The sequence below is a fragment of the Gossypium raimondii genome, chromosome 9 (genome assembly GCF_025698545.1).
Source record: "Gossypium raimondii isolate GPD5lz chromosome 9, ASM2569854v1, whole genome shotgun sequence".
NCBI lineage: Eukaryota > Viridiplantae > Streptophyta > Magnoliopsida > Malvales > Malvaceae > Gossypium > Gossypium raimondii.
In genome coordinates this window covers 38,337,593-38,481,771 of record NC_068573.1, presented here as the reverse complement: position 1 = coordinate 38,481,771, position 144,179 = coordinate 38,337,593, and the positions used below count along the sequence as shown (strand labels likewise).

At 32.7% G+C, this 144,179-nt stretch overlaps 8 protein-coding genes and 2 long non-coding RNA genes across 17 annotated transcripts; 4 read left to right on the top strand and 6 right to left on the bottom strand.

Annotated features, from left to right (window-relative positions):
- The first annotated feature begins 967 nt into the window (after positions 1–967).
- On the top strand, positions 968–7,232 carry LOC105799519 (uncharacterized). 4 transcript variants are annotated; one of them, XM_052620756.1, is made up of 8 exons: positions 968–1,078; positions 3,000–4,277; positions 4,372–4,663; positions 4,808–5,017; positions 5,140–5,313; positions 6,017–6,217; positions 6,330–6,443; positions 6,640–7,232. In XM_052620756.1, the coding sequence occupies exons 2-8, from the start codon at positions 3,190–3,192 to the stop codon at positions 6,982–6,984; spliced, it is 2,424 nt and encodes an 807-aa protein (XP_052476716.1). In that variant the 5' UTR covers positions 968–1,078; positions 3,000–3,189; the 3' UTR covers positions 6,985–7,232. The 4 variants fall into 4 exon arrangements, with proteins under 4 accessions (XP_052476716.1, XP_012485580.1, XP_012485581.1 ...); XM_012630126.2 differs by having other exon boundaries at positions 968–1,158; XM_012630127.2 differs by lacking the exon at positions 968–1,078 and adding an exon at positions 1,329–1,484.
- A 304-nt stretch (positions 7,233–7,536) lies between these two features.
- On the bottom strand, positions 7,537–10,331 carry LOC105799520 (AP2-like ethylene-responsive transcription factor At1g16060). Its single transcript, XM_052621252.1, has 9 exons — positions 10,048–10,331; positions 9,870–9,980; positions 9,676–9,740; positions 9,562–9,570; positions 9,237–9,325; positions 9,075–9,148; positions 8,907–8,957; positions 8,731–8,807; positions 7,537–8,498 (listed from the first exon to the last, which is right to left on the bottom strand). The coding sequence occupies exons 1-9, from the start codon at positions 10,329–10,331 to the stop codon at positions 7,537–7,539; spliced, it is 1,722 nt and encodes a 573-aa protein (XP_052477212.1).
- Positions 10,332–12,312: 1,981 nt separating this feature from the next.
- Positions 12,313–15,542, bottom strand: LOC105799518 (probably inactive leucine-rich repeat receptor-like protein kinase At5g06940). Its single transcript, XM_012630125.2, has 2 exons — positions 13,058–15,542; positions 12,313–12,958 (listed from the first exon to the last, which is right to left on the bottom strand). Exons 1-2 carry the CDS (start codon positions 15,339–15,341, stop codon positions 12,585–12,587), a joined length of 2,658 nt encoding a protein of 885 aa, XP_012485579.1. The 5' UTR covers positions 15,342–15,542; the 3' UTR covers positions 12,313–12,584.
- A 16,139-nt stretch (positions 15,543–31,681) lies between these two features.
- On the bottom strand, positions 31,682–33,652 carry LOC105799517 (zinc finger A20 and AN1 domain-containing stress-associated protein 8). Its single transcript, XM_012630122.2, has 3 exons — positions 33,487–33,652; positions 33,264–33,315; positions 31,682–32,529 (listed from the first exon to the last, which is right to left on the bottom strand). Exon 3 carries the CDS (start codon positions 32,514–32,516, stop codon positions 31,998–32,000), a length of 519 nt encoding a protein of 172 aa, XP_012485576.1. The 5' UTR covers positions 32,517–32,529; positions 33,264–33,315; positions 33,487–33,652; the 3' UTR covers positions 31,682–31,997.
- Positions 33,653–36,978: 3,326 nt separating this feature from the next.
- Positions 36,979–42,537, top strand: LOC105799516 (serine/threonine-protein kinase Nek6). Of its 5 annotated transcripts, none has more exons than XM_012630116.1 (14): positions 36,979–37,005; positions 37,744–37,865; positions 38,128–38,194; positions 39,014–39,079; positions 39,197–39,243; positions 39,756–39,801; positions 39,890–39,970; positions 40,053–40,095; positions 40,201–40,250; positions 40,471–40,552; positions 40,633–40,682; positions 40,803–40,876; positions 41,025–41,076; positions 41,158–42,537. In XM_012630116.1, the coding sequence occupies exons 1-14, from the start codon at positions 36,994–36,996 to the stop codon at positions 42,331–42,333; spliced, it is 1,968 nt and encodes a 655-aa protein (XP_012485570.1). In that variant the 5' UTR covers positions 36,979–36,993; the 3' UTR covers positions 42,334–42,537. The 5 variants fall into 5 exon arrangements, with proteins under 5 accessions (XP_012485570.1, XP_012485573.1, XP_012485571.1 ...); XM_012630119.2 differs by lacking the exon at positions 36,979–37,005 and adding an exon at positions 37,177–37,295; XM_012630117.2 differs by lacking the exon at positions 36,979–37,005 and adding an exon at positions 37,352–37,514.
- A 16,732-nt stretch (positions 42,538–59,269) lies between these two features.
- On the top strand, positions 59,270–70,915 carry LOC128032423 (uncharacterized). Its single transcript, XR_008188546.1, has 3 exons — positions 59,270–59,342; positions 69,722–69,802; positions 70,623–70,915. It is a non-coding gene; the product is annotated as an uncharacterized LOC128032423 (long non-coding RNA).
- Positions 70,916–82,790: 11,875 nt separating this feature from the next.
- LOC105799515 (uncharacterized) lies at positions 82,791–84,079 on the top strand. Its single transcript, XR_008189078.1, has 2 exons — positions 82,791–83,004; positions 83,336–84,079. It is a non-coding gene; the product is annotated as an uncharacterized LOC105799515 (long non-coding RNA).
- A 9,707-nt stretch (positions 84,080–93,786) lies between these two features.
- LOC105799514 (zinc finger protein WIP2) lies at positions 93,787–96,586 on the bottom strand. Its single transcript, XM_012630113.2, has 2 exons — positions 95,725–96,586; positions 93,787–94,389 (listed from the first exon to the last, which is right to left on the bottom strand). The coding sequence occupies exons 1-2, from the start codon at positions 96,373–96,375 to the stop codon at positions 93,946–93,948; spliced, it is 1,095 nt and encodes a 364-aa protein (XP_012485567.1). The 5' UTR covers positions 96,376–96,586; the 3' UTR covers positions 93,787–93,945.
- A 17,302-nt stretch (positions 96,587–113,888) lies between these two features.
- Positions 113,889–119,282, bottom strand: LOC105799512 (1-acyl-sn-glycerol-3-phosphate acyltransferase 2). The gene is made up of 11 exons (XM_012630112.2): positions 118,919–119,282; positions 118,235–118,357; positions 117,461–117,500; positions 117,256–117,329; positions 117,019–117,078; positions 116,438–116,515; positions 116,113–116,271; positions 115,422–115,547; positions 114,900–114,992; positions 114,590–114,676; positions 113,889–114,485 (listed from the first exon to the last, which is right to left on the bottom strand). The coding sequence occupies exons 1-11, from the start codon at positions 118,997–118,999 to the stop codon at positions 114,243–114,245; spliced, it is 1,164 nt and encodes a 387-aa protein (XP_012485566.1). The 5' UTR covers positions 119,000–119,282; the 3' UTR covers positions 113,889–114,242.
- A 20,937-nt stretch (positions 119,283–140,219) lies between these two features.
- On the bottom strand, positions 140,220–142,686 carry LOC105799511 (3-oxoacyl-[acyl-carrier-protein] synthase II, chloroplastic). The gene is given in 5 exon segments (XM_052621465.1): positions 140,220–141,866; positions 141,955–142,000; positions 142,003–142,063; positions 142,160–142,344; positions 142,437–142,686. Coding segments are annotated over 5 exon segments (447 nt in total). The 5' UTR covers positions 142,561–142,686; the 3' UTR covers positions 140,220–141,835.
- Positions 142,687–144,179: the final 1,493 nt, after the last annotated feature.

Sequence of the window (144,179 nt, the reverse complement as noted above, 5' to 3'; positions counted from 1 at the left end):
AATATGCCTCGATTAATTAAATAATACCCCGAGATTCCTGGGATATCTGAAAAATAAGGATCGGGATTCCCAAGTTTTGAAAACTTTTTAAGGGGGTTGAAATTAGGAGGGAAAAACACCTCGCTAGACATGCACTTTCAGTGAATCTTTCTACCATATCACTGAAAACGCGCATTGGGTAGATCATTTTTCCTCTCTCATTTTCAGCCCTTTGAAAAGTTTCCAGAACCCGAGAAACCCACATTAACATCCGTCAACTAAGAGCCCTTGTTATATTACAATCGGTGACCGTATAAGTATCGTGAACTCGAAGCCTGAGTTGCAATGCGATGAGCTTTTTAAAGCAATGGTTCCATCCTGACACGATAGTAGAAATGTATAGGTCTCTCAGCGTTATCACATCATTGTCAACTGAAATATACCTTTAAGCTTCCATAATGTCTAACTTAAACACGAACATAATTAAATCAACCTCCCCATATTTTCAACCCTAAATCTGGCATAATTAAGAGAAAATGAAAATGCGTCCAACCAAACGCGTTTTCCTACAAAGTCAATTGAAAACACGCTCAGCTGGACGCATCTTCACATTTTCTCTCCAAAATCGACTTATTTCATTAATTTTTTTAAATTAGCTTTTTTGTGTGTGACTATTTTAACCTGTGAAAACATCTCACCCTAAGTATTATGGTTTGTATATTAAAATAAAATTGTGTGGTACTATAATTTTCAAACACAAAGTAAATTTGACTGAACTGAAACTGCAGATAATGATGGCAGTTTTGGTATTAACAATTTCTTTTTCAGAAAAAGCCTACTTAAAAATGGTAAAATTTGATTCGTTAAAAACTGTCAACCGGTGATACCCGGTGACTGTCCCCCACCGACACCCAATTGGTCTCTTGTTTATCTTCTACTTCCGTACAGTTGAGACAAAGCGGACCCTCCCTCCTCACTCCATTTTAAATGCCCCTCTCTGCTTCCCGCACTTCAGCCTTTGCCCTCAGAGACACTAAAAAAAGAAACTTCATTGCACGACACTCGAAGCCAAAGGGAAAAAGAAATACATTTAGAGAAGGTTAGGATCCCCAAAGGTTATCGTTGTCTGAACTCTCTCTGGACCTTACTTTTTAACCCTTCTTCCAACACAAAGCTTTGGTATGTTCAAACAAACAAATGTCTACACCAGCTTTGTTCTTTTTTCCTTTTGCATTACAGCTTTTCTTTGGTTGGCGTTTTTCTTTTTTCTTTTACGTTTGCTGTTTTGTTTTATTATTACTTCTTGTTCTTCCATATATATATTTCTGTTACTAGCTTGAGATAAAATTACTGCATTTTTCTTTGCATCGAGAAATGGTTTGAATACTTCCATTTCGATCTGCTCTTTCTCTGTTTTGATTTTTTCGTCATCCAGTGATTTTATCTTCTTTGATCTCTGATCTGCTGTGGGTTTTCAGTTTGCTCTCTTTGAGTTCCACTTTCGGGTTTGTTCTTCCTTGTATATATTTGAATTCTTTGTCCATCTTTAGATGCTTGAACCTTTTCCAAGTGGTGGCTAAGTTCCTGTGATTATCATCTTCTTTCTCAAACGAATGAAAAGTATAAAAAGAAAAGTGGGAGGTGCTGAATTTCGATCGACATTCATGTGGTTTGGGTTCTATATTCGTTTATGATTAAGATCTGTAATGAGAGAAAACTATGTCGTTTTCAATAATAAAACTTGACGCTTCTGATTGGTAGGGGGCAAAAAACTTGAAAGCTCCGCCGTGGGTCAGAAAAGAGAGATCGTGACTAAAAAAGTAAAGTTAGCTTAGTTTCTCCGCTGCATATATGGGAAAAAAACGGTGTAAAACTAAATAAATTTTATACACGTTTTAAAAGTTTTATGTATTCAAACTGACCTTTTGTGATTCTTTCTGCAGGCTATGTTTTTTTAGTTGATAATGCTATATATATACCCAAGGAAATATCTTTTCTGAACTTTTGGGTCATTTTCAATTGTGATTTTCATGATGAAAAGCATTTAACTTTGTTTCTGATACTGGAAATACATCTCTTGGCCTTTATTTTTCCTTTGATCTGAGTTCTGGAAATGATTCGACATTAGCTTTGAATAGAAAATGCATATCAAAGTAAACAGGAACTTGAAAATGCACAATTGGGTCTGGAAACACTGATCTAAGCATTTTTTAGTCAGAGCAGGGGATTTCACCTTTTTAGTGTACGAATTATGGACCAATGTTATTTATACATTATTTTAACCCAATAGTTCTGCAGCGGTGAAATTTACTGTTAATTTTCTAGCTGCAGGTTTTTGTCATTGATATTAGCTGCAAAAAATCACATTCTAGATAGGCTTAAAGGTTTTAAATAGAAGATTTAAACAAATTTCCGGTTGTTTCAGGTTGCCAAATTTTTTAGCTTAGAATTTTACCTGTTGTTTAATTGGAAGTTATCGGTTGCCTCAAATTTACTGGTTGGTTTCTACGCCATTGTTTTGTCTTGGTTGTGACTTTAAGGAGATGAGTTATTCCAGTGACATACAAGTTTCTTTATTGCTATATTTGTTCCTGTCAATATTTTCAAGGTTCACAAGATGCTTAATGCGTCTACGATTCAGGTCTGAGTTTTTTTTAACCAAATCCTTGTGGCATTTGAATGGTAACCTGTTGTTTGTATTTTACAGAACCTATAGATATAGACCTCATATTGTTGAATGAATTGCATGCTTCTGCCCTTGTTATTTGTTCTTTCTTTTCTTTTGCTCGTTCTTTTCCTCCCAGCACTTACTTCCTATGCTTTTAGCTTGAAGCTCTAATGGTCTTAGTATTATCCACTGCTTTCTGTATGCTCTCAGAGCATCGAGTTTTTGGTGTCCACTACCTTGATTAAATAAAGCTTGTATATGTTTTTTGTTCTTTGTGAAGTGTAGCTGAACTTGGCTAATATCAAGTGATAGATAATTCCGTACTGATGATCCCACCTTCTCTCTTGTGCAGAAGCACTGAAGTGATGAAAGGGCCCAAAGAAGATTGCCTTCTTGTCGAGTGGGGTGGTTTCTTCTAAATGGGTGCAGCTATGTGCCATTTTTCATCTGATGTTGACATTCAACCAATGGGTTTGGTAGGTCTCTCTCTCTTATCGTGGTTTCTTCCATAACCGTAGTTAAAAGGTGAATCAACATTAAATATGAAAGACACTGGGAACAAGAGGAGAAATTCAGCTAATGTCCAATCAAAGCACCCAGGAAGAACTGATAGGAGAAATAATAAACCTAATCAACAGAATGGTGGCAAGACTTTGAAGGCGAAAGAAGCTGAATCCAAAGCTTTAAAAGCTAGATCAGACCCTAATTCTAAAGTAAGTGATTCCAATGTGGCATCTGAGCCCATCGAAGTTTATGAGAATGTGATTGTACATTATGTGGATGATGTTAACAAGTCTGAAGAAACATCTCCTAATCCAAATGGTAATAAAATGGCCACTAAATTAAAAAAGGCCGAAATTTTAGACGATTGCTCCAGTGATATAGAGGGAGAAACAACTCAGCAAAAGGAAGAAGAATCAGACTCTGAGACTATAAAAGATTCAGCATCATCTCTGGGAGATTCCTTGACAGCTGAGGATGAGAGAGAAGAGGGTGTTCTGAGAGCTTCTAATGGTGTTCACGATAACAACCTCAAAGATGGCTCTTCCCATGGTTCCAGAATGGGATCTGAACTTGAAACTAATAAATCACATTTAAAGGCATTGAATAATACTCCAAAGAAATCTGCAAAATCTAATGGAGTCCCCCATAAGAATGCTACCAAAAGTTATGTAGAAGAAACCTTGAAAGTTTCTCCTAAATCTTCATCTGAGTCTTCAGAAGGATCTAATGCCAGGCATGCTGAAGAGTTAAAAGAAGTTGATGTCTTGGATGAGACACCAAACGGCAATAAAAGTTTTGCAAGTGACAATGAGCCTGTTGATGCTGAAGACAAATTTCAAGTTGAAAATGAGGCAGCTTTAAATGAAAAGATTAATGAGATGGAGACAAGAATTGAGAAACTTAAAGCAGAGCTGAGAGAAGTAGCTGCTCTGGAAATTTCTCTCTATTCTGTTGTTCCAGAGCATGGGAGCTCAGCACATAAGCTGCATACACCTGCTCGACGTCTTTCTAGACTCTATATACATGCTTGCAAGCATTGGGAACAAAACAAGCGAGCCACAATTGCTAAAAACACAGTGTCTGGGCTTATTTTGACTGCAAAATCTTGTGGTAATGATGTTTCAAGGTATGTATATTATAGTCAGATATTATTTCCGTGAGTGCTTTAGAATGTTCCCATTTACTGTTGACAGCTGAATAATGTTCTTTTGCATTTTAAGGTTAACCTTCTGGTTATCAAACACCATAGTGCTGAGGGAGATCATCTCTCAAGCATTTGGCAATTCACGCAACTCAAACCCACTTGCACGGCTCCCTGAGTTAAATGGCAGTAACAAAAGGAGTGAAGTAAAGCCGTCAACTCTAAAATGGAAAGGTGGTGGTGGTAGTAAACAAGTAAACAGTTTTATGCCGCTTGTTGATTATTGGCAAGAGACTGGAACCTTCACTAATGCACTAGAAAAAGTGGAATCTTGGATATTCTCTCGAATAGTTGAGTCAGTATGGTGGCAGGTAAATAGTTGAAGTTGTCGAATTTTTTTACATTAGGGGGACAGTGTTATTTAAAAGATGTATGTCACCTAATTGACGCATTACAGTTTTGGGTCTCTAAATTACAAATAAGAGAAGGAATTTTATGCCTGGTCCTTATTTCAGGCTCTTACTCCATATATGCAAACTCCTCTTGAGGGTTCACCTGTCAGCAAAACAATTGGAAAGTTGTTGGGGCCAGCCTTAGGAGACCAACAACAAGGAAGTTTCTCTATCAACTTATGGATAAATGCTTTCCAAGATGCTTTTCAACGACTTTGTCCTGTAAGAGCAGGTGGTCATGAGTGTGGTTGCTTGCCAGTTATTGCAAGATTGGTATGTACTTATAAATGTTTTCGTTCTGTAAATTTTAAGCAGTAAATACACTGTGTCTTTGTTTTGTTCTCATCTTTCTTTTATTTTCCCGGTGAACTAATTGTTATACCCTTTTTTATTAGGTTATGGAGCAGTGTGTTGCAAGGCTAGATGTAGCAATGTTCAATGCTATTTTGAGGGAGTCCGCCCATGAGATTCCAACAGATCCTATATCTGATCCTATTGTAGATTCAAGGGTTCTGCCTATTCCCGCTGGAGATCTTAGCTTCGGATCTGGTGCACAACTCAAAAATGCTGTACGTATTATATCAGCGGACTTCTGCTTTTGTTTTTTTTTTTCCACTTTATATCTGTGGTATATTCAGTTGTGGCTAGTCCTTGCACTGTACTTCATCACAATGGGCAACTATTGTTCTGAATCTGAGTAAGTCCTGTGCTTGTTATATGAACTTATTCCATGGTTCTCATGTTTTAATGGAACATTGCCTCTGAGGAATTTACATCACCCTATTGGTGGAGATCCTGTGATATATTGCTATTGGTTGAAAAGAGTGGTTGTTGTGATGGAATATGCTTCATTATCTGGAAACTTATGATGCGGAAAATGTTGGATATTTTAGGTTGATATTTAACCGGTTTCATTTTGAACCAAAGATCATATGGAGAATGTTTTACCTATGGAATGATCTTAGCAGCTGAGAAAATATATAGTTCATTTATGTATATTGAATAATATATTGCTAATGAAAAAGATCTTGTATGCTGCATGGCATGAATTTTCATGTTCTTTATAGGAAGTCCTCAATTTGTGCTATCCATGATACTGCTTGAACTTTCTTGTGAAGCGAGAATAGCTGTTGGAATGATTTCCATCTGCTCCCTGATTGCCATATAGAGATGAATAAGATAATTGGGGGTTTCAATACCTTTCCCGTTCATAATACCTTTTACATGAAAAAACTATACGCAAGTTCTTAAGGAGGGACACTTATTTTTCAGGTTGGTAATTGGTGTAGATGGCTGACTGAAATGTTTGGCATGGATAGTGATGATAATTTAAATGAAGATCAATGTTCCAGTCAAGATGATTTCAGAAAAAATGGAGACGGAGAATCTAAATCTTTCCTTTTTCTTAATTCCCTGAGTGATCTTCTAATGCTTCCAAAGGACATGCTAATGGACCGTTCAATCAGAGAGGAGGTTGATTTCTAATTAAGTCTGCATATTATGGACATACTAGTAGATTCGTTCTCTGATGTCTTTGTTGGTTCCTCTCTAACTCTTTTTGACTATTTTATTTTCATGGCTTTAGCTGTGCCCATCAATAGATCTTCCGTTGGTTAAACGCATTCTCTGCAACTTCACTCCAGATGAATTTTGTCCAGATCCTGTTCCAGGAGCTGTATTGGAAGCCTTGAATGCTGAGGTATGACTAGTTCGGCATTTCTCTCTTCTACACATTTGTTTGTTGGACTTTTTAATAACTCCTGATAAAATTATTAAACTCGTCTTCCATATTCTATTTGTGTTTCATATTTCACTGGACTCAGTCTTGCCTTTAACCAGTATAAAGGCAGAAAAAAGTTGCCTGGTTTTTGATTTATGGTTCTTTCATTTGTTAGACTATTGTTGAGCGGAGGTTATCAGGGGACCCGGCCAGAAGTTTCCCTTATACAGCTGCCCTCGTTGTCTATACTCCTCCATCCTCATCAGATGTGGCTGAAAAAGTTGTGGAGGCAGGAGGGAAGTCGCCACTGTCTAGGAATGCATCAGTGGTACAGAGGAAAGGGTATACCAGTGACGAGGAACTGGAGGAATTGAATTCTCCACTTTCATCAATAATTGAGAAATTTCCATTGTCACCAACAATTGTTACCAATGGAGGAGTGAATGGAAACCATGAACATGCAGGCTATGGTGGTATAAATGCAAGATACGAACTCCTTCACGAGGTATGGTCCGTGTGAGTGTTTATGTTAGATCGTTGTGTATATCTCTCATGTTTTGTAGCCATGGAAAAGTGAGGGTGAAGGTGAAAAAACTCAAGGTGAAATGTTTAGATGATCAAAGTTACAGGAAATTCTCAAACATCGTTTATTGGCTTGATTGTACAGTTGGAAGAACTTGGTTTCTTTTTGTTGAATGCGGAGAGCTTGAAATCAACTGCAATTATGTCTTCGATATACAGAATAAATTCATACTGTTGTGCTGAGTATACATTGTTTTATGGCTAAGTAAATATATACGATTTTTAAGAAGAAAGACTGAAAAAAGGGAAACATAAGAAGATTAAAATTTTAATAAGCATAACGAGCTGAAGTATCAGCCATACATGCACTGCTATTGCTTAAGATGAAGTCTGTTATTTCGAGTTCATTCTTAGATTTAGAATAAAACTTTATAATCAAAGCAAAGTCCCCAGTGATTTTCAGTTTTTGGTCAACCATAAGCCTTATCACGCTTAGAAACTCATAGGTCCCAGTTCATTCAGTGCTTGCAAACAACTGGAAAGGTCTGGTTCAGTCTTTGAAGAATTTCACTCCATTTCCAGTTTTTCCAGGGAGTGCTTTTTTCACCATGGCTGCTCCTTGGCCTGACTCATCGTTGCCTCCTGTGGAATCATTCTCATTCTCCTTTGTGCTTGGAACCTCCTTGAAAATCCCATAACTTGAAGCTTCTGCATTGTAGCTGCTGCTCCATGGATAGACCGGTACCCGATTTGTTTGAAAATTAATGGGGTTTTGAGGGAGGTTCTGGGTGGTAACATCTTCAGGCTGGTCCAAGTATTTGAGAGAATCTTGTCCTTGTAGAGTTAACAGGCCCTGAAGGCTACCTATAAACTCCCTGTTAGTCCCCACACAATTTCCTAAGCTATTGCTGGCAAGATTTTCTGGAAACTCAACAGGGTTTTGATGATAAGGATGTAGAAAGGGGAAGGTTGAAATTTGATGCAGCTTCTCCAGGGCTGATAAGTTGTGTGAGAACTCAGAAGGCTGCATTTCACCAAAGTAATTTTCAGCAGCCCCTGAAATTGTAAAGTTACCATCCGAATTCACATTAAAAGGATACTCCACGTTGAAATTAAAGCTTGGATTTCCATCAGTGCTCATATAATTTCCAAAGCTGTTGAAGCATTGAATTTGAGTAGGACTAGCCTGAAACTCATCAGGGTTCTGGAAGCCAAAAAGAAGAGAGGAACTAATGATTCGGTTCATGTCCGGGTTGGAATTGGGGGTGCATGAATCATCTTCTTCATCATATACCAAAGAGTTTCTGTCACTGACACATCTTTTCTTTCTAATAACATCTTCGATAGAAGATTTCTGCAATAGCTTAGAAGCACCCTTGCCAATTGGTAGCTTCGAACTTTGAAGAATGTCATTCAGATCATACTCATTTATATCGAAATTTGTAATCGCATTTGCACCTTTCAACCTAATGGCAGCAACATCGTAAGCCCTAGCTGCTTCCTCTTCAGTATCTGATAATTGTTCCAAAAAAAAAAAAAAAGGGTCTAACTCATATGAACCCTGAAAGTTGTAGCATTGTTTATCTTGTACACGAAATTTGATTCTAGAATTTAGGTTACCAGATCAACATTTATACTAGAATATGTTATAAAAGATTACTTGATTCTCAAGTTATCTTCAATGACAGTAACCATTGTATATTAATTTCATCAACTAATGAAATAAGTTAGGATGTGTAGTTACCAAATGTTCCTAGGTAAATTCCTTTGATATCTTTCCCTTTCCCAATCCTTGCTTGCCATTTCTTGAAATCCGAGTTCCTGCCATGTGATTTTTCATTTCATGATAGAAATCGCAGAGAAAAGGAAGAAGAGAACAGGCAGGGAGAAGGAAGTTCTATTCAAATAAATTTAAGTTACCTAGAGACTCCACGATAAATGGATACACCCTTTGAGAATCCCCTACTTTTTCTGAAATTAGTGAAGTTTTCAGAATACAATGAATCAATTCATTTGTATTAATGGATCATTGATTTAGTCACTTGCAGTTGCAGGAATATAATGCAAATAAGTCAATTTATAAATCACCTTCTAATGTTGCGAAAATATTCATGTTTGGTATAGAGCTTCATCTCAACCAAATCCGACTCATAGTTACTAATCTGGTGATACACCAAGTCAATTTAGCTGCTAATTAACCACTGAATCTGATTGATACAAATTTGTAATATGCAGAGATAGAAAACATACTGGGAAATTCAGCGGCGCAAGTTCACCCCATAATTTCAGAGCAGCTAAATCGTAAGCCCTTGCTGCCGACACTTCATCATCATATCCACCTGCAAAACCACCGAGTTTTAAAAATCTGGTCTCTAAAATAATTTGTCCTCCACATGCATATAAGCCTTAGTGTTTGAGGAAAGGTGTAGACTGCTGCAATGTTACTTGGTTTGAGTGCGACTACGTGTCCAACACAGATATGTGTTAGTTTCTTCTAAATTTTACCTCAAGAAAACTTCAACATAAGTAAATTGTATGCAGAATTAAAGAAATAGCATTGAATGAGATCTCTGACCTATATAAACTGCAAAAATGCAGACAGAAGAAGAACAACAGGGTTAGTAATCAATAGCAATGAAATTAATATATATAATAAAATGCAGAAAAGCAGAATAGAAAAAGTACAGACCTGTCTTTGGTTTTTGCGTTGGATCAGTGTTATCCCATAAAAACGCCTCGTATCGACCAGTGTATCTGCATGTCATGTTGTGCTTACAATTTCAATCTTAAAATACATTACTTGGAACATTATTATGTATGTATGTATGTATGTATGTATGTATGTATGTATGTATGTATGTATGTAAGGTGCCTGAAATTAACCTGCTAACTCCTCGGTAACTTGAGCTTCTCGCACCGAAAATCCGCAGGGGCTCCTGCCTTGGCTGATGCCGTCTCTTACTTGTATTTTCATTATTATTATTGCCCTTATCACTGTACCATAAATTAAATTTGTTCAGTTGAGGGTCAAATACACAGATCCATAGAATAATATATCTACAATCTTAACTGTGTTTCTTGTGCCTGTTTGTTCTTCCTTTGGACACTGCTGGACTCAATGTTATTGCTTCCGAGGATACTCATTTCCTCAACCTCAAGCTCCATAGGAAAGGGAGAACTTGTCATGTCTTGAGACAGCAAAGAACAAGTTTGATGGTGTGGCATTGGGAATAGGTCATGGTTTTGGAGGAATTCTGTATTAGAATCGTCATCTGTTGCCAAAGGATAGGAGACTATTGGACTGAGGGAACTATACAGCTTTTCATCAATGTTTTGTGAACTCATGTTCATAGATGACGGAATTTATCCCTACAGGATTAAAATGAATGTGAGAATCCCATTAATCTAACCAAATTTGCATTTCTCTAAAAAGTAAATCAAATTTTAACTAATAACATATGCATGCTTTGGATAGATTTTCTCTCATTTAAGATATAAAAATAAGAAATATATATTTGTTTGATCAAAGAGTCTGAAAACATTTGATTTTGTTTCAATAATAAGATGATCACTATAAGCAATTCGATCAATTATAGAATGAAAACAGCCTTTTGAATAAAAAGACACATCCTTTTAACTCTCCAACTTTACAAAAAAAAAAATCATTTTAACCCTCCATTTAATTTTTCACCTCTTTTAGCCCTTCGACTTGTATTTTTTATCAAATCACACCTAAATGGATGATAAAGTTAATGTTTGTTAACTTTGCTAATGTGACATATACATGGGTTACCACGTGGATGAAATTAAATTAAAATTCTAACGTTTTTGTTGGTCAAATTATAATTTACTACATATTAACTTAAAATTTTATAAATTTTTGGGTTAAATAAATAACCTCGAGGGCCAAGGCCTCACCAGTGAATTTTAGGTTAATTGACATGAGTTTTAGGGCTCAACCACTGTATTTGTAAACCCTTTCCCCATTATAATAGTAATTGTTCATTTGTATAAAAAAAATAATACTCGAGGTTTTGAATTTTATTTTTATTTCTTTGCAGAATTTATGATATTTCTATTTTCATTTAAACTAAGACATTAATCATTGCTTTTATTCCATGGGATATTTTAAATACTTGCACATTATTATTTTCTAGTTGCAAGTGCACTTATTAGGAACACTTATACCTAGTATAAGAATATACACGCTTTTAATATTATAGCTAGTTTTCACGCACCACAGGGGGTTTAAAAGGAAATAGTTAGTTTTTATATTAAGGTATTGAAAATTTTTAAATACTTTTAAAAATTACTTAAAATATACCCTAACTAATTTTATATTTCGTTATTAATTTTTATAATTTCACTGATTATATTAAATTGTGATTTTAAGTTTAATTCATTACTTTATAATTAATGTATAAAAATTCATTATCAAATATGCCACAACTTTAATTTTACTATTTCAATAAAAAATATGTTAAATTTTTACAAATATAAAATTTACATAATCTAATCCTGAGATGGTTAGTATTAGTTTTTGAGTAGAGAAAGAGACCAAATTTTACTATATATTTATCTTTGACATAAAATCAAGATTTGAGAAATATATCTAAACGCCATCTCTCTTTAAATTATCAAATATTGGCTAAAAATCTTGATATAACAAAAATTAAAAAGAAAAGAAATATGAGTAGAAGTACCTGATTATAATCGTAATGCAATAACTTTAAATCCAAAATGTAATTTTGTTTTTCTTTTAAACATGATGCTGGTTCTTCAATATATATACAAGAGAAAAAAGATAAAAGAAGGTAACCATAGTAAATTTAGTTGTGGGTGAAAATGGAAATTACATTAGTGATAAATAATTTAAGATTTTAGTAACTATATATAGGTGTATATAATAAATGGAGCAATCAATCATGAATTTTAAGTGTGGGTTCCACGCTCTCTTTCACCAGGTGCAACGAATTAAAGGATGAAATAATATTGAGTTGTTTTGGGCATAGCCCATGAATTTTGAGCCATTTTTTTAAAATAAATAAATGTAAAGTGAGGTAGTGAATCATTTCAATAATCCACCTACCCATTATAAAATTACCATTTACCCTTCTGTATATATAATTGTTATAAAAGTAAATTTGTAATAACCTACATATAAGGAAAATTCAATGAATTTTCAATTAATATTAAAGTTAGATATTAAACTCCAACAAGTATTTTGATCTCATTTTTTGCTTCATTTATTTTTTAATTTTTATTGGAATTAGTATATCTTTGTTATTTGATTGTTTGTCAAAAGATATAAAATTGGTACTGAGCATTCTCAAGCCAACAGTATTATCTTATTAGCAAAATGAAGATGAAGCACCTTTACAAGCAATACCAGATAAGTCGTAATACTTGCAATGCTGTGTGCACCAGTGATTAGAAATATACCTTGTAAAAACCTCATCATATTACTTTTAATGCACTTCCCAAACATCCCCTGGTAAAGCAATGGGCACACCATGCCCAAACAACAAGTCAGCAACGCATGATTTACATACAAACACATGAACCAGATTGCATGGGGTCATCTTTTAATTTCAATTTTCAAACACCAACCGACTGCATTTGCTCCTCGGAGTCCAAAGTAGACGGAACACATGAACCTGAGTTAAGAGACTCAAGTGTTTTCACCACTTCAATCATCGATGGCCTTTTTTCTGGCATAACAGCGGTGCAGTGCAGGGCGGTTTCAAGAGCTCTTAGCATTTCCTTCTGGGAAGAACTTGATGATATCTTAGGGTCAAGAATTTGTAATGCTCCATTGGTAATATTAACTTTTCTTCGAACCCACTTCACGATATCGAGTGAGTCCAAGGATTCAATGTCTTCAGCTTGTCGACCAGTTATGAGCTCTAACAGCACCACCCCAAAGCTATAAACATCCATCTGTTCGGTAGCTTTCTTACTGTATCTACATTCTGCAATCAAACAACTAGCATAAGTTGGCAATTTTGACATTGATAGATGTATGAAAGCATCAATTTGGGCTAATCTTGGACAGATGTGGGATTCCTTACCAGGTGCATTGTAGCAGGAGTGTGCAAATTCTGAAGTAATGGTAGACTGAAATGGAGCTTCTCCAACTATCCTATCAATTGCAAAATCCGTAAGCTTCGGTTCATAATCCGCATCGAGAAGAATGTTTGTTGACTTGAGATTTCTATGAAGCAAATGTGGAACATAACCCTTGTGAAGGTATGACAATCCTTGTGCCACCCCGGTTGCAATCCTCAATCTAGCACTCCATTGCAACTCAAAATCCGGTCTGCAAATCAAATCCCCTAAACTCCCTTTCTGCAGGAATTCATAAATGAGGAAAATCGATTCATCTGAATGGCAAAACCCCAGAATTTTAACGATGTTCTTATGCCTCATCTTGGCCAATACCTTCACTTGGGCCTTCAAAGCTTTGGAAGGTTGGGTCCCAAAATTGACCAGTTTCTTTATGGCAACTAGTTCACCACTGGGTAGACTTATGGTATAAACCCTACCAAAAGGACCACCATTTCCTAGAGCACTTTTCTCATCCATCCCCATTACTAAATCATGCTCGGTGAGTCTAAGAGGGTAGAAGAAAACTGATCTCCAAACGCCTGGCTGAGACTTCCTCTTGGAAAATCTATGAAACACAAACACGCCAGCAGCAACAATCAGCATTGCCATGGCAAAAGCTATAGATATGAGGGCACATGTCAAGGTTGTCAAACCAGAAGAATGATGTTTCGGGTGTTCATCGGAGCAAGGATTTGGCAATCCAGGGCCGCAGAGTCCAGGATTTCCTTCCAAAAATGAAGCTGGTAGGCCTGATATTAGAGACGATGGGACCCTACCAGAGAGTTGGTTGAAGGATACGTTGAAGAGAGCCAGCTTTAAGTTCTGCAACCCTGGTGCAATGGAACCGCTAAGTTGGTTATGAGATAGATCAAGGTAAGTTAGCACTGGTAGGTCAGCAAGGGAAGGTGGGATTTCTCCAGTAAGACTATTGTCTGCTAAAGACAAGGAAACCAGTTTCCTGCATTTCCTCAGCTCTGGAATCTGACCTGACAGGGTATTGTGGGAAAGATTTATTATGCTCATAACAGGTGAATCACAAAAGTTTGGAGGTATTTCACCAGAGAAACCATTAAGAGAAGCTGAAAATCTGTATAAGCTCTTTACCAGGCCAAGACCCTGTGGTATTTTACCAGTAAAGCTGTTATTGTCTATCTGAACTTGCTCCAACTGAGCAGCCTTTGATATTGAATCTAACAATTCCCCAGAGAACCTATTGTTTTCTGCTCTGACCAGCATAACTTTTGGTAAGGACCATAATCCATTAGGGAAATCACCTGAGAATCCATTGTTTTGAACTTGAAAAATCTCAAGGTTCAAGCACTTAGAAATGGACTCAGGTATTGAACCATTGAAGAAATTTGTATGGAGACTGAGGAATTTAAGGCCTTTTCCATCACAAATACCACTTGGAAATGACCCCAAGAGCTTGTTCTCTGAGACGTCAAAAGACACCAAGTTCTTTAGAGAAGAGCCTAGTGTTTGTGGAAGCTTACCAGTCAGATTGTTCTGAGAAAGATCCAAAGTGATCAAATTACTTAAACCAACAAAAGATTCAGGGATTTCACCAAGAAAACCAGATCTTTGCAAAAACAGCTGCTCAAGCTTCTCAAGCTTTCCGATATCAGTAGGAACCGCACTTGCCAAGTAAGCATTTTGGGACAAATCAAGTACAGCAAGCTCAGTAAAATTGCCAAACACAAAAGGAACAGTACCTGAAAGCAAGTTGCTTCCCAAGTTGAGCACTTGAAGATGCACCAATGACCCAATACTCTCAGGAATCTTCCCTTCAATATGATTTTTGCTCAAGTCAAGAACTTTCAAGGCATCAAATGAAATCTGATCTGGGATAGTACCCCAAATGAGATTTTTACTAAGATTCAAAGTCTCCAAGGAACTGCACTCAGAGAGGTGCAGTGGAATAGGCTGATTAAAAAGGTTATCAGCAAGGTTAAGATGAGACAAATAGGGTAGTTCACATATTGAAGATGGTATTTCACCAGAAAGATTCAAGCTTTGAAGGTCAATGGAGGATACATAGAGTGAAGGAGTAGGAATGCAGGTAATACCAGTCCAGTTACAGTGATGAACACCTGAATTATTAGACCAACTGGAAAGAGAGTGGTTAGGGTCATCAATGAAAGCCTTGAAATTAAGAAGGGCATCAGCTTCTTGAGTTGAAGCTGAGGAAAACATGAAGAATGTGAAGCAGAGGGAGAGAAGAAAAGGGTATTTGCAGAGTGTAGCCATTGGAAGGGACTGGAAGAAGAGCTCGGGTTTAGTTGTTTTCAGTGTTTCCTATAAAACTAAGGTGTGAAGTGAGAGAGTGTCACTCAGAGAAACGTATTTGCTAAGAAGTTGATAGGCTGGTGGATGTATCTATGCTAAAGTTGAAAACAACTCTCCATCATAACCCATGGGATTTCTTGGTGTATATACAGTTGTTTCTTTTTCTTTTTGTTTTGATGTTACTGAAAAGGGAAAAATGAGACTTTCCTTTTCAAACTTTTCTGCTCTTACTTTTAATAATGTTTCATGTGTTAACTATATGGAATGAATTTTCTGAAATAATCATGAATTTTAGGGTTTTATTTTATCGTAGAGTAAATTTTTTCATGATGTAGTTTACTTTAAGGTTGTAGTAAAATTATAATAAAACAAGTAATTTATCTCATAGGGATTTTTTATACTCTACAAATTATTTTAAAGTGTGATAAATAATTTAGAACAACGCTTGACATTATTCTAAATTTACTGAAAAATACTTTTACTCTATTCACCATAGATAAAATCATTATTACAAATTTTTATTTAAACAAACCCAATAAACACAAAAGATACTCTCTTTCTTGGTTGAAATAAAAAATACGAACTGCTACCTGTAGTATTTGTTACGTAGGATATTGTGCCACAAGTGTTGACCTATTGCCAAAGTAGAACCAATTAAAAGTACTTTTTTTATTTTTATTTTTAAACAGTATAAAGAGGAAATATTTGTTTTTCTTCAAAGGAAATCAAGAATAATTACCCTATATATTCGAAAGATTTTTAAAATCTCAAACCGATAAGTTTACCTCAAAACATTCAATTCTAGGCAAAGCGATGGGGGAAGAGCTTCACATATTCGACAACTATCATTGAACAAAGCTACCCAAGTAAATTCATGAGCCACTTTGTTGGCAAATTCAGAAATATTGAAAGAAGGCACATTAAGAGCCATAATCGTATCACTACAACCCAATTCAAACATTGAATTATCCACTCCTACATAGCAAGAAGTTCGACCGTGATCCCAAAGAACGGCTGCAAGGAGGACACATTCTGGTGGATATTCCAGTATATAGTGAAATGTATAAAATTAAAATTAAGATAAATATAAAATAATTAAAAAGAGTTTATCATTTTAGGGTTTTGGTTATTTAAAGAAGTTTGAGGAAAAGTAGAGACGCTTCGTCTGACTACCAACAAAAATAAAACACCCTTTTTCCAGTTTAGCTTTGGTTTTTTCCTTTGTAAATTGCCCCCTAAGATTAAGAAAGAGAAAACCAGAGTTAATAGGATTTGACCTTTCACCAACCTCATTCAACCCAAATGCCAAGTGCCAACCAACTCTAATTTTTATTATTTTATGGTTGGCTCCGATTGCTTTAAAACTTTGGGCTTAATATATAGACTAGCCCTTCAACTTTATAATTTTTCTCAAATTGGCTCTTAGATTTTTTGGATCCAATTGGTTTCTAAAGTTGATACCCGTCGTACACATTGATCCCTACATTAACACCGATTGTTTTTTTAACAATGGGATGAAGTGGCCAAATACTGAGATGCGACGTGGATAAATGGGGAGAATGACATGTGTCTTCCTATATAATTATTTAAATTTAAAAAAACTTAAAAATAAAAAGTAAATAATTAAAATATACATAAATTTATAAAATTATAAAAATTGAAAATATATAAACAATTAAAACATTTTAAAATTTTAAAATTTAAATAAAATTTTAAATTACAAATAAAATTATAAGAATAATTGGTGTTGATTGATGTTGACCGGACAATTTTTTTCTTTTTTATTTTTAATATATTTTTTGAATTTTTATTTTTCTAAAATTTTAACAACTTCATTTTTTGAATTTTTCAAAAAAATTGTGATTTTCATTATTAAGAATTTTCAAATTTTGTAAAATTTGAAAATTCTAACTAATTTTATTTTTATTTTTACTTTTAGTTTTTGATACATTCAATTTTTATTTTTTATAATACATATATTTTGATCAGTACAAAGAGTATGAGAACGTTTAAAAACTTTAAACTTTAATGTAAATAATTATCTTTCTACTGATTGAAACGTTTTGTTGTCATGGTAAATCGAAACAATAGATTTTAAGTTACGTTCCGCTGCAAATTTGATCAGTGTTGGTTGTACTGGTGTGTAGCGAGTGATTTCAATTGTACCAATTGAAATATTGACTGTAAAAAAATGTAAAATATAAATTAAAAAATTATTATTTATTTTAGATTTTTATATTACGAGATGATTTTATTGTTTAATATATTAAATGTATTTTATTAGTTATTTTGAGTTTGTTTAATAAGAGGTTGTATTTGTGAAATTTATTAAAAATATTTTATATTTAAAAATCTTTTAGTCTTATTATTTAATATTTATAAATATTTATCAAATACATTTCAAAAATAACGATAAACCGAAATAATATATCCATTGAGATAGTTAGATCATAGATGTGATTTTTAAGAACCAGATGGTATGGTTTCAACTAACGGGTAGTCATTTGATCACTTGGAAATTCTTGAAAATCACATGTGGTTTTTCCTTTTATATCACATTTCGTAATTTATCCTGTAACTTCACTCGAGAAATATTCATCCCTTCTACCAATTCCTTAATCCTAAACCATTTATACCACTCTAAATTCAAACTCTCAATACACTAATTTTAACTTTCAAACTAAATAAATATTTCTTCCTTCAAACTTTTTATTTGAGTAATTTCAGTGTATAATATAATTTATTTGTAAACTGAAATATTATTTTATTTTAAAATATAATTTAAGTTTAGTTTATATTTCTTTATTGATAATATTATTTATAATGCTAGTTATGTTTAATATTTTATATTTGATGCTAATTAAATATTCAATATTTTATATGTTTCACATTTTATTTGCTACTTATGGTTTTCTTTTTTGTTGTGATGTACAACATAATTATAAATAATGTTAATTGATATTAATCATACGTGAATACTTATTTTTGCAAATTTTGTATGCAAAATGAGTAACAATATTTTATTCATGGATATTACAATAGATAAATTTGTCAAATTAAAATTCGTATTGTATTTAAATCCATGCATCAAATAAGCATGAGGTTCATGTGTCAATATTTATGAACTAAAGTCAAATATCAAATCAAAAATTGCAACTCAATGTGAGATGATATTATCAAGAATTTTCTATAGATTTTCAATGTCCTCCGATGAAAACAACATATTACTCGACAAAGAATGTTGCAATGGAGTTATATGTCGAGTTGGATGATGGTGAGCAAGGGTTTAGGGAAGCTGATATTCTATGTTCATCTAAATTTGTTGTACATCTTTCTTCATCAACTTATCGTAGTATCTTATAATTTGAGTCTAACAACCGAATTGGATGAGGGGTGTTACAATGTAATTTTTATTATATTACTTAAACTCTTTGTTGTTGACATCGTCTACCGGCAAATGTTCAACCAGATGAACTTTCACTCACCTCCTTCCCCCTTGATGTTACTCTTACCGACTAGATAAGGCCCACTTAACCTCATTACTAGCTCAAAATCATATTGAGCCACACCAATTACAACACTACTGCCCATGATTAGGGCGATAACTTCCAAGGTGATTATTGTTGCACCACAAAAAAAAAGTGAAAGATAAGAGTCTTTTTGGTCTCCACATTTTCACCATGGCTAGAAGCAATGGCTCTACATTGGAATAAGAGATAATCCAAGGAGCTTTAAAAAGCTCGTTACCTCTATACAAGTTTTCAATCAAGGTTGCTCTTCATTCAGCATGAAAAATATACATTTTGTCAAATTTGAAGATTGTGTTCCCCAGCAAGTAAACGAAGATAAAAATAATTAATATATTATGTTGAACATAATAAAAAAATTAATACTAAGATTAAATAATAACTTAAAAAATTACAAAAATGATCATATTGATAGCTATTAAAGTCATATGATTATTTTTTGAAAAACTGAAATTAAGATAATAAAACCCACTTTACTCAACCAAGTCTAAAAGATAAAAACAGTAAAGTAGACGAGTGAATTTCGCCAAGCCCCGAAAAACAAAAATGAAATGAAAAAAAAAAAATCTTAGGATATATAAGTTCTCGTGAATAGCATAGAATAGAGTGAAGACAACCGAAGACTGAGAAGACAGCAGACAAAAGTCGTAGATTGGACTTCGATGTTTACATATATTGTTATTAATTAATTAATTATAATTAAAAACCAAGCGGAAAGCTCTAATGTGTTGTCACCGTCAATGAAGAACTTGGCATGCCATAAAAAAACCTTAAATTTGAAAGAAAATTAAACTAAAAATAAATAAAATGGTATTGAAGAGTGTAAGCAAGGTATCAAGATTAGAGCAATTGTTGAGGAAAGTGACACCCGGTTTTGCCGCTGACATATTCTTAACAGTTTACCATTTTATCAGATTCATTTCAGGGAATAATTTTTCTTTGGATTATTATATTTATGGATATATTTCTATCCTTTTTTAAATTTATTTATTAATTCTTCAATATCCCAATAATCTTCAGATTTTTAACTCACTCTTTCCAATCCATTTTTCTCTCTTTTTTTTGGGTAAAATAATCTGTTGTCTCCTGCCTCTCAGCTGCACCCATATTTATTATTGTTTATAAGATTATTTGATTTCATTTATTTATATATTTTATATCTTCGTGTTTGTTTGCAATGAACATATTCATGAATGATAAAATAAGTACATAAATAATAAAAATAATTTTATTAATACATAATGATGGAACAATAAACAAATTTTATAGGAGCTTTAAATGATTTATTAAACGAGCTTGTTCATTAACCTAATGAACCAAAACAAGTTTTGATCACTGAAAATTTTGTTCATATAAATTTATTTAACTTGATATTATTTGTGACGCTGTATTTATTTACAACCTTAGCCTCCTCTTTGGATAGAGTTTTGACTTTCCATTATAGTTACTGTTTGTGCTTCTTTTTTTTTAAAGATGCATCAAGATTGATTTGATCTGAATCTTTTTTCTTTTCATATGTTGCTTGAAGCCTACACTGGTATTTTCATCGCCAGCACCTGGACTGAGACTCTTCCGCATTAAGGTGGCTATACTCGCCTTATAGTTTTGCAACCAAAGTAATCGGCATGAGTCTCCCTTGATTCTATTTAGTCGACCGTAGAAGTCTGATTGACGTGAAGAACGCTTTTATTATCTTTTGGACTTTTAAGCTTTTATGTTGTACGAGATTGTAGTTGTTAATTGTTTGTAATCCTTTTTTCTTTAATAAAAAATAACAAGCGTGTTTAAGTAATTAAACAAATAACGTGTTTTGTTTTATGTAAAGGGTGTTAAGATCTTTAATCATTTTTAGTCAAGTTTAAAATACTTTGCTTAGATTGTATTGCTAAGAAACCAGGTCTGTGTGTTGTCTGCATTAGAAATTTAGCCACCCCCAGCCTGATTTTGTGGAAGTGCTGCACAAGAGTCAAAAACCTTAACCCATTCTATTGCCTACTCACACTATACATATTTGACGGGGAAAGGAATTACAAGTTATACATATGTGATGGGAAAGGATTGTATGAAATAAAGACGTCACATTATTTTGCATCCCTTATTAATTATTTGGTGTCATTTCAATTTTTTTTTTTGATATCATTGACACATCTGTATTTTTTTAATTTAAACTTTGTTCCCTACACCTCAAACCCAAAACTCTAGATCCAAGATTTCAAGGTTATACAACGATAATCTCAGTTGAGTGGTGCTACAACGACCCCCCAAGACATCCCTAATTATACTATTGACTTTATGTTACACTAGCAATGTTTAGAGCTATATCGATTAAAGAAAAATGAACAAACTAAAGATTTAAAACTAAATCTTAAGCTCAATAATTCTAAATCTCTAAAATTATCTAATCCATACCATAAGTATCGAAACTCTTAAGTAAAGTATCAGCGCTTAACATTGGAAGGATATAATATATATAGTAAAAAGGCAATTATTCGAGGGAGGGTTAATCGTTTTTCACAAATTAAAATGCAAGTATCCTGTATGAGTCAGGAAAATGAACATTTTTAGGTTGGCGAACACAATGTGGATACTCAAATTATTTTAATTGCGGTATGCAGTTGTTAATATATAAATTAATGAGTGGTGGAACTGTGAAAAGAGTGGGTGAGACCAAATTGCCATATAATTTAATTATTCTATAACTTTTCTCTTTTAAAAAGTTGACTTTGGATTAAAACAGTTTTGACTCTTTTGAGCAAAAGTGTGAAGTTAAAAAGGACAGTAATTATGGTGTTCCTGAGTCAGGTCAGCCCTAAAAGCATCCAAGATACTTGGTTACCAGCCTGGCACAAGCTCATTTTTACCTCAAATTAAACTATTTGTACAATTCTATTTAGCTGTTTGAAAATGTTGATATCACACAATTCATATTCTCGTAATTATTGTTGGGGGTTCATTGCTTATTTTACACTAAAAACATTTTATTTGGATTCAAAATGTAAATTCATATAAAATATTAATTTTCTTTTATCAGAAAAAAATCAATATTTTTTGTTTTGTGTTTCCTTAAGGTCTTCTTATAATTAAGATATAGAATAAAGGGAAAGGGTAAATAGATTGGGAAAGAGAAAGAGTAGTCATCAAAAACCCATGTTATACTATAATTTCATGTTCTCCATATCATAGTATAAATTCCAATCAATTGCAATGCTAACTTCTTCACGCATAATCATTTCTCTGAAAAATTAAAAATTTTAATAAAGCCTTAAAAGTATACATATAAGATTATTAATTTGTCCCAAGTAAAAACATTTATCAATCAATTTAGGTTGATGCCATTTGTCTAAAATGAATCTTAATGTTTGGCCTAGTACCAATATTAATGCGAATTCTGAATTGCGTAATAATGATTTGTTCATATTTACAAAGAAGTTAGAAAAATGTAATATTTGGTAGCTACTGCTCAATTGATAAAAAAAATTATATAAGACTTTTAGTGAATATAAACATTGATTATCAAATCCACATCGTTTAGTTAAGACTCAACAATTCAGAAATGTGGATACCAATTGAAAGATGTTTTCACTCAACCTACTTTAAATTATTTATGCTCTCAAACTTCATGAGTCAAACCCTGTAAGTAGGAAACTGGGTAAATAAAAGAAAAAGACAAAAAGCATCCAAGACTGACTCCCAAACTGAGAATCCAATGGGAAAATTCTTTTGGGGGAATTTATAATAAAATAACAACAATGAGGAGGGAGATAGACGTCATGGGTGTTTGTGCTTTGGTTGGGTTGCAAGTAATATTAATATTCCCTAGATAAAAGAGTCTTCCAAGTCCCAACAAAAGATTTTAAGTGAGCCCTTTTCTTTTGACTTTGATGGAAAACAAATCAAACACATTAATATTATTATTATGGCGGTGAGTGAAAGTTGGGGTATTATCAAATTTCACTTATTGCATTGAAGAAAGCTATGAGCACAATAATGCATACACTTTGAATACCAACATTGCTTTCAGCTGAGGTTGGAGGGTAGTGTGTGTGGGTCATTCATTTCTTTTTTCCATCTTAATTTCTTTTGTTACCCCCCATGCTTCATTTGTTTTATTTCCTTCATATCCTATTGCCTTTGATGAGAGTAAACCAGCCTCAACCAAGCATTGCATTTTTACATTGATAGAGAATTAATTTAATACGAGCGCCAACAGTATCATCTTCAAGCAAGCCTTTTGAAGTTTGACATCAAGATAGAAATTGAAAACCATTTGGGTGCAATTAAAAGAAAACTCAACTCCTTTTTTCCCCGAAAAAGAAAAAAAAAATGGTTGCACTCATTTCAACCCATGATTACCGAGCAAGACTGCAATGGTGTGGGGCAGGGAGAGCATCCAATGAAACAATTGTTTAGGGCTTACTTTAGTTATTCAACCTAATTTAATCCAACAAAAATAGAGTTCCAATAATCCCAAGTAATTTACATATTGATTGGCATTTTGGTAATACAATCAAAATTGTGAATAATTTTGTAGCTAAAAGTAAATTAAGGATGAATGACTATAAGTTCGGTGTATTGGATTAGAGGTGTATTGGATTAGAGGTGTAATAGCAAATCAACTGTTTGGTTGAATGTAATGGAATAGAGGCGTAATAGTAATCTTGTGTTTGGTTGAATGGAATAGAGGTGTAATAGCATAATGGAAAAAACTAAAATGACTAGAATACCCTTAGCATAAATTTGTTTTGGTAAATGATTATTGTTATTGTTATTTAAATTTTAATAAGATTATTATTATCGATAATAAATATTTTAATCATATTTAAACATAATTATTATTAAATATATTTTAATTAAAATATATAATTTAATAAAATTCTTATAATTAGCGAAAATTTGTTTTGGTAAATTATTATTGTTATTGTTATTTAAATTTTAATAAGATTATTAATATCAGTAATAAATATTTTAATCATATTTAAACATAATAATTATTAAATATATTATAATTAAAATATATAATTTAATAAAATTCTTAATAATTAATATTCTTATATGAATTTACTCAAATCATAATATATGATCTTGTAAAATATAAATTAACATAATTATTATTAAATATATTATAATTAAAATATATAATTTAATAAAATTCTTAATAATTAATATTCTTATATGAATTTACTCAAATCATAATATATGATACTATAAAATATAATTTAACATAATTATTATTAAATATATTATAATTAAAATATATGATTTAAAATAATTTAAAATAATTATAACTAATAAATTATATTTTATGAATTTGTATAATTTAAAATAATAATTATTACATATAATTTAATAATTAATATTAAATTTCATAAAATTCTTGATAATAAATTTTCTTATATGAATTTATACAATTTAAAATAATTAATATTAAATATAATTTAATAGTCATATATAATTTCATAAAATTCTTAATAATAAAATGTTCTTATATGAATTTACTAAAATCAATATATAACTTGAGAATTATATTCGCATAAACATAATTAACTTATATTAAGAAAAAGTTAGATGAAAATGAAATTGTACATCATAATCCATACGTTATATAGTTTTACAACATCAAAAAGTTTGAACATTGATATTTAATGGTGAGAAAGAAATCTTCTAACCCATTCCAATCGGGCAACAGAAGGTAAACTAAAGAAAACGATCATTTGAGTTGGATGATCGGGAATTTTACTCAAAGCATCATACCGCTGATTGTCGGTTAAACCTTCAATTGACCATAAGGCTGAATATAAATTTGAAGCTTTCTCTTCCATCTTTTGATGTTCTTCTGACTTCTGCTAAACTACCACCTCGGAGGCAATACTCCTACTGATTTGATCGCCAACGGCCTGGATTTTTTCCCCCAACAAAGTGGCAGCCTCCTCAAATGAAGAATACACATTATCACGAGCATCAGATTTCTTCTTTCTCTTGTTTGAAGATGAAGAACCCCCTTGGTCTCTATCTCCTCACAGATCTGTACCAGAAACATCCATGTCGTCTAAAGAGACTTCAGCTTCGCAGTCATAGAATGTGTTTCTCTCTTCATTCATATCTGTAGTACGTTCATCCTCAGCATGTATTTCTTCAAGAACATCAATTTGTTTGAGCGTCTTTCGATCGCCGATCTCTTGCGTATATCGCAGTAAGCTAGTTGTAGTAAGGGAAAGAACGATGTCTGAACTGAGAGGCTTCTTTGTGACTCTAAAAAAAAGAGGAAATCATATTAGTTATAAGTTTTGTAAAAAAACAAATAAATACTTGAAATACATTTTACCTTTACATAGGATTCCCAAAGCGCATCTTCAAGAACAACGAGTGCTTATGCTCGTCCCAACCAAAACCACTGTTGTTTTGGCCATTAAGCATGTCGTAGACAACTGACCATTCCCTTTTTAGGCACCTAATCCGAGATTCAATATTTGGTTTCGCCTTCAACATTGTTATTGGTAAAGCCTTTTCTAGCCTTTTCTAGCCTTTTCTCTAGCTCGTTCAAATAACCGGCTTTGAACCCGGTATCAGCATTAAATGTCCCTACATTGTGCAAATCCACCATGCAAGAAACCAAGGCTGCATCCTCTTCTGGAACCTATTTTCTTTTGCTTCCTCGAGAAGCTTGAGAAGAAGCACCCGTTGGTTGAACACCTGACATATTGTTCTTAAGAAAAAAAACAAATTAACATTATTTACTATTTTGAATATCATGAATCAAAAGGTGAACAGTTTATAATATTATATCGGTAGTTCAATACTAAATTTAAATTTATAACACATCTTTGAATGAAAAGATAATTAAATTATAATTCAACAAAGTTTAGTACAATATGTAATTTTAATCAAAGACCACCAAAGTTTCATAAACTAGATACATAAAATAACATCAACAAATCAATTCAAACTCAAGTTGTCCCTAAACCTAACTAATTTCTAGATGCTTGCCATTCATCGAACATTTGGTTGACTAGTTCCATCCTCCAAGTTGCCCAAGCATCCGATGGATGAATATTTGTGATATTCGGTTCATCGTCATCCACCACATTAGTAGGTAATCCTTCTCCCACCTCCGCTTCAATGGGATCAATACTCATATGGGTTCGAATAAAATTATAGAGCAAACAACATGCAATAATAATTCTATTGTGCACCCCTACAGGATAAAACGATGGACTTCTAAGTATTCCCCATCTAAGTTTTAATAAGCCAAAGCATCTTTCAATGACATTACGTCTTTGAGGCATGTTTCATATTAAAAACTCTTGCGGAGAACTTGGTGATAACCCCGCGCCACTCGTTCAGATGATATCGCTGTCCTCTAAATGGTGCAAGAAATCCCTCACAATTTGTGTATCCAGCATCAACTAGATAATAACAACCTATAAAATAAATTTTTTAATAAATGATTAATTCAGCACACAAAGTTTGATCTTAATGAATAATTCAAATTCCTCTAACTATACACTTTACCATGAGGAACTTTTAGTCCATGTCTTCTACTAATGGCATCTCGAAGCACCCGTCCATCGGCAACTGAACCTTCCCAACCAGGAAGAACATAAACAAATTGCATCTCAGGTGTACAAACACCTAGCATATTTGTTGCTATGTCACCTTTTCGGGTTCGATATCTAGGTTTATCAACTGTTGGCACCCTAATCTTGATGTGGGTTCCATCAAGAGCACCTAAGCAATTCTATATCACATGATATAAAACATTGAGTTAGAATACTAATTTAAATCTAAGTCAACTAAATGTTGTACAAGCTATATATAAAACTCAGTCTAATACCTTAAACCATTTTCACCTTGTGTCAGAAGAATCGGCTGTAATTGGCTTCGACTTTTTAAATAAGACATCTTCTAAGCGTATGACAGCATTTAAAACACTATGAAATGCTCTGCTAACAGTTTCCCCGGACCTTCTGAAGTGATGCTTGATAACTCGATTTTTCAGGTGATGGGAGATGATATGTAAAAACATTGCTACTTGCTCATCAACAAGCATGTTTCTTGACGACTTCAATCCCCCTATCGATTCTAACATCTCACATAGTTTAAAAAAGGCAGATCTATTCATCCTAACTTGTTCAATACAGGTCTCGTCACTAGCATATACAAGCCTTTTCACATAATCCCGTTTTGCATAAAATCTAAGGTATAGGACATAATCCTTGGTCTATAAGTATGTAGGCTAAGGCTGGCACCCATTCTAAATAAGAACCAAATCGCAATTCTACAGATTTCCAACCATATTGTCACAAAGAATACCAATTCTTTTCGCCTCACACTTTGTGCAATTAAAGGCGACGAGCCATAAGCGCAACATATTAAAATTGAAACTCAAGATCAATCCCAAGTTGCAATTACACATTATCAAAAAGTAGAATCTTTATCGATATATTTATAAATTATAAAATTTTTTCGGCTATAGCAATTTGCATAAATTTTTCGTCTTCGAATTAAAATTTAAGAAGTAATACTATACTAGGCTTAATAATTATAGATAAAATTTTTTATCAAATTTATTACTAATCATTAAATTTAAGGTAAATTACTCCTAAGGTAATTAAATTGTTAATATATTTACCTAATGTCTCTCAACATTTCTAAAAACTTAAAAAGAGAAGCGTAAAATTAGACCTTCAAATTAGTTAACTAACTATTAAATAAACATTATAAATAACACTTTAAAATTTATTTTTAAACTTTAGAGATGCAAAATTATTAAAATAAATCTCGTATAAGATATCTTTTCAATTAATAAAATAGCTAATTCTTTCAATTTTGTTGAGATATTGTTAATCTTCAAGAAGATTTTATCAATTTTAATTTTGAGAACATTTTCTCCGTTGATGCAACAAAAACATGAGTAATTAACATTATACGCATTTGAAAAGGAATAAACTCTTTATGAATAATTATGTCAATTTTAGTGTCATTTTATAATTTGATAATTTCTTTGAAAACAGATTATAATCAATTCAATTAAATAAGAAATTTGAATATTATTATCAAGTATAAAAATTTGCGTTAGCATTTTAATCGTTAAAGTAACAAGACAAATATTGATGTACCAAATCTTATTAGAAATTAACATATGAAGATTTAATCTTAACTTTGGACAAATTATAACCATCGAAATTGAAACATGATTGTTTATACATAATTTACAGCATTTACAACATTTCATTTCATTTTAAATTTGGACATTATATAACCATCAAAATCGAAATTGAAACTTGATTGTTTATACATAATTAACCCTTAATCGAATATCTACCTCTACATCAAGTAACCCATTTACTGATTTCATTTCAAAATCTAAATAATGAGCTATATCCTACCATACTTGCAATTAATTATCCCCAAAACAAGCGAGAACCGAACATATCACAACTCTTTCAAACAACAATGAGTATCACAAACCGTGCAATTTAAATGGCAATTCACAAGTCTGGATCAGTCATTAAGCTAACTTAGAAAACAAAGCCGTAATTGCTCACTGCCTCAAGTCTGCAGTTAAGCTTATTAACTTTGATTGCAACCAAAATGAACCTAATGGTTCTGTACTACTACCTATGAAATAATAAACATAGCTTTAATAATCAATATAACATACTTGCATGCCTTAAAAGTATTTGGATTACATAGCAAAGGAAAAGAAACAACATCTCTTCCAAGTATCAGATGTAAAATATATATCAAACCCAACACCATTCCACCTAAGCTAAGCAAACTGGAACCAAATCTAGCCAAAACAGCATAGAGCATTACTAACAACAAAATATAAACAGACCAAACAGACCAAACAGACCAAGACACAAGAACAACTAAAATTACGCAAATAATATTTGTTTGGAATTTGAGCAGATTAAGATTGCCAAACAACAACTAAACAATCATAAAGCTCATTAGCATGCCAAAGAACAAAAACAAAAGATCGAAAGCAGTTAAGAAGGAATAGCAAGGGAGAGCAGATTCGTCCCCTCAAGTTTCTCCTCACAAATCGTAGAGGAGTTTTACTTGGGGAGGATATCTTCAATTGTTTGGGGATTAGAAGTAGTAATGGGGGGCGTAAATATAGTTTTGAGTTCCAAACAGACCAAGACGCAACAAAAACAAAGAATTTGAAAAAAAAGGAAAACTAACCTGTAACCAGGGAAATCGGGGAACTCAAAACGATGAACAACAACCTGTAATGAGAAAAGGAAAATCGGGTGAATGCAAATCGGTGAAGAGTGAAAAGAGTGAATGCAAACCTCTGGAAAACTTACCCGGTGACAGCAAATCGGGGAAGAGTGCGATGAATAAGGTGTCTGAAACGAGAAAAGGGAAATCGATTTGGGTTAGTGAACAGTGAAAATAAAACAGCAAATCGGTTCCTCCTTCTTGATAAAATGAAGAAAATCAAAGAAACCCTAAACTTAAATCAATGACGGACTGCTGGGAAGGGCAAAAAATATTGCCTGTGCAAGGAGGAGTCGGAGAATCAGAAGGTTGAGGACGAGGGCAAAAAACGGAATAGGAAAATAGGAAAACACCGATTAGGCAATCGGGGATGAGGGGCCGTATTACCTAATACGCGCAATAAAGGCTTTAGAGGGTAACCGATTACACGTGGATTGGGGTAACAGCGAACCAAACGCCCGTTTACCTGTGGGCCCGCTGCATAGGGGGGAATACGCATGCAATCCCCCCAACCAAACGCGTTGTAAATGTTAGAGTTATAGCATATGAAATCATTTTAAATTTGGTTTTGTGCTTATTTTATATAAATTTCTATTCATTCATTTATGTCCATATTACACTATTTTATTTCTTATTATGTTGTATTTTCGGGTTTTCTTTTTTTTGAATAAAGAAAATTTCATTCCAACAAAGATGGATTATTACAAACAATAAGATAATGAAATTGAAAGAGATCCAGTACAGACTACCAAAGAAGGCACATAGGCCGAGTGCCACCTCTGAAGATAAACTGGCATGCCCACCTTCCACTAGGACAGGCCGAGCCATCACAACAGCCTCAAAGGCAAGCACCAGCAGCCACCACAAGGGGTTCGACAGAAACGGGCACCAATCTCACAAGAGAAGTTAGCCACTAGATCTTAGGGTTATCACTACCATACCGCTGAATGTATTATTTTTGTTTTAACATTGGAACAAATCAATATCAATGTCTTTTAGTGTACCGTTTCAAATTTATTAATATTTTTTAAAAATATTTTCATATATTATGTATACGTGGAAACATATCTCAAATCATATATTACCATATATATTACAAGGTCTAAAACTCAAAGTTGATGTAAACAATTTACTTAACTGACACGTGAATAATTGTTATTTATAAAAATTTTAAATAAATAAAATTTAAAATCTTGAGTAAAATTTAAAATAGCACCAACTAGTTCAGGTAAGTATGCACCAATACAAATTGAAAAGGATCAAAACGCACCAATATGACCGGTATCCACTGAAATTTACATTGAGACGAAAATTAAAATATGTTATTCCAGTTTACTAATGGAACATGACGTTTGGCTAGTGAGGGCAGTAGAGGTTCAAAATTGACTTCTTGGTGTTAACACTAGGGGTGAGTATTCGATTGAGTCGAGTCAAATCGAGTTAAAAATTTCGAGTTAGTCGAGTTGACGAATCCTATTTTAGCAACCGAACTCAATTTGTATTTTTTTCGAATCGGATCGAATAGAGTAAAAAAATTTCGAGTCAAGTCGAGTCAAATTAACGAATCCTATTATTTAAATTCAATGTTGAGTTTACATAAACCGATTATTTAACTAGTAAATGAAGTATAAAATTATTTAACTACATAATATAATGGTTTTACCTTTTAACTTAATGAGTAAACATTTATTAAAACAACGTAGTTTTGACTTTTAACTTAATGGTTTTGACTTTTAACTTTAGAAAAGGTAAACATTTATCAAAATGACGTAGTTTTGTCTTTTCTTATTTGGATTTTCAGATAACTCGAATTGTGTAATTCATATTCGAGTTAAACCGAAAAACTTAATTTTTTATTCGAGTTGATCTAAATAACTTGATTAACTCAAATAACTCGAACTATTTAATTCAAAATTTGAAAATTTTATTGAATTTTTCGAATTGAATCGGATTTTGCTCACCCTAGTTAACACTAGCTCCTTTCTATTTCTTTCTATACAGCAGCAACCAAAGAGACAATGGAGCCCTAAATAGCACGAAACACACCAGGAGGCCTTTCTAGAGCTTCCCTAACTAAAGAAACCTCTCTACCAGCCACCAACCCAAAGCAGCGAACCTTGAACGAACCACCAAAATCAGACACTCACATCAACTCTCGAGATCTAGAGCACACTATCCATAGGGAAGCCACACGAGTCTAAAATGGCTCAAGCAAAACCCTTGATCACGAGGGGCTGGGGGGTGGGAGGGAGGGAGGATATTGTGAATATTGATAAAAAAAGAAATATAGTTAGTGAATATTAAAATTCACTAAACGACCTCATTTAAATAGCTCCTTTTAATCTTTTTCATTCTTTTTGCAATTCAAGCCCTCTGTTTTCTATCAAACATAGATCAACATGATATTAGTGATTGGAATAATTCATTTCGGTACCTTAATAACTTATGAAGGTAAAAAGAAAATGAAATGTTAGACAAATTAAAAAAAAAAACATCTAAAATGGAAAGCATTTTCAAAGTAAAGTTCAGAAAAGGAGACCCAAGTAACAAAACACACTTCACATGATATAGCCGAGCTACTAGTATAAAGAAATGTGTATACCACAAAGAAGCATTACCATGGTGTTCAATCGTATCGTTGTCCATCAAACCAGCACAAACAAAGTCTTACAAACATGAGCCATTGTAATGCCAACCGATTGACATGGAATATAAGACTTACACTGCAACCATGTCTTCCCTAATATGGGGAGACAAGCACCCAACTTATAAACCTTCACTACAATGGGCCCAATACACAAGGAATAGAGGGAGAATCATCATATTTGACTACACAAATCTTCACCTTCATCCAGGACCCTTAGATTTTATCCAGTTTCTCAGCTCTGACTACAGGGTTGGCTTTAGAAATAGCATTACGAGCAGCGGCCTGGTAATCAAAAGGGCACTCGTGTTTGTCTGAGTAACGATGAGCTGCACAGAAGAGGTTTTCACACCTGCAGTTAAATCCTGTCAAACCAACACGCTTATGGCATGTTGAGCACCTATTAGGACCCTTTTTTGTCTCCAACTCACTGACGGTTGTTCTAGAAGGATCAATGGATGGCTCTGCTGACACAATCTTTGACTCAATATTTACAGGTTGTACATCCAAAGCAGCAGCCACAGCTGGTTCCTTACTGCTACCACTAGAGCAGCCACTAACAATGCTTCCAATGGATACTGCTGCAAGTTGCACCTGTTCCTGCTTCAGAATCATTGCCTTGTGACACTTGGAGCACATATTCATGGTAGCCGCACTTCCAAAGAAGCCGCAGTTGTTGACGCACAGGATGGGACCTTCTGGAGCTTGGCACCCAGTTTCATCATGAGACTCCATCTTCTCCGATCGCCTAAAGAAACCACCATACTATCAATAACCCAAAACGAAGGAGGTCCAAACAAATAAAAGATAAAAACTGGCAGGACCCCTACCAGTGATTTGGACTCCATAACCAAAGTATTTTTGCTTAAAAGCAATCTTGAGAACTTATTAAACTAACTTTATTGAAGTCCAGATTATTAGATATGATAAAAAATTTTTTCTTATATATTACTTGGATGAGGTGAGCACTTTTATTCCACCTTACATATAGGGTGATATCGGCTTTCTAGCATCTAGATTTCACCTTGGCACTTGTCAACATCGGCCAATACAAATAACAGGTACATATATCTAATATCACCACCATCCTTAAGTACATCAGTTTAGCATGATAACATGGTGGTGTTGCTTGGAACACAGGCCTCCTATTGACTCCACAACCCACATGCCCAACGACACTGGATTAATCTTAATTCACACTAAAACTTCTTAACAAGCCAAAAGCAGCAGCACCCAAAATTCAGAATCATCCTTAAAATTTTTTAAACAAAAGAAAAATAATGCCTTCATAATATTTAACAAAGACCCTAAACACCCAAAAAGACTTTCATAGCACAAATCAAATTACAGACTAAATGAAAGTTAAGAAACCTATACTAACAAAATAGGAAGAAAATAATCGAAGAAATTAATTTCAAAATAGAGACAGAGAGAAAGAATAAGGAGAAAATCCTTACTCAAGAAAACCCCCTTAGCTCTTACCTGAAATTTTAATTTGGCCGATCTTGATGACAAAATCGAACCCCGGCAGTTCCTGTCTCATGCAAATTAAGTACACATATAGAATTCAAATTTAATAGAAAACTTAATTAAGAAAAAAATAGTCCCTTTCTTCATATCTAATTTCAACCAAAAAAGTAAGAAAAAATTAATATATCATCAAAAGAGACAAAAACTGTAAGAAGCAAAACGCAGAAACAATTACCTAAACCGAAGAGATTTATGCAAACCGAGACGAGAAGAGAAGAGAGAAAATTTTGGGTGGTATGATTTATTTTTTGGGATTTAAAAAAATTACCGTTTTTCTTTTTCCTGTTATTTAAAAGACGACTACTTTTCCGCTGCAAAAGGAGCGCTTTCCACAGACTCGATAAAGCTTGATTCATTGCACTTGGGAAAGCTTATATTTACGCTTCTACCATTCACAGTATGTTACGTGGCTAATGCTTATAGGTTTAGGAAGCAAGAGACGTAATGGGAGTTTTTAAGATTAAATCGGCTGTTGGGCCTATCGTAGCCCAGATGGCAGATAGCTGTTGGGCCTATTTTTCATTTAAGTATCTTTTTTCACTTTTCGTCAAATTATATCTCACTACTGTTAATTCCCCGCGATTTATAATTCCTTTCAATAATTTATTTGATTAAATGATTATTAATTTTAAATTAAAAACATTATTTCTTTAAGTATTTATTTATTTATTTTGTAATTATATTATTATTCATGATTTTTTAATTATATATAAAAATAATTAAGATTTATATCCGTTTTTAATTTTATTTAAGGAGAAATTGATAGGATAATAATTCTATAAATAAATAAAACCATTTGCAAGAAAATCAGAATATAAACTTAAATTGACTCGGGAGTAGTTGTACGGATAAAAATCATTTAAATACATAATTCAAAATAATTATTTAAAATAAATTTTAAACATTTTAACATAGATTAATCTTAAATCAATCCATGAGTCAACACTCAAGCTAATCACTTTAAAATATTAATTAACAATAAAAATACTTTTTATATAAATTTATAAGAAATATATAACATTTTAGAATAAAAACCACGAATATACAGAATCCTCTTTTAAAACATTTGTCTTTCTCTCGCTTAAGTCCTCCATCCACTCTTCAAATTTTAGTAATGACTAAAATTCAATTGGTCTGTGGCATTTTATTTAATTGATAATGTATATTCAAATTCCATTTAACAATGTTATCATTTCAATTTTAATTTCTACCGAGAAATTAAATTCTTGAACTTAAAAACAAAGAGACTAAATTTTAAAAGTTCAAAAGTATAAGGGTGAAGAGACAATTAGAACTTCCCACCCAAATGAAAAAAAAATTGTAAACGTGTCACCTTCTACAGTACTTATTATGTAAGTTTTGTTTTAATGCTTAAACAAAATTGAAATATTTCATTTTACCCGAATCACAATACTGATTAATAAAAACTTTGACACATTTTAAATAAAATAAGAAAAAAATGATAATTTAGGTATTGTTTTAATAAATAAATAACTTTAAATACTTAAGAGTAGGAAAATGGGTATAGTTTGTGGACTTATTTTTTTATTGGGTTTTAACTTAATTGAGAAATGATTAAAATATTTTATAATTTTTATTTACAAAAGTAAGTTATATTATGAAGGAAGTTTTTTATATTTTTAATAAAATATTAACATCATATGCTTTTGGGATTTTTTGGTGAAAAACTTTAGGACCAATTTATTAATAAAGCAATTTAAATTTAATTAAATTCGCATAACCTGCTGACATTGTTTTTTAAGTGGATTACATAATCCTATCATTATCTTTACTCAACTCAAAATTGAAATAAGTGAACATATATATATATATATATATATATTAATTTGCATTGAAGTTTTACGTCCTTCATTGAATCGAAATTGAAATTTGATGCATAATTACATGAAATTGTTATTAAATTAATGATGGAGAGTGCAAGACTAGAACTGCTAACAGATGATGACAAATATTTTTCCTGAATGTTGAACAGTTAAAATTCATCACTGTCATTTTTTGGTCTGGAGATTGATGTCGAGTTACTTACGTAGCATATATATATCAGTGCAGAAGTGAGGAGGAAAGAGCGGTCTGATTCCATGTTTTCGTCAGTGGTAATGCGGATTCTGAAACCCACTGTTAGAGAGGATAGTTGAAACCCCAAAGGCTCACAAGAAATCAAAACCATGACATTGGGTCTTACCTAGATTCTTTTCTAGGATTCTTTTTTTTTTATGTAAAAATTAAAGCATCTAAAGTTGCCATTGTTCTAATTACTTAAAACATGAAACTGTTTTAGATTTTTTTTTTTGTCTTGAATTGTCCACTTTTTGATGAAATGTTTTGGAAGCAATCATAAAATATTATGCCTGCTTAGACTATAAAAACACAGCTCAGTTGTTAAGTAACCTAACTGCTATCCAAAAAGCCTATTCCCTACCATCAACATCAACATCATCATGTCCAATGACTGGTTGGGTGGTAATGCTTAATAAGTAGCAATTTGAAGAAAGCAAGTGGTTAGGAAATGTCTTTTTGCAGGATGAAGCAGCTTGAGCTTATCAAACGGAAAGGATATGTTTATATCAACTTCACTTTTGCTTACCATGGTTTCATTCTGTTAATCTTAAAATACAACAAATTGTTAGAACATTGCGTCCAGACATGGGCACCATGATCTGCCTGCTACCCCAAGTTGAATAGGTTTTGAAAAAGGGCTTCAAAATTGGTCCAAACTTGGTTTAAAGGAGCATGGAATGGGGCTTATGGCAATGTTGATTGATGCATATAGTAAGACAAAAGTTTTTTGAATGATAGCATAGGGTGCTTGGGAAAGTGCTTAGCTTAGAATGGCAAATATGCTTCATTGGAAGTAGCAGAGAGATGGGTCATTTTGTCTCCTCTTTCCGCAAAGATTTTGTAGGTTTCCAAGGGTGGATTAAGTGACCACTTTAGAGTCCTTTTCATGCATCTCAAATTTAGGGTCCTAATCCCAAATTTTGCATTTGGGGCTCAATTTGGATCTCTGGACAGTATAGTGTTTGATCTCATTTGATCAAATGTTTATTATTCTATTGGAACTTTCAAGCATATATTTTTACCAGGATAAGATACCTTACTGTTTCTACAGAAAAGCTAAGTTAAGCAAAGGCATTTGTTTATTTGGGTGTGTGCTGTCTCTTAAAGGAAAGCAACAAAATAACTGCTCTGTAAGCTCCAAACAAGGAGAAGCTTTTACTAGATTGATGAATCCATTGGCACCCAAACTTTTTTGGCTTTTAATTTTTTTTATTATACTACCATCAAAAGATTCATAAACAAAATGATTACACCCCATTAGTGACTAATATTTCATATTGTTAAAGGTGCACATTATGAAATTCTTTTTTAAAGCATTTTTAAAAGAAAGTTTAAGCTAATCCATCAATGTACCTAAAGCCAACCAAACAAACCAGAAATCAAGTGGTGCATGTCACACATACACAAAAACCCAAAAAAACCCCAGAAAGGGAAAAAAACACACACCCCTTGATTGAAATATTCTGGCATATTCAAAAATTCTAAATAGGATTTTGCTTCTTCTTCTTCTTTTTTTTTAAATGGGGGGTTTTTATATATTTTTTCTAAAGATAGTGACATCACAACTACAAGCTAGGATACATTCTTCTGGCTTTATTATTGTATGTATGTATATGTAAGTGATCTCCCATGAATCTGCAAATGCAAGCAAAGGCTTTGCTTTTTTTACTTTGGTCTTTTCTGCACCTCACCCTGTCTGTTTCAACTTACTATTCTTTTTCTATGTTCTTTTGTTTTGGTTTCCTTCTAATTATTTAACTTTCCAATTATGTTATTACAAGTATTATTTCGTTACCTGTATTAGCTGCTTGACTTTGTCCTTCCACTTTTTTTTTTTTTTTGGGGGGTTTCATTGTCCTTCCATCTCTTTAGGCTTTTTCTTCCCCACTTATATTAATTAATTTGGTATGTTAGTCATCTACTATTAATTTCTTTTAATTATCTTGTAACTGTTGGATGTTGCTTTTACTTAAGTTTGTCCATCCACTTCTATCTTTTTCCCTTTCCCCTTATTTTCCACTGTAATATCATCATTGTCAAATTTAGCTTTACTCAACTTTCTATGTTTCTCTTTTACATATAAGATCATTGCATTTTTTCAGAGAGCTTCAATAATCATCAAAGGTTTAAGCTTTTTCAATAATTTGGCTCTGTATTTAACTTCTCACTCCCTCAATTTTGTCTTTTTTCTTCAAATATTCCTTCCTCTCCCTTCTTTGCGTTTGCATCAAATTTTGGAACTTGGGGGAGGGGGTTTCTTTCTTATGAACTTGTTTTGGCTGAGATTCCTGAAATGGGTTTTTATTTTTTTTGATGAATAATAGATTGAATCTTTATGTTTGGTGTTTTCAAGGTCTCCATGGAGAGTGATAATGGTGATGGCAAGTCCAAAATGGACTATGAAGTTATAGAACAGATTGGAAGAGGAGCTTTCGGAGCTGCTTATCTTGTTCTTCATAAACTTGAGAAAAAGAAGTAAGTATGTTCTCCTTATTCTCTTCCCTCTCCATAAACTCTGATATAATCAACAGCTATAAATTTCATGCAATTGTTAATGTTTTGTTATTTTAGTAATGAATTTCTGTGATTGGTTAAGCAACAAAGACTCTATTCTCAACATGTGGCCTTGAATTCATTACTGTAGTAGCTGTCGGCACGGTTCTTCGTCCTTTAGCAATTATTGACTTTAGCCTATAAACTTTGTATGATTTTCCTTAATTTTTTCATATTATGTTAGGTATGTGTTGAAGAAGATTCGCCTGGCCAAACAAACAGAGAAGTTCAAACGTACAGCTCACCAAGAGGTCACTTTCCTATAACCAAAATTCCATTTCCTGGTGCTTGCTTTAATAAATTTACATTTGAATTGTGACTTGTGAAAATTGCATAGTCAATTAGGATGTCTATGTTTTCTTCAATAATCAAACCTTTTATTTATGATGGCTGCTAGGTTTCACATCTTTTTCTACCCCCAGGGATGCTTTTGCCTCTTTTGCCATTTTCCATCCTTCATTGCCTATCTGGAAGCTGTGATTTTTATTTATTTTTACTGCAGGCTATTCTTTTATTTACTAAAACTATATAGATATATTTTGCATATTCTCGTGTTAGATGTAATATTTTTGGCATTTCTGGGAACAAATAATGCTCGCATACATAGCCAGACCTGCTTACATCACACTTGAAAACTGAATACTGAAACAGTTTGAAAGGATGTACATTATGCTATTTATGTTACCTGGACTACTTATTTTTCCTAGAGTACTTCTTTTCGACCGACAGATATTTAGTTGAGTATGAAGTATGATTCTCCAAATAGATGAAAAAGCTATTAAAAAAATGAGTATACCCGTGTTGGGCACATAGCCTTATCCAACGTTCACCGCGAGTTCAGATAACATAGGCTGCTATGATCATCCATTTGTGCCATTTCATTGAGTGTCTTCTACGGTAATATCATATGTATAAAATTGATGGCAAATAAGATATAAAAGTTGTCTAGATAGCTTTTTCTTTGATACCTACCAAAATCTTCATATCTCAAACCAAGAATACACGATAATTCATCTATAGTCGATGCATGTTTGAGAATGTGTCTCATATGTGCTTTTGCTGTATTGCAGATGGAATTGATTGCAAAACTAAATAATCCGTATATTGTTGAGTACAAAGATGCTTGGGTTGATAAGGTGAAAGGGTTATACCACTATTTTGGATTTACATTCGAGCTGCTGTGCAATATTATGAATTTAGGTTGTTAAGACCATGACTGACTCTTCAGTAATTTGTTACTTCATGCTTTGAAGGGAAACAGCATTTGCATTGTAACCAGCTACTGTGAAGGAGGGGACATGTAAGTTACCACAAAAAGAGTTGTTGATCTTTTTATTCTCAGATTACAATGAAATACTCAAGTTCGTTAATTGTCTTAAGCACATTCTGGGGAATTTTTACACTTGTAGATTGTTTTAGTAAAGTTCTGATATGAGTAGAAAACCTTCCATACTTTCACGTAGCTAAAGTTAATTTGTAGGATTTTATGGTCAGATTATATATGAAAGTAACATAATTTATCTTGCCTGATTGATTAGAAGTTATAGAGAAAAACAACATATTCTTATCATCCACATTTTTATAATTTCAATGCAAACAGTCGATGATGAAAAGAATAAATTTCTCACCAATAAAGTTAATGAGTGGGACTTTATGGTGAGCTATATTGTATGCATTACTATTTATTAGCTTGAATTGGGTTACAATGTAACTAAATAGTGATTTCTCGATAAAAGAAGATGGTAGATGCTTTCTGATTCTTAGGATACATGAATTAGTAATTGGGGCACTTACAATTTTTGTTGGTATTAGGGCTGAGCTTATTAAGAAGGCCCGAGGTATGCACTTCCCCGAGGAGGTAATGCAATATTTTCGCAATTGAACTACTTATATGCACATGCTAGAGATGATATTTACCCTCTTGTTGTTCTCTTTTGGCTCCCTAGAAAATCTGCAAATGGATGACTCAATTACTGTTAGCCGTGGACTACCTACACTCGAACCGCGTTCTTCATAGGGATCTGAAAGTACTGCTTCTATCTTTGTCACTTTTGTGGAGAAAAGCTCTTAAACGAGGATGCTATGTTCTAACTTGTACTTTGATCTCAGTGTTCAAATATATTCCTTACAAAGGACAATGACATCCGGCTTGGTATGAATGGAAAAGGATTATTGTAAAAGAACCCCTGTTCTTTGTCAGGTTTGTCTCCCTTTTTGATGTCGTCTAAGATATGTATGTCTTATATGGACTGTACAGGTGACTTTGGACTTGCGAAATTACTTAACACGGAAGACCTAGCTTCCTCGGTATGTTGTTGGTCTTATCTTTTATTTTATTAAGAAAAAAACTCGGACTGTCTTAGAATTCCTTCAATGCAACAGGCTTTTCTCTGCAAGTTCTTCTAATGTATCTCTGGTTGGAATAAAAACATTTTCTTGTGAATTACTTCTGGTTATGGAATTTGTTTAAACCAGCTTTTACGGGATTCACTCGAATTCTTTTCTACACTTTGCATATTCTCAATAGGTCGTTGGCACACCCAACTATATGTGTCCAGAGCTGCTGGCAGATATACCTTATGGATATAAATCTGATATATGGTCACTTGGTAAGAAGTTCAAAGCATAATTCTGAGATGCAATATACGCTATCCTTTTAACTAGTATTGACATAAACTTATTATTCCAGGTTGCTGTATGTTTGAGATTGCTGCACATCACCCAGCGTTTCGAGCTCCTGTGAGTTTTTTTTAACATGAGCAAATTGACATTGCCTTAGTATTGTTTAACTACTATCAAGTTATCCTTAATCTTCTTTGCCATAAATTCTATCTTGAACTAAAGTCATAAACTCTACAGGATATGGCTGGACTCATTAACAAGATCAACAGATCCTCCATTTCTCCTCTCCCGATTTTGTATTCTTCCTCACTGTAAGCTACTTTTTCCAACTCATTATAAATATCATCTGTTTCTTGGTGACCAGTTTAATCCACTTAATTGTTCTTGTATGTATTTACTTAACATCGACAATGTTATTTCATTTCTTTTTATAAACTCTTAAATGACTACATGTTTCAGGAAACAAATAATCAAGAGTATGGTAAGGAAGAACCCGGAACACAGACCAAATGTGAGTGCAATTCATCCTGTCTTTAGCTTTCTAATTTTAATCGCTAATATCGATACTGATCCGAGCATTGTGATATTTTAGGCTGCTGAACTCTTAAGGCACCCCCACTTGCAGCCGCATCTCCTTCGCTGCAGAAACCTATCTTCTGTCTATCTTCCTATCAAGCCCACAAACAGTCCAAAGGAGAAGACACCTAAAAAATCATTGTCCAGAAAACATGGCATTGGAAAAGATAGGGAGGTTAAAGATGTGGGGGTATCAAATGGACAAGAAAATACACATACATTTCGGAGAATGGCTGATGTGCTCTTAAGCAGTTCTAGTTGCGAGCAGCCAGCATCCACAGCTAGTATGGAAGACAACCTTGTCACTAAGAGGGTAGATCCTACTAGCTGTGCTGTTGAAATGTTGAACTCCATTAGTGATTCCAAAGAAATGTCCACTGATTCTGAAGTAAGTGTTAGCAATGTTGACAAACAGGCTGAGTTTAACAGCATTCCTCAAAAGGATGCTCATGTGGTGTCAACTTCAGAGATGGCATTTGATTCTCATCGTGATGACCAAGAAGAGCCCACTTCTGAGCCCACTCGAAACTTACCAGAAGCTGATATGATGACTGTAAGTAAAAAAGATGCGGAGACACTTTGTGACATGCAGGTTCTTGAAGCAGCAAAAGATGTTCTGGATCTGCCGGTTCTTGGTAGATCAGAGGATTCCAGTAAATTGACAATTTCCAGCATAAGCTATGATGATAAAAATGGGTTCCTGGATGATGGAAGTTCATCAACTGTTTATGAGACTGATGTAGAGCAAAGATGCTCTTCAAATAAAACCAGTAGTCCTAATGCAAAAACAGAAGGAGCTGACACGAGTTACTTGTCATCGGAAAGCAATGCTGCACCTCCGTGTAAAGATGAAGTAGGAGCAACATCGGAGACGAACACTTGCTCCATTCTAACAGAGAAAGATGGTGGCAGACCAGTTCAATTGACAGCAAGTGATGTGTCGCTGCTGAGTAGACTAACAGCTTTGAGTAGTGATGAAATTAAGAGTGCGTGGGAGAATCCAAGTCAGAAGAGAGCCGATGCATTGGAATCTCTGCTTGAGCTATGTGCCCGGCTTCTTAAGCAAGACAAAATAGATGAGCTTGCTGGTATTCTACGACCGTTTGGGGATGAAGTTGCTTCATCTAGAGAAACAGCAATTTGGTTAACAAAAAGCCTCATGTCTGCCCAAAAACTCAACGGAGGAACCTGATTCAAATGATGCAAGTGGCCTTAATTTATTCATTAATGTGTTTTTTTTTCATTTTTGGTTACAAAATGTGTTGATATGAAGTGTTTATTTTGAGTGATATGCTTTGCTTGAACAGAAGAAACTCTGGAAACAGAACATATATTGCAGCTTGTTAGACTAACGGGTGGTTTTGATGGAAATAATGAAAGACGTACTTCTTAATAATTGTCAGTCTTCCATGTCGACTATTTTTTTTTTTGTTACGATTAAAGCTGCCTGTCAAATTTCCTTGATTGATATGAACAAAGGAAGACCCAGTAGGAGTGTAGCAGCTCATGAAAATTGGAAAGCTCAAGGGTCCCATAAAAGATGCAAATTTCACAGCTCAAGAGTTCATAGGGTAATTGGTCGCATAGGAGTTCTAATGAAATACAACCAAAGGATGATCACAATAAGAATTCTCCATGGCCAGCTATATAGTAGTAATTTAGGAATTAAGTATTTTTATTGTATTGTATACATTATTTCTTAATTCTTATGGGTGAGAATATATTACTTTGGATGCTTCAAGTTTTCTATTGGTTAGCAATGGTTATAATTAGATTTTTATTAGATAAATATTAAGAGCTTATTTTTAATTTAGATGTAAATTGTCTATAAATAAGTATCTTTGCCTCCCACTTCAATCACTTCAATGAAAAGTGTTGAGGCAAGATGTGGAGAATGAAGTTGAGTAGCACTCGGTAATGTTTATTGTAGGCTGTCACTGAGGCAATTTATTACTTGCCTTATTTGGTTTGACAATTTAATGAAGAAAATCTTTGGACATGTTAATATGTTGTTATATTGAATATGTTGTGGTCTATCTATAGAAACCAATCATTGACTTTTAAAGATTGGATTGGATTCGAGTATAGTGTTGAGAACATATCTTTGATTGATTGTGCTTTGAATGTTTATGATGTAATAACTATTTCTAGGGAGTTACTTTGTATTCACCTAAATTCTATGTTAAAAAGTCAAAATAGATATATGATTTGAGGCTTGTCTAGGTTTTGTATGAGAGTTTATTGAGAGCATTTTAATCCTTTCATTGAAAAATTATTTTTGTGAAAAAGTGCAAAGCTAAATTGTAAACTAGAGGTGCTCATGGGCCGCCCGGCTCGATGGCCTGCTCGAAATATGGGAGGGTTCGGGTAAAAATATAGGCCGCAATATGGGTTTGGTAAAAAAACGAGGCCCGTTTAGAAAACGGGCCGGCCTCAGGCACCACTTTTTTGGCCCGAGCCCAGCCCGGCCCGGCCCGAATATAATAAATATATATATTTTTAATTTTTTTAATTTTAAAATATTTTAAAATACTTATTTATTTTTTTATTTTTAAAATAAATTTTTGGTGTTTATTAAAAAATGGGCTGGGCCGGGCCGGGCTCGGGCTTAGGAATCTTTTCCCGGGCCGTGCCTGGACAAAATTTCAGGCCCATATTTCGGGCCGGGCTCGAGCCTAGGACGCGGGCCCAAATTTTTTCTGGGCCCGACCCGGCCCATGAGCACCTCTATTGTAAACATTGTTGAGTGTTTACTGCCCAAATTCTCAAGGGAAGGATTTGGAGGTGAGTGTTCTAGTCTTTAGCTACAAATGCGAGATCTTTATACTTAGGGAATGATCGAGTGTGAATCACTTGTTGTATTTGTGAACAAAGATAGTGAAATTACTCACTGAGTTAGGCTCCACAAACGTAGGAAAACGAATTACATAAACAAATCATTGGTGTTATTTAATTTTGTTTGCACTGCAGTCTAATACTTCCCTTATTGTTTTCATATTAAGCAAACAAACAACTTAAGGTAGCAACAAAAAAGCATTCTCTTCTTATTTGCCATCGTACAATTTCGTGAGAATTTGGAGTGATTCCATTCTTGTTGTTTTGGAGTTTTGTTTTTTTTTTTTAGTTTTTTTTTAAGACATTTTAGTGGTTATGAGATTTTGCTTAATCATTAACTTTTTTTTTGAATACAAGTTATCTAAGAGTTTCACTTAACTATTTCATCGTTAAACAAATGGATAGTTTGAAAAGTTATTTAGGTAAATCCTTGTTAACTCTGTTGTTAGCTTTAATTTTCAAATATTTTTATATAACAAAATAATTATTAAAATTCCCTTGATCAAATTTGAAAAAACTAAATTGACCATGCTTGAATTATTTTTAAGTGTCACAAAACTCAAAAACATGTCTCTGAATGCCTTAGACAAATTACAAAATTTTTTGAGTACTCACAAGACCTTTAAAGAGTGTTTTCAAGCTTATTCAAATAGTTTCCATGCTACGTCTCGATACCTAGGGCTGTAAGTCTCAAGAGTTGCAAGTCAATAGCTAAACTTCTATTTAAATGAGCCTGGTCTTGAGACCTGGCATCCAAGTCTTGAGATCGAAAAGTTAGTAGCCAAAGTTTCATTTAGGAGAGTAAGGTATCAAGACTTGTTCATTAAGTCTCAAGACATGTTCTAGAGGTCTCAATACTAGCCTCCAAGCATCGATATTACCTTTAATGTGCAAAATAAATGCTCCCAAATACCCCCAAATGATGACAAGAAACAAGCTTACAAAGTTTATTGAGAAAAAAATACAACCTTTTCATTGTCATACTCATTTTATTGTATAAACGCTTGTTGTAATACCCTCAACCCGACCCGAATCGTTAGGTCCGGATTTTAGGTGTTACTACTCACAATATTTAACAATTTAACAAAACATATTACAATTTCTCATTCCTTTAAATATCTTATTTATTAATTTAAGTGAAAATCTTAACATCTACAAAGAAAAAAGATATTTAAAATAATTTATTACATCATTCTTGATACAGATCATTACAATATAGAAATTTATTTTAAATTAGATGCATAGGGCGTAAGCCTAACTACGCTGATTTCCACTGAATTCATAATACTCCACTTCGTTGCCACCTTGGCGTACTCCTGGCATCGTCCCTCCTAGTGTCACAGGGTTAGATCTTTCGTCTCACGATCCGTGCGGCCCTAGGCGATCTGTTCATCCAAACTCACCTAAGTCAGCCTTTACTCAAATAAGGATTCATTTAGAAGTCCTCTAAGTCACTAATTTGTATAGCGAAAGCGATTTATGCGAAAAGAAGCAACAAAAGAATAACAGAAAGAATGCACACAAGGTGTTTGAGTAAATGCTCTCAATATTCTTTTATTCACAAAGAATAATGAAACAATAAATGGAGTGAGTACAAATGAGGGGGAAGCTCTCTATTTTTAGTTGAGCTCCCCCAAAATCGATGGTCAAGATACATTTACATCGACGGACGAGATTAAATATATCCCTTGATTTTAGGGATTTACAAAATATGTCTTATCAAATCTAATCTAATCTTTACAAGATATGATTCTATCAATATTTTAAGATTAGTTACCAAAATAGTCTAAGTTGTCAAATCTTCGTTATCGGGCCAACCAGGCTTCAATCTGATAGGCTTCTCCAATAGCTTATCGAATTGGGCTAGTTCTTGCGGGCCAAATGATCCTCATCTACACAATAGACCTCCATCGGATGCATTTGGTGCGATGGTCACGAGCTTTGAACTGCGGCCTGTGACATTCTTTTCCACCCATTCTCGTAATGCCCTCGTTGCGACTTTTGAATGGCACTAACTTGATTCATATTGGTCTCGTCTCGACGCCTTAGCTTTTTCCTTCCTTTAAGACTTTTTCCTCCGCTTACGTCGCTTTTTAACTCGAACCGTCTTACTCGTTGCATTAACTCTGGTCAACTGTCCAACTTGCATCACTTCTTTTTCCTTGAAGTCTGATGCACTACCTACCTCTTCCATAGGAGGAAGCCTTGTCGATGACTCGGCCAACTCCGACGCTTCACTCGAATTGAGCCTCATTGGTCTCAGCTTCACTGTTTTCATCGCAACTTTTTCCCTTAAGTTTGATGACATACTCACTTTTTCCTTGGGTGGAAGCCCCTCCAATGACTCACCAATCTTAGACGTTGCCTTTCCTTTGACTACGACTTGCTTTAGACAGTTCTGCAACTCATGCGGACCACGACATAATAAGCAGTTTACTCGCTTCTTTTTTATCCTCTTTGCCCTATTGGCTTCGACTTTTCCCTTGCTCGAACCAAGCTTCTTGGGCTCCTTGTCTGCTCCATCGTCCCCTTCGATGACAGACATCATCATACACTTCCACAACCTATGCGGACCATGACATAAGAAGCACTCCACTGGCTTCTTCTCACTTTCGACCTCCTTGGCTTTGACACCCCTTGGTCTCGAACCAAGTACTAAGACCTTACCTACCAACTTCTCCTTAAGCACGAATTTCTTTAGACATTTCTTCAACATGTGTGGACCGTCGCAGAGAAAGCATTTCAACTTGTCCCTTTTCCTATTGGGTTTCTTCTCCCAAACTCGTGGTTTCCAATTACCACCATTGTCGCCATTGTCATTTCCATCAACACATCTTCCTTGTGATCCTTTTCACATACGCCCCTTTCCTCAGACTTGGAAGACCCAAGCTTGTCTTTCCCTAGACCAAGCTTGACCACGGACTCCGCTATCGTTATAGCTTTTGATAGCTTTTAGACACCTCTTTGTTCTACCTCCTGTCTGACCGACAGCTTCAATCCCTTCTGAAAAGCAAATAATACTTCTTTCTCGGTCACCTCTGAAACTTGGAGCATGAGTTCCTTGAACTCTCGAACATACTCCACCACTGTGCCCCGTTGCGTTATCCCTTGCAACTTTGCTCGAGCTTCTTCCTCGACAAATTTTGGGTAAAACTGTCCCTTCAACTCATATTGGAACTCTTGCGACGTCCCAATCTCACATTGCCTTTTATCTGTGGTCCTGCCTCGCTACCATAAAAGCGCAATATCAGTAAGAAACATTGAAGTAGTGTTTAACTTATCCGCATCATCCATGATGCCTTTGACACGGAAGTAGTTTCTCACCCTCCACAAGAAATTGTCCACATCATATGCAAACCTTGTCCCCACAAACTCTTTAAGTTTGGAGACATCCTCGTAACTAAGTGCTGTACTTGACACTCATTCCCCTACGATTGCTCGACATAGTGACAAAGTTATAATTTGAGCCTTTTAAAAATTTATAATTTAAATTTACTCTCAAAATAAATTTGAAGTTTCGTCCCTCAACATACAAAACTCTTTACTACAAAGTATCGGTTGAAGTTCAAATAGAAGAAATAAAGAGAAATGTTTTTGATTCTAAAATTTGTGTTTTCCATTAAAATGTAAAATTAATTTTAAAATAATAAATTAAATTTTAAAAAGGTTTTTTAATATAGTAAAAATAAAGAATTTTAACAATAACTTAATCTCTTGAGGAAATAGTTATAAAAGTTTTCATTGAAGAAGTCAAAGAAGTAATGCAAGGGACATATTAACCTCTCTTGAATTAGATAATAAATCAAAATCCACAACTAGGTAGCTTAAGCGTAGCCAGGAGTTGGTAGTACTCAAACATAGAAAATATTTCATTTAGTTTTTTTTTAATTTTTTTAAAATTTTAAATTATTAAAGATAAAATTTTATTTTAATCTTTTTAAAATGATAAAATTAATTTAATTATTTAAAATTATAAAAATATAGACTATTTAAATAATAAAATTATATTTTACTATCATAAAAATTAAAATTTAATTCGGACTCCAAAAAAAAAAATTCTACCTTCACCCCTATTTAACTAGCTAGTAATGTTTTAGCTTACTTTTGAATGGGAACATAATAATAATTTGACTAAAGATACTTGATAATCTGTGTGATTGTAGGTAGCTGCATTTCCTTAATTATAAACATATACTTATAAAATCTGTGAAAAAAATGAGTTGCTAATTTCATCATATTGTTAAAAGAATAAGAAAAGTAATAAAAAAAAAAAAGGTTGACAATTAGTGGATGGCCATGTTTCCTTTGAATAGTAGTTCATCAAGCTTGGGCAAGAAAAATGAAGAATAAATACTACATGGTCCACAAAAACTTACAGCTTTTCTAACTTGGAAGCAAAGCGGAGGGAACTCAACGTCTAATCTTCCCAACCCATTAATTGCTCTTCAACAATGGCAGCTCACCTTCTTTTTTCTTGAGTACACACACACACACACACACCTAATTTCATAATGTTTAACCCGATTAAAGCAAAGACATCCCACCTTATTAATTATTTGCCAACAATTGTTAATCACTATTATCATTGGATGCCTGTGATTATTATGAATTGAAGGCACCATTATGAGCTCACCTTTTCTCATTACTTTATTTAGTATTTATTATTTCAAGTTTAATAATTATTTTTCCACAAATTTTATCATTCTACAAGTACCGGATTTATTTTTAATATTTTTAATTATTATATAGGTTAAATAAAAATATTGTAAACTAATTTCATAGTATTGTCATAAAATAGTTTAATATTATTGGAATATAAATATTACATAAATGCTTAAAGTTAAATTAAATATAGTTTTTTGGTTCAAATTGAACACATGTAATTAAATGTTAATATAAAAATTTATAAATAAAATTATTAAAAAGAAATGATATGCTTAAGTAATAGAAAAGTAGAGGTGACTCTACAAACCTGATTTTGTTCTTTCTTACAAATAATAGAGCCATTTCAAGGGTGCAACAGTAAGACATTCAAACCTATAATTATCACTACATTTAAAATATTAAAATACTTTAATAACAAACATCAATTCACCCATAACCCTAAATTAATAAATTTACTTGTCACATTTATGTAATTAGAAACGTAAAGGAAAACATTAGCATATGTATATGTGTGTCCAAATATCAAAATAGGACTCTAAACCATGAGAATTTTCTAAGAACAAAAATATAAAAATAATATTTAAATTCATTCTAACCTCAAACTTTAATTACATGCATGTTATGGAGAGTAATTGAGACATTAATGATAGTAAGTAGTGATTTAATATTAATTCAAAAGTAAAATATAACAATAAAAGGTCAATTTTCATGATATTTATTTCATAATTCTTCCTAAGAGTTAGAAATAACATAGATAATGTTGTGAGTTAGAAATTAAGAAAAATAAATAAATAATGGTAAAACATTACAAATATTTAACAACATTTAATTGGATATAATGGATAGAATAGAAAAACTTGATCTAAGAAATTTATTAATTATCATTATTATAATATAATAATGTTAAATTTGTCCATCAAAATTTAATATAAAATTAATATGGTAAACACTTAAATATTAATTGGATTCTAATTCTAAATAATTCAATAAATTTAACCCTTCTTATTTATAAATTCTATCAATTTGATCCTCAAACTTCCTAACCAAAGCTTTTAGCTTTTAAAACAGAGGCATTCCACATCCATAAATTTGTAAAATTCAAAAAATATGATAGAATTTGTAAATAAGAAGGGCTAAATTTATTGAAATATTTAGAATTAGGATCAAATTGATAGAATATGTAAGTATTGAAGACTAAATAGAACTACACTTCTTCTATTTGACATTGATTATAATAGAGTTTTCATTATTTAAATAGATGTAGTCTTATATTATTCAGTTTTAACATTAGAAAATTCTCTTGAACTCATGGTTTTTCGAAAAGATTTCCATATAAAAATCATGTGTTTTATTTTTCCTTTTCTTATTGTTTTCATTTTACTACCATTATCATAATTTTAAATAAGAATTAAAATTCAATCAAAACAAAAATAGAGTGACAAAATTCACTATTAATTTAAAGTATAACGTAAATTTACCTCTAATAATTAAGTACAAACGCTGAAGCATAATATAGTGATAAATTTACCCTTTAATCCTATGTCTAAGCCATTGAAATATCATTCACAAGTGATTCTAAATTTGAAATCGACACAATGCAATTGATATTTTAGATATAAAAGTGGAATTCGATTTAGCGAACTAAAACTTTATTTGATATTATTTTAATTTGCCATAAGTACGAAAAATATTGTCTTGAATCGATTGGATTTATTAGATTATACTGATCTGAAATAAAGAGTTGGACGGATGAATTATTTTTAACTATTTTTAAATTTTTTATTCAATAAAATAAAAAAACATATTAAATTAAAAATTACTAATCTAATTGATCCGACCAAAAGGAAAAAAGAAATCCAAAAACCTGAATTGTGGCCGACGTATCAAAGTGAAAGCTCAGCAAATTTTATCACCCCACGTCCTCGACAAATTTAGCTGGCTAACAGGGAATTCTTACCAGTAATAAAAGAAAAACCTATAGAAAAAAAGAGTGCCCAAAGCACACACTACAACCCTGTATTCCTCTCCATCAAGTCTAAAAAAGTTGAAGCAGAGAAGGGTCCAATATCAAAATGGATTAAGTTGAAGAGTCAAATGAAAGGTAATGTGGGTGTCCACAAACCGTAACCCAGAAGGCATGGAAATGGAAAATTGCTACTCTAACTAAGTTTTCACAACATCACAACTTTGAAAGCAAACCCAACTCACCTATAAATTCTAACATTGCACCATTCATACAACAAACAACCTTTCTATTCTCAATTTCCCCATCTCTCTCGTCTCTGGGTCTCGTAAGTTGGTGAATAGTGTTGTAATTAGTGCCAATGGCTCGGATTGGGACCTCTGCAGCTCACATTGTGTTGGCAATATTTGCTGTGGCCATGTTTGTTGTGTCCGGGACCATGGCACAGGATATTGCTCCTTCTCCTGCAATGGCTACCGGAGCAGGCTCTGCCTTGCCGGTTTCCGCTGTCTTCTTATGCTCTTCCATGTTGGTCTCTTTAATTGCTCTCTTGGTGCATTGAATTCAAAGCTTTTCAAGACTATATGACATTGGCTACCCTTAATTTCACTCTCACTGGCGATGAGGGGAGTAGCCTCTAATCTTCTCCGAGATAATATTTGGGTGTTATCAATTTTCAATTTCTCTAAAGTTTTAGATATCTCTATATATGTCATGTTACATTAGTGACATAAATTTGATTTTGTAATGTAATTGGTGTGATTTTCTTATATATCATAGATATATAAGGGTATTGATCCTATTTCTTTTGTATTCATATTATGCAGTTTGCTTTGCTTTGCCTTTTGTAATAATAATATTTTTTGGGTGGTTGAATAAGTTGGTTGAGATTAAAGGTGGTAATATTGTTACGCCATTGTTTAAGTTTTTTAAAAAGTAATATTAGAATTACAAGCTATATATACATTTGATTAAATTATAATTAGAATTAAATAATATAAAACACAATTAAATTAGTAACGGGTATCTATGGAACTAATATAGCTATGGAGAGAGCATATATAATGTGGGATTTGGGTAAAAATAAATTTAGAGATAACTCGCATACGATTTAAATAGGATAAGAATTGGTCACTTCAAGGGATCTCTCTTATTTTTTGGGAGCATCTCTCGTCTCTCTCTCTTTGGAGAGGTTCTATTTCATTTTTATTGGAGAATTGGTTTTGAGTAAAAAATGTGGTTTAGAGTCTTTTTTTTGTTTTTCTTTTGGATTTCTTGATTTGTTTAAGTTTTTAAGTCTTTTATAATAATAAAAGAGTCTGGTCTTTTGGTTTTGAGTCATAGGGCACCCTGTAGGTGTCGATTGAATCTTGATTGAGTTATTGTTGTTGTTTTTTTAGGGCTTGCTTTGGTGTTCCTTCTTTTGTATGATTTGATTGTGGGGATTTCCATTAACATGGGATAGAATAGTGTCACTCTTTAATCTAATTGATTTCTTTGTATTGAATTGGGGGTTTATTATGATGGAAAAGGATAGGGGCTTTGGTGATCTTGAAATACAGTTGGAAGCAGCTAAAGGGGATCTGAATAGGGCTACTAGAGTTACACTGGTTGGGAAAATTCATGCGAATAAAACTCTTAATAGGATAGGGTTAAAGGGGTTTTGCAAAGCATCTGGTCAAGGGCAGAACAAAAATAGGTGCGGGAGCTTGGAAGTAATATGTATATTCTTTCATTTGCTAATCTTGAGGTGATAGAGGCGATTTTGGAAAATAGCCCATGGTTGGTGATGGGTTTTTGCTTGAACTTGAAGAGATGGGTAGTGGATCGAATGATCCAAGAGCTGGACTTTACTAAGGTGAGTATCTGGATCCAAATATCTAATTTACCCTTATAAATGATGACAATTAGGAATGTTAAATTAATTGGTAGTAGTTTAGGTAAGCTGATACAGGTGGATGATAAAGTTTGGGAGAGGGGATGGAGTAGAATTTATCTTAGGGTTAGAATTGAGATTGATTTGAAAAAACCTTTAGTCTCTGAATTTTGGGTAATAAGGGAAGGTAAGGACAATGTGTGGGCCGAGATAAAATATGAGAAGATTGTGGATTTTTGTTTTTGATGTGGTAGGATGGATCATTTAGTAAGAACATGTAGATTTGAAAAGGTGAAGTCGAGTGATGAAGGTCAGGTTAAGAGGTATGGTGGATGGATGAAATCTGTTGGGGGTAAAAGGGGAAAAAGGGAGAAGGGTCTAAACAAAATGTGCAAAGGGTGGGATATTGGAAGGAAGGGGTGAGAGTGATGGAGAAAGGGAGATGGGTTCACAGTGGGGTAGGTTTGGAGGAATTGTGGAAGATATAAGTGGGATGGGGAAAGTAAGAAGGGGGAGGGGAAAAAGTGTGAAAAGGAAGGGATAATGGATGTTGGAGTTAAGGGAATTAATAGGGAAGATATTTCTTTACATAAGGGAAAGAGGGGTCGAGTGGGGAGGGGATTGAGGGTGTTGAATCTTATTTGTGTCTTGAAGAAAGGTTTTGGTGGTTGAAAAAGATGGGGGAAAGGTAGTAAGAGTTGGATGAAGTCCTTATTTTGTTGAGCTTTCTTCTGATAAAGGTGAGAAATGTGAGAAGGAGAGTGTGGAAAAAAGTGTGCATAGGGATAAATAAATTGTTGTTGCTAAAGAGTTTTTTGGTTGAAAGGGTACAATGTATGTCTTTGAAAAGAAGCTTAGAGGATAAAGATCAGGAAAATAATTGGGGAAGAAAGAAACATAAAATTGAGTGTTGGTTAATAAGGAAAAGTGGGAATAAGGGAGTGAAGGAGAATGCTATTAGTAGGAAGGGATATTGTTGTACTAGGGGGTTGCAGAGAAAAAGGAGGGTGAAGAAGTATAAAGGGATTGGAAGGCGTAAAAAGAAAATAGGGGGTGAGGAAAGTACTAAGATAGATTTTTTTGGAGTATTGGTTGATGTCCCTATTCAACGATTTGTTGATGCTAAAGGTTACAGTGGTTGTCCTACAACAGCCACCCAAGGGCCATGAGGTTTTTATCTTGTAATTATCAATGAGTGGGGTCTTTCTTGACAATTCAGAATTTGAAAGAGCTTCGAAAGAGCTATGACATCATGTGTATCTTCTTGATGGAAACAAAAAAATAGTAAAGATAAGTTGGAGGGTTTTAGAAGGAAGTACAGGACAGATGTGGTTGTTTATGTGGATTCGGAAAGGTTAAGTAGGTGTTTGACAGTATGGTGGCAAGAGGAGTTAAAGTGGTTGTGCTGGATAAAAATAAGAGTTTAATTGATACTAATATGGATGATAATGATAGTGGGCATTCTGTTAAGGTTTTTTGGGTGTATGGATCTACTGATTTTGAAGAAAGAAAGGTGGTTTGGGAAAACATTAAAAAAAGGCTTGATTTATTAAAAGACCTTGGCTATGTGTTGGATATTTCAATGCTATCTTGTATCATTATGAGAAAGAAGGTGGTAGGCTTAGGGATGAAAGGAAAATTCAATGTTTTCGGAGTATGATAGAGGAGACTGAGCTTATTGATTTGCATTTTAAGGGGCTAAAATTTACTTTGGATGACTATTGTAAGATAATATAAGAAAGAAAGCCTAAAAGAAAAGAATCCTTATTATGTTATACCTTACATACGTCTAGGTATTTGTTTTGCAATTGAAATGGTGAGTCCATATCAAGTGAATCTTGAATTTGGATATAGCAAGCGATAAAACATATACTTGAGTATTTACGGAGAAAGTATTTACGGAGAACAAGAGATTATATACTAGTATATTCTAGTAGGAACCTAACACTCCTTGGATATATTGACTTAGACTTTTAGACTTGTAAGTATTTGAAAAAATCAACATTGAGCTGTATATTCACTACACCAAAACAGGTCTTTAGAGGCGTTTTTTTAGGCCTTTAGCGGCGCTTTTTAACGCCACTAAAGGTATTTGCGGCGCTTCCACAAGCGCCGCAAAAAATGCCGCTAAGGAAAACGTCACAAACATTTGCAGCGTTTAAAAAAAAAAAAACGCCGCTAAAGAACATGGTCTTTAGCGGCGTTTTAATCCAAGCGCCGCTAAAGAACATGGTCTTTAGTGGCATTTGTATCAAAGCGCCGCTAAAGAACATGGTCTTTAGAGGCGTTTTTTACTAAGCGCCGCTAAAGAACATGGTCTTTAGCGGCGTTTTTATACAAAAACGCCACTATTTTTGAGATTTTTTTATTAAATTTTTCATTTTTTCAGCCCTCCTGTAACAACAAATCAAAAGTAACCAGATCTAAAATAGCCAAAAGCAATAAATTTATATAATATTTCAAATTAAACGAATAAAATAATATTAATATCAATAAATAAAAGTGAATTCATATTATTTTTGCAAAAATGTTAAATGTTAAAATGATAAAAATATTTATGCCATACACTATGAAGGCGGAAGTTGCGACTGAAACATCTTTATCATAATCTGAAGTTGCTGCTAGAGTTCGTCGTACTTTTTGGTCTACTCTGCTTCCCTCACTGCAGCCGTTGCTTCCCTCGCTGCCGCCTCTGCTTTAAGTTGTAGCTGAAGTTCTTCATATTTCCTTTGAACCTCAACTGTGGTCGCTTGCATCTGAGCCATCTGGTCTTTTAACCTCTGAACTTCAGCTTGAGCCTGACTCCCCGAAGCCATGTATTGGTGGGAGCTGGATCCAAAATATTGGGTTGGGCTAACAAAAGATCCTTGAAATCGAACCCGACCATACCTTTCAGGACCCAAAACTTCAGTAATAATCCGATTATCAATGTCTTCAAGATGAACAGAACTATCACTAGAAGCAATCGCTTCGAACTCCGCCTTTTTATCCTTTAGTTTTTCCTAATAAATAAATCACATAGTTAGGAACGCAATATTATATATTAAAAAACATATGCAACATAACAATAGTCGCATTACAAGCAATGAATTAACCCATTAGAAAATAAACACTATAAATAACTAAAACAAGTCAAATCGTATTAAGTAAACGTACCATTATTTCACCAGCTTCAAGAGTCATGGGGGATCCATCTTTCTTCCTATGTGTAATTTCAAAAAGTTGAAGGCGTCCAACTTTTTGACCGGACAACAGTTCCTACAATATAGTAGTAAAAATATTATTTAATAGAAAGTTATACATATTCGACAATATTAAAAAATTAAAAATACCTCCGCCTTAGCTACACATGCAAAACTTCTCGACCCGGCTGTGTGGGTGAATTTTTGTTTCTGCCTGCTACTTTTTCCAACTTGTTCACGATCCTACGTTATGAAATTTTTAGTACGTAAATAGAAAATACTATTTGCCAAAATAATTACAATAGTTTGGAAGTACGTCATACCTCGCCTTTCTTCGAATGCCAAAATCTAACCGCATCTTCCCATTGGTACCTCAACATACCCGGCGGGACATTTTGCAATTTCTCATCGAGGGTTGTTTTTGTCTTATAATAATTTCTCTTCAAAGTACTTTTATTGTCTCTCCATCTTTTTCCCAATGCCTTCTTTACATAAGCATCCGAGACCTCTAACGCAAACCTCGTCTACAAAAAACAAAAAACACAAGTTAATAAAGTAAATATAAATGAAACTATTTCCCAAGCATTACAGATGACATTAACATTTTGTTACATTAATATTATCGAGGGCTTGGTTTTTGTTGCTATCGGGCATTTGATGCCATGAGTCGTAGTTGATAGGCAACATATTCGGATTTCGTGCTAAAATGCCCATGTATCCTGCTAAAAGTTGAGCTTCTGATCCAATAGGCTGACCAAAACTGTTTCGTCCAACTTTGACACGCTCGACTGGATCTAACTCGTATAACTCTCTAAGTAGCGTACGTCCTCGACCTCTACGCGTCCCACCATTTTCAGCTACAAATGGTATATTATAATATAAGAATTTGAAAAAAAATCAACTATAAGTCAACACGCATGTAAATTAAATGTAAAATTACTTTGAACTTCAGAGGATCATCACCGTAATCGAACATTCAAGATCCAATTCTTTGTCATTCATTGTTCAAGACTATTTGTTTCGTCGTGTTTGGATCATTTTGAACAATGCTTCCCCTTAGAATTTTTCTTCTAGGCATTTTAACTGCAATACACATAAAATAGTTGACAACTTAATAACTAATTACAACAATAACAGCACATATAAAACAGTTGAAATATATAATAAGACCAAGATTTAAATTATGACAAAATACTTATAATTAAACAATCGTAAAATCTTACTACATCATTATTCGTAAATATCTTCATCAGTATCCTGACGAACACATTGAAATTGTGTACTAGTACTAGGGATATTATCGTTTAAGTTTTTTTCTGGAAAGGGCAAAGTTTCTGATCTGCGGAATGCCTCATCTTCCCATCATCGGTTCATCCATCATGGTGCCACGTCATAGACTCCGCTATCTTCGACGACATGAAAAGCCTTTAAAGCCTCGGTATGAGCGGAAAATACCGCAAAATCTTGACCAGCTTCTTTTTTGCCAGTGCATCATTTTCATCGTCGTTCCCATCTTCTGTGTTTCTATTTATCCAACGTGATTGGCCGCATATGTGACAGCACTGCTGGTTTCTTCAATTGCCCCAATACAACATGCAGTCATTCGTGCAACTATGGATTTTGGTGTACCCAAGACCTAAATATTTTATCATTTTCTTCATATCTTTGCATGATTGAGGGATTTTTGCAAACGGAAACATCTCTCTCAGAAACTCTAACAGCATTGTTAAAGAGTTCCCGGTCCACCCTCCCAAACACTTTAACTGGAAAAGACGAATACAGAAAGACAATTTTGAGAATTTTGATCCCTCAAACAGTTCTTCATTCATGTCATTAAGTAGCGCGTAGAACTTCGCCGCTTCTCCATTCAGCTCTTCATGATGTACACTTCTTCCGGGTTCGGTAAAAGCATTTCCACCAATATTACAATCATTAGATGCCACAAAGTCGGCTGGGAACGACCGTAAACCATGGTTGTGAATATTAAATGCTTCCCGCAACATCCCTTCCATGTCATCCCCCTCTAACAGACTGATGGTAAGTAGTACTGTCATAAGATACATCCATCCTTGATGAGGAAGTACTAGGCGGGCATTCTCTATGAAAAAGCCATTGTTTATAACCCCGAACAAACCCATCAACAATTAGATGCTCGTATACAACTTCACGATAATGTCAGTTTATGTTGACACACTTCTTACACGGGCAAAGAATCATGTTCTTCTGGCTTGCATATTGAAATGCAAAATTTAGAAAAGTCATACTCCATTTCGATAACCGTAAACACCCTTGATAAATTCATCCAAGACCGGTCCATTTCTTATTTCTTGACGTCGATTTTCACCGAAATTACAAGGGTAAGTTGTTGAGTGGTAAGTATAAATGAGCTATGTAAGTATATCATATGATATATATTTGTGTATTAAGTAAATTATGTAAGTTATGTACGTGTATAAGTTATGTAAGTTATGTATTAAGTAAGCTTAACAAGTTGTGTATTATGTAAGTTATGTAAGTTATCAAAGTAATGTATGTTATGTAAGTTGTAAGTTATTATGTATTATGTAAGTTATGTATTATGTACGTTATGTAAGTTGTGTAAGATATTTAAGTTATGTAAGTTTTGTATTATGTAAGTTATGTAAGTTATGTATGCTATGTATTATGTAAGTTGTTATGTTATTATGTAAGTTATGCAAGTTTAACCACAAGCTTGTAGATAACTTATGTAAGTTAATATGTAAATAATGTATTATGTAAGTTTATATAAAATTTTATATAAGTTATGTATTATGTAAGGTAACATGTAAGTTATATATTATGTAAGTTTATGTGATAGTTATGTAAGTTTATATAAATATTAACAAGTTATGTAAGTTCTTGTAAATTTCAAATTTTGGTTGTGTAAATAATGTATGATGTAAGTATAGCACTTTTATGTATCTTATTTATAATTATTTTTAAAATTATAATATATTTTAACAAGTTAAGTAAGTAATGTAATATATACTTTGTAACAGCCCGATTTTGGGTCTAGTCGGAACGGTGGTTTCGGGACCACAAATCCAACGAGGAAAAATGAATTGTAATGGCCTCAATTTTCAGTGGTGTCGGAATGGTGATTCGAGATCACTAAATCTGACAAATGAGTAGAAAATATTATTAATTTAGTGAGTATAAGTTAAATTAAATGTGAAGATAGGAAAATTTTTGAAATAGTGAATAGTGTACTAGGAATAAATATTAAAATAATTAGAATCGAAAATGAGGTATTGAAACTTCAAACTCATAAATCGAGCCATAAATATTTTTAGAAATATTTATAGAGTGTCATTGAGTTGGTATTAAAGTTTCGTTAGAAAATTCTAACGTTTGGGTGGTCAATTAATTAAAAAGGACTAAACTAAAAATAATGTAAAATTTGTTAAAAGTGATTAAATAGCTTAAGTGGTAAATAAGGAGGGACTTAAGGAATAAATGTGCCAATATGGAATAGTTGAGACGGCATAAGAGAAGAAAAATCTGGAAAAGTGATGTAATAAGGGCAAAATTGGAAATTTTGCAAAAGTTAACAAATAAAAATCTTAACTAAAAGAGTTTCTAGGCCATTCTTCATATTTCTCAGCAAAAAACGCCATTGAAGGGTCCCTCCAAGCTGGTTTTTCATATATTTGGATCATGTAAGTTCAATTCTTGATTATTTCTTGAAATTTTTGTGTTTTTGTGACTTTTACAACTAGGTCCACTTGTTCAATACATTAATTTTTGATTTTATGAACGAAATTGAAAGTTGCTATGAATATGTGTTGTAAGTTTATGATGAAATAGCATGAAATGGAAGCTTTAATTTGTTTGTGAGATGATTTTATTAGGTAATTTCGATAGAAATTGATTTGTAGGACCTAATTGTGAAAAAGTTTAGAATTAAAGTCTAGTGCTAAAATTCTGATTTTGAAAGGTTATAAAATAGTTTAAAGTGATGGAATAGTGTGTTAATTGAGAAAAATCAGCTCAATTGAGAGGTTAATTGAGTAGGGATGAAATTATCATTTATTGAAAGCTTAGGGAAAAATGGTAATTAACATTATGCACTAAAACAGTTTGGACAGCTGCAGTAGGTTAACTTTGAAAAATCACCATAAATTTTAGAAATTAAATTAGAGGATGAATAAAATATGAAATTAAATCTTATTGAGTCTAGTTTCTCATAGAAGAAACGGTGTAAGCGATAGAATTTTAATTCATGAGATATAATAGGTTTTGTGAGACAAGGTCAGAATGAATTCGGGTTCCCCTGTTCTGACTTTGGAAAATCATTAAAATTTGTACAAAAATAATTATGAATTATAATTTATATTCTTAGAATCCTTAATGAGTCTATTTTCATAATAAACAAACGGAAACATCATCCAAATTCTGTACAATGAGATAATTAAATTTTAGTGAAGAAGGGTCGGAATTGTCGAACAGTGAAACAGGGGAAACTTTAAAGAATAAACTGTACTTATTGGCTGAACCAAAAATTATGAAAAATTTATGGTAAGAAGATATGTGAGTCTAGCTTCAATTAAAATTTACGGATCTTAATTTTGAGTTTCGTAACTCAAGATATAAATAATTTAGCGACTCTGACTCGGATAGACAGATTTGAATTTACTTACAAGTAAATTGTGAAAATATAGTTAATGTTATTTAAGCGTGTTATATACATTACGGATGTGGAATGGAGAGGAGGGGGAGGAAAATTGGAAAATATATGAATGAATTGTGTATAAATCGGTCTTATATTCAATCATAATTGATAAACGTTGAGTTAAATGGTAAATACATGTTAGTATTGAACTTAATGATATTGAATTGTATGAGAAGTAAATGGAAATTTCTATTGCTAGTGATATGACTTGAATTAAAAGAATTATGGTGATATTGAAATGTATATTGGACTGAGAAATTGATTTGAATTGTGAACATGAGAAATTATGAATTGAATGAAAAGAAAATGAAGCATTGAATTGTTAAGACTTTGTGAATTGCAAGAATATAAATCGAGTCTCGTAGGCCCTATTTATTATGATATAATATTTAGAGGATATATTGTTAAAAATTATAAAAGCATGTTAAATAAAAAATTTGAAAGCTTTAATTTAGTTGAAATTTTATAATACGATTAAATACGTTTACAAGTGTACGTGTTCTGGTAATGCCTCGCACCCTATTCCAGCGACGGATACGGGTAAAGGGTGTTACATACTTAAATTTTAGTAAGTAATGTATTTAAGTAACATATTTAAGTAATAAATTTAAACAAATTTTAGTAAGTAATGTATTTTAGTAAGTAATGTATTTAAGTAATAAATTTAACCAAATTAACTTACAAAATTGATAATTCATTGACATTCAATCAATTAATCGATCAATTTATTGAATAATCATATATTATTAAACATTAACATTCAATCGCATAAATGAGAACTAACGTCGATAATTTATTAATTGGCATAAAATTGAAAATTGATAATTTGTTCACTTTAAAACGAATCCACTATTCGCCCATAATTTATTCACTTACTCCAATATATAAAGTGATTTAAGAATTTTAATAATTTATGTAATTGTTTTTGCTTGGGTAAAAATACGTACAAGATTTACAATCATAATTTATACCTTGCGTTATGGAAAAATTTGGCAAAGTAACATGCAAATTGAGCTAGCAACATATAAATCAAAATGATAATTAAAACCGATACCCACAACTTAAAAAATTCTTAATTAAAACTCCTTTTAAAACTCAAAATAATAATTAAAGTACATAGATAAAATATAACAAAATCCAAAATTTAAACATTTGGAGGTGTTTTTTAAGAAAACCAAGGTGGGAAACATAGGAATAAATACCTCAATTTCACGGACTTGAAGCAAACTACGCAAAAATAAAAATAAAAAGGAAAACATAAGTAAGTTAGTACTAGGAAAAAATTAGTATAAAGCTTAAATATAACAAAATCTAAAATTAAAAATCTTATTTGAATAATGAAATATCAGCACTGAGACATGTCAAACCATCCACCACAAACAATATACTCTAGATAGGAGGAATAATGCAACCACTTAAAGTTATCAAAGTAATGTGGAAGTTACGATGACACCACTATGTTCATTAAAGAACTTCTGATATCAGTATCCATAACTCTGTCATGGGAGATCAACTATGTCCAGCTGAGAAATAAGCACACTAAACGAATCAAACATAATTATGCACTATTGCAACAATGATTGCATGGTCCGGATAATGGCTCACCAAGAAAATTTTAGGAAAATGGTTTGTTTAACCTTCACCACTAGCTTGGGTTTAAATCATGTTAATTTGAGTCTTTCGGTGTAAGACCGCACGAGTTATTCTTGGTATCTCTTGTCTAGTCCATATGCAAAATATTAGTAGAGCTATTAAAGGGAATGTATTCTCAAGCTCAAGAACACCATCCACAATCATATATACTGTCATGATTAATAGTTTTGCTTATTGTCCTAGTTGCCACATATGTTTAAGAGGAACCGAGATTAAACTCTAGAATCCACAGCCATAAAGATGATAATCCGGGAGTTTGAGATATTCAAATTTAGTTACCCATTATATCAACCTGAAATTGCTAGAGTGACCACACCATCCCCTATGACCATAGAAGCACCAAATACTACCACAACCAGAAGGGATGTCCTTACCCTTTTATGCTTCTCCAAAAATCGCTGTAATGGAGAAACAACAGGCTGTGTTGAGGACCCATATTTGTATTCAGGCAACCCCTAAATACACAAATTTTTCCTAAATAAACCCTTCTATTTAAATTGCTAAATAAATAATTTACAAGTTCCCTAAATTCCCAAATAAGAATGGTGTTTTAACCTAAACCGCAAACCCCAAAATCTAAATTTTTTTCCTAAACCCCAAATTCGCAAAACACAATGCACCCAAAAGTACCCTAAATCAAGACGATGTTCTTCAGAAGGATTAAACGCATACCTTTTAACCAGAAATTCTGCAACTACTGTCAAGAATGACGCAATCGTTGCTTCCTCTTGATGATTTCTGATTTCTCCTCCCCTTTCTTCTTTAGAATTTTTTCTTAGGTTTTTTCCCCTTCCCAATCGGCCTCTGCACTTGGCTTTTGCTTTCTGTCTTTGTCGAGTGTAAATGCTAAGTTAAAGAACATCTACGGAAACGACATCGTTGGGAAAAAATATTAAAACACCTTTGCGGCGTTTCTTGAAAAAACGCCACTACTTATTCCAAATTTCTGGCGTTTATAGACCAAACGCCACAAAAAATTAAACCTTTTAACAGAAACGGCGCCGTTCTGTTAGTCTGAAATTGCATTTTTTGTGGCGTTTAATAAAAACCGTCACTTATACTTAATCTATTTTAAGCCAAACGGTGACGTTTTAAATATATTATTCTAAGATTTTTATAAGTTAAAAATCGGTTACGGAAACGATGTCGTTTAGCCATTATATTAACACTGTTTTGCGGCGTTTTAGGTACAAACGCCGCAACTTCTTCCACATTTCCGGCGTTTTCCTAAAAACGCCACTACATATTATAGCTGTGAACCAAAACGACACCATTTTCGTGGTCTGGAATTGCATTATTTCTGGCGTTTTAAGCACAAATGCCACTAAAATTTGTCAAAGTAAAATATACTGTATAGAAACGACGCCGTTTACCCATTTTTTTAAAACCCATTTACGGCGTTTGATATAAAATCGCCACTAAAAGTTCAAGTTTTAAACAGAAATGGCGCCGTTTTGCTAGTCTCAAATTGTATTATTAGTTGCGTTTTGTGTAAAAACGCCACGAATACTTAATTGTTGTTTTGAATAAATAATTCTAAAATTTTTCTAAGTTACAAATCATGTACAGAAACGGCGCCGTTTAGACATTATTTTAATACCCTTTTGCGGCGTTTATTGAAAAACGCCGCTATTGCTTCCTAAATTTCCTGCGTTTTTGCGAAAACGCCATAAAAATTTAAACCTGTATGCAGAAACGGCGCTGTTTTTTGGTTCTCAAATTGTACATTTTGTGGCGTTTTTGTAAAAACGCCACTAATACTTAACGTACAACAAGCCAAATGGTGATGTTTCAAGTAAATAATTCTAAACTTTTTATAAGTTAAAAATCGTGTAGACAGACGGTGTCGTTTACTCAAATTTTAAAGACACTTTTGCGGCGTTTCTTGTACAAACGCCACGACTGCTTTCCCATATTTGCGGCGTTTAACAGTTAAAACGCCACTAAAAGTTTAACTATTCATTCGAAAACGGCGCCGTTTTGAAATTTTTTGTTTTTTTTTTACTTCATTTCTTATGTATTTGGTCCTATATATATATATATATATATATATATATATCCAAAATAAATAATTATACCTAAATATATAACCATCCATATAATATATATCAATATATTTTTTAACTTATTTATGAATTCTATTTAAAATAATATTTAAATATATCAATTGGTACTTTAGATTGATTTTTTAAAATATTATTTAAAGAAATTAATCTAAACTAACCTAAAATCCTTATCCGACCCCTAAACCCTAAATCTTTAACCCCTAAACCCCTAGCTAACTCTTATATCCCAAACCTTAAATCTGTACCCCTAATCCTTAAAATAGCACGGCCATCCAAAATAATCCCTAAATCTTTAATAAATATCATAAAATAGTTATAATTGATTAAAGAATAATTAATACTAAAAACTTTTTGTATAAAGTAGCAATAAACAATATTATCTTTATAATATTTATTTTTTTTGTATAAAATTTGAAATTGATAATATTTTATTTTATTGATAAATGAATAAATTTGTCTAATTAACTAATTTATTATATTGATCTTCATCAAATAGATAAATTAATGAAAACAAATAAGGAGTACTAAATATATATATATATATATATATATATATATATATATATGGGATTTTTTTATTGAAGTGATCAAAATAGGAAAGATACCGACTCAAGTATATGCATATTTTGGATGATTTCAATTCAAATTCACAAATTTATTTAAGTATTTAAGTGTTATTCATGAATTATATATTTGAGCATTACTATTCAAATTAGTATTTAAATTAATAATATACGAAACCAAATCATATACCGAACCGAAAAATCCTAAACAAATTTATTATTACCTCTTTTACAATTATATATATAAGAACATATTTAAAATATAATTTGGCAATACTAATTAATCTAAAACCCTACGTTCCCTAACCCAACCCCTAGCTAAACCCTAAATCCTTAATTAACTCCTAATTAATAACCCCTAAGTGCTAACCCCAGCCCTAACCCCTAAACATTATATCTCAGCCCTTAAACCATATCCTTAAATCAAATATTATATATATATACTCCGATCAATTATAATAATAACCTTAAAATAGTAACCCTAAACCGACTTAAAATCTTAAATTAATAATATCATATATATATACCCTAAAACCTAAAACCCTATATTAACTATAGTGATACGCTTAATTCAATATTTTAAATTTAAATTAATACTATCTCTTTTAATTACGATAATAATTTCAAATTTTAATATATAAATTAAAAACAATCAAGAATGTACCCAACAAACTTTAAAATTATTTTAAATAATACTATTTTAATTTTTCCATGTGTTTTATTTCAAATTATTTATACTGTTATTTTTTATTGAAGATTTTAAATATTTTATTAGAAATATGTTTAATTTGATTTAAACAATATAAATAATAGTTCAATTAAGATAAATTATTTTTGCAGCGCATAAACAAAAAACGCCGCTAAAACACCTAGATTAGCAGCGATTTTCAAAAAAGCCACTAAAAGTCTTAGCCTTAGTGGCGCTTTACAAAAAACGCCACTAATTCCCCCGAAAGGACACAAAACGGCACCGTCTAGGTGTATTATTTGCGGCATTTTTTATAAACGCCGTTAATGCTCACTCTTTAGCGGCGCTTTTCCTTAAACGCCGCTAATGCTCACTCTTTAGCGGTGCTTTTCCTAAAACGCTGCTATTTCTCGATTTTTAGTAGCATTTTCGCTCCAAACGCCTCTAAAAGTGCCGCTAAAAGCCTGTTTTGGTGTAGTGATTTATTCTAAGTAGTAGGGCTATAGTTTGAAAGAGTGTCAAGTAGTCTTGTACTACTAACTCCGTCATGGAGGTTGAATATGTGGTTGCGTCTGAAGCAACCAAAGAAGCTACCTGTCTTGAGAAGTTCTTAATTGGTCTTAAAGTAATTCCTGCTGTGGAAAAATAACTCTGATTCCTACTATGGAAAAATAACTATGACAATCTATTTGCGATAACAGTGCGACTATATCTAATACTAGGAAGACCATGCATCATAAAAAGGGCAAATCATATTGATCATATAGATATCATATCATAAGAGAGATAGTAGGTGTAGTAAAATCATATATGAGGATAACCTTGCAGATCCATTTACTAAGACCCTGATGTCTAGGAGTTTTGAGAAACATGTTAAGGGTATAGGAATGAAAATTTTGACTTATTTACTTTACTAGGGAAAGTGGGAGGTTGTTAGGATTGTGCCCTTTGTGCAATGATTTTGTCATAGTCTACTTGTAATATTTTGAACTGATTGAATAAATAAATATTTCTACATGATTATTTAACATTCTTTGTATGATTGTTTTGCATGTAAAATAGAATGTATAAAAAATATTGGCTAATTGGTTACCTAAGTTTTACCTAATATTGAGTTGCATTACATAGTCGGATTGTAATGTGAAAGATAACTTATATTAGTAGGTAATCTAAAATGTCTATATATCATGGGATCATATTACAGCAAATGACTCATGTTAAGAATATTATGTCGTCTATAAATACAATTAGAGACATAGTTTATCTTGACTATCAGGGCAGGATTGACTTCAAAAATTAATACAAACATAAATGTGATTGTTTAAACTAACAATTCAGTGGACAAGACCCTAGTTGAATTAGTCATAGCTTCATTTATGGCTTAATTTACTTGTGATATTTATAGTGTGACATACTTAAATCTTGAGTAAGTGAAAGATTGTATGTATTGATATATCATAATTTGATACGTCAAATTAGGCTCTCTTTAACACTTAAAGAGCTTATTCTCAAGTAATTTACGAGTCTTTTACATACTTTTGTTAACTTTTAGTTTTCATGATTAATAAACATTTTTTTTAGTTTTACTACTTTTAAGACCCAAATTAGAAAAATGGTACCATGGGGAATCTACTGATGTGTTTGAGTTGGTGTAAGGATACGAAAAGGGCTCGACCTTGAGGAAAATAACATTTAACGTGGATGTCGTGACATTGATGCTATGGAAGTCGTGACACTGAATCCCTTCGCCTCGAGGGTGAAAGACTTCATTAAGAAATCAAACTGTAGCCATCTATTGAGAGAGTTGCGACATTAAGGGTGTGGTGTTGCGGCATTGAGCCCAAAGTCACAACACCAAACTTTCAAGTCGCGATATCACTGAAGGTGTTGAAGTAGAGAAATTGTGGGCACCAACAGGGATCTCATGACACCGACCAATGGATGTTGTGACATTGAGAACCTCTAAAGCCACACTTGTGCTACTGTCTAAAGCGTCACAACACTGAAGCTTGGATGTTGCGACATCGCTACCTGACGAGAGAAAATTGTTTCAAGGGTAGTCTTTTGTCCAACACCAACCCAAGTCAACACAAACATTTTAAGAACAATTTTTTCAATGTTAGGGTTGATTTTCTCAACTGTTTAAAGACTCTTTTTAGTTGTCAACTAAGTTCTTTCATCTTTTTAGCTTAGTTGTTAGTTGTCTTTTCCATTGTTAGGTCTAGGTCATTAACTTTTTTGAGCTTATGGTTTAGTTGGTAGTTTAGTTAGTTTTTACTATAGTTTTTTCATTTCCTTTGCAAATTAGTACTCAAACTTAGTGAAAGTTAATACGTAATACCTTGGTGGATACTTTTATAATATTGAATGAATATTTGTGCGTCAGTTACCATTCTTAACATCTTACTTCTATTTTGGCGAATGCTTTCAAAATTTTTAGGCTTACTCTTGCACGCCAACTACCATACTTTAGCATACCAATTCTCTCTTATCTACTTGACTGATTTAATATTCTTTCTGACATTACATTAATCTTTTCTTCCTCTTAAAACCACAAAAGTACTTTTCAAAATAATACACCTTCAAAGTCCACTTCATACAGACCATCCCATCACATACGCATGTTCTAGAATGGTTGTTCACATATACTATTTACCGGTGGATTCTTACACATTTGACAGATTCCTACAATGAGTTGAATACCATCAATTTACTAAATTAGATCATTTTCTAGTTCAACTAATACATGTTTATACTAATAATGAATTATCCAGATCATTCAGAATAATCACCCACCTCTTTGTTACAAAACACAAATCTACGCAAGATAACAAACATCTCAGAGTCTATAAGACTCCAGAGTAAGACATTATACTATTAAGATATGACAGATACTAGATTCTCAGAGTTTAGCACTATATAACGTATACGAATTCAATTTGAAAATTTCTTACATCTCACATAACTATGAATACGCCCATATTCACAACTAACAGATTACCATGACGGATACCATTTTTGAACATACAGATACACACTTCTTTTTAAGAACTTCCCTTAAAACTTATTCGATCACACCAAAGATCTAATTCAACCAAATTAACCTCGGACGTATCATAACCTTATCATAGCAATATCTATCACAGAACACTTAGAACTTATCCAAATTTTACCACAAGGGAAGATCATCACATTCTACCATACAGGTTTAGCAGAGTACGCCATAAGGGCCAAACAGAATACACCACAAGAGCATCATACATAATCACGTGTTTATTGTCCTAACGGGCTTTCACAGAATGTGACATAAGTTTCTACCTCATAGACTTATGCATAAATTTCATGTATCGTGATTTACCAGTTCAATCTGCACATTACCGAAGGCTACACCATGTACATTCATAGACTTACACACTTTCATGTATCGTGATCTGCCTGTAACAACCCGATTTTGGCCCTAAACTGAATAGTGGTTTCGGGACCACAAATCTGAGTAAAAATATTTTTAATATTATTTTATGTGTTAATCATGTGTGAATTTACATGTGTGAAAGTTTCGTGAATTAATTTTATTGTTTGTGTGTTTAATTTAATAAAAGGACTTAATCGCGTAAAATGTAAAATTAACTAATTAATATGTAAAGTGATAACTTGCTAATGTCTTTATAATGTGAAGTCCTTAATATGAAATTTGGCCATTTATTTAGATAGTGGACGGCAATATGTTATAATATATATAGTTTTTATATTATTTATAAAGCTTATATTATATTATATTATATTATAAAGTTATTACGATAATGATAATAAAAAAAGAAGACAAACATTAAATAGGCCATTATCACCTATTCTTGGCCGAAACTAAAAGAGAAAGAAAATAAGAAACAAGCTAGGTATTCGGCACTTTCAAGTCTTGATTAAGGTATGTATTTTGTTGGGTTTTTAATAATTTTTATGTTTTTGAGATCGTTGCTTTAAATACTTCAAAACCCATGTCTTAATTTTGTGAATTGTGGATGATTTTGAAATGTTCCATTGATGAATGTTAGAGTTTCATGATGTTAGTTGATAAAATATGAAATATAAGTGTTAGATTAACATGTTTTGTCTTTGAAATTTTTGGTGAATTTGAGTAATTAGGGCTAAATTGAGAAAATAAAATTTTGAGGGACTAAAATGTGAAATAAATAAAATGCATGAACTTGTATGAATACAAGGAAGATTCGGCCTAACTATGCTGTTGTGAAATTTTGTGTATTTTGTGTTTTATGCAATAATGACTAAATTTTAAAAAGTGTAAAATGTCAGGGGCAAAATAGTAATTTGCCCATTTATGTGTTTTTGGATTAAATTGAGTGAATTGTGTGTTAAATTAGTTAATTTTGAACTTATTTAGATCAAGAACTGAAGAAAACAGAATTAGATCGAGGGAAGTCGAAAGTAGTCGAGTAGTTGATTTCGTCCGTCGATATCCGAGGTAAGTCTATAAGCACATAAATGTTGTTAAATTTGCAAATGTATAAATGTTATTTGTTGAATTGAATTTTGCGGATATATATGTGTATTGGCCGAATGTGTGATAAGCCAGGAAATTTTATTTCGTGTTTGATTTGATCGAGATATATTGTCCTAAAGCCCCGTACGAACCCTAGGAATAGTTAGGATACATATGCCATGACATAGGATTCCGATATGTGTTTTCGTGTAAGACCACGTCTGGGACGTTGACATCGACCTGTGTTTACGTGAAAGACCCTGTCTGGGACAATGGCATCGGTATGTGATTACATGTAAGACCACGTCTGGGATGTTGGCATTGTACGAGCTTTCTGATTATCTGTGTATCCTTTTTAATTCCGAATGGTTCAACGGACAATGTTAAGTGAAGACCAAAAGTGAAATCGAAATAATAATAGTGTTCAGGTATGTATTTATATCATGCTATGGAATTAAGGTAAATTGTATATTAAATTGATGATACAAAGTTATTTGATATATGAACAATATGTGAGCATGTTCGTGCTTATAAGTGATTCGGTAGTATAAGGAGATTTGACCTATTATTATAGTTTTTGAATTATAAATTGTTAAGTATACAAGTATTTGAGTATTTGTGCAATAAGCTTATAAAGTTAAATGTTTACTTTTATTTGATTTGATTGGCTTGGTAAAGTGGTTTGATATTAATGTTAAAATGAATAATGTTTGTTTACGACTTACTAAGCTGCAAAAGCTTATTGTGCATGTGTTCTTGTTTACCTTTATTTTATAGATTCTTGTTTACCTTTATTTTATAGATTTAGAAGTCACGATATGAGCTCGGGGATCGTCAACAAAGTCTATCACACTATCGACATCTTTTGGGTATTTTGATAAATTTTTTTTAACTTGATATTATGGCATGTATAGGCTTGCTTATGTTTTTGGTTAGTTTTGGAACATGTATATAAATGGCCATGCGAAAATGGCTCATCTTCTTTTGATCGAATTTGTTGTTTATGTATATGGTCTTTATGGTCATTGAAATGGAGTATATAATTATGCATATTTGATTATGGTATAAGCTTGTGATATGAAAATAAATGTGATGTATATATAGTTTGGGCATATTAAATTTGGTTAAGTGATTAGTACATGTATAATTGTTATGCTTTGGACGATAGATTGATTGGTTATGAGTTGAACTAAATTATCGAATGTATATATATATTGTTGCTAAATGAAATATATGTGTGGATAGATACTAGCAAGTATATTATACTTGTATGGTGTAATTTGGCTTTTGGTATTATATACATTCGGTTATGATTTATAAGTATAGATCTATGTTTAATCCATAAACCTTTGATAATTAGTTTGAAATGATATTGTTAATTATGTATATTCGACTATGGTATGAGTTTTTATATATGTGCATATTGAATTGATTTAAGAATTTAGCCTTAGCTTGTTATACATGTAATAAAATTGCAGTGTTTATGTTTGTGTGTATAAATTTTGGTTAAGTAGTTTATGTTTAACTTGTTATTATGTTTTGATAGTGGGTGATGAATTAAGTTACAGTATAGTAAGTATAAATCTTACATGGAAATGTGAAAGTGTCAAGCCATTAGCTGAATTATTTGATTTGTAATGGATGGTATATTATATGTATATGTATATAATAGCCAAGCTTCATTAGGTTAAGTTTAAGTTTGAATATATTTATATATATATTTGGCCTCATAGGTATTTGCCAAATTCGCTATTATGTGCTTGTATATTTGGTTAAGTGAGCTATTAACTCGTCAAATTTATAACTTGGTTATGTAGCATATTCGATTATAGTATTTGATTAAAATAAGTTCGGTTTTTTTATAATGTGCTAAGGATTAAATAATTTATATGCAATGACCTAATATGCTTATGTTGACTATATGGGGATTGTGAAATATGGATGGTTGAATATGTCTAGGTTATTTGAGTTAGGTTGAAATGGTAAAATGTGCACTTTTAATTTGCTTGAATGATTAGTATATGTACTTGAATTAATTATTAAGCATGCAAATTTGTTATACTTGATATGTTTCATTTTTGTTTATGCTTTATAAAAACATATTTTATATATAGTGCATTATTCGGTTGTGTATAAAAAAAAAATTCATAAGTTAACTAAAATTTAAAATAAGCTTTGTGTCCGTTAATGCCTCGTAACCCCAATCCGGCGACGGACATGGGTTAGGGGTGTTACACTGCCAGTCTAGTTTTCATCTTTCTAGAGGCTATACCATGAGTGTTTTCATATCATACGATGCCATGGGTCTTAACCTCATAATCTTACACTTATTTTCATATCGTGATATGTCAATCTAGTTAGCAATGTAACTACCCTACTAGAGGCATCACAGAGGGACATTTACTTAGCATTCACTTACCTAGATTTGTTCGAATTCCTGATTGATTCATATGTTTCGTATCAGACTTTACCTGCTTACTTATTACCAACATTCTATTCAAATAGAACCTCGCATATAACATCATAATGTGTATATCGTTTTTACTAAGCTTCACACACTTACCATTTTATCTGAGATGTTATCATTATGTATATCTCTTTGCCTGAACCATTAACATGTGAGAGTCAGAATAGAGACTCACCTGATACTCACCTAAATTATAGCTCAAAGTTCTAGACTCGAACATTCATCTCCACCCAGCAGCAACCACTACTTATAAAACACAAATTCACCATTAAAAACCCATTTTCATAAAATTTGCTAACATCTCATTCATAGATAACCTCCATGCAAGACCTTGCATTCATAACCTACTGTTTATAAGCTTCTTAGCAGTTTTATTCTTTCAAAAACTTAACATGCAGAGCTCTTAGACTTACCAGGAGATAAAACAACCATTGATTAAATAAAAAACCTTAGCTTTTAGCTTAATGAGAAAAAGATAACATTTAGATTTAAGAAAAACGAAGCAGAGAGTAATATTGAAGGAAGAAGAAAACTTCCTCACAAACACTTCTCACCCATATATATAACCAGCTTCTCTTATTGGAACTTAACAAGTGTCGCTTGAATCCAAAATTTATCCTTCTTAATGGCCTATAGGTTCCGAGAGAAACATAAATAAGCACACTATAAAATTTATATTTGACTAGTCAATCTAGTCTACTATTAACCAGATCTCATTACAAAACCAAACTAACACAGTACTCAGACAAACTGGATGCACCACGCACATGACGGCAACTCAACCGGCTTATATTTCACTTGATATTCCCTTTTTTAATAAAACAAGAATAACATAAAACATTTATTCAAATCTACAGCGGTTACTATGCACCACATTCTTATTCGCCAGAAGACTATAACATGGGGGATTACACTATGCCAAACAGATAACTTCGCAACTCTATGTCTTAAACTCAAATCTGCCAGATTCGGGGTGTGACAATTCTTTCTCAATTTTCTCCCATGCTTCTTTAATGCACTATTTTTTTTCTTCAGTTTCTGAAACCTAGACAAATAAGTTATTGCCTAAAAACTTAAATCTAATAATGAGTCTATTGAGTTGAAATTTTCTTGTGTTCTTGGTTCAAGAATTTTAACATTGGTTTTTATAGATCTTTTGGAGACATTGTTGATAAATAAGTCCATCACTTTTAATTTGTTATTTCCTTATAAGCCAACACTTCTTTTGGGGGCCCATTTCATTATCAAGCCACCATTTGTAGCTTCTATATCCAATTTTAATTAACTACCAAAAGCAATTGGAACAATAGCATAGTCTATGGAGAAGTCCTATAGAAAGACATGAACTATCAATTTGTGTTGTAATTGTGCCAATGATAACCATTTAAGGCAGGCTAGAATGTTGCAAACCATAAGATTTGCTTAAGGATCACAAAAGCAAACCAACTTTCAGTTGTAGTGGAAATTATACCAAAGAACCTAAATTAATCAAATTCAGTATAACACTGCAAGAGCTAAAATAAAGATGAAAAAAGCCAACAAGAATCAAAGATATTTTCTTTTTCAACAAGAATAAAAAAATATTGACAAAATTAGTAACCAAATTCCCAAAATCAATCAAATTGTGTGATCCAATTAAAGAGTTGAAAGAATGATAGATTAACCAAGCAAGAATCAAAGAAATTCCAATTAAAGAATAATAAATTACATTAAACAACCAAAAAATCTATAAAAATCAATGTTAAAATTCCTAGACCAAGAACACATTTGTCTAGGTTTCAAAAACTGAAAGAAAAAAACAGTGCATTAAAGAAGCATAGGCAAAAATTGAGGAAGAATGAAGGAAATATGAGTTGGAATATTGGAGGCTAAAAGTGAGGTGGAAAAATTTTTAATCACATGTAAATATATTTTTACTTGAATTTGTTATTTATTTATTAGGGATTATGATGAATGTGGTAGGAAGAACCTATTTAATTATTTCTCCAATTTCGTTATTGAAAAATAAAATTGATTTTTTTATAATTTTCTCCAAACTAATAATCTATAAATCTATTTAAGAACCTATTAAACTGATAAAAATCTATTAAAATGAAAAGAAAACATTGAAAAATAGGTTTTAAAACTATTTTTATGAAAAAGTAATTAAAGATGATGAGATTTAACCCCTTAAATATATATTAAAATTGATCTAATTTAATAAAAATACATATTTTTATTGAATATTTGAACACGTGCTTTTATTAAATATTTGATTAACATTTATTCAATATTATGTTTAAATTACTTTTTTTAATACAGTAATCAAGGAATTCATCTATTCGATTATAAAAAGGCGAATCTTAGGTGGCACACGGCAGAGGGGAGAGTGGTTGGCCAAACTTTCTCATTTTTGAAAGTTTCTTACAAGAGAACGTGCCAAATTGGCCATTGCTAAACCGACCAGAGCTTCAACAACTTGAAAGAACAGCCAACTTTCGCAACGCGTGCTGCCCCAACCATTAGTGGACCAATCCAACACCAACCCATACTTCAATTTGAGCTGTTCAAAGCTGTTCCACTTCATTGTAAGGTCCACATATACCCTGCCCTATATAAAACACTCCAACCTCCTATCATCTTCACTGTTCGGACTTCAGTTCTTCCACAGGGTTTCACTTTCCTTTCCAAAGTTTGTACTACTTGACATTCATTATGGCACAAGTCCGCATCTCCATTTTTGTTGTCTTTGTCCTTTCGATATTTGTGATTGTGTCAGCCCAGGGTGGTGCCATGGCGCCGGCCCCGTCGATGGACACTGGAGCGTCTTTCTCTTTGCCTGTTTCAGCGGTGGTCGTTGCATTCTCTCTTATCACTTCGTGTCTTGCTCTTTTGAAGCATTGAAGTTTTGGGACAATTGCGTTGTTTTATTTATTCTACTACACATGGATCGTATTGAAAACCATTATTTTGTATTCTTTGCTTCGATTTATGGTAAATAAAAGTTATTCATATCATATGTACATTTACTTGTTAAATGCCTTGAAAACAAACTTATTTTCTTTCTCTTTTCCTGCTATACAACAGTTTTAAATTCCAAAACACCAATTACTTTTATCAATTAAATAATATCTCAAATTATTAGGCCAAAACACCAAACCCTCCCCATTCTATCATTAAACCAAAATATTTTAAATATTGTTATTCTAGTTGAGTTTTTAACTTTACTATTACAATTAAAAATTCTTTATATGTACCCGTAATTAGAAAGATTTGAGTAAAAATATTAGACTCAAAAAATGGGTTTCGCAAAAAATTAAGTCTATTTAAAATTTGGATTAAGCTTAAGCTTGAATATTCAATGTCTGAGCCCGATATGGTCTCTTTTTTGAAGTTTGTAATGTTTTATAGTATATTATTTATATATATCTTATGTAATTTATAACACATAAAAATTACATCTATAGTAATATATAAGGTAAATATTAAAAATTAAAGATGACTATATATAAAATTAGGAAAAATATTTCCACAAGCAAAGTTAGGTTGATAACAAAGTGTATATAGGACATATTAAAAAATTAAAAGAAGAGAAAATATTAAATATATAAGAGAAATAGGACACATGACAAATTTATAACTTTACTTGTGGAGTTAAAAAAGTGCATTGTCAGTGTACCAAATACAAAATTATATAAAATTATTAAATATTAAATTAAAATAAATTTACAAATATGGACAGGTTTAAATAAAATTTTAGGTCCATATTTTGAGACAGGTTGAACTTGGGAAAGCCTAAAATTTGTTAATATCATACTTAGGCCCCTCCATGAATATCTCTATTGATGATAAAAAATTGAATTGTTTCACTTTCTTGAGATCAGATGGTCATTTCGATGGGAATGACAAACACAAAAAATAATGGTCATAAATTTAAGTCGTGTTTGATAAACCATTGAAAATGGAAATTTTCTAACATTTAATATTTTAAATGCGTTTGATAATTATTTTAATCTTTTACTTTATATAATTTTTTAATAAAAAGTGTTGAATAAGATAAGTAGGTCGGTAACTACTTACCACTTAATGTAGAAATTATTAAGTTGGTTTTGTTTTATTAAAAATTGAAATAAATTATCCATTTTTTAATTTTTTAAAAAAAGTGAGATATTCAAATTACCATATTTATTTTTCATCCAAAACTATCTAAAATAATATAAAAATATATACTAATAAGATGAAAATTAAAAATAAATATTCTTTTCAAATCAATATTTACTTTTATAAAAAAACATAATTATATTCTATACTTGTATTTACAAATTTACCAAATAATTTTCTAATATAAATTCAACACTTGTAAAATTTAGAAGTAAAATTTAATACTTTAATTTTCAGTTTATCAAACATACATTAGTACAATAAAATATGGAATAATATTTGATGCACGGTAAGTGCATGAACCTTATGCACCATCAATACACCATAATTCGTCAAGTCATTAATGAACAAAATATTAGAAAATTGAAGGCATTTTAGTAAATAATTAAAAATTATTTAAATATAATTAAAATCAATTATAATTTTCATATTCATCTCCTAATAACAATATTAAACTTTTAATTTAGGGTTGTAAAATCTTGAGAAAACCTATATCCAACAAAGACGGTTCTTTTCGTTGTTCTTAATGGTGCAATTCAATTTTATTGGAAGAATAAATTTAAAGTTATGATTTTATTATACTATTTCAAACTCATGATTATAGATTTTGAGAAATTTGTAAATTGATGAGTTATTTAAACAAATAACATTCTATCATATATACATGTGATGAGGGCTAATTAGTATTCTTTGAAAGTGTTATAATTAATTTCAATTAAATTTTTAAATATATATTAAACATTTTAATTTTTCTAATATTTTATTCATTAACAATGTGACGAATTGTGGTATATTAATGATGCATAAGGCATAATGGATGAAGTATTATCCCATAATATATATATATGTCGAAACTATTTTTAAATTTGAAAAAAATGGGGATCGAAAATAAAATGGGAGTCGCCACCGATCTTTTTTTATTAAGGTGTGATCAGATCACCTAGAAAATAATTTTAGGTCCGCGAATTTTGAGAGAAACAGGTTTGGGAGTCGGTTACGCACGAGGAAGGGTTAACACCCTCGTGCGCCCAAAATTAGTACCGAATTGATCATTTTACGTCTTAGTGTTGAAACTTTGAAAAGCTTTTAAAATACGATCCTTCCCCTTTCTTATTAGTGTTAATTTTATAAAAGATGCATGGATAAATCGATGCGAATACCAAAGACCTCCTTATCTTAGAGTAGTAAAATGACACACCCAATGCATTAGGGCACGACATTTTTGGTCCTCGCAAATAAGTTTGTCTTTTGATTTTCAAAACTTGCATGGTGAGGTTTAAAAGGATATTCAATTGCTTTAAGTCCGATGAAAAATCGAAACCCAATACATTAAGGCACGATTTCTCAAAGTTCCAAGCATTGAATATTGACCTTATTATTTTTTTAAAAAAATCCTCATTTCGAGAAAATGACACGTCACATCCAATACATTAGGACACGACTTATCGAATTCCCGAGAGTGGGTTTTATGTATTTTGATTAAAGAAAAATTTTGATTATTTAGATTCAACAAGGAAAATTGGAACCCAATACATTAGGGCTCAATTCTCTCGAGGATTATAAATGCTAGGCCTTTTTAATATGAAATAGTATGATAAAGGTGCAAAATTTTAAAAGAAATATGTAAAGTAAAACGATAAATGATAATTCAAACTTATACTAAGATGTAGCTAAATAAGCAATAAATAAATACAAATAAAATAGCAACAATAATTTTACTCACGTTATACAACATCTAAATATATAAATTATGTCTAATCTACTACAATGTGTATTAATAAATGATGAAATTTATAATAATATATCAAATTGAAAAATAAAAGTATAATAAAAATTTAAAATAATATTTAATGAATTTAAAACGTATTAAAAATAATAATTTGAAGGAATTTATGTATTATTTTAAAAATATATTAAAAGCAAATTAAAATAATATTAAGCTAAATATTAAAATAATATTAAAAACAATGAATATAGAAGTTGATTTATTAAAAACTTTTGAAATCAAAATTTAATATGTGAAGACTTTTATAATTGAAAACAATAATTAATGAATTTTAAATCAAAGCTTAAATAAAATTAGAATAATAATAAAAACAAAATTAAAAATACAATAAACTCCAAATATTAGTGCATAATAAATTTAAAACATAAAATACAAGTTAAAATAATAATTTATTATATTTTAAACTATAATAAATTTAAATACTATTGAAATTAAATATAGTATTAAGTTTTATAATATATGTAAGTATGATTAATTTGCGTTTACAAATATTATTGAATTAAAAAAAACTAAATTCGTACTAAAATGAAATCTTTTTCAACCTTAAGAGACTCAATCAGCAATTTCACGCAAACAATAGAATAATAGCAATCAAGTATGAAACGGTATCGCTTAACCTTGGATCGACATGCAAACAAAGTTAAATACGCAGTATAAATTTTAAAAAAACAAAAGTAACCAAATTGAAACTAATCAAAACTAAGAGGGTCTTGGTGTATAAATAAACCAAACGATCCATAGTGCGCGGATCCTTCCCGGATCGGGTCACCGTTCGGATCGTGTCTTCGAAATGTCGCCGTTTCAATGCCATTGTATTGGATTTGAACGACGACGTTTTGATTCATGCGCTTTAAACTAAAATAACCCTAAACACACCTATCATTTTAGTAAAAAAAAAAAACCTAAACTAAGGAAGACTCTACTCCGTTCTACATACCAAAGGCCTGCGAATAGTATCTGATTCCGACCTGCTCTCCGATGACGACGGAGGAGGCCGAAATCCTATCGCCAGGTATGCTTTCACTCTTTTTTTTATCACTTTCTCACCTAAAAATCTAACGATTGAACGCAGAAAAGAAAAAAAAAAAAGGAAAACTGAATAGCCAAAACAGGAGAAAAGAAACTAGGGAATCACCTTTTTTCTTTGATTTTTTTTTGTATTCGCAATGAGTATCGAATGTCCCTTTACAAGCGTTTTTCCGGTTCTTATATCTGTATTTGACAAAGAACCCGAAAAATCGAATCAAAAAAATAAAATAAAAAAACCCCCCATTAGTTTCTCTTTGCTGCGTTGTTTTCATTCTGTTTGCATGCCTGGCGTACGGCGGGGACGTGGCGTGTACGGAGACGAGGGCACGTGCGTACAGAGTCTCGTCACGTACGAAGGGAGCGTGAAGAGGTGCTTTTGCTACGGCGTTGGAAACCGAAAGCTGCTAGGGCTCCTTGCTCCTCTTTGCATTTCGGGCTCAGTGGGCCAAAGGTTTTTTTTTTAGGCTAGTGGGTTTGGGTTTGTAACGGGTTTGGGTTTAGTTAATGTGTAGTGATTTGGACTGATTTGGGCCCTATTAAGCCTGCTGTAATGGACTGTGGACATTTTAAAATTTGGCTTTATTTTTATTTATAAAATTAGATTTATTTTTGGTTTATGGGCTGAGTAAAATGGGCTCTTACAATATATATATATATATATATATATATATATATATTTGTCAATAATCCCAAATAAATTTAATTTTTTTTCAAAAGATCAAAATTTTAAATACTAAACTAAACCAGTTTTTTAAATAAAAATGAATGGTGGAGAATTTTATGTGATTCCTTTATGGAATCAGGGACTATTACATTCTAGTGTTCCATAAATGAACTAATTCTACTCGTATGCTGTTACATGGACATTTTCTAAGTCCTGCCATTTTTTTCTTTGAAATGGCTAATGAATTCAATCATAATTATATTTTAAAGTAATTTGAAGAAGTAAGGTTTAGAATCCATCATCGATCCCTTTATTTTATTTTATTTTTAGGATTTATCAACACTAAAAAAGTATCAAATATATAGATTTTTTTAAATATTAGTTATATATCTCTTAAAAGATATAGTTGTTATATTTACTCTCTTTTTCTTTTTAATATAAAATTGCGCATGGGGAAGGGGGTTGGCTAAGCTTTCCCATTCTTACGTTTCTTACATGAGAACATTGATTACTAAAAGATTCAAACCTTTGAAAGAAGAGCCAAACATTGGCAACGTGTGGACCCATCCAACACCAACCCATACGAGCTGTTCAAAGCTGTTCCAATTCATTGCAAGCTCCACACCACATGTTTACATGTATGATCTACCTATATAAACATACAAACCTGACTTCTTGTCTCACCATTTTCAATATCAGGGTTTCAATTCTTGGACAGGTTCATTTTATTTCCCGACGTTATTGTAGTACTTCACAGTTATGGCTCAAGCGTGCATCTCCAACCCCATCATCGCCAGTTTCGTTGCATTGGTCCTATCGATAGCTGCAACAGTTTCAGCCCAGAGTGGTGCCATGGCACCTGCCCCCTCCATGGACACTGGAGCCGCCTTCTCTTTGCCGGCTTCAGGGATGGTGGTTGCATTCTCTGTTATCATTTCTCTTCTTGTTTTTAACAAGCATTGATGTTCTGAAGCAATTTACGCGTTGTTTCATTGTTTTGAGGGTGACAACATTTATGGATCATATTGAAAATACCATTCGTTTGTATTGATTGTTGGATTTATAATAAATAAAACTATTCATAATTCATGTATTGATGTATACTTGTTAAAGTTCTTCTTTCCATTTGGTGAATATATATGGCATTCAAATATGAATGGAAGTAGTTCTTCCAGGAAGTAAAATAATGTATTAAAAATCTTAGTATTTCATCCACTAGTAAAATATTTTAAACATTACCATAAGTCCAATTTTTTATACCACTTTAAATAAAACACATATCACCCTTTAAATAAGATTTTTGGAATTGCTACATTAACATTAGATCAAATAATTAAAAATAATATTTTTTTACAATTAAAACTTATTATAAATAGTCTAGATTTATATAATTATGTTCATAAATATAAATGAAAATATTTACATTAAGTTTTATATTTTTAAATTCATTTTTATATCTAATTGGACAAATGATTGAGCCGGAATCAAATTATCAAAAAGAGGCAAGTGAAGTATGAGAAAGGGACAATTAATTTTTTATTAATGATTATTCAATTTTCACGTGCGACTAATCTATATTGTATAGATACAATATTTGATTGAGTTGGTGCATGAGTTAACTTGACATCAACTCGCTTTAGTTTCGTTGTGTAATAATAAAAGTACTTTAACTTTACTAAGTAAATTGTATTATTTTAAGGATTTTTATCCTTTTATATCTTTTATTTAGAAAAATACATGCACATAATAACAAGATTTGAACTTAAGCCTTTTATAGTTTTCAACATTTATACTTTATCATTTAGCCAAAGCATCATTTGCTATTTATATCAAAATTTTAAAATATATTTGTTACATAATTCTACTTGTCACTTACATCGTGAATGTGTCATAAATTTTAACTCAATATTGGGGGTAAGGATAAGGATAACAAAGGTTGAACCGATGTCAAACAAATGTCTAACAAAAACTTAATCGTTACTCTATACAAGTTAAGATTGAACGTGTCATAATTTAACATGTCATTATCTACGTAGTACTATCTTACTTTTATTACTACTTACATAAAAAAAAGAGTAAACAATATAGGTACTCACCTAACTATAAAAAATTTTATTTTAATCACTTAAAATAAAAATTTGTAATTTAAGCATTCAGTGTCACCCGTTAAAATCTCAAAAGAAAATTTGACATAACCTTTTATTTTAATATTTGATTTTCCACCACTATATTATTTTTGTACTTTTATTCCTTTTTCTTTCTTTCTTTCCGATTTCCTTTTCCTTTTTTTTTTTTTTCTCTACTTCCTTTTTCTTCTCCTTTTAAATTTAGAGCTCTTCAAACTATTTCTCCACAACCATAGACTTGGTGGGAACCAATTACCATCTTCACCATCCTTGCATCACCATTTTTCAAGAACTTAGACGGCTTCTCTTGTTGATGAATAAGGCAAAGTAAAAAAAAAAAATTCTCATCTTCTTCAAGATGGGAGATCAAATTAAAAGAGTGAGAGAGAACTCTGATCTTGAGAACAAACTTTAATCCGTTTTCAAGAAATTTAAACGAAATGCCATATCATAACGCGTTAAATAATTAACAGTACAAAGGCTAGAAATCAGTTTCTTCAAGGTTGGTGATTAAATTGAAAATTTTCATGATCTGGTGACCAAAATAGAAACACATTAAAAGTTTAGCGACTAATAGATAGTTTACCATTTTTTTTCTATTTTTACAACCCAGCATAAGCCATTGAAGAAATGTATAACATCTGTAATACAGTTGGAGTGAGGTGGACAGTCATGATTGAGGTCCAATTCGAATGATAAAGCTTGCGGCCTACTTTCATTTAGCCCATCCACAACCTTCTTTTCATTTAAAAGGAATTCCAACATTCAGACCAACTTCAACTTCACAGTTTAGAAATGGAAAAATAAATATAAATCATAAGATTACTATAAGTGGTATAGATGGATGTTTGAAGATTTTCTTTCAAGTGGAGGTCCTTATGGAATGATGGTGGGTACAGAAATTTTTGGAATTTTGTTGTGGGGTTCTACCTTATTTGGTGATTCTGATTTGGCCGAGCAGCAATTCAGTTGGTATGGCATGGCATGTTTTTGTATTTGTAGAATTTTTTTAGGAGTTATGATAGTTTTTGGTGATTAATTATGTGAAGCCATATATATTTTCGTTTGTTAGATGTCCAAAGGTGTCTTGTTAGCTTATGCTAATTTTGTAACCTTTAATTTGATCATGCAACCTGATTGTTTCTTAACGTTGATGCTACAAGTGCTAAGTTGATAGTAAACTGGTTTTCTTAATGTTTTGACCTCTATTGTGCTCTTGGAAAATATGAGTATTTTCTCAACTCTAAGCTTATATCTTTTGTTTTCCTCAATTGGAGTTCTAACTGGCATTTACATATAATAGGTTTGCTGAAGCTATTGACCTGAACATGTAGGATCTTGTTGCTCAGAAACATATATCGTTAGCTGTCATCCTTGTGAAGATCGCCGATGAGTGGAAGACAAGCCATGGAGGTACTCTACCATCTACTAGGGAAGGAAAAAAGAATTCTAGGTTCACAAATTTCTGTATATTTAATCTGTTAGATCTTATTTCTTCTGGTTTATGTCTGTGAGATTAAGTTTAGTTGTTGGACACATTTTAGGAACTTCTCAAAGCCAGGATGGCTGCAATGGATGAAAACATCTATAAAGAAGCTATTGATGCCTCCTTTAATTGAGGAATCAATAAGTTTGTCTTAGCAATGAATATTTGAGGCACCTTGCCCTTTGTTCACGGTAATTCATTACTTCCTACATATTTGGCAAAGAACTTTGATTGATGTGAAACGAAGAGTTGGGAAAGCATCCTTTGAATGATTTGGTAGACAGATGTTTTATATTGTAGCTAACATAAGTTGCTTATGTAAGTTATTTATATAATCTTGGTGCATGGAGGTCTGGCTGGCTATAACTAAAGCTAGCACTGTTTGAGGGTGACTTCCAAAACATCTTCTGCAAATTTTACTTGGTCAAGTGTACATTTTTGAATGTTTTGTTTTGTTATAATTTTGGACTTCCGTTGTAAATTGAAGACACAATCCAGAGGATAGTTCCAGTATTACATTAAATTTTAGTAGAATATAAATTGTATATTTTATTGATTTTATCTTATGTTTATTGCTTTAATTTTAATTCGATTTAAATTTATAATAATACATTAATAAATAAAAATTAATATTTTGGGACGAAATGTGACTTTAAAGAAGGTTCATTTAGAGATTTAAAGACAAAAACCTCATTAAAGACAACTATTGATTTTTGTTATAAATTTTGTGACGATATTCGTCTCCAAAATTTTGAGGATGAAACTCGTCCCTAATTATTTTTGAATATTTCATGAATTTGGGGACAATATTCGTCCTTAAAGTTTTGGGGACCAAAAACGTCCTTAACTATGAGGACAATTTTTCATAATCATCCTTAAAGCTTTTCGCAAACATGTTTTTAAAGAATGCATGTTGGGATGACTTAAGTGGTCTTTAAATCATTTGGGGACAATTTTCAGACTATTTTATTTTCTAGTTTAAAAATTAAAAGGTATATATTTAAGCTTAAAATAAATAATAATAATAATAGAAGATTAAATTACGAATCTGAACAGAATTTAAAGTAAAATTTTCATAATGAATTTCAACAAATATATAATACCAATACAGCTGATTTGTTCAATAAAAATGTAATACTAGGAAATTTTCCATTTCGAGAAGCTGCAAACATCTCCGTTTTTCACCATATGTAAATCACGTGTTTCCCTACGTTTCATATGACACTCACTAATCAAAATTCAGCTGAAATTTAGGCTATAATTGGTACAAAGGATGAAAAAAAAGTGAGGATGAAAATTTTCTATACTTGATGGTTAAAGCTTAAGCTAGGATGGTGGAGTATTCTCATTTGAAAGCGTCATGTCTTCCACACTCTTTTCTATCCTCTATACTACAAAATAAAAAAATAAAAAATAGCCAGGATAAAAGTCATGTAATTCATAGTCACCGCATCAAATTGTTGAGGTTCAAATGAGTTAAAGAATTTAAATGACGGTTCATGTACGAAAGAGAATGTGCAAAGAATTGTCTAAAGAGAGTGTTAAAAATAGAACGTCGGTAATGACAATATATCGCAAAGAAAACCAGAAATAAAAATAAAGAACACACAGATTTTTACGTGAAAACCCTTTCGGAAAAAAACCACGGGCAGAGGAGAAGAAAATTCACTATGTCGAATTCGAATGATTTCAAGAGGAGTTTCGGCTACATTTATTTATAGGTTGAAAAAACCTAATTCTAATCAGAGTCAAATATATTATGTTAATAAATGCTAAATATATTATACTCATAAATACTAAATCTTCTAAAAAGAAGATATATTTTGTTTAACTTCACTTGCAAGCAATCTCTTAAAATTTGGGTCACACAACTCTAACAATCTCCACTTTGACGCAAATTCTAAACGAACAAGTTTTTTACCTCTTCCATAAAACCCCTTAAGGGTTTAACTTCAATAATGAACACCAACCAAGTCTAAGCAATGTTCAAACTTGGTTATAAGAAGTGACTTAGTCATCATATCTGCAGGATTTTCATGAGTACTAATTTTGCTCACAACAATATCACCACTAGCAATAATATCACGAACAAAATGATATCGAACATCAATGTGTTTTGTTCTCTCATGAAACATTTGATCTTTTGTAAGGAAAATGACACTTTGATTGTCACAAAATACTGTACTGATTTGAAGATCTTCATTGAGTTCACTAAATAGTCCATTCAACCAAATAGCTTCTTTACAAGCCTCAGTAATCGCCATGTACTTAGCTTCAGTGGTAGACAAAGCGACTGTAGTTTGTAAAGTGGCTTTCCAACTAATTGCACAACCTCTGATTGTAAAGGCATAACATGTGAGAGATCTTCTTCTATCAAGGTCTCCAGCAAAATCAGTATCAACATACCCAATGACTCCATCTCTAGTTCTTCCAAACTGTAAGCAAACATCAGTAATACCTCGCAAGTATCTTAAAATCCACTGAACTGCTTTCCAATGTTCTTTACTGGGATTCGCCATGTATCTGCTAACTGCACTACTGCATATGATAAATCTGGACGTAAACAAACCATACATACATGAGAGATCTCACTGCACTAAAGTATGGACCATGTGACATGTACTCAATCTCATCATCTGGTTGTGGAGACAAAGCCGATGAAAGTCTGAAATGAGCTGCTAAATGAGTACTAAGTGGGCTTAGCACTCTACATATTGAACCTGCAAAGAACTTTCTCAATGTACCCCTTCTGACCTATGTACAATTTACTTGCTTTTCTATCTCTGAGAATCTCCATACCAAGTATCTTCTTTGCTGGTCCCAAATCTTTCATCTCAAATTCTTCACTTAGTTGGGCTTTGACATTTCTTATCTCTCCTTTATCTTTTGCTGCTATCAACATGTCATCAACATAAAGGAGTAGATACACAGAAGAACTATCACTGTTTTTTTAAAGTAACCACAATTGTCAAAACTACTTCTTTTAAAATCATGAGAAGTCATAAAGGAATCAAACCTCTTGTACCACTGTCTTGGTGACTATTTCAAACCGTAAATTGACTTTTTCAACAAGCAAACATAGTCCTCTTTTTCTGAGACTGTAAAACCCTCTGGTTGTTGCATGTAAATATCCTCATCAAGTTCTTCATGCAAAAATGCAGTTTTTACATCTAACTGCTCAAGCTCCAAATCATACATGGCCACAATACCAAGCAAAACTCGAATCGAACTATACTTCACAACTGGGGAGAACACATCCATAAAGTCCACTCCTGGAATTTGACTGTAATCCTTTGCAACAAGCCTTGCTTTATATCTGGGTTCTTCAACTCCTAGAGTCTCTTCTTTCTTTTTAAACACCCATTTACAACGAACAACTTTTTCACCTTTAAGAAGTTTCACAATATCCCATGTTCTGTTTTTGTTGAGTGATTCCATCTCTTCTTGCATAGCAAACATTCACTTTTCTGAGTTTTCACAGCTAACCGCCTCAGAATAATTAGATGGTTCTTGGTTTGCATCTATATCTTCAGCCACATTTAAAGCATAAGAAACTAAATCAGCCTTGGCATACTTCTTTGGAGGTTTAATTTCTCTTCTAGTTCTGTTTTTAGCGTTAGAGTATTGTGGTAAAGAAGCAACTCTATTCTGAATTTTTGTACTGGCTTGAGGAGTCGACTCTGTTGTAGATTCTGGATTAATCTGATGCTCCACCTGCTTTTAATTTTCTTTATTGGAAGAGTCTTTAAGAGATAAGTTAGGTAGCATAGCAGTTTCATCAAAAACAACATCTCTGCTAATCACAGCTTTTCTATTTTCAGGACACCATAACTTATACCCTTTTACACCAGCTTTATAACCAAGAAAAACACATTTAATGGATCTCAGTTCTAATTTTCCATTATCAACATGAGCATACGCAGGACACCCAAATATCTTTAAATCAAAATAGTCAGCAAGATTACCAGATGATACCTCTTGTGGAGCCTTTTTCTCAATGGCAACGGATGAAGATCGGTTAATCAAAAAAATGCAGTAGAGGCCGCTTCGACCTAAAACGACTTTGGTAAGTTAAAATTTGACAACATACATCGAACCTTCTCCATGATCATTCTATTCATTCGTTCTGCAACACCGTTTTGCTGTGGAGTACGACGAACTGTCAAGTGTCTCACGATCCCTACTGACTTATACAGTTTATTGAACTCATCAGAATAGAACCCTAAGTCATTGTCTGTGAAAAAATGTATTTTATTTGTTTTCCCGTCTAATTTTTAATCATAGTTTTCCAAGACTTAAACACGGAAAACACATCACTTTTCTGCTTCAGGAGCAACGCCTAAACTTTTCCGGAAAAATCATCAATAAAAGTTAGCATATAATTAGCTCCACCTCTCGAAGACACTCTAGATGGCCCCCACAGATCAGAATGAATATACTCCAACGTTTCCTTCGTGTTATAGATTTTTCTAGTGAATCAAACTCTCTTTTTCTTCCTAAAAATATAGTGCTCACAGAACTTTAGTTTGTAAATTCCTTGCCCATCAAGAAGTCCTCTTGTGTTCAATTCTGTCATGCCATTCTCACTCATATGCCCTAGGCGTATAGGCCAAAGTTTAGTAATATCATCATTTGACAAGGAAGAGGAAGCGACAGCTGCATCACCAGTAACAGTAGAACCCTACAAAACATATAACTTGGCAGTCTTTCTCTGCCCTTTCATCACAACGAGGTAACATTTGGAAATATTTAAAACCCCACTTTCAGTTGTGTATCTGTACCCTTTTGAATCAAGAGTACTCAACAAAATTAAATTTCTCTTCAATTCTAGAACATGTCATATGTCACTAAGTGTTCTGGCAACTCTATCAAACATCTTAACTTTAATCGTTTTAACACCTACAATTTTACATGAAACATTATTTCCCATCAAAACAACACCTTCAGACACTGTTTTGTAAGTTGTAAACCAATCCCAATTGAGACTCATGTGAAAATTACGGCCCGAATCAAGGATCCACTCCTAGCTCACTTTAGAATTGTTGACAGAAGCGACTAGAAGTTCACCATCGTTGTAGTCTTCTACAACATTAGCTTCACTGAAATTTTCTAGTTATTTTTCCTTTTGATTCGTAGCCCTCTTTTTGATCTTGTTCTGTAGCTTATAGCACTCAGATTTAATGTGTCCTTTCTTCTTGCAGAAGTTACAAGTTTTACCTCTATTTGAAGACTTCAATCTACCCTTAGATTTACCGCGAGGATTCCGTTCCTGTGTATGTTCTAGAATTGAAGAGAAATTTAATTTTGTTGAGTACTCTTGATTCAAAAGGGTACAGATACACAACTGAAAGTGGGGTTTTAAATATTTCCAAATGTTCCCTCGTTGTGATGAAAGGCGGAAAGACCGCCAAGATATATGTTTTGTGGGTTCTCACATTCGGTGATGCAAATTGCCGCTTCTCTTCCTTGTCAAATGATGATATTACTAAACTTTGGCATATACGCCTAGGGCATATGAGTGAGAATGGCATGACAAAATTGAACACAAGAGGACTTCTTGATGGGCAAGGAATTTGGGGTTTAGGGTTTAGGGTTTAGGGTTTAAGGTTTAGGGTTTAAGGTTTTAAGGTTTAGTGTTTAGAGTTTTAGGGTTTAGGGTTTAGAGTTTAGGGTATAACAAAATTTGTGGTTAAAATTGACTCTAACGGAGAGGGTCTCATTGTTCATGGGACAAATGTAGCGGCGGTCTTCTCCTTCATCATATCCTGTAAAATTTCGTTAGACAAATGCAGATGTAATTGTGTTAACGCCTTTTAATCCTTACGCTTCTTCTCTTCATTTGTTAATGTCAAAGGCATATTATCTATCCCTATTAGGGCATCCTCTAGATCCATCTGCGCAAGAACTGCTTGCATCTTAATCTGCCACAACACAAATTTGGTGTTGCGATCCACCAGCGGAATTTCATACTTCAAATACGCCATTACAGTGATCGAGATGAATAACCCAAAAGCTCTTATACCAATTTGTTAAAAATAGAACGTTAGCAATGACAATATATCACAAAGAAAAATAGAAATAAAAATAAAGAACACACTGATTTTTACGTGGAAACCCTTTCGGGAAAAAACCACGGGCAGAGGAGAAGAAAATTCACTATGTCGAATTCGAATGATTTCAAGAGGAGTTTCGACTACATCTATTTATAGGTTGAAAAAACTTAATTCTAATCAAAGTCAAATATATTATGTTAATAAATGCTAAATATATTATACTCATAAATACTAAATCTTCTAAAAAGAAGATATATTTTATTTAACTTGACTTGCAAGCAATCTCTTAGAATTTGGGTCACATAACTCTAATAGAGAGGTTGTTGATATACCTATTATGGTGAAGAGTGAAAGGTAGAATATGAGTAGACTTGATCATGAATCAGATCACTCATCCAGGTTTAAAGGTTTGCCCAAAAAGTGGGAGAGTTTGGGCAAAAATAGAGGTCTGAAATATGGGCTTAGATAAAAAAAGGCCCATTTTCTAAACAAGGCAGGCCTTGGGTAAGTTTTTTGGCCCAGGCCCTGTTCAACCCTAATTTGCCTAAATTTTTTTATTTGCTATCATTTTGTTGTTGTTTTGCTACCATTTTGCTATTATATTGTTATTATATTGTTGTTTTTGTTTGGATATTATATAACTTTTATTTTATTATTAATTTTGCTACTATTTTAGAGACATTTGTTGGCTAAGTTAGAACTATCTTAGTGTTATTTAAGTAAAAAGACTATTTTTAATATATTTTCAATCTGTTAAGAAATATTTATTTAATGTTTTAGTGTATTTACTTTATTATATATTTTTTAATTTGCTTTTATATAAAAAATTTAATACAATTAGGTTAAGTTTGAGTTTAGCATTTTTTTTACCTGAGCCGAGTTTGGGCAAAATTGTAAGCCCACTTTTCAGGACGAACTAGATCCAAACTTAAAAGATAGAAGTAAAATTTTGCATCAACTCGATCTGAATCCATCCCATGATCTAATCTAAACATGAGCCTCTACTATATTCTAGAATTAAAAATGAGTATTTATAGATAAGACTAACTTTTTTAAACATGTGAGTTCTAAAATTAAAATTGAGTATTTATAGATGTCATTTATAAGCTATTTTAACCCTTAAATAAGTTGCGATGTGACATGAGTAATGCTTGGAGTGATACGTGTGTCATGAAAAGAGGGACGCAACACCTATCTCTAAGGAAGTTGGTTGAGCAACGTCATGTGACTCCATCTAGTCAAGTATCGACCACAATATAGGAAGGTGAGGTAGTGGTTGTAAATACTGTTGTGCTGAGGTACCTATTACAAATATAGTATACTAGGATCCTCTATGCAACTAAACCCTTCAATTCTTTTTGTTTTTTAGAATTAGACCCTTTGCTTTACTTATCTGATAAAAATAGTACTTTTTTTGTTTTCAAGTTAAAACCCTGATTTCATTTTCATTTTGGTTTGAATGGCATGAACCAACGTTAACCTTACATTTGATCTTCAGACCTTGGTTAGCAGAAATGGAGAGCCTTGATAGGCCTTTTTCTTTCCTTTTCTTGCTTTGTATACAATTAAACGTATAGCTATCTTAATGCAAATTACCTACAACTTGGAGAATCTCTCCCAGCACACCCAAAGCACCACAAAATATATGGGATCAAATAAAGCAATTTGGTCATGGATAATGATCATGGCAACAAGAGATCCTATATATCTAGCTTTTAGTATAGTCCATAAAAAGGACTTTTCAAAGGTGTTCTTCCTCTTATCCTAAGGTTTGTTTTCCCATTTTATAATTTTATCTCATTTTATTTTGCCTTTTTTCAAAGGTAAATGTGATTGCGAGTCATGATGATTTCTACCTTTTTTTTTTCCTTTTCTTTTTGCTTTTTGGGCCTCTCAAGCAAAGTTGCCTCAAATACTCTTGAGGGTCAGGCCTACCTCAAAGTTCCTTTTTTTTTTTTGCAATTTAGTCCATACATTTTTTAGGGTCATATCGTTTTATTTTATGGGGTACCTTGCTTATCATTTCACTGGAAAGCAAGGGAATTTAAGCTCTTTGGTGTCTAATAAATTATAATAACATGTGTCACCTTTCATGATTCGCCCTGATTTATACTGGCACTAGATTAGAATAATAATTGTAAAAAAGAAAAAGGACCTTGGTTTTGTTTATATCCCTTTCAAGATTTTGTTTTAGGTTAAAGTAGTGATCAAATAATCATATCTGTGCTTTAATTCAGTAATAGTATTGATATTAAATGTCTTTTATGATAACAAACGAATTAATGCACTTTTAACTTTAAACAAAATAATGCTGCTTAAAAATGTAGATCTATAAATTATGAAAATTTTACTCGACTTAAGAAAACATGGTACATCTTTCTAAGATATTGAGGGGAGATTGGTGCTCCTATTAAATTAGAATTTGCAGGGGAAACTGTAGTGTGATTGGCACTCAAGGGACACAAAGCTGTCTCATTTCTGTATTGGAATATGAATACAAGCAAAATATAAAAAATATTTTATACATACATATATTACGTAATTGTAGGATGCCTGGTCTCCTTGACAAGCTCACGGGAAAATGTGCCGTATAAATTACAAAAGTGATGTTGAAAAGACAATATAGATAATGGGAAAATATCAAAATAAATATTAAAATAAAGTGGGCTGCCTAGGGATTTTAAGCAGTAAAGGCTGAGTTGAACTTTTAGGGAAAGCAAAACAAATAATAATAAGCTTCTGTTAGCTTGCTGGTTGCATTGCATGTGATGTGTGTGACATTTACAAATATAACCCCCTATCTTTATTAAAGAAATTCAAAGATCTTGAAGAATTATCTTGGGGGTTAGAATATAAAACTTTAGATTTTGAAATTAAGAGGATTCTTCACAAATCCTGCACGTACATGCATGCATGAGTTAACACGTATGCAAGTGCTTAGGTGCTTTATTTGCTTAAAAGATAATCCTTTGCAAATAAGAACCGATCTGTAGAGAGAGAGCCAAAAAAACTAGTTGGCCAATGGGGAGAAGAATGGTCCCAAGGGAGGGAGCTGTCAATTTTTGGTATAGGACTGGCCTTCCCGGCAAAAGGGTGAGTCATTAAACGTGAATAAAGGCGAACTGCAATCTGATATTCGTATTAAGTTAATACTGTTGGTGGATCTAGAGAGTGATCTAGAACAGTAGAGTGAGGAATTTTTAAGCCAACTTTGTGCTGTTTCTTCGTTGGAGGGGTTATTTTGTAGAGATCAGAAAAGGAAAATCACTAAATCTTGTCCCCCCCTCTCATATTCTTTTTTGTCATTATTGCTATTGGGGACACTTGCAAATATTTGCGTATACATTCATTCATCTGAATTCTTGAAGACCTGTTTTTGTGAGAGGAGAATGAGAGAGATGGTCAATCACTGATTGAAATGTCGTTTCATGCTATAGTTTATCCATCAGAGATGAGGGGCTGTGTATGCACTGTAGGTGGATCAGTGTGTGCTGCAGATTTCCCCTACCGACGCTGCTTGGACTCCACCCTATCCCTGGCTTAATCCTTTCTCTCTCCAAAGAAAGCTGCAACTAGATCCATTCCCAACTATTCTTTCCCTTTAGTACGAGTAACCCTAGTCACATTTATTTTTGTAGATAAATCGATCGAACCTGATTTTAAACGAGAAGAAAATTCTCCGAAGAAGACTTTAAACTTCTTATTTGATCCCTCACTCTTATAATTAGCATCTTGTATAAATTAGTTGTATTACTATTATTCCTCTATACCTATATATCTTTTCTACTGCAGCATACATCCCATTCCCATATCCTTACCATCTTATATGAACTAGTTGTAGTACTATTGTTGTCCCATACCTATCTTTCCTGTAGGAACAATCATCCCATTCCCACAATCATAATTTTAGTTTGTTTTTTTTACCCTTTTATCTCTCTTCCTCTGCTAAAAGTTAATAATTTGCTTCGAATTTTCAAAGTAATACTGAATTTCTTCATATGACATGTTCCATCCATCGACAAACACCTCTCTACTCACCAAAGCAAAAGGGCGTCATATATATGCACCCCAAAAAGCTTATTTGTTTGCAGGATGAAAAGCCTATCTCATTATCAACTACATTTAGAACATCTGGCAAAAAAACATTACAATTGGAATAAAATAAACCCACCGGTTTTGTTATCCAGTGATGATCAGCTTCCTTTATGTTCATCATTATATATTAAAAGAACATAGATTTTCCATTCCTTCTTTTCAAAGAGTAAGTCATAATTATCGTCTAATGCATCAATATACAATAAAGGTTTATAAGTAGAGGATTAATTGGCCACCCCTTCATTAACCTTTTAATTATTTTATTTCCCCCATTATTCATCATTGCATGGAGTCATTATCTTGTTCGACTTCAGATGCGGGGTCATCATCTTCCTCCAAGCCGCTGATAGTGATGTCATAAGCCGCATGGCCATTCCCAAAAGCCTTAATGTGGTCTTTAAGAGATCTCTTGTGTTTGAAATCGGAGCCGCAAGTGCAGTACCACAACTTCCCACAGTTCTTCTCATGGGTTCTCCAGTCGCCTCTCACAGCAAATGTCTTGCCACATTTTCTGCACATAAATGGCTTGATACCATGTTTCCTCTTGTAATGCGTTTGCAAAGTTCTGAAATCTTTGAGCGGTTTTGCTCTTGGGTGATCAATATTGTTCCTACACCCTGGTGCACAACAATAGCAAGGAAGCCTCAGCATGCCTGTTGGTTGGCTTCCCTTCAGTGATTCAGGCCCTTTCCTATACTCAGATCCATGCCCCCACATATGCATCTGCCACATTTCAGTCAAAAAAGGCAGCAGACTTGAAAATTGTTTTTTAGTGTAGAAAAAGCTTAATTATAACATAAATATTTGCTGAAATTAAGTTATTGCTAGAAAAATAATATTACTACCAAACAAATGTTCTATATCAACGTTTAAGACCAAATCATATTAATGAGAAAAATATACCCCTGAACTGAAATAATCAGAAATTGCACCTAATGAAAACAAATTGAAGTTTAGAACCCTAATATAAGTTTTTGGTGTATTTGGAAGAGTGTTTTCCCCCATTATATGAATGATATTTTAATTTTTTCAGCAAAAATCAAAATCGCATAAAATGGAATAAGTTTTGTTCATGAAGAATCAAAATTCTTCACTTAACTCCAATTGTGAGATACATTGCTATGTTGAGAAGCGAAATTGAGTTGGCTGAGTTAGCCGATTGGATGCTAATTAACTACTAGATATATATTTTTTATTTTTAGAACAACTCGATATGGGTAATAATGCAAATTCAAACGAATTGATAGACCCCTTATATAAAGCAATAAGAACTCTCTTCTCAGTTATCTAAAATGAAAAATAATTCGATCGTGGTTCATCCAATTACCACTTAGTTTGTATACACCAAAACAAGGTCAGAATTTCTTTTATATACTTAATTTTTTTTAATGTTTTACTAATCTTTCTTTAAATAATGTAATAAATATTTCTAAAAGTTGTATAATATATAGTACAAAATTGGGAAGAAAATACATATATGATATATCCTAGGTATTTGGATTTTGACAATGCCTGTAATATGCTTTCCTATAAACTGAAGTTTGAAAAGCAGTTGCTTTGTTAAGAACATCCAAGTTCCCAAAAAGAAACTGACTTGTACACTGCCTTCCAACCACTAAAGCACAAAATTCCAAGTACCAAATACACGAGGAAGATTTCTTGTGTTGTTCAATCAAATAAACAAAACAGAAGGAACTCATCTCTGACTCAGTTTGCTTCAGACAATTTATTCAAACCACAAATCCTATAACCCATGCAAACCACACAACGCAACAAGGCAAACTCAAAAACACAGAAGATATCAACAAAAAATCTACCCGTTGGAAAGATCTGCTGCTATTTCTTCTTCAAAATTCAAGCACGAGAAAAAAAAATATTAAGATCCCCAGCAGGCAAGAAATCATAACAAGAAAAGACTGAATGTTTTCGGGGTTTTTTTATTATTTAATTTTTATGTTGTACTATTTTTTTTTTAAAAAAGAAAGGAGACGAAAGGAAAGAGATGAGGGCGAACTTGAAGGAGACATTCAATAATTCAAGTAATAGAAAATTGCTTACTTGCATGTTGTTGTATCTATTGAAGGTCTTGCAACAAACAGGACAAGAGAACTGTGTAGGGCCAATAAGGATCTGAGAAGGGGTAGGGATCCAATATTGTCCCTTGCTGAGAGTGTTGACTGGGTACTCATCCCCATCTTTGTCTCTCATCTCCGAGAATGATGATGATGATGATAAAACTGAAGCCAACTCTGAAGCGGTAGGGCTTGGTAACCCTATATGCAGTGCAACCGTAGCAGTTTCATCTTCATCCTCATCCTCCGCTGCACCACTACTCAAAACCAGCCCCCCTCCCTCTTTCCCTTTGCTCATCCCATTGCAAATATACAGATCCTGATCTTGGTCTTCAACACCGTCATCATGCTCCTCCTCTTCTTTCTCACACCTTGTGGGAGTGGGAGTCAAGCTCAATAGTGGCAACTCTTTTCTAACAGGTGGGGAGGGAGGTGATGAGGAGCAGCTAGTTTGGTAGTGAAAAATTGAGCTAGTATTGGTGGGGTCATTTCTCATGAAGATGGTGGTGGTGTTATACAAGTTTTGGGTGAAGAAATTAGGGTTGTGTTGAGGGGGTGGGTTTGGAGATGGGTGATTTTGAAGAGGGTTGAACTTGTACCAACCTGAGAAGAAACTGGAATAAGGGTGGTCTGCCATGATTCTAAAAAGAAAGAGTGTTTGAAGGAATGGAAATTAACAACTGTTTGGGGGATTAATTGATTTGCTTCTATAGATTTTAGATCGAAACGGAAAAGATGAGCGAGAAGCGAAGAGACTACGATATACCTGAAGGTGTGACCGGTGGAGAATAGATGCATCGCTTATTAAAATTAGAATTAATATTTAACATTGATAGAAATAGTGCAAATGCTCCTACCGACCTGCCTTTGGAGAACATGTAATAATTATACTCTTTTATGATTATACAAAATTTTAATATTATAACTAATTAATAGAGTATAATTATATGGTGATTTGTAATCTCTTTTTTGGTATTATAATTATAATGTTTTATTCAAGATTTATATAAAATAGATGTTGTAACTAAAATTCTTGTCGGACACTTGGACAATACGAGTTCAAACTCTATTATCTTCTTTCTTCTTTCTTAATTTTGTAATGATAAAAGTATATATACACTTATACGAATGAAATAATGATATATTATAAAAGATATTTAAAATAAATTCAAGTAATTTCATTTTCAATTAACATATCATTGTCAAGTTCGTTAACATTGTATAAAATCATACAATATCTATGCATCAAATATAAATTCAATTAAAATATTAAAATTTAATTCTCAAATATTAAATGTTGGCCTTTTTTACATTGATACTATATCTTTTTATTATTTATTAAAATAGTAGAAAGAAAACTTAATTCTCAAAATACATTTTTTTTAGAGCACTACCTCGACGCGTTGGAATCATGCACATCAACTCAATAGTAGCGGTTATCAAGTTTAGGGTTATTAAGTTTGACCAAATTATTCATTTGGTATATGGCCCAACTAATCAATGATTAATATAATGGAAGTAAACTCTGATAGATGTCGACTTTTACTCTATAAAAACTCTAGCTTATCCATTTTTTTCTCACTCACATTCTTCTAGCTAATACTCTCAAATGCTCTAAGTCTCAAGTTATATAACCATACAAATGTCAATTTTTTACATAAGTCTCAAGTTATATAACCATACAAATGTCAATTTTTTTGTTTACTTAACTCCCAATGAGAAAATGTCTGACCACATAATCAATATACCTTGAATATAGAAAATCTCAAGGGTAATTTTTTATAATAAGTAATTTTCTAGAAATATTTATTATATTTTTGGAGTTGTAAATTTAATTCTTTATGAGTTTGGAATAGCCAATAGATTGAACTATCATGTCTCGACAAAACTTAAAGTTCCCAGCTCCTAATGACCATGTCAAGTAATGCTTGAATGATGTCGGTTTGTCTGGGGCATCTAAAATAGAGAAGTTTAATATCATTCATGAATCGATTGATGCCCTAGTTGAAAGGTGGAGACTAAAAACTTTTACCTTTCATTTGCCTTGCAAAGAAGCAACCATCACTTTGGAAGATGTCACATTAATAATTGAGCTTATGATCAACAAGATGGCAGTGATCGAACCTAGTGCCATTGACACAAAACGATATTGTGGGATGTTGCTAGGTGTCGTGTCCTCGAGGGAGAACCTGAAGGAATCAGATGGGGAACGGTTGTAGTGCATGTGGTTGAAGCACCTTATCAGGCTAATCCCTCCACTGTATGTCGTTGAATTGGAGTTGGATCGATATGCTAGTGTAACACCCTTAACCCATATCCGTCACCAAAACAGGGTTACAGAGCATTACCGAAGTTTACATATCAATTATAATTATTTCATATCATTTACTATTCATATCCAAAATCAAAAATATTCAATCATAATGTCCCTTATATGGGCCCTCGAGACCCAATTTATGCATTAAAAATAAGTCAGGACTAAATCAGGAACTCAAAGAATTTTTTGCAAAATTTCAAATTTTTTCTTGGGTGCAGGGGACACATACCCGTGTAGCTAAGCCGTGTGGCTCACACGACCAAATGACACGCCTGTGTCCTAGGCAGTGTGGGCATTCGATGTGAGGCACACGGTCGTGTCCCAGCCCGTGTCCATACCCGTGTAACTCTCTAACTTGGGTCACATAGCCAACCACACGACCGTGTGCGAAGCCATGTGAACAATTTAATTTTTAAAAATTAAGTGTAGGGGACACACGGCCAAACCACACGTCTGTGCGCATGGCCGTGTATCACACACGGCTGAGACACACACCCGTGTCTCTACCTGTGTGGACGAAAAATATGCCATTTTCAGGCCACTTTTCTCACCCAATTTTCCTTTCACTTACAACATCATCCAAGCACATTCATAACCTTCAAACCAATGCCAATACCAAGTTTTATGCATGACATATTATCTCATATGTTCAAGTGTTTAAACTTACCAAAGACACATTTATGCTTATAGGCATGCTTTATCAATTATGCTAATTCAAAACCATTCATCAATAGGTTTGTATACTTCCCATCATATCACCATTTTATCACACGTCAAACTTAATAAGGCTTATATAATTACATCAAGATATGCCTTACACTAGCCATTTCAATGGCTAGTTACAACCAAAATATTTCATCATTATGCCTAACTTAGCTTATACCTGCCATTAAACCAAAAGTTAGCTTGCTTTATATATCGAGAAGTCCGAGGGATAGTGTGATGTGTCTCCAACCAAGTTCCAAACTTTACGAGCTTTCGAGTAGTATAAAACAAAGAAAAGAAAAACTGAGTAAGCATTTAATGCTTAGTAAGTTCGTATAACGAAATTTAACTTACCATTCATCTTCATTTAAAATAACATAGATAGTACATCCAATTCAATGTAATCAATAACCTAAACACACAAACATCCTCACCAAACATGTTAGTTACATAATTCATATTAATACTAAGAAATATAGATGAGCTCATCAATGTCTCATTTCCACATACATGTGTTAATCATTTCAAGTTTCCAAAGAACATGTACGTATAATTTTTTTTACATAACAAGTATTCTCATAGTATTTCATCTTGAATTTATATTATCCTTTACCAGAACATTACCCGTTGAATCATTTAAAATATCGATGGATACATGGGCAGTACACACAATGTGTACAATACGGTAAAATCCATCAATTCATATTCAGGAGTGCTTATAGAAGCACATAAACGGGAAGCTTATCCGGGCTAAAACAGGAAGCTCATAAGAGCAATATTCAGGACGCTCAAGCGAGTCAATAACGGGTAGCTCCGAAGAGCCATTTATCGAGGAGCTTCGGATAGCCATATATCGGGAAGTTCAAGCGAGCCATATCGGGAAGCTCAGAATAGCCAATTAACGGAAAGCTCACGAAGAGCCTATAATCAGGAAGCTTGTAAGAGCTAGTTGTGTCCACAACACATGTAGGACCACAACCAATTGGGATGCTCCGAAGAGCTATAATAGGAAGCTCTCAAGAACCATGTAACAGGAAGCTCATGAGAGCTAATAACGGGACGCTCTTTCGAGCTATGGTGTGTCTGCAACATATGCAAGACCACAACCAATATAGAATCCCTGTATCCAATCGATTTTCATGTATTCAAACGAGCTTTCAAATTTATCAGGCATTATCGGATTTATAATTAATTTCATAAATATATCAATTATACAACTCACATATACAACATTTCATTCCAACATGTAAATTTACACAATTTAGTTACACAAACTTACCTCGACACTTGTTCGTATACGAGAATTTACTAATCTGATACTTTTTGTTTTCCTCAATCCAATTCCGTACTAGGTCTAACCGGATCTATATGAGTAAATTTAACTCAATTTAATGAAATTCATATTAAATTCAATCAAATTCACATTTTAGGCAAAAGTATCATTTTGCCCCTATACTTTTAATTAATTTCAATTTCATCCCTAGGCTCGGAAAATGAAATTCATGCAATTTAATCCTTATTCCAAGCCTAGCCAAAATTTTCATATAACAATAACAGTCCATGTAATTCACAAAAATTAGAAATTTTCCATGAATTTTACATCTTCTCAATTTAGTCCCTAAATCAAAATTTCAAGAAAATTCCATTTACAAAAGTTGTTTATCTATCAAAAACCTTTCATTTTCTACCATAAATTTCAAAATTTCAGCATACTCATCCACGGAAAAATTTTAATACTTTGATAACTTTGCAAATTGATCCCCAAAATAGATAGATTAGGTTATTACGATATCAAAAATGTAAAAATTACTAAAAACGGGACATGATTACTTACCCAATTAAGCTTGCTTGAATTTCTATCTCTTAGCTAAGGTTTCCATAGAAAAATTTGGGGAAGATGATGAAATAAGATGATATTTTTATCTTTTAATTAATTATCATCTTTTATTTTTCACCATTTCCAAATTAGTCCTTTTATTTTCTTAAATTTTCATGGATGAATCAACATAAATATCTACTAACTTCTCTTAATGGTCTATTTTCCTTATAAGGACCTCAAATTTGAATTCCATATCTATTTAATCCCTCTAGCTACTAGAATTCAACTTTTGCACTTTATGCAACTTGGTCCTTATTAACAATTAAACATGAAATCTGTAAAATTTTCTTATCAAAATTTTCATACGTCTTTCCTATCATAATTCAGACCATGCAATAATATTAAAATAAATTTTCTTTCTAACTTGGATTTGTGATTCTGAAACCACTGTTTCGATTTCACTGAAAACAGGTTGTTATAGCTAGAGCTTGGATGCTCTGGATGATTAGAGGAATGTTCTTCCCAGACATGTTTGAGAACAAGGTCCATATGATGTTTATTTCGTTATTAACGAATTTTAAAGAGGTAAAGTTAGGGGTTTGCAACCCTAACATATCTATATTGAGTGATGACCAAGACTGTTTGAAAAGCAACTGACCAGGTCAACGATTGCATGCTCTTGTAGAATGGGGATGGTTACGCATATTGTGGCTAGCACCCATCACTTTCCGGGCATTGTTCCCCCTTAATCAAAGATAAGAATATTACCTTTTTTAATACATCATTACATGTCTTTAGGGTCTATCACTTAATAATTTGGGTAAAGTACACTAGTAGTCACCCAACTATTAGTAAATTTCTTTTTTGTCATCCAGCTATGAAAAGTTACAAAATGGTCACCCAACTATTCAATTTTATCTTTTTTGTCACCAACTAGCAAATAGTGATTGTCACACCCGGATTTCTTTAAGGACTTTAATTTAAAAGAACTTTGGGAGCTAATTGAGCAAAATAGTGAGTTGGTGGACTCTACTAGGAATTTTTGTAACACCTTATACCCAATTCGATCACCGAACTCGGGTACCAGATGATACAAAAACCCAACGACCTTAATTATATTCTTGAATCAAATCTTGCTACATTCTCAAGCGTTTAGATTACACATTAAACTAATTATCATACACATCTTCCAAAAGTCATTGTCCTACAACTTATTTAAAAATTTGAAGTTAAACCCTTAAAATTTCGTAGCTTTGACTAAACCCCCGAGGTGTAACCTTTAGGAGCTCCCCTCTATATGTATGTTACGACTACCATTCCCTTTTTTCCCTCAAATTGACGAAGTTTGACTCAGCCCTCCACTCAATTCTCGGGTGAAAATTTTATCCTACAATTAGGCAAACCATTTGTAAGTTCAATAAAATTTAGTGAGATACATAACGGCCATATAACAAAATTCAAAACTTTAAGGAACAAAATTTTAAAAACAAATTTCAACTCCCTAGTCATTCTTGGCCATTAACAGATTTTATCGATAAGATCTATGTCTCCCCCTTTTTTTCCCGTAGCACACTGTTGACTGTTTTATTCTCTATCTGAAGTTTACACGTATTTTTTTAGGGTTAGTGTTACACCCCTAACCCGTCTCCGTCTCTAGATTAATGTTACAGAGTGTTATTACATAAAATAGAACCTTTGAATTCAAAACAAAACAAATAATTCAACTTAATCATAAACTCCAATATTTTAATCCAATCATAGAAAACATATATATTTGGGACTTAAATCGAGCTTTTGGGACCCTAAAAATAATGTAAGGACCAAATCAAAACAAATCAAAAAGTTCAGGGAAAACATGAAAAAATGGTGAAACAGGGGTTACACGGTTATGTGGCCAGGTCATGTGACACAGCCTAGACCATGTGGATATTCGAAGTAGGGACACATGGATATGTACCATCCCATGTGTCCGCCTATGTTTGCATTCGAAATAGGGCCACATGGCCGTGTCGCAGACCGGGTGCTAGCTCGTGTACTAGCCCGTGTGCCTATTCGAAGTTGTGTCACACAGTTGTGTCACCAAGTCGTGTAACTCTCTGATGTCATGTGGTTCAACTTGCACTTAAAATTTAAAAGACACATGGCCATGTGGGTTGGTCGTGTGACAGGCCATGTGTAGGATATTTTGCCCCTAAAATAAGCCATTTCAAACACCATTCGTTAACTTTCAAGCGATACCATCTATAGCTACTTTGACATGCTTACAATAACATTCAAAACACCAACAACATGCTAAACATTCATCCATCCTAAGTTTACCCAATATGACATTCAAAGGCACCACATTTTACACACCAACTTAGTTCAATTCACCATCTCAAAGTTCTAATTGGAACCTATGCCAACCATACCAAATAACCATTCCAAAACATGTCATCATCTATCATCATTAACCACAACAAGCTTGGCACCACTCAAAACAAGCCAAATCACTTGAATAACTTTTAACCTATTACATGTCATTTATAACCATTACTAATTTAACCAAAGACTTCCAAAAGGATTGAGGGACAGTGTGATTGTGCTCTGACGCAATTCCAACCAATTGAGCTTTTCAATGACCTACAAAACATAGATGATTAAACATTAGAACTTCCAAAACGTAGCTTTTCAACTACGTAAGCAACTAGTGCCTTAGTAAACTCGTATTTTAAACCTAAACTTACTGAACATAAATGATTAAACATTAGAACATTGCTCATTTAAAATTATGCATACTTTTCCTTCCAATTCACAACACATCACAAGGTTAGTAGGTGTATTAAAAAGTATATCCAATCAATTAAACATGATACTTATCAATATAAATTTCAATACCTAATTCCTCAATCTTTTACGCAACTTGTTCCTTTTCATTTCATATTCATATACCACCATTTTCCATTCCATGTTTCCATAACACGTTCTTTTGTATATGCATCCATTTATTAAAACTTAAACCGTCAGTTGAATCAAATGAAATAACATCAAATACTTGGAAAATACTCATATAACCATTTAATTCTTTAAACACCACAAACATCATTAGTTAACATATTTATAGACAAATGAAACATATAATCACACCAAGGCATAATATTCATTTCAAATTATACTAGTTTAAACATTCATCTATCAAAATATATCACAAATCCCACGTAGTGAGTATTAATCCCTTTCTTATTCTCATCAAATTCCTCGCATTTCATAACATTTACATTTCTTACTATCAGAATGCATAATCTTCTTAACATATTATGATAATACAACATTTACCTTTTTTACACATATATAGTATTACGAACCGCTTACCATTTTACACATCACATTTAGATCCTCATTTGTTTCCATCCGATGAACACTGTAAAGACGATTGAAACCCTGGTACACATTTCATATTGTGCCATAGTCCAACTATGGTCTTACATGTGTATTGCCATGGCCTTGCCATGGTTTTACATTCATAGTGTCATAACCCGGTTATGGTCTTATCATCAGAATGACATAGCCCAGCTATGGTCTTACATATATATATATATACGCTGGCATGGTCCAACCATGGTCTCACGTCTAAACAACTGCCATAGCCTCACTATGGTCTTACGTAAACATTGTCATGGTCTAACCATGGTTTTGTACATTTTTACATCAGGTTGCTATAGTGTCTTTCAACCATGGTCTTATTTGTTTCCTTCAAGATGAAAATTTTGATTCACATATATACCCAAATAGAAAATAATTTATCAAAATAGTAATTAATTGAATTAACCAAGTTACGAACTTACATGAACTCATAAATGACTTCTAACACGAATCGACTACTATTCCGCTACTTTGACTTTTCTGCGATTTATGTCTTTTCAAGTTGTTTCTTGATCTAGATAAATATTTTTATTCAATTAATATCGTTCCGGCATTTAAAATAATCAATTTAGCTTATAACCCTTCATAATGGAAATTTACAAAATTGCCCTTAAAGTTTACCTTTTATTCAATTTAGTCCATAAACTTGCAATTTCACCATTTTTAACCATAAATCATGCTATCCAATTTTTAATTAATCTTACAACAGCCCAAATTTATCAACAGTTTACAATATTTTCTCTTGAATTTTACAATTTTCATAAATAAGTCCCTAAACCTTAAAATTATCAAAATTACTTAACAAAATATGTCTATTTAACAACCAAGCTTAATACTCTATCAATTAAATTCACAAAAACACTTAAACCATTCATGGTAAGTCCCTAAATTTTAACAATTTTATGAATTGACCCCCGGGTTAGGTAGATTAAGCTAAAACGACTTTAAAAACATAAAAATCATTAAAAACATTATCAAAATCACTTACCATGCATGGGAATTGGCTTAGCTGAACCCTGAGGAATTGAAGCTTTTATTTCTCTTAAAAACGGTGGAAAGTTCTGTGGAAGAAGATAAGTGAATAGGTGATAACATTTTTTTTCTTTTGTTTTATTATATTTTACTTAACATTTTAACATTAAAAATGTTATAATCTAACTTAAAAGCCATACCAAACCGTCCACTCACATTAACTATAGCATATTTTCCATTTAAAACCCCTCAAATAATCAATGAACACATTTATTCCATATAAACTCATAGTGATTAACTTTTGTAATTTTTACGATTCATCCTTTTTACTTAATTAGCTATTTAAATGTCAAAATTTCTTAATCAAATTTTAATATGACCATAATAACACTTTAAAAGTGTTTTATTATATTTACGGGCTCGATTTATATAAACGATGTCTCAATACCTCCTTTTTTAAAACCACTTGACTTTAGGAATATACCATTTGAACCTAATTATTCGTTCAAATAACATAAATTATCCACTCAAAATTTATTATAATACTATACTTGACTCATAAATATTAAATAATAATATTTACAAATTCTCTCGTCAGATTTGTGGCCCCGAAACTACTATTTTCGACAACACTAAAAAACAGGTTGTTACAATAAGGGTCCTTTAAGAATACAGACTTGATTACACCTCAACCTAACTTTCCTTTCTGTCGCAACATTGAATATGAAGCCCAATGTCTGCCATTGGTTATCTTACATTTACTACCTTGGGTTTCAAATTATTATCCTCCCTTGTTTCTGGTGGACTGCCCGTCTCAAGTCAGTCTTGGTGGACTCCTTCTTCTGTTAACTTGAGTGACTTAGCCTCCATGTAAGCCTCAACGAACTAAACCACCTCTAACTATCCTTTATCCGTAGATCCTTAGGTTCTGCTCAACCATCGAGTATAACCTTCGTTATAGGGTTATTCGCCAAAAATCTACAATCACATACCCACGAGTTTTTCATAACTTGACATGGTAAATCCTCTTAAAAATATTTACTTTGTTCTATCAGCCTTTAAGTTCATCCCATTTGGTGATCTTTACCTATCACCATCGTTGAGCTATGATCTTACTCAGTATAGTCTCTTATTGAATGTCTTGGTGGACTATAATGGTTTTTATAGCCAAGCTAGGGTCTTACACCTTGTAATTCTGGTATTCACTGTACCAACAGATTCTTTATGATGCCATAGCCGAGCTATGATCCCACACTCTTTCACCCCATTTTAAATGTCCTGGTAGACTAGCATGTGTTTATTGTCCCAGCAAACTACCCCTTGTTGGTCGACGTAGTTAAGCTATTGTCTTACATGTTAGACCTCTTTTGAGATGTCGCCGTATAGGACCTTACCACCGTCGTGGTGTCACCCAATAGAGTTTGTTGACCGCTGTCACAGTGTTTCTCTATAAAACCTAATAATCGTTGTCACGGTGTTTCCCTGAAGGACCCGTTTCATATTCCACCTTGATGCTCAAACACCGAAGTGTCCTCCCCCTCGACAAGGTCCAGAGCTTCACACATCACGGTTTGCACTCAGTAACATCGTATGGTGGTATATAATAAGAAATCTATTTTCTCTATTCCTCCACCCATTCCTCCATTTTACCATTCCTAACCTTAATGCTAGAACACCGTAGTGTCTCCTCCGCAAGGCCTGGAGTTTCACACATCACGATTAGCACACAACAGCACCGTATAGTGGTATCTAACAGAATCACCCTTTTTTCATCCTAACTTCATCTATCCCCTCAATAATTTTCTCTCCACAACACACATATATTACTCAAACATTTCATATGATTTATTATTATACATACATCACGCCAGTTAACCAAACACTTATTGTCTACCATTAAACAATTAGTACAAAACTGGCAAGTCCACATAGAACTGTACACATATACAACCTTAGGCAATCACTGTACATAGACAACGTGATAGATACAACTCATAAGACATCATCTATCATCTAGAAGGCATGGTATAGAGACTTACCTTGCTACCTTATTGTTAACAGCTTAGCTTGTCCCACTATGAATTTCGATGGATGGGATCTCACTAAGTTCTCCCAAACTTATAAAATTTACTACTTGTATGTAGAGTAGGTGAAGACTCAAGGACCGAGTAGTGGAACCAAGCTAGACACTGCCAGATTCTAGGGATGGCGCGGTAGCTTTTTCATGAATATAGAGGGGTACCCTTAGAGGTCACGCCTCGAGGATTAAGTTGGGTATATATATTTGTGTCAAAGTCTGAATTTAAAATTTTGTAATTTACTGCTAGGTTAATCAAGGTATTAAAGTTGTAAGAATTTATCACTCGTTTGATAAGAGGTTTAGTAGTTTTTTAAATTTTGAAATTTGTCCAAGCATGTAATTAAATCAGATTATAAACTTCTTAAGATATTCAGGTTGATTGTGACATTCCGTACTCGAACCTGGCGATTGGGTCGAGTATGGGATGTTACAGTGGTAGCTTTTAATTTTGCATAATAGCAAATTTAACCCTTAACATTTATAAATTATTCTCAATTTAGTCTTGAATCTAAAAATTTTTAACCTTCAACATTTACACATTGTGTAATTTGGTCTTTTTTCAGAGTTTCGCTTTTCGTTGTGACATTAAGGGTTAGTTTTAAAAGAATGAGAAAATATCAAAATTATTACCTTGGACTTTTAGGTGTTTCCATTTTTGTATATTTTCAATAAAATTTAGCTAATAAATTTGTTTTTTTAGATTTCTAGATGAAATGGCACAAAAAGAAGCAAAACTGCGAAAAAGGCCAAATTACTTAATGTGTAAATGTTGAGTGTTAGATTTATTGGAATCAAGATTAAATTGACAAAATATAAAAATGTTGAGGGTTAAAGCTATTGATTAAATGCTAAAAATAAATATTTTATATAATTTAATTGGTCAATTTACGAGAATGAACCACTGATTTTTCCATGTTTAACTTGAATTTTATACAGGTGTACAATTTGGGGTCAAAAGAGAAAAAGGGGAAGCAATTGGGCTAGATTGAAGAAAGGAGCAAAGAAGGCGAGCCAAATAAGAATTTTCCAAGATCTAATTAGTTGAAATTCTATGTTGACTTAGTGGGAGATTATGTAGGGATTTTTACATCATGGAATATTTTATTTCCTTGATTTTCTATGGTTAGTGGCTCTTAATTTGGCAAAGCCACTAGTATAAATAGGGCTACTATGTTCATTCATTCATTAATTCATTAATCAAGTCTTTCATCAAGTGTTTTTCATCAAGTTTTCAATCAAGCCTTTTTCATCTCTTGAATACAATCTTTATTTCCTTGCAAATTTATTTTCTGTCATAAGTTCCTCATATTTTTCCATTTATTTTCAGTTTTGGAAATATTGCACCAAACCTTGCGTCACCCATACCCACCTACTTTCATTTCTTTTTCATTTATTCAACCTTCTCTAATTATGCCCAATACCAACATGCCCCAAACCTTAGTCAACTAAATCTATTTAAGCTTTAGGTCAGAGTTAGTCTCGTCAATACTGTGAGTTACGAACCCGAGCAATTTAACTCCTAAATTCCAGTACTTATTATTTCTTCGGATTAAGAGTATGATTTTGTCAACTCACAAAGTCAAATCAACACTAAGTCAAAAAAAAACGTCGTTTGAGTTAGTGTGATTAGACGTACAGTTGGAATTCCGAAAGGATCGATTGTCTAATCGGTTTTCTGTGAACAAATTTGCGTGCCAAGTGGGGATTGCTATTTGGTTCCGTCAAGGGAAGTAGTAACCGGATTTAAATGTCCTACACGGTTGAGGGCATTGGTTCGAGCTAGGCTCTTCTAGAACGCAAAGCTGTCGGAGTTCTAAATCACGAACGTTTCGTTGGTTGTTCGATCGGTAAGGGTTAGTTATTGGACGTTCCATAACTAATTTACACAAGGAAGAGTTGGTGTCCGAGGTATCCTTGGTAGCTATAACTAGCTTATTGGAAAAGAGGAGTTTATCTAATTTCGAGGATAGGTTCAAAGACGAGAAAAAACCCGTGCCTGAAGCTGGGCTAAGTTTAATTAATTTCTCTTCAAATTTATTTAGTTGTTTTTATTATTTTGTCTTCAGATTTTACTTTTTACACAATTTATTTATTTATTTATTTCAGGTTTCAAATTTTATCCCCCCGAACTTCTTGGGCACGACAACTGCCCTAACATAAATCTGGTCAAGAGAGCAACAATTTGCAGTAAACCCAGTCTCTGAGGGATCAACCCTACTCTCTATACTGCTTAAATTTGCAAATTAGGCGTAGGATTATATTGGTGGAATCGACACCCATCAGTTATTGTTATGTTAATTTTAAAAGTTGTCGTCGTTAGCCAATTGGCGACCAAAAAAGATAAAATTGAATAGTTGGTTGATCATTTTGTAACTTTTTATAGTTGGGTGACCAAAAAAGAAATTTATTAATAGTTGAGTGATTATTAGCGTAGTTTACCCTAATAATTCTATTTTGAATTGAATTTTGCAATAGGTTTAGAGGTCGGTTAGACCATACATGCTATATAAGGGACTTCACTAAAATGCGTCGAGAGATTAATCGACGAGCCGATATAGATTTATGTTTAAGTTTGATTAATGCTCTCAATAAGATTGATTGTTTATGTGAATTAATAGAAAACTATTTTTTTCCTATTTGTGCAGTCTTGATGGATGTCGTACTTAAAGGAAGATTCATTTGCATATATCCTGGAGAATGTGTTTGAAGAGTATCAATTATTTAGGGCATTGGTGCCCGTTATATGCTTTTACATTGTGGAGTACCAACAAATTGATCAAGTGACACGATAGTTCGGGTTCATGCAAGAAATCCTGAGGGAGATCCAAGACCTTGGTCTTATGTGGGGTATAGATCTAAGGGGGCAACATGATAGGTTTGGCCGACTGAGCATGCACAGTGGGTAAAAATATGGAACATATGAGCTCAATGGAGCATATTTGGGGAAGTTATCCAAAATGGTAATCTCCAAGGCTCAAAGTCCTCTATGCAATTGTTTAGTGGACGATTCTATCCAACAGAGTAGTATCTGATAGTATGAGAACGACACATACCATTAAGCCAGCGACGATCACATCAGCAACGCCGTTCCTGTGCATCCCAACCAGTCAAAACGTATGTGGAGCCACCTATGCGGCATTTCAGCGCTTCTGCCTCATCTAGGTATCATCTTGCTACATCATTGTAACACATAGGTGATGGAGCAGGTCATGCATACGTCCCTTTGTCATCGATTGTGACTCTAGCGATGGAAATGATTTTGACAAATCCAAAGTTTCACATAGCTTTTCGATCAAATTAGTCTGAGCATAACTCAGCCCCTAATCCCTTATCATTTCTCTCCATTAGGGTAGCTGAGTGTGCAGATAGATTACTTTCGATTGACAATTAAATTCAATAACGAGGGACAATTATGCATAGAACCAAGGTCAACTGCATAGTAATCCACCTCAAAATATGCATCCATCGGATTGTAAGGCACATCCATCGCATCAGCGTCACTGATTATGGGGGTTCTTTTCATTATTAAAAATTTTAGTCAGTTTTAATTGTGTATACTTGTCGACTATCGAAATTGTCAAATTTTTTAAGTTATGTTTAAGTTTTGCAACTCAAAACACAGATTATGATATTGAGAAAGCAAATAAGGACGCAAAATCGGTATGAATACAATTCCAAAAAAATTATAAGCGTTTAGGGTTATATATTTGCATTGAAGAACTATCCAATACATAAGTTGTATACCACCACATAAGTGTACTCTTATTCATGTTCAAAGTAGAATTAGGGTTCTTATAACTACATGGTTATACATTGCAATTAAGGATGCAATATATACATCTTAAGGAAGTCAATTGAAGATGAAAATGACTAATACATTATGCACAAAATACCTCAACCTTAATCAAGGGACATATTTGCAGAATAGATGGACATACATTGTGCATACCATCTATTCTTGATACGACAATCTGGTAGAGTCCATGAAGCTAATGAATGATATTGTAACTTGAAAATAATAGTGGATGCAATATATAAACATAAAATGATATTATATCGGTAATTATTTTCATAATTTGTGAGAATTAGATAAAATCAAATTTTAATGTATAAAATCGCACAAAATCAAAGTTCTTACATAAAATTGCGCATTAATCTAAAGTTCATTTGTAGTTTTGAGATTTATCTCTAAAACTTTTGATAAATTATTTGTTATATTGTATTGATTTTTTTTAACTTTTGGAGCGTTAAATATAAAGGAGTTCAAAAATTTAAAAAGTTTTAAAATGCATGCAAAAATATATTTTAATCATTTTAAAACAATTTAGATTTAATATTATTGATAAAGTGATATGTCAATTTTAATTTTTAAAATTTTTTAACATTTTAGATTTAAAAATATTATATGTTTGCAAATGCATTTTAAAATTAAGTACACGTCCATGTAAAATTTTGGGAAAAAACTTCAAAATTGTTTGAAAATAATGAATAATGGGGAAAAAGAAGTTACATTTCAAGATTTATAGTAAATGTGGAGAGAAAGGGAGTTATTGGGCAAATAATCAAGCCATGATTTCAAAATTCTAAAGCATTTAAAACCTTGGAGGACTAAACTTATAAATTTAAAAAAGAAAACCCTTGAAAATTATCTTAAAAAACATGTAGAGGCAAATGTTCTAATTAAGTATGCTGAAATTCCGTAATTTCAAATAAAGATAAAATAAGAGGGACCTAAGACAGGCGGAAGGCCTTACAAAAATAATAAGAAATTGCAATTTATCCATCCAGTCCAATTATCTTCTTTTCTCTATTTTTGTCGTGAGATCAAACAGATAACCTTTATGGCATAAAAAAAAAATTCGATTTCCAGCATCAAATAGTTCAAGCTTTACTAGAATATAAAAATATTTGAAGAACTTCATTACTTGCAGGAATAAAATTATTGGTGATTAGGGTTAATAGATCTAATCATTGGAAACCTTACCAACCACTTCTCTCTGTTTCGAAACCATTTTTATCGCACATCAAAATGTTGAATGATTGGTATTTTTCGCGTCATATTTCAAAGTTTTTAAATCAAATAAGACTTCTAAAATTATCGGCCTTTTAAGAATTATTAGGAATAATTTATTTTATAAAAACAGGAATAATTTTATTATTTTATTTTGTGTGAATAATATCCTCACTTTTGTCACTCATTGTTCATATCTCCATTTGGATCTGTTAATATAATTACTATAATCAAAAATAATTCCTAAACTATATCAAAAATTCACAGGTTTTATAATCATAATATATATCATATATTTTGGCACTTAAAATTAAAATAAATCTAAATAATTTATAATTTAAATTTTTAACTTTGTTATCAACTCAAATCCCACTACATCACAATTAAATTTAAGAGTTATTGATTTGTATTCTTTCTTTTTACAATTAAATAATACAAGTTTAATTAAAATTATGAGTTACTTAGACGGGAGTATAATAAAATTTAAGCGAGAATAAATTTGAAGAAAACTTATACTGCTATACATAATTTACATAAAGCGATTTAAACTTGAGTAAAATACACAGTGCTAAGAGCTTCAACTTTATGATTAAATAAAATCCTGATGGGTGGTTTGGTTTTAATATCGAGTAAGGATGCAGCCATGGGATTAGTTTGTTTGTTTGTTCTGATGAAAAGCAAGTGTACGATCTCTAATCCACTCTTTAATAGCAGGATTTCAGATTAGATGAGAGGTGCAAAAATCAGAGTTAAGAAAAAAGATGATCATAATCCTCCTGCCTTGATTTATAAAATAACCAATCCATTCTCTTTTTAATAACATGGCATATAGGGAAGGGAGAAGGTATCATATGTTTAAAAGCCATTGGAATCTTCCAAAGCTCATCAATTCTATTACTAATACGAAAGCATGACATATAGAATAAGAGGATAAACTAGAATGAGTAGACTTAAGAAGATTTAGTACTGCTTCTCGGAAGTATTTTTGGATCAAAAAGTATTTTTTAGTAGAAGCTAAAATTTTTTGTTTTTACTTTTGACAAAAAAAAAGGCACTTTTGAAAATCTCAAAAGCATCTTATTTAACGATGTTTTTATCTCGATAGTACTTTTTCTCCCAAAAATAATGCTAAACTAACTCTTAATCTATCTCCCGATCACACACACTTCTCCTTCTGCCCCATAATTTACAATTTCAACATCAAGGATAGTACGTTCTGACATAATAGATCAACTTTTTATAGCTTTCTTTTTTCTTTTTCTTTTTTTTGTCAAGTTTTGAACATTGAAAAGCTTATATAGCATATTTGACTATTCAATCCAGGCTGACTCAATATTTTGGAGCATTTAAGCAAAAATATAACTCTTAAAAGCTTGACCAAAATACAAAATCGTTTAAAATGATTCTTGCCACCCTTTTTCAATTATCAATATACTGTATAAATATTATAACATATTTTATCTTCAATCATATAAAATTTTCTCCTTTTTGAAAGTAACATTTTCTTATTTTTATGTATTATGTACTTATATTTTATAAAACTTACATATGTTTATCATAATGTATCCATGTTTAAGAACTTAATAAGGAACATTATAAATTGCTAAAGTTGAAATAAGAAACAAATTTCTGAAGAAATAAGAAAATGTAATTAAGCAAACCCTGAATTATCCATGTATATATACCTGACCAAGATTTGATTGAAATATACATAGGAAAGCCCAGAATTGCATGGGAAAGAAAACGATTTTAAAATGTGAAATTGCAAACTCATTTCATAATCTGAGTCCAACGAAGGAAAAGTAAAAAAAAAAAAAAACCTTAAATGTCTTTTACAAATAGCATTTAAAAAACCATTCTATGAAAATAAAAAGGAAATTTCCAGAACAGAAACAGTAGCCTAAGCCCCTACATTGTAGCCATTTTAACTTCGAAACACTGTCGAGGTAAACAAACCCTCCATTTACCATAAAAAAAAAACAAAACAAACAAACAAACAAAGAATTGATAATATGCATACAAGCTAGTTCCACTTGAATCCTTGATGATGACCAATAGGCATGCAGATAGGATTGAAACCTGATAGTATGTCTAAAACGAAAACATACTGATTGCTAAGTGAAAGTGATACAGAGTACACATTTTAGGGTTATGAAAATATGGCTGCAGACCAAGTTTCCTGTGAGGAAAAGCTCGACCTACTGCTGCTTGTCTCGTCTTGCCTCTGAACTCTCACTGTTGTTCTTGGGCTTCCCAGGTGCAACCTTAGCAGGAGTTGAACGCTCAGACTGTGAGAAGAGGATCATGATTTGCATGAGTATGGTAACAATAGCCAACCCAACTGCTGACAATGCAATCCCTTTCCATGATGATAAAAGTGAAGACCATTGCAGAAAATTATAAGCTCCATATGCCACAAGACATGCCCAAGAAGCAACAACCTGATTCATAAATAAGAATATTATTATCATATGTAGTTCCAGAACCAAAAACCAAGAGAAATACCACAGCAGCAGATTGGTTAATTTTGCATCAACAATCTCACCAGAAGAGATTTAATAGGCCGACCGATATCCTGCAATGGTTGGTCACTGAAAGTGTCCTCAGCTATATGCTTGTCCAACAACTTGTCCTACATTAGAAATCAAATAGAAACAAAACCATTAGTAGGAAATTTATGCATGCACAAGAACAAACCTTGTTAAACATTAAGCCAAGAAATAAATAAAAGACAAAGATACAGAACAGTTTCAAGGTTAATCCTTCTTTTCATTTTCAATCATAAGATCATCTGACATGCAAACCAGAACACTTAGAGTAGCACCATCCTACAGCACTAGATGAATAATACTCACTTTCTCCACAAAAAGATCTTTACACCATTGTGCAACAGCCTCATCTGTTTCAGGAAGTTCCTTCATAAGACGCCGCTTGACATGCACATGCACCTGCAAGCAACCGTTTATTTTCATCAATAGAATGAACCTAAGAGAGCAATGAGTCATTAAGTTATCAACCAAGATAGATGAGATTAATGGCATATAAAGGTTTAATCATCACAACTTCAAAATGACATGTTCCAACCATGGGAAAAGAAAAGGGAAAAACAAATACATTTTCAGAATGAACCTAAGACTATATCCTCAGTTGCTTCACATAAACCTAGCAACTTCTAGAGTCAAAAGACACAAACTTTTGGCTTTCACTCCATGGATTCTGAAGATCAGACAAAAGACAAATTATGAAGCCGTGGAGCAAATTCTCCTAGGACATATCAATATGAAACAAAGCGAAAGCAATTTTCACATTCGTATTGACACATAATTATGCAAAGATGTTTAACTTGCTTCACACCGTTAACTTGAAATCCGACTTACCACAGAAGATTGTCCCTTGAAAAGTCTAAGCATTGTAGGTGAAGGTGAGCTTTTAGGAATAGCCACTGTCATATCATAAATGGCTGGAACAAATGAACGCATATGACTTACGGCCGAAACAAAACCCTGAAGCAACAGAGATAATGTTTTTATTTTCCATATAGAATTACAGTTAGTAAGGCAGGTGAGATGAGTGGTCATGACTCATGAGCAAGAAGATAAACTTCGGCATTACATGTGAGAATAATAACACATAGTCTAACATGATTGACTCTCAAGTATAAAACTGAGTAATATGTAAAGGTGCACAGATTTATCATGGTTCAGGCTGGCTAGCATTGAATAAGTGTGCCGAAACAGCAAAAAACTTGCATTGGAAGATACCGCTGGCATAGGGTTGCAACACAATCTACCTAGCTTAAACAGAATACTTAGGTGATAGAAATATTGCAACTCTTGCACAAAAAGAAAGCTACAAACTTGAATACCAAAATCTAAATTCAGAAACCTACATATCCCTAAAAAAGGCAACTAGAAAAAAAGGTAAGAAGGAATTCAAGAAAACAGACGCAGCAAGAATCAGACCTTTGTACGAGGAATAAAACATTTCTAGGAATAGGCAATCCTTGAGAGGTTGCATATTCTTGAGCTAAGAAGGAATTCAAGAAAATGGGTGCAGCAATAATCTGACCTTAGTACGAGGAATTAAAACATTTCTAGGTACAGGCAATCCTTGTGAGGTTGCATATTCTTGAGCTGCTAGAAGCTTTGCTTGTGTAAACCGAGTTCCTTCTACAAAAAGTGCCAACCAAAATGGCCGTGGGAAGTCCTTTAAACGTTGAATACCTGCCTGCAAATACAATTTCCACAAGATTTGAAATTGAGATCAGTACGGGTAGATTAAAAACAAGCATGCACAAATACACAAGTAACAAAGCAAAAGTTATGGTCATGTATATGTGTATAAATATGTGATTTTGACACATGTGCACCCAAAACTGAAAGCAAACTTTTACCTTTAATGTGTTTTCATCCTTGGCCCAGCTTCGTTCCAAAAACAGATACTCAGAAAACCACATTGACCAACCTATGACCTGCACATATCAATCATGAGTTTATTCTTCATAAGTACACAAAAGCATAACCCAATTTGCTTCTCTATTAAAAAATTTTAAAAGATAAAAACTGGCAATCACAAGTATGCAATAAAAACACAACATAGTGGGTTGCCCAAAGGGTAAAGCAAAAAACCTAGACTTCAATTACCATACTGCAAACCCTACTCCAAATTTAAAAGTAGAAGCTATTCTAACACAAGATAGAACTGATGAGGTTTGACCAAAATTTTCTTTTTACATTCAGAAAATAATAGCATTTATGTTTGCTTGCTGCAGATTAATATAATTACTGCCTTATCACACCTCACACATGAACAAGCATGAACTTGTGCACCGGAGGTCTGCAGCATATGCAAATGTGTTGAAAATAACATGTACACAGTAAGGCCTCAAAGACCAAGCTTAAATATCAGCTGAAACGAAAAGAATTTGTCATGAATTCAAATCTTAAACTTCAACAGAATAACACCAACACATACCGGCAGGAATTTTGATGATTTCTTCATTACAGCTAATGTACTGCCAAGACAACCTGACCTCTGCAAAAGAAAATTCAATTGTATCTTAGCCATACAGCATTTTAAGAGACAAAGAACATGAAGTTAGAACCCAAAATAGCAAATTTCCGACCAGTGCAAAGGAAAAAAACAATTTAATGTGTATCTCAGATAAACAGTATGCAAAATATTCTGAATTGGAATACAACAATTACAGACCTGTGCTAAAACCCATCCAACTAACCAATCAATATCACTTCTGTGATTGCATATGACAAGGGCATGTTCCTTACCTGAAAATTTTTAAAATATTAGATGATAAATACACCACTACAAGAAAAGTTTAAAATCCAACAATGCCAATTCTCCACTTAGCTTGAATATTGAGAATAAGTTTCCTAGAAAAAAAAAAAGACTGACATACCCATTAAATTGAAGCTTTCATGATCTGCGAACACTTCAATCTGCAAATAAAATGTCTCAAAGATCAAAAGCTCATTTTTAGGAGATCACTTAAGGTATAACATCGATAATACCAATATTTGGACATTAATAGAAGTTGGCTCGCTAACAGCCCATAATTAACACCTCAACCAATGTCCAGAAACACCTATCACTCCTTAGAGAAGACAAAAGTCACAAAACTTCACAATAATAGTTCAACTCATATTTGCATAATTATCTAGACGAACTGAAACTGCCCAATCTTTAAGCCTATAGACATCAAAGATACTAGTCGAACAGAAGACTTCAACCAACTAAAGTCTAACAGTAAATAGAATTATCAGTCACTAGAGGCATGAACATCTGAACACTGCACAAAAAGCTCATTTTCTAACACCTTTGTCTAAGTAACATCCTATTTCAAGTTGAGATGGCAAACTCTTTAGTCATACTTATTGAACTTTCAGAGTCCAAGGATGCAGCGAAAACCTTAGCGGCTTCCATGTGTTAGTGCTTACCAATAAGATCATTTTTTTAGACAAGCTTCTTACTAGTATAGTTGGAAATGGAAGCACAAAGCATTTAGGCATTTGATCATCATAAACTGCCATATCAGAAATGGTTTCAGCATCTATAACACCTCAGAAAGGATTTCAGAATTAGACTATACTAGATTCAAAAATGCCAAAAAATGCAATATCCAGTTCATTAAAATGAATGATTTAAATAACGAAATAAAGGAGTTCATTAGCACCTTAACGCCTGCCCACCAATCAACCAGCCAAACTAGTTGCAGCCACAACAACTCTGCCAATACCCTATTGATCTTTCTATATGTGTTCTTGGACAGTGGTCGAATAAGAACAAAGCATACTGCCTGAGAGAAGAAAAATCACATTGCGTAACATTAAAAACGGTCACTGACAAAGAGATGAAAAGAAAGGAAGGAAGAAGGATTTACACATCGGCCAACTAATCAAATTGAACCAACTTTGTCTAACAAAGTGGATTATGGTTTCTTAAAAAAAGAACCAACAAAAAAATGGACTTTTTTTATCTCATTTTTAGCATTAAATGGTATCGTGAGAAAAGGCAAGTACGCATGGTAAAAGAAAAATTAAAAAGCCGAAGGTTTCATCAAGCTGAAACCTAAAGATTCTGATTTAATTTTCTTTTTAGTAAATTTTATTAGCTAAGAAGCAAAGTAGATACAAAATCCAGATTACTAGATAATAATCTCAGCTCAAGAAATATCGAATAAAAAAGAAACAGAGAAAACCATTTACTGCCATTTTCTTTAATGCAACCACAGCTAATATGAAAAGAAAAAAAGAAAAGAAAAATCCACTCAATCAAATCAAAATATGAGGCAGATTCCCTAAGAAGTTAGAACAAAAGCAAATATACCAAATTAAAAAAAAAAAACCCTAATAAGAACCTGAATGAGATTCACAGCGAGGCCGGAGATGAAGAAAAGAAGGCCCAATGGGACGATAACAGCTGCCGCTGCAATCGCCATGGACAGAACAGCCAAAGGAGCGACCGAGATTCGCAGAAAAGGGAGGGTTGGCAGTGAAATTTTAGATTTAAATTACAAATAAAAGAGAGGATTATGGTAAATATTACCCCTTTTATTATATTGTGAGAATAGATTCCACAATACTGTTTGATGTATTTAAATATAGAAAATTAAAAATGGAGTAATAACAATATGTGTGAAGAGATAGAATAATAGAAAATGACGTACTGAAATGAAGATAGAAAAATGCTTTAAAGGCGTTGTTCCCGTTTCAAGGAAAAAATTAATTTGGGAAGTTGGGAGACATTTGCAATCAATTTTTTTCACATTTCTTATATGATTTTGATTTTTTAATACTCTTAATTAAGAAAAAGAAAACAAAAGGAGGATAATAATGTAAATTTAATTTATTATTAAATATATTTTGTTTAATGATTGTAGCATTATTTAAAGGCATCTCAGTTGGGTTATTTTAATTTGGATCTTAACTCAATTAAAATTTAAGTTTTTAACCAGATTTTAAAAATATATAAAATAATAAATATTATGAGGGATTTTTTGTGACATCAAACATAGTCTTCGAATTCAAAACACCATAATTTTCAATAAAGTTAATAAAGTCATTTAATCTTTAAATCAAATTTTAATAAATGAAATATATTTGATACACTATTTGTAGGGCCCAATTTTTGCCCAGCCCGCTAAAGAGAAAACAGAAACAAACAAAAATAAAAGACCCAATACAGTGGCCCAAAAATTAATTAATTACAGGCCCAAAATAATGTCAGCCCAACAAGCCCAAACCTTAACCAATTTCCAGTCAAATTAGAAACCCTAGGGCAACTTAGCGCCGCAGCAAGCTGGCGCCGCAGCCGCCTCTACCGCAGCAGCCCGAGTCCTTCTCCGCGTAAATCGCACCTCTACGACCACCATACCTGCAAGGAAAACGGATTCAACGCAACAATAGCAAAAAATAAGGATGTTTTTTGTATTTTGCGGGATATTTTGTTTATTTTTCTTTGTTTTCAGTTATAAAAACCGAGGAGAATTCAATGTAAAGAAGGGGAATACCGAAAGAAATTCAAAGGCAAATAGATTTTTCTTTTTGAAAGACAAAGGTTTTCTTTCTCTCTGGTTTTACCTCATTGAGATTATCATTCTTTTATTTTGTTTCATATATACATATATCTTTTCTTCTATAGAGTTTCTTTTTATTTTTATTTATTTTTGTTTAAAATATAAAGAAAAGGGACGAACATACCTATTTTCGTCGGAATCGCTGAGTTGGCGCCCCTTTCCGTCGCGATTGGAGACCGGGGCGACCGTGGCATGCCTCGATTGGCGGCGGGGGCATAAAGGAAGAACCCTAGCAGAGCTTCTCTGTTTTTTTTTCTGAATCAAAGAGGAAAATGATATTTTTTAAGGAAAATTTGGCATTTATAAGGGTTATGAAACGACGTCGTTTAGGGCCTGCTTCAATGGCCTCAAAACGACATCGTATAGGGCCAAAACCTGCATGTGTGACCCGACCCGCTTGGTGACCCGCGTGTTTTCGCTAGGGGGGATATTTATCTCCTTGGTCTCTCTGCTCTCGAGTCGCTTTTAATGCAGTCCTTTTCATATTTATAATTTTAACTCTGTGTTTTATTTTTTGTTTCAATTTGGCCCATTGTTGCGCACTGTTTCAGGGAGACGGGTTATTTTCATTTTAGCCCCCTCAGGGAATGCGCGCATCGCCATTTAGTCCTTCATTTTATTTTAATTACATTTTTTTTCTTTTCTCTTTTCAATTTGTTTTTTTAAATTGTTATTATTATCATTATTTATACACGTATTCTTATAGTATACACATGCATGCTTCTTTAATACATATATATGTTTTTATAGTATATGAATATTTTAAACTTTTTTTATGCATACAAGCAAATTTTAATATACGTATACTCTTATATTTTTTTACTTTTGCAAATAGTATTTATGTATATTACCATATATTTTTATTTTCATATATTATTCTTCACTTTTTTTACAAATATATATATATATAAATACATGTACATTTTTGAATATACATATATTTCCTATATATTATAATTTAAAATATACATTTATTTTACAGCATATATATTTACATTTTTTCTAAAACATTTTCATTATTCTATATATATTCCATTACTTGAATACATATTGTACATATATAAATATTTAAATATATACATATACGTATACCTTTTTTTCCTTTCTCGTAAATATATGCATATGCTTTTTTATACTTTTATTTTTTTAATACATGTTTTGTTTGCTTTATTGGATATATTTCATTCCTTCTATTTGCATGTATACTTGTATATGTGTTTTAGATATATGTGTACATATGTTTGCAACTTTATGTTATATTGTATTTGTATATATGTATTTGTAAATATTTATTCGTATATGTTGTAAATTAAAATATTTGTATCATATTGTACATTAACTTTTTAACATACCCTTTCGAAAATATATTTTGGCTTTAACTATACATCAAAGTTATTTTCTTGATTCAAAACCTTTTTTTTTGAATAAAAGCAATATTCGGAGTTTGGGATTTTCGAGGGAAATTGAGCCCTAACGTATTGGGTTCTGATTTTCTTTGATGATATTAAATAACCGATGATATTCTTTATTCAAAATGCATGAGCATAAAAATCATTTTTGGGAACTTAACTTGTCGTGCGCTAACGTATTGGGCGTGGCCTGTTACTTTCTCAAAATGAAGATTTTCGCATAAAATAAAAGTGATATTCAAAGTTCGGGGATTATGAGGAATTGCACCCTAACGTATTGGGACTCGATTTCTTTACATGACTTTGAACAATTTGTTATCCTTTTGCAAATTTCATCATTCAAGCTTATTTTAAAATCTTTTTAACTTTCGACACTAAGACATTAAATGATCAATTTGGTACCGATTTTGGGCGTCACGAGGGTGCTAACCCTTCCTCGTGCGTAACCGACTCCCGAACTTGTTTTCTCAAAATTCGTAGACCAAAATAATTTTTAAGGTGACCCGATCACATCTTAATAAAGGATCGGTGGCGACTCCAGTTTTATTTTTTAAAGTCGACAACAAAATTTTTGTTTTCAAAAAGACGGTTTCGACAGCTTGGCGACTCCACTGGGGACCTTAGAGAGTCGAGCCACAAAATTGATTATGTTTGTCTTTGTGTCAAAAATCAAAAGTTTTTAAATAATTCATGAGTTTCCTTCGCACTCATTGATTTTTCATCATGGTGTTGGTAACTTTGCATTTTCATTTTGCATTTTACCCTTTAAGTGGGAGCGAGAAACTAGTCCTTCGTGAGGTTTTCACCTCCGTGCAGGGTAGTGGACCGCTTCCGGGATACATCCGTACCTATGTCTTCGTGAGATTTTCATCTCCGTGCAGCCATAGGGAAATGTATCCCCCTGAACTGAACTCGATCTACATGAGTCTATAATGGGTGAGGATCGAGGAATCTGCTGGTTCGGGTACCCTTACTCTAGAAACTAAACCTCATATAGTGAGCTTTAGGAACTTACCCTAGGTAGAAACACTCTAAACCTTAGTAGATACCTGACAAGGAGTTTTTATTATTTCTTGATTATATTGGATTTAATGTTTATACCTGATACTAACTTGGGTTTATTTTGTTTTGATTGCATGACATCATGATTACATTGCATTTGCATTATAGAAAAGAGGTGTTGATTCACATTCGATTACTAACTTAGAAAGCTTGTCATGGAATACGGATTTCTTGATAAAGTGGAAAATAATACGGCTGCCTGAATATATTCCAAGAAACACAAGTAGGGCAACAGAAGAGTTCGTGACTTTACTTCATGGCCCGAGGATTCAAGCTGATTATTCAAGAGTTTTCGACAATCCAAGTTCCTTAAAGAAGCTAATAAGCCTTATGAGGATGGGCAGATGATGGATTGCAACCAATATCAAGCAAAAAGGAGCTAGTAGTACTGTTCATTGGAAATTTGCGAGATTTATCTTAAACATCCAGATGAAGTAAGAGGTCGATGTTTCTTGGAGTATGAGGGCGAGGCCGTATATGCATCCGTTTTATGTAAAGAAGTTTGTCTTCTAGAAAAGTTTTCTAAATGGAATTGAATCAGAATCAACGTCTCTTTTTGCATTCATCCCATGCATTTGCATTACATAGCATCATATGCATTAAAATCCATTGAAAGAGTCTAATTGAGTAAAATTATTTCAATTAAATTGGAAAACCAACACCCTCACGGCACCCAAGCAAAGGCTAGAGAAATGGACCAAAGGTTGGAGAAATTAGAGCTGATGCAAATACAGATGCTAGAGCAATTGGCCAAATTTCAACAAGATATGAAGGATCAGATGCTAAAAATCCAAAGAAATTTGATGAGCCAGTTAACCCAGTTATTGGATATGAGGTTAGGAAAAGGAAAAAACCCAGTGGTCCACTTTGAGAATGATAATGAAGGCCCTGCATATCTTCCAGGCTTTACCCCAACAAACATCCAAGCACAACCAAACACATATCCACAAAGGGTAACTGTTAACATTCGACCACAGTACCAGACCAATACCTCGACACCGGTGAATTTCGCGACAGGCTCAGGTTCCAATCTTAGGGGCAATCTAACTAATCCTGTTGTCCTCGATGATCTAGCAGAAACAAAACAGGTGAAAGTAGAGTTTTCAAAACAATTTGAAGATCGTTGCAAACGGAATGGGCAAGAGTGGAACTCCAAAGACAATACTTCAAAAGTCTCGAGGAAGAGGAAAAATGAGGTGAATAATTCAAAGTCGATTACCGCAAACCAGCCAAAGACGGTTACTATTGGCCATCAGATCCCCCCAAGACAAGAATCTAGCACAAAGCAAAACATTAAGAAGTCTCAATTTGCACCAATCCCAATGTCGTACTAGGAGCTGTATCAAAGTTTATTTGACGCACATGTTGTCTCCCCTTTCTACTTGAAGCCTTTACAACCTCCGTACCCCAAATGGTACGACACAAATGCGCAATGTAACTATCATGCGGGAATTATGGGGCATTCTATAGAAAATTGCACTGCCTTTAGAAAGCTGGTCGAAAGGTTTATCAATATGGGCATTGTCAAATTTGAGGATTCATTCAGTACAGAAAACCCGCTACTCAATCATACGGATAATGAAGGGACTGCGATGAATGAAGAGATGTTGGGAAACGTTCACATCAGTGCCGAACACGAAGAAACAATTGGAGAAGAGATCTTGTTAGATGTTCGCCCTTTATAAACCTGGGAATGTTCTAAATAGTTGGACTGCAAAGGAAGCCCTGTAGTATTTAGAGTCTGTTAGAGTAATGTTCAGAACACACTTGTTGCTTTCAGCCTAGAAGCAATAAGAATTTCTTTGTGAGATAGGCTCACGTCTAAACATTATTATTTTAATGAAATACATTATTGCAATCATCTTTGAGCAAATGTTCTTTCATTCTTTACGTTTTTTTCCATTCTTTCAAATTTTTTTTTCTGCCAAATTATTCATTCATTTATTCATATTACTCATACATTCTTTTGTATATTCTTCGGTACCCACTATGGGTCCCCAAATATCAATGACATGAGTGATGCTGCAACAGACCCAGAATCTCCTTTTGAGTGAGACATGTGTTTAGAGGGATCTCACAATTTTAAAGATGACATGGATTGTAGCTTATTTCTGGACTTATTAAGGATGGTAGAGCAGGAAGGAAATTTTACCTCATGAGGAGACAATAGAAACTGTGACCTTGAGGGAACATGCATGACCGAAAAAGTAATACGTTGTTGGGTTACTTCAAGCATTCAAAGATGCCTTCGTATGGTGATACCAGGATGTACCCGGTTTAAGCGCCGTTATTGCAATTTAAACAACAGCACGATATCAGAAATTTGCAGTATGTTCAAGGTGAATATCATGAATGGTGCAATGAAAACTCTACCGAGGCAATATCACTCTTTCTAGTTTATCACATTTTTTTTCATTGAAGTTGAAATTCTTTCTTTTCGAGTTTTGGCTGAGCTGAAGCAGGACAGATCCAATCGCAATGTGATCTATTGAACTTGATAGAAGGAAGAAGATTAAAAGCTATTCATCACGGTCAGATGTACCAGAAATGAATGTTGCGAGCCTATAACAAAAGGTTCATCCTAGAAAATTCCACGAGGGTGGCCAAATGTTGAAGATCCTCCCTCTACAAAAAATATCTTGGAGGGAAGCAGATGCCAAATTGGGATGAACCTTATGATTATAGAGAAGGTTTTTTTTCCTTCCAAAGGAGCTTTGATTTTGAACGAGATGGATGATGAACCTGCAAAGTCCTGTAAACTCAAATTCAGTCAGGAAATACTCCGCTTAAAGAAGGAGAGGACCAAGGTAAAAACCCACAAAGGGAAGTTTGAGTCCAAAAAAAAAAGGTGAAAAAATGAAAAAAATGGAGAGGCTAAGATGAAAACCCGCAAAGGGCGCCTTAGACCAAAGGGGATTTGAGTTGAAAACCCGAAAAGGGCGGCTCAAAATATTGATCAGAATGAGGCATGAGGTAATAAGAGTAGCTCAAATTCTGATCAGATTGGGGCATGTGGCGGTCTTGCTATACCTGAATCAATAGGAAAGGGTAGGCGACATTTTTGGGGCATCGACAAAGTACTGTAGATCTCCTAAACACATGCTAAAGTCAGAATGGTCTTCAGAAAGTCTGTCTAGAGAAGTTCAAACTGCGATATCTGGGGCACCTAATCCTTATATTATTTTTTTGTTATTCTTGGAACACTTCATTCATTTCCAAGATATGCATTCCTAAATCAATTTCTTTATTATCCATCTTTATTATCTTTGACAACTTATTCATTTCGAGCTATGCTCAGAACCGACTCAATTCTTATCCATGATCTTTTTTGCAAGCATGTTGCATTAGAATAATGATTAATGGACTAATAAAACTTTCACAAGGGAAGTTTTGCATATTACTCTAGAAGTTTCTGAATAATATAGGAACCTCAAACAGGACTATTGTTTAGAACGTACCAGGTTGGAAATCTGATAAAGAAGAGTTTAAATTAAGACTATCCCTTTGAGTTTTCTTGTCTAAAGTATTAATGGAACAAAATGGCAAGATGTCGTGTTGGTGACAAAGCTTCAATGAACAAGCAAGCAATGATCACCGAGTAATATGAAGAAGTTGTTCTTGGAGAAGATTTCTTCATTTGTGCATGAGCATTTGGTACAACACCCTGGGAATGGTGCAAGAGACCAAAAAGTTTCACATCCTATATCCTTGAATTGTGATAGCAGAGGATTGAGAAAAGGCCGAATCTTTTTACTCTTGGGTTACAACAGGAGAAAGATGATACATATTTTGTATCCCAGTGGATCAAACTTGGAGGTTTACAGTGGGGGCAATCTGATTAAGTGTTTTTCGGAGATACTAGCTGAGCAAGAATGTGTTATAGCTCATTAGTGAGGAAACCTTAATAAACTTGGAGTAATAATAACCCAAGCGCTAAAATATCATTTTCATGACATTCTGCATTCATTCAAATGTCACTCATACATGTCTAGTTAGGAGCATTTGATTCATTCTGATCATGACATCCTAATCACTAGGCATAATTAGGTTCATAAAGTTCATTATACAGGTCATGTTCCCCAGAGAACAGATTAGTGATGATAACAGATCTTGCCTTCCTGCATTGACAGTGAAGCAGATCGAAGACACCAACCTCGCCTCCCTCGGAGACAGTGGAGCAGGTTGAAGATAGCAGATCTTGCCTTCCTGTATAGACAGTGGAGCAGATCAAAGATGGTGAATTTTACCTCCCTGAGGTTACAGTGGAGTACATTGAAGCCAGTAATTCTACTTCCCTGGTCAGCAGTGGAATAGATTGAAGATTTTAGATCTTGACTCCCCAAGCAGTAGTGGAGCAGATCAAAGATGGTGAATTTTACCTCCCTGTGGTTACAGTGGAGTACATTAAAACCAGTAATTCTACTTCCCTGGGCAGCAGCGGAATAGATTGAAGATTTCAGATCTTGCCTTCCTGCATAGACAGCGAAGCAGATCAAAGATGGCAGATTTTACCTCCCTGTGGTTACAGTGGAGTACATTGAAGCTAGTAATTCTATCTCCCTGGGCAGCAGCGGAATAGATTGAAGATTACAGATCTTGCCTCCCTAAGCAGTAGTGGAGCAGATCAAAGACGGCAGATTTTACCTCCCTGAAGTTGCAGTGGAGTATATTAAAGCCAGCAATTCTATCTCCCCAGTCGGCAGTGGAATCGATCGAAGAAAACAGATCTTATCTTCATGTACTGGTGTGAAGTAGATCAAAGAAACAGATCTTGTCTCCCCATACTGGTGGTGCAGTAGATCGAATGAAATAGATCTTGTCTTCATGTATTGGCGTGAAGTAGATCAAAGATAACATGTCCTGCCTTCCTATATCGGTAGCGAAGTGGATCGAATATACAGATCTTATCTTTCCATACTGGTGGTGAAGTAGATCGAAGAAAGTAGATCTTGTCGTCCCATACTGGTGGTGAAGTAGATCGAAGATACGAGTCTTATCTCATTGAAGTTGCAGTGGAGCAGACAGAAGTAACCAATCTTATCTCCTTGAAATTGCAATGGAGTAGATTAAAATCACAGATTTCATCTCTCTGAAATTGCAGTAGAGCAGATCGCGTCAGATTTATCTCAAAGTTGTAGCAGAATAAGTTGAAGCTATAAATCTTATCTCCCTGAAGTTGCAGTGGAGCAGATTAAAAATAGCGAATTTTGTTCTCTTGAAGAACTACAACGTACGAATCTTATCTCCCTGGCATTGCAGTGGAGTAGATTGAAGCACCAGTTCCTATATCTCGGAAGATGTAGCAGGAAGGAATGAGGCTATTTGAAGTAGAGAAGCATTGAAGAAGTCGAGGCTCAGTATGACTGGGCACAATTGGGCTTATAGTCTTTGCTCTGTTCCCGTTACACGACAACGAGCAAAGAGGAGCAGCTGTAGGGCCCAATTTTTGCCCAGCCCGCTAAAGAGAAAACAGAAACAAACAAAAATAAAAGACCCAATACAGTGGCCCAAAAATTAATTAATTACAGGCCCAAAATAATGTCAGCCCAACAAGCCCAAACCTTAACCAATTTCCAGTCAAATTAGAAACCCTAGGGCAACTTAGCGCCGCAGCAAGGCCGCCTCTACCGCAGCAGCCCGAGTCCTTCTCCGCGTAAATCGCACCTCTACGACCACCATACCTGCAAGGAAAATGGATTCAACGCAACAATAGCAGAAAATAAGGATGTTTTTTGTATTTTGTGGGATATTTTGTTTATTTTTCTTTGTTTTCGGTTATAAAAACCGAGGAGAATTCAGTGTAAAGAAGGGGAAATACCGAAAGAAATTCAAAGGCAAATAGATTTTTCTTTTTGAAAGACAAAGGTTTTCTTTTCTCTGGTTTTACCTCATTGAGATTATCATTCTTTTATTTTGTTTCATATATACATATATCTTTTCTTCTATAGAGTTTCTTTTTATTTTTATTTATTTTTGTTTAAAATATAAAGAAAAGGGACGAACATACCTATTTTCGTCGGAATCGCTGAGTTGGCGCCCCTTTCAGTCGCGATTGGAGATCGGGGCGGCCGTGGCATGCCTCGATTGGTGGTGGCGGCATAAAGGAGGAACCCTAGCAGAGCTTCTCTGTTATTTTTTTCTGAATCAAAGAGGAAAATGATATTTTTTAAGGAAAATTTGGCATTTATAAGGGTTATGAAACGACGTCGTTTAGGGCCTGCTTCAATGGCCTCAAAACGACGTCGTATAGGGCCAAAACTTGCATGTGTGACCCGACCCGCTTGGTAACCAGCGTGTTTTCGCTAGGGGGGATATTTATCTCCTTGGTCCCTCTGCTCTCGAGTCGCTTTTAATGCAGTCCTTTTCATATTTATAATTTTAACTCTGTGTTTTATTTTTTGTTTTAATTTGGCCCATTGTTGCGCACCGTTTCAGGAAGACGGGTTATTTTCATTTTAGCCCCCTCAGGGAATGCGCGCATCGCCATTTAGTCCTTCATTTTATTTTAATTACATTTTTTTTCTTTTCTCTTTTCAATTTGTTTTTGTAAATTGTTATTATTATCATTATTTATACACGTATTCTTATAGTATACACATGCATGCTTCTTTAATACATATATATGTTTTTATAGTATATGAATATTTTAAACTTTTTTTATGCATACAAGCAAATTTTGATATACGTATACTCTTATATTTTTTTTACTTTTGCAAATAATATTTATGTATATTACCATATATTTTATTTTCAAATATTATTCTTCACTTTTTTACAAATATATATATATATATATATATATATATACATGTACATTTTGAATATACATATATTTCCTATATATTATAATTTAAAATATACATTTATTTTACATCATATATATTTACATTTTTTTTCTAAAACATTTTCATTATTCTATATATATTCCATTACTTGAATACATATTGTACATATATAAATATTTAAATATATACATATACGTATACCTTTTTTTTCCTTTCTGTAAATATATGCATATGCTTTTTTATACTTTTATTTTTTTAATACATGTTTTGTTTGCTTTATTGGATATATTTCATTCCTTCTATTTGCATGTATACTTGTATATGTGTTTTAGATATATGTGTACATATGTTTGCAACTTTATTGTTATATTATATTTGTATATATGTATTTGTAAATATTTATTCGTATATGTTGTAAATTAAAATATTTGTATCATATTGTACATTAACTTTTTAACATACCCTTTCGAAAATATATTTTGGCTTTAACTATACATCAAAGTTATTTTCTTGATTCAAAACCTTTTTTTTGAATAAAAGCAATATTCGGAGTTTGGGATTTTCGAGGGAAATTGAGCCCTAACGTATTGGGTTCTGATTTTCTTTGATGATATTAAATAACCGATGGTATTCTTTATTCAAAATGCATGAGCATAAAAATCATTTTTGGGAACTTAACTTGTCATGCCCTAACGTATTGGGCGTGGCCTGTTACTTTCTCAAAATGAAGATTTTCGCATAAAATAAAAGTGATATTCAAAGTTCGGGGATTATGAGGAATTGTACCCTAACGTATTGGGACTCGATTTCTTTACATGACTTGAACAATTTGTTATCCTTTTGCAAATTTCATCATTCAAGCTTATTTTAAAATCTTTTTAACTTTCGACACTAAGACATTAAATGATCAATTTGGTACCGATTTTGGGCGTCATGACGGTGCTAACCCTTCCTCGTGCGTAACCGACTCCCGAACTTGTTTTCTCAAAATTCGTAGACCAAAATAATTTTTAAGGTGACCCGATCACATCTTAATAAAGGATCGGTGGCGACTCCAGTTTTATTTTTTAAAGTCGACAACAAAATTTTTGTTTTCAAAAAGACGGTTTCGACACTATTAATGGAGTTTTTAAACTCCACAAGTAGAGCAAGGGGTTGACAAGTATCCTATAAGCTATAATAAATTATTTAAAAATAAAGACACATCTTAATTTTAATACTGTTTGTTGAATAAAAAAATACACTAACAGTGTACCAAATGTTCACCCTTCAATAAATATAATTGTTACACATTTTTTTCAACCACATCGTATTTTATTAAATACTTAACTGAGTTGGTGCACAGTGAGTTGATATTACGAGTCAACTCTGCACCTACTCAATTGGTTCAATACAAAATAGTTTTACTTTACAAAGCAAATTGTATTTTAGGTTGTTTTTGTCATTTTATATTCTTTATATGGTAAATATACATACATAATAATATTTGAACTTGTGTAACTTTTAACATCTATACTTTATCATTCAAACAAAATCTCATTTGTTAAAAGGGCAAATGCTAAATGTGAGTTACATTGAAAACTTTTGGCATAATGATTTATTTGGCCTCTACATTGCAAGCTCGAAATTATTCCCTAACTCAAACCCCCAACTTTTCTCCTCATTCTAGTCCGTAGCTCAAACAATTGAATGGTACGGTTGAAAGTCAATTTCACGGACTGAGCTCTTGCAAATACGATCCTGATTTCTGTAATGAAAATTTGCCCGTTGTAGTAACCGATGGATTTTACTCATCAACTCATTTCAATTTAAAACGAATTAGATATTTAGAACAAAAAAAATCTTTAGATGGTTATGCAAAGAAATGCAAACGACACTTGCAGTGCAACTCTTCAATATTTGATATGAATTTGCTCCGTGTCTAAGTTCTGAATACTTCGACCCTTTAATAGCAAAATAGAACAAGAAGAGAGGGAAGGCGTGCTTCAAAATGCGCTTCAGAAGATGCACTTTCATCGAATAATAATAATGAAACGCTCTTCTGTATTCAAAAACGCGTTTCAAAGATCACCTAATTTCATTAGACGCGTGCTTCAAAAGATATTCAGTGCTTCAAAATGTGCTTCTTACAAGGGATTCTCGAGGTCAAGGCATTTTTAGTGCTTCAAATCTTTCCACTAAAATTCTACCAAAAGTGCCCTGACCCCGAGAATCCCAAGTAAGATCTGAAGCACATTTTTCAGATATTCGATGAAAACGTCTCTCACGCGACGCGTTTTCAACCACGAGGTTTTTTTTCCTTTGTAATCTCACCCCTCCCCCACGCCTATAAAAAAGGGGCTCTCCCTCCATACTCTATCATCCCTAAACCTATCATCTCTTCTGGTCTCCATCCTTTCACTTTACAATATTTCTCTCTCGATTTTCTTCCTCGCTTCAGTGTTAAAAAATTTCGTCGCTAATAAAATTTTCGATTTGAAGTATTCTTTAGACGCCAATGATGTGATATCTCTCCAATATCTACACATTTCATATATCCTGCCGAGATTGGACCATTACCTCGGAAACCTATCCTGTGGAAGTCAGGTTCTGGGGTGATTTTGCTTTATCCGGTCACGGTGGAAGTCTACTTAAAGGCCTCGATTGACGACCATTATGAGTTCATGGATCAAAGTATAATGGGGGAGCTAGTTGATGGTCGTTATGCGGGCACGAGCTCAAACTTTTCGGATACTCGAATGTGTTGCCTTATAAATACCATATAGAAGTTTGAAGGCATAATCATAGGAAAAAACTATAGGGCTTCCCGCTATAATCGACATAATTTTTTTCTTCGTTTTCACGCAGCCAATATCTTTAACCTTCATTCTTATCCGAATGTCAACATTGCCATGGACGCAGAAGGACTCTCAGGTGGGCAACGCCTATTGCAGTGTAGTAAGGTGATGCTCCTTTCGGGGTGATAATGATTGCCATTATTAAACCACTCATTAATAACTACAATAGTTGTTGCGCCAATTCGAGTTTGACCTCTACTGTGCCGGAACATCCACTCTCCGCTTGAGAGCCCTCTTGTGTCCACTTCGGTGTCAGCCTTCGGATAAGAATGAAAGGTTAAAGATACCGACTACTTGGAAATAGAGAAAAAAAATTACGTTGATTACACTGGAAAGCCCTTTGTTTTTCCCTATGATTATGACATCAATCTTATGTATGGTATATATAAGGCATCATTTGCGAGTATCAAAAAATCTTGAACCCGTGACTGCATAACGACTGTCAACTGGCCCCTAGTTATACTCGAACCCGTGACCGCATCACGACCGTTGACTAGGACCTCCACTTAGACTTCAACCCATGGTTGTATCAAGCATTATCACCCCGAAACTTGACTTCCATAAAATGGATTTATGAGGTAATGGTCCTATCCCAACATCACATATGAAATGTATGTGTTCTGAGATGCATTATCGCATCCCTTACCCCTCAAATCTACCTATAAACTTTTACGATTTCACTCCTAAAACCCTAAACCTAATTCCTAATTAAAAAACTTAACCCTAACCCTAAACCTAACAAAAAGTTGAGACTGAAAGCGATTTCACATCCTCTCTTCAAAATCGGTCTATTTCCCTAAATTAAAAAAATTGCTTAGACTAATTTAGCCCAACTTTTGAACCTTGACGAGGTTAGTGTGTAAAAACAACCTAACTAACAAATTAGTATTTAAGGTTAGATATTCCTTTTTAAAGACTAATCTTGTTTCTAGTCAATGTAAGAAACTTAACACCACACATCCTTTCTGCTGCTATAAATTGATGAATTTTATTACTCCAAAACAAACGATCAAATGTTTAATTTCGATTGTAAATTGTCTATTTTTAACATATTTGATGTAATTATATTTTTTAAATATAAAAAATAATCTAAAAAATAAAATAAGTGGGTGGGCCGAGCTTAAATTTAATATTTTTAATTTGGATTACACTTGGATAGAATTTTAAACCTATTTTTCGAATCGAATCAAGTTTAAACTTAAAAAACGAGCTTGAATTTCAGCGTGAACCTGACCTGATTCATAACCAAGATAGCATAAATTGGATGATGATTATTTATACAACAATTTATTCAATTTAAAAATAAAAATAAAATCAATAACCACATCATAGGCTTAATCATTTAACAAGTTTCTCTTCAACATCGACAACGGCAATGCCGTGGAGGAATTGAACAATTTGTTGGCAACTTGGCATATAAAAGTGAATATATCTTCTAATTGGGATAACTTAAATTAAAATATCCTAAAATATAAAGACAAATAATATATATATATATATATGATATCTTTTTAATTTAATTTTACTTTAACCAACCTATTTAAAAACAATTAATTTAAAAACAAAGCAAACATGTTGAAAGTTGAAACTAAATGCAGGTAAAAACATATAAAAAAATGCAATTTGAAATCCAGAAATCAAAATTAAAATTTTAAAAAATCATAAGCCAACAACTAAAAATTGAAAAACTGAAATCAATAATTAGAAATTAAAAATCTAAAGCAAATTGAAAATAAAGAAATTACAATCACCATTTGCGGTGTTATCCAACTTCGTATTTGATTACAAATTAAAAATAGAATTAGAAAAATTAACAGAATTAAAAAATTTACTACAATAAAAGATAATTAAAATTTAAAAGTAAAATATCTTATTTTTAAAAATAATTAAAATTAAATTAGTAGGTATTAAATATAGACTTGTTTAGTGCCCAAAAACTAAAAATTTAAGAAATAATTTATGTAAGTTTATAATTTTCTTTTTTTTACATAAATCTATAGTTATAAACCATGTGTTAGTATGCATACAATATAATGTATTAAATTTGTAGCGTTAATCATATCACATTATATTTATATATTACTTTTGGAATTATTTATCATTTTGTAAATAAAAATTAGTAGTGGAATATTTTAACATTTGTCTTTTTCTTCTTGTGGTTCTTGTTTTTCTTTTTCATGTCAAAGCATTTCAATTGGTTGGTGACCATATCCTTTGCAAGAATCAATTATTTGTTCTATCAAACAAAGTCGCTTGCATTATGTTGAGTCGAATTAATTTAATATTTTATTAATAAAATGTTTTTATTTAAATATAAAATTTTAACATATCTATAATATATAAACTCAAATTTAAAGAAACTTCTATAATTTAATTTGTAATTACTAAATTAACATTTAAAAGCATTTATAATTTGTTTTATAATTATTAATTAAATAGTTGACATAAAATAGAAATTACGATAATTCTACATTTAATTTAGAAACCAAGCACATCCATTTCTCATAAAAAAATTCAGACACTAATAACCATACAATCATACTTTCACATACATATAAAATTACACATGGAATTTATTAGATAAAACACACCAACATATAATTAATTATAAATAAACACATATAAAATAAAATATAAATAGAATGATTTATAAATAATTTATCAAAAACGAAAATCAAGTAAAACCGTAATAAAAATTTGAAATAAAGAAGAATCGAGATTTTATGAAACGTTGAGGCCTGTGAAACACAGTTTCCTTAAGATAGATTCAGCCGCTCCTACAGTATTTGGAGAAACGTTAATGCCTCCCAAGATACAACGACAATAGTAATCAAAGTAGTAGCACCTCTACAACGATCAACGAACGAACTTTGCCTTTTTCTATTACCGGAATATTGTAAAAATACGGAGAGGCAAAAGCAAAGTTTTGAAATGAACAAAATTTCAGTATAAGAAATTAATCGAATGTGTGCCTCATCCTACAGAATACACAGCCTTTTATAGACATTTAGGATAGTGAAAAATTTGGAAACAACCATAAAATCTACCATTAAAGAGCCAAAAAATCAATTTGATTTAAAAATTACACATGGAACCCCAACCGTTTCGCATCGCCCTCATCATGTGTGTGAACCCCAACCCTGCCAACCGCACCAAGTTTGGACTTACACCCCCTACTCACCAAATAAGGTTACAAGTTTAATCATTCAATTACTTTGCAAGAGAGTTCATATATATAAACACATCTCACACTTGGTATTTAACTAATGTGGGATCTAAGCTTTTACTTTTCCTCAACAATATTTCTAAGTAGCTTACTTTGAGTATCAATTTCTCATTCATCACTCAACCATTTTGAGCACATGATATACCATTGTAAAGGTCTCATGGAGTAGAATATGAAACCATAATTTTATGATTCAACTCTCCACCTTTACCTATTGAAAATATGCCTCAAAATTCCCATAAAAATATATAAAAAATTATGAAAAATATGCATAATAATCTAAATAAAATATCCATAAAATAAACATGGAAATATCCACAAGAAAATACATAAAATTTTTACATGAATTTATCTATAAAAATTTCCCATAAAAATATACATGAAAATACACAAAATTTCATAAAATCCTACATAAAATATACATAAATTTATTATGCTTATTATTCTAAAAACAATTATTTCATGCATACATATCAAACATAATTCCAATATATCATGTTTATTTCATGCATATATAAATAAACCATGCTTATATTTTACATATTAATCATACAAATCATACATCAATTATAAAAATAATATACATCGAATCAATGAAAATAAAATATAATTGACTTTATCAAGATAATAAAAATAATGTTTAAGCCATGGGAAAATCTATATGTAAATTTTAAATTTTATTCAAAAAATTCATAGTTTTTATTCTCTATTTTCCTTTTTACACCGGCATGTCTCATCGTCGAAGAATCCAAAACACTTGGATTACCGGTAACAAAAATTTTAAAAGATTATCGAATAATAATGAAAACTTCCCAACAAACTAAACCAGCATAAAACCATTTAATTGAATATCCTAAAGCATGAGTAATTGTTAATCTAATAAACAAACTTTAGATTATTCTAATAAGTTAATCTCACATGAATATCAATTCATAAAACATTCAATCAAGACCAAATTTAATGTAAGCCGACAGACACCAATTTTGATGGGTAGCAATTATAGCATCAAATGGTGTTGTAATTCTTTAAAAGTACGTCAACTTAACCCTAAGTACTAAACCGTTTGGATTTGAATTTTTTGAGAAGGAGTTGTTGTTGAGAATGATAATTGTGTTTTAGAGATAAATTTCTTTAAACTTTCAAATTGTCTTTGTAGTTATTCCGGGTTTAGTTGGGTACGATGGTTAGGTCGAGAGGAGGTGGTCGTAGCGGTCAGGGGTAACCGCGGTGGTACAGGAAGCGAGCCTTCACAACGCTGTGAAGTAAATGCTCCCGTGGAGGCGAAAGTGTATGCTTGCACCACTAAGCATGAAGAAATGAGTCGTTATTTGGCTGCTTGAGGGATTCAACTACCCAACTTTGCCTATGACTTCTCTATTGTTGAAGGGTCGAGGTGATTAGGTGACACCACTGATGGAAGTTTCCTACTTCCCTTACATGTACTAGAAGTAGTTTTTCATCTTCCATTCCACTCCTTTTGCCATCTTTTGGACGAGTATGGAATAGTTTTGGGGCAACTATTTGGCTTCTCATGGTGGGTCGCAGTGGCTTATTTCATTAAATGTGATCGGCAAGAAAAGACGCCATTGATTTCTATTTTCCAGAATCTATACCAACTCAAGGCCAGTAACCAAGGAGGTTCTTTAGGCCTGTTTTATTTTACTCATTGCGAGGGATTGGAATCGATTGTTTTAACTAATCTTTAAATCTTCGACTGAATCGCTGTAAATACATATGGGTAAAGAATAAATTTGGAGCCAATTTTGATTTTCCAATTGAGTGGTCCATACCTAATAAGAGTGTGTGCTTGCAAAGACAGGAAATTTCATTGGAAGTAGGGTGAGCTTAATTTTATAGGCTTCGTCAAGGTCGTGTATTGAAACTGGAAAGGTGTTAACTGTCAGAAATGTGTTTCACCACTGCCTCATAGATCTGAGCCTTAATGGTTAGCGGACAAATGATGATAACAATGGTGCGGGCACTATGTCAGTTTTACTTATATTTTTTTTTACAATCCAAACCAATCAATAGCTAATTGCAGTGCAATCATTCATCTTCAATAGAAACAATGATTATTTAATTAAGAAAATATAAAATGCTATATATATCTAGTAAAATTATTAAGAAATACTCTTGGCTTTACAAATCAAAATATTTAAAGAATACCTTGAATTTCTTCTTCTTCTTCTTTGGTGATAATATCTTCCTCTTTCTCTTATAATTTGTTAATTGCTTTCTTCTACTATTGCTCTTTTTCTTTTTGTTTGTTTGTTGTAGGCTGTTTTCTTTTCCAGATTTATGGGTAAAAGTTTTTTTCTTTAATTATTATATTTTAAAAAAATTGATGATTTATTTATTTTATTGTAGCTTCCTTTGAAAGCTTTAAATAATTGAAATTTCTAAAAGAAGTTATTTATAAGAGATAAATATATATTTATATATTTTTTAAAATTTTAAAAGGGGTTGGTGATTTTTTTTGGGTTTGGGGGTAGAATTTAAATTGTTAAGGAGTTTAATATAATAAAATTTATTTTAAAGGAGATGCTGTGTAAATTTCTAAAAAGTTAGGGGGTACCCCCTCTTATACCCGCCAACGGCTACGTATCTTTTTTTCCTCTTTTATAGTCCTTCAAATTTTCCCTTTTAATTACTCCGCTCTAGCGAACAATAGTTTGTTGGAGTAGAAAGTTGGCTGGTAAAATACTTACTTCAGGCGCACTCTTCAGCGAAGGTAAGATCCCGTAGAGTGGAAAAACAATTTCTTTGTACAAATTAAGCTTTCCTTTTTCAATGGATAAAAGAACATTTGAAAATGAGTTCAAACTAACACAAATAATACATAAAATCATCAAAATATAAATTAAACATAAAAAATGTAAAAATATTATAGAGACCCATGTATTAGGAGTTGAATTGCGTTTTTCCCCTTCTACTAAAAAAAGGGCAAATTAGTCATTGTATGTTGGATCAAAGAGCAAACTGGTCCTTTTGTTAAAAATTTCATCCATTTTTGTTGTTAGAAATTGGTCATATACGTTAACATGAGGTACACATGGCACGTTACATGTCACTCTCTAGTTATTCTGTTAGTTATGCCAATTCTTAAGAGTACAAAGAAATGATCAATTTACTCTTTGATCTAATGTAGAGGGATTAATCTGCCCATTTTTTGAGTAAATGAGGCACAATACAATCTGACTCTTAGTACAATGACCTCTATGATAATTTTACCAAAAAATAAATATTATGTAATTTACTAAAAACTAAACTTAAAAACCTAAAATCTAATAAAATAAAATATAATAACTTTTAAGTTATTAGAGTTATTACTTTGTTGAAAATTTGAAAATTTCATGGAGGATTTAAATTTAACAACACCTTTCATATATGCATAATTATATAGGTTATGAAATTTGTAATTGAAGTAGGTTTTTCTATATAAGTGAATAATTATATTATAATGGGATAAAGAGAAAATATATTGATCGAATTTTGGACCTCATCCTAATCAACTTAAAACCCATACAATTTTTTATCGAGTCAGTGACATGATTCACTATTGCGAAGTAGTTGTAACAATAGTTTATAAATTTATAATAATTCAATAGTTGACTAGAAAATAAAGTATTTTTTTATTAAAGTGACATATAGCGGTGAAAGTATCATAAAATCTATTTACTATATCTTGAATTGCATTTTAGGGTGCGTTTGGTTCGCTGTATTGAATTAGAGGTGTATTGGATTAGAGGTGTAATAGCAAATCAACTGTTTGGTTGAATGTAATGGAATAGAGGCGTAATAGTAATCTTGTGTTTGGTTGAATGTAATAGAGGTGTAATAGCATAATGGAAAAAACTAAAATGACTAGAATACCCTTAGCATAAATTTGTTTTGGTAAATGACTATTGTTATTGTTATTTAAATTATAATAAGATTATTATTATCAATAATAAATAATTTAATCATATTTAAACATAATTTTATTAAATATATGTTAATTAAAATATATAATTTAATAAAATTCTTAATAATTAATATTCTTATATTAATTTATTGAAATCATAATATATGATATTGTAAAATATAAATTAACATAATTACTATTAAATATATTTTAATTAAAATATATAATTTAATAAAATTCTTAATATTAAATATTCTTATATGAATTTTCTAAAATCATAATATATAATACTATGAAATATAATTTAACATAATTATTATTAAATATAATTTAATAATATATATATATTTTCAATTACTTATTTAATATAAATTCAAATTAATGACGATTAATTATATTAGATATATATGATCTTGTACTAAAATTATTTTAAATTACCATATTATTTAATAATTGGAATACAGTTAATTTCTTACCAAATTATCTAAAATGTTAAAATTGTGTTTGGAAAAATTTTAAAATAGTGGCACAATAATTATGTTTTAAATTTTTTTACCGTACCATTCTAAAAATTCAAATATTGTTTTCTTAAAAATATTAAAGTGCTAAATTATCATCATACTATAGATAAATATTGAAATTTGTCAATGTATTTTATTTTTATTTATATTTGCCGTTATTTTTAAAAAATATGAGTAAATTTGTAACTTAATTTTTATGTTATTGAATTTTACCACTAAAATTTAAATTTTATTAATTTTGCCACTAACTCTTATTTTTAGTTAAACTCTTATTTTAAATTTATATTGAATTTTATTTTTTAAATTACAAATATCTTCATTTAACTTAACGAGTAAATATAATTCTTGACTTTCCTTTCTCATCATCTAAACAAAAGCACAATAAACAAATTGTCAAAAAGAAACCCAAATCCAATAGTTGGGAGATTCAAAAGCTTTCTCCAATAATGTGTTTCTTCTATAAGAAACAATGCTTATAAGCAGCTTGTCAAAGCTCAAAATCTATTTAGTCCTATGTCATACATCCAATGTCATTTGAATACAAACAGATAACTGGCTTTAAATGGCAAAAGATATAACCTTAGGTGGACTCATTACAAGACTAGCAAGAATTTGACCAGTGATATTAGAACACACATTCACAGATGCTGATTTGTATATATGCTCCCTCACATCAGCACCAAACCCAGTAACCTCCCCTTTTTCCACACTCTCCATAATACCCTGGAGACAGTAAAAGAGTTTATATTCTGTGTCAAAATTCCAAACTTTGTATAAGCTCATTCACATTCCGTAAATGAAATAATAGAAAAATGAAATTGCATGAACCTTTTTCATTTATAATATACTTTTCTGAAAGCATTTCATTGATACTTGTCCTGTTGGGTTGCCTGGATTTATTACAACCAAGGCCCTAACAGTGATGCCATTAGACTTGGCTTCCTGCAGTTGTTTCTTAAGCTCAGATACTTCCAAACCCCATCCTGTAGCTTCATCAAGATAGTAGGGAACTTGTAAAATCCAAAAGAAAGTTGTAATTACAACAACTGGCCGATCAAAAAATGGTTGGACGGTTAAAGGAAATCTCTATTGCCAATCATTTAGCAAGTTCTACCGGAAAGACAGCTAAGAAGTAATCCTCAAGAAACATAACGCAACTTGATATAGGTCGGTTAAAGCTTGGTCAATGAAGCAAAAAGTGAGTACTTACTTCACTAACAGATAATTAAAGACAGCTTACAAATAACTAAATACTAAATAATGCTTTAAGTTATTATATGCTTGGAAACTAGATGCACTAACAGTAAAAACGTGACAGATAAAACAGTCACACAAAGCAAAGATAGCATTCTCTACATGTAAACTAGTGTATCCCTAATTCATAATAAAACCCAATGTAAAGTCAATCAATATCATATATCAAGGGAAATCAATCAAGCATACCCCAACAGATGCCAAAACATGAAGATTATGCTAAACATTAAGAATAACTCAATGCTGACTACCTTAGGAGCAGCCATGGGATATTCTTCAGGCAAAAATAGTTCCAACTTGAAAACCTCTCCTAAACGAATAACCAAACAAGAAAATGCATCATATCCTATACATAAATGCAGAATGACAAAAAAAAGTGATGAGATATTACCAGAAACAACTTCCAAAAACCAGACTAACCACAGCATAAGACTTAAAACCATGCTAATTGGACTTATATTTCAACACTCAACATTGAAAACAAGGGCCCCTTCTTTCTCATTAAAAGATAGAAATGAAGTAAAATAAACACAGCATAACCATTTTCTCAAATGAAAAATCATACTCTTAAGGCATATAGAGGTCATTGCAATTAGGACTTCTTAATATTATCAATATCATATAAAATATTATCGTTCAGGTACATATACATCGTTCAGGTGCATATAGAGGTCATGCAAAAATAATATACATATAAAAGCCTAGATTGAATAATTAGGACCCATCCATCCTCAAGAAATCATCGGTTTAAAGCTCAAACTCAAATTTTAACATCCATCAAGGTCTATCTTAACATTGCGAATCTAAATTTAAGCTAACCAAATCCATTGCAAGCATTGCGAAACCCATATTTGTTGTAGCAAACAGACGCAAAAAGGATTCATCTTCCTGTATGAGATCCTCAAAGCTTCAATCGCATCGTTGAAAACCTGTTCATTCCACAACAAGCAATGTATATGAATCGATGGATATAGAAAGAAAACTATATACCATGACACTTTCCTTCTTCTAGAAAAAGATTTTACCTTCATGCCACCCATTGCTGAACCAATCAAAACTCCACATTTCGTTTTATCTAACTCCTCCATTACATCTTCATTTACTCCCCATCTTGCAAAGCTTTCTTTCCGTGAAAGAGAATAAAGCATGAATTTGTCCATCCTCTTGGAAAGTTTTGGTGCGACCCATCCATCGCTTGAGAAGATTTGATCTCTCCAAGAATCCTCCGGAGAGAAAACAGAGCAAGAAGAACGAAAGCAAAGCAGACAAACAAGAGCAAAACAAGAGATCCCAACCAAAGACAACTTATCTTGTTGGAAATCGAACGCAGATCAAAAGTCTCGATTTCACTTATACCACTAACACCCTCGAGCAGGTTGTTATAGAAAACATCAGGCTCATGTCCAAGCGGAGTTACTACTCCCATCCCGGTCACAACCACTCGTCTTTGCACTAACAAGGCAGTAACCTTTACCTTTCGAGAGAGCAATCGGTCGAAAGAGTGTCGAAACCCACTACTTGAGAGCAATCGAAAGAGTGTCGACTGGTTGAGAAGGCCAATCGAAAGAGTGACAGAGAAGTTGTAAAGAAAAAGAAAAGAAGGGAGAAGGTAGAAGGAAATCAGTCGAAACTTGAGCAAATGGGTAGAAGGTAGAAGGAAGGAAGACAATGGGGAAGGCAATCGGGAGGGTAAAACAGAGAGCAAATCGACAGAGAGCAAATCGGCCGAAAAAGAAAAGAAATGAAACGGGGGGAGCAAGCTTGAAGGAATGAAAGAGGAACACAGGGGATCGGAGAAGGGTAAAACAGGGGGGGTTTGCTGAAGCCGTTCCTAATCTGGGCAAAATGGGGGAATAGAAATCGGTGATTTTCACCGATTAGGAAAGTAACCGATTACACCCGTATTACCAATACTTTAAACCAAACACGGGATAGAGAGGGATTAGATGGGGTCTACCGATTAGGGGTGTATTGGCTTAGCCAATACATCAAAGCAAACATGTTGTTAGTTTCTTTACTGAAAAATAGACAAATTAATCCCTGTATGTTAGATAAGCGAGCAAAATAAAAGATAAAATTTAGCTTAGTAACAAATTAAAAAAATAAATTAAGCACTTTTAAAATTTAAAATTTATTGAAAATCATAAAAAAGTAATAAAAATTTTAAAATTAAAAAATATCAATACCGACCCAATAAAAGAGTAGGGTTAAATTTTTTATATAAATCTTATAACCATTAGATTTTAAAGGGTTATTGTTCTTTTAATAAAAATTTTAAAATTTTATAACCTTTTAAATAACATTTGTTTATAATTTTAAAATTTAAAAGGACTTAATTGATTTGTTATTTGTTACTAAGAATTTTTGATTCTTTAGCCTTATTAGTTTCAAAAGAATTCTAATTTACTTCCAATAAAAGAGCATGTGTCAAATTGAATAAATGTATAAATATTGAAGGTTATTATACTTTATATATAAACACCGAGTTTTAATGAATGAACTATAACGCATAAAAATAATTTATCCATTTTCTCAAAAAAAGGAAAAAAGAAATATAATAGATGAGGTAGTTGATATGAAATGATGTATAGAGTGGTGTATTATTTTAGTGGAGTGATCTATAACGTTTAGGGAGCAAGCAATATAAGTGGGAGTATTGCCAAGTAATAGCCTTACATGGCATGTGGTTTTAAAGCCTAATTTTGGTTGCTAATGTCTTTGTTCATTTGCTTCATCTCATAAATTAATTTTCAGTTTTAGAGATTCAGAATTCCAACCTTTGTCCTTTTCATAACTACAGACAGCCTTTTGATTTTCATTGCATGCCTAGTTTTTAAGGAAATACACAACAGAGTTTATTTCAAATAATTATGAAATGCATAATTACATAACATACAAATTCATTTCTTTTTAATTTAATCAATTAAATTTTAATTGATTAGTATGGGTATTGTTGTTAGTGTAAGAGAATATGACACTATCTTCCTATAATAAAATTATCAAGTTGGAATATCCTTTAATACAAATCCTAATAATTTTTATGAG

Excerpts from the sequence above, each read along its gene's own strand:
- LOC105799517 (XM_012630122.2), bottom strand. The coding sequence starts at position 32,516 with ATGGAGTCTCATGATGAAACTGGGTGCCAAGCTCCAGAAGGTCCCATC.
- LOC105799512 (XM_012630112.2), bottom strand. The coding sequence starts at position 118,999 with ATGGCGATTGCAGCGGCAGCTGTTATCGTCCCATTGGGCCTTCTTTTC. Across the intron at positions 116,272-116,437 it reads AGGATGAAAACACATTAAAG|GCAGGTATTCAACGTTTAAA; the intron begins GTAAAAGTTTGC and ends TTGTATTTGCAG. Across the intron at positions 115,548-116,112 it reads TTTTAATTCCTCGTACTAAG|GGTTTTGTTTCGGCCGTAAG; the intron begins GTCAGATTATTG and ends CTGTTGCTTCAG.
- LOC105799518 (XM_012630125.2), bottom strand. The coding sequence starts at position 15,341 with ATGGCTACACTCTGCAAATACCCTTTTCTTCTCTCCCTCTGCTTCACA. Across the intron at positions 12,959-13,057 it reads CTCCTGCTACAATGCACCTG|AATGTAGATACAGTAAGAAA; the intron begins GTAAGGAATCCC and ends GTTTGATTGCAG.
- LOC105799519 (XM_052620756.1), top strand. The coding sequence starts at position 3,190 with ATGAAAGACACTGGGAACAAGAGGAGAAATTCAGCTAATGTCCAATCA. Across the intron at positions 4,664-4,807 it reads TTGAGTCAGTATGGTGGCAG|GCTCTTACTCCATATATGCA; the intron begins GTAAATAGTTGA and ends TCCTTATTTCAG. Across the intron at positions 5,018-5,139 it reads TGCCAGTTATTGCAAGATTG|GTTATGGAGCAGTGTGTTGC; the intron begins GTATGTACTTAT and ends CTTTTTTATTAG.
- LOC105799514 (XM_012630113.2), bottom strand. The coding sequence starts at position 96,375 with ATGGCAGACCACCCTTATTCCAGTTTCTTCTCAGGTTGGTACAAGTTC. Across the intron at positions 94,390-95,724 it reads ATAGATACAACAACATGCAA|ATGCATATGTGGGGGCATGG; the intron begins GTAAGCAATTTT and ends GAAATGTGGCAG.
- LOC105799516 (XM_012630115.2), top strand. The coding sequence starts at position 37,726 with ATGTTTGGTGTTTTCAAGGTCTCCATGGAGAGTGATAATGGTGATGGC. Across the intron at positions 37,866-38,127 it reads CATAAACTTGAGAAAAAGAA|GTATGTGTTGAAGAAGATTC; the intron begins GTAAGTATGTTC and ends ATATTATGTTAG. Across the intron at positions 41,077-41,157 it reads ACCCGGAACACAGACCAAAT|GCTGCTGAACTCTTAAGGCA; the intron begins GTGAGTGCAATT and ends GTGATATTTTAG.
- LOC105799520 (XM_052621252.1), bottom strand. The coding sequence starts at position 10,331 with ATGAGTTCACAAAACATTGATGAAAAGCTGTATAGTTCCCTCAGTCCA. Across the intron at positions 9,741-9,869 it reads AGTTACCGAGGAGTTAGCAG|ATACACTGGTCGATACGAGG; the intron begins GTTAATTTCAGG and ends CATGACATGCAG. Across the intron at positions 8,958-9,074 it reads TATTTTCGCAACATTAGAAG|AAAAAGTAGGGGATTCTCAA; the intron begins GTGATTTATAAA and ends CACTAATTTCAG.